Below are 110,694 nucleotides of genomic sequence, written 5' to 3' on the forward strand. Positions count from 1 at the left end.
ACAGAGGGCATCGCATGACTGCCCAGGCCCCAGCTCAGACCAACCCAGATCCTGTCCCCACCACCCTCCAAGCCAGGGAGATGCCTCGTACTGTCAATAAACTACTGCTTGGTTCTGGCCCTCAATTCCAGTTTGGCAGCTCTCTACCTTCCTGGTTGCCCACTGTGGCCCTCTGCTCCCCACTTGCAACTGGGCTCCAAATATGAATTTTTGACCTCTCAATCACTCTTCATTTGCAAGCTAGTGTAAGGTTTGATGTTACAATGGTCAAGCAGCTAGGATACGACTCTTGGCTCTGTTGTTTACTAGCTGAGCAGCCCTGACAAGTTACTTAACTGCCTAAAACCTCAAAGTCCTCATCTGGAAAATTAGTAAGTGAAAATATGTGATGTAAACCACTGAGCACAGAAACTTGCTTATAGTCAATACATAACCAATACATGTGAGTTCTGTGCCCTCTATGCCGTAGTCAGTTTATATCCAAATCCTGCCACGAGTCAGGGTGCTCATGGCTACATCACCATCTCCCGGGCTGACATTGGCTGAATGGAAGCCAGAGGATGCTGTATACGATGAGCAGTGTCCTTGCTGGTCACAATGAGCCCAGCTTCCGGGTCAGATTTCCTGCCCTGTGCCATCCAATGGGTGGATCTGGTGACCGATTTTGAGTTTCATTAGTGCAGCTGGGGTTGTTTTCACCCAACCCCACGTGTCTAGTTCAAGTTGCAGCACATGCATCCCTCTGAACCCAGGGCCAGTGTTTCTTCCCCTCGAGTCTGTGGATGAATCCCAAGGGATTTGGGAACCCTCTGATGTGCAGCACTTGTGTGATGAACAACCTTCCAAGTCAACTGTCCTTATATTTCATCAGCGTCTCAAATGTTTCAGATCAGTGGCTCCAGGAGAATCCTCGGGCCTAGAACCCTTCAGGCAGGAGGTCCTTTTCTGAGCCACAGGGGACTGAGCTCTCACCGTAATGAACATTCACCGTGCCCACTGTTCTTATCACATCTGCCTGCCCCACTAGGACTGGTGCCAGTCCAGTGCCAGTCCCTTCTCTGGTCTCCCTGTCCTGCTAGATAACTCAGGCCTGTCATCTCCACAGGCGCCTCTCTGCACCCCCACTTCTCTGCACCAGTAGGAGCTGCTGATCCATTTCCTCTTTCCCCAAGATGATTATCTTCAAAGGCAATTTGAGAGCTTCTAGTATATTCTATCATCTGTGCAAATACTGATATTCTCCTTTAATCCTCAAAATAACTTGTTTTTCAGAGGTGGAAATTGAGTCTCAGCGAGGTGAAGGGAGGGTTCTTAGAACAGTTACTGGATCTCTGGCGGTACTTTCTGTTTTGTGGTTTTTAGGTGCAAGGGACTACACGAAGGTGTCAGTGCTGTGATGTAGTGAGAAGAGACACTCACCTCCTGCAATGCCGGCACCCCATATGGGCACTGGTTCTTGTCCCTGGTATTCAACTTCCAACCCAGCTCCCTGCTAATATACCAGGGAAGGCTGCAGAGCGTGGCGAAAGGCTTGAACCTCTGCCTGCTACCCGCGTGGAAGATCCAGAGCCAGTTCCTGCCTCCCAGCCTGTCCCAGCTCTGGTTGCTACAGCCCTTTGGGGAGTGAACCAGTAGATGGACGATATTTTTTTCCTCCAATCGCTCTGCCTTCCAAATAAATACATCTTTTTTAAAAGAATGATTTGTCTGACTAGAGCTCTCGACGGACAACCCACCATTTCCCTTTTACTGTGAGAGCATGGGCTGCTGACAATCCCAGATTTTCAGGTCTTCATTGCAGTGTTGATGGTAGAAAAACACTCTTGGCTTCCCATTTTCTGTGATAAGACTGGGAAGTCCATAGAGAAGTTTTTCTCAGTGGGCCTACAGCCCAGGCCAAGTCCAGGAATTCTGGGCCTCTGGCCTGAGGAGGCACCCAGGGCTCAGCCAGACCTACCCTCCCACCCCAACGGCTATGCTATTTCCAGGTCCTGACCACTTCCTGTCTTGGCTATTATAAGAAGTTACCAGCCATGCCTGACTGAATCCTGAGATATGACAGCAGCACCGGAAAAAAAAAAAATTGGACTAAAGTCTGGGCTAAGCATGGAACCCCTGGAACTCAGCTTTTCCCTGACGGAAGCATGACAAAGAGAGGGATGACTGTGAGAAGTATCAGCAACACGCCTCTCTTCCCCTCCACCCAGCTGATCCCAGCCCAAGGAGACCTGTCCTGGGCCTGGCCTGGAAGCCATGAGGACACCCCCAGGAAGGAGTGCATTGGGAAGGCCCCTCTGCCTCTTCCTCCCTCTGTCCTGTCCACCCGCCATGCTGCGTTCTCTTCCCCTTGGTGCTCCCCGGCCCACCCTCACTGCTGGGCAGTTTTTGGTTACCTCTCCTGTGTCTGCTTCTCTCTATTGCTTAGGTTCTTCCCTAAGAACCCTAGGAACTCAGGGGATTCTCTGTGTGGGGAAACAGTCAGACTGTGCCCTGTTTTCTATAGTTTTCCTTTGCCCAGGTCATAGAATGAACCTGCTTCCCACTGCCCCAGAATCTCCTAGACAGTACAGGGAACGAGACTTAAGCAAAGAGGACCAGCGTGGTGACACCCCCACAGTTCCCACAGTTCTCAGTGAGTGCTTGATCATGTGTCAGGTGACACATACATACAGATTGCCTTGCAAAATCCTAACAGCATCCATTGATGGCAAGGATATTATTTCTGCCCAGTTTTATTTTATCTTTTGGATATTTATTTATTTGAAAGGTAAAGTTACAGAGAGAGAAAGAGAAAAGAGAGATTTTCCACCCACTGAGTCCCTCTCCCAAGGACTGAGCCAGGTGGAAGCCAAAAGCCTAGAATTCTATCCACGCTTTCCATGTCTGTGCAAGGGCTCAAAGACTTGGTTCCTCTTCCGCTGTCTTCTCAGATGCGCTAAAAGGCAGTGGATTGGAAATGGAGTAGCCAGGCGTCAGGCCAGTGCCCTGTAGCACTCCAGTTCCACTCTGCACATGAGAGCACCAATAACAGAGATGGAAAGTTATTTCCCAAGGTAACTCAATGGCCAATGGCAGTCCTCAGGTCCAAATCCTGGCATTCTGACTTCAGAGCCCAAAGATTTAGTTAACTGAGCCACTGACAGTAGGTTTGGATGCCTAATCTCCTTTAAAGTGGTTAATCCTGGGCATCTGGGGCACTGGAGCAAGTGACTGTGGGTACAGGGACAGAATTCTCCAAAATCCTCCAAAACTAGCTGTGAAGGCAAGTATTTGACAGAGCAGCGAAGACACTACTCAGATGCCTGCATTTGTATCAGAACGCTTGGTTTGAATCCAACTCCTCCGCTTCTGATCCAGCTTCTTTCTCTTATGCACTCTGGGAGGCAACAAGTGACGGCTCAAGTACTTGAGTCTCTCCTACCCATGTGGGAGACCAGGATAGAGTTCTGGGTTTCTGCCTTGTGCCTGGCCCAGCCCTGGTTTATTGTGGGAACTGGGGGCAGTGAGTCAAATAATGGAAGGTCCCTGCCTTTCAAATAAAGTTAAAAATCAATAAATGCAAACTATTTAAAAAAAAAACTAAATGTAGTACAACAGAAGATAAGGAAGACATCCATGACAGAACCTCCAGGATACCAGCTGCATTGGTAATGAGCCTCTCTCTGTGGCAATATTTTCAATTTTTGTATTCTCTTACCAAGATCAAAAACAAATTAAGTATATGAGCATGATTTTATAGGAAGATGATGCCTACCAAACCACATCACCTGAACTCACCTCTAGAAGACAGAAGTTCAGTGTCCCGTGCACCAAAGCCACAAATCCAACACACAGGTGACCCGCTGTTCTCCTCCTCCCATTCTTAAATCCTCTTCCTGCTCATTCTGCCCAGCCCCGACCCACAGGTGCATCTGAGCCAGCTGCTGCAGATGCCATCAAGGGCCAGGGGGCCACGAGTCACCAGGGAGCTGTCCCCCCCTTTCAGCTTCTTAATTGGAGCCCTGGCAGCCTTTCTCAGTTCTGTCCTTCAGCCCCTGCTCCCTGCAGAAGGCCTTCGACTCACCCTTCTCTGGTTGCTCCCTCCCTCTCCATCATTTCAGAACTTTTGCCCTAGTTTTACCACACCATGTTGGCCATAGGTGCTTTGGACTCCACTTCCTTATGTGTTCCAGGCATCGCATGTTTGGTGGCCAGCATGGTGCGTGACTCAAGCATAGATGCACTTGGATGGGAGGGGAGAGGAGACGTGGGACTCCTGGGACCTGGCAAGCACTTCTGCGGCTCACAAAAGGCACTGCAGCTGGAGTAGAGACAGCGACTTGAAGGGCAGCAAGCGTGGCTGGTGGCAGGGAAGTCATCATTTCCCTCCACGTGGTGCTGGGGAAATGGCTGAGGAGGCAGGCAGAGGGCTGTAAGATCTGCCGAGAACACAGGCAGGTGTGAGCCGCGAGCAGCCATGATCTGACTCCTGACACTCCACCCACTCGCTGAGGACCCTCCTAAATCTCTAGGAACCTCAGCTTCCTCATTTGTAGAAGGATTAATCACACCAACCCTGTAAGGTGTCTCTGGGAAGAGAGAAGGACTACACATCCACAGCATGTGGGACAGCAGGTAACACTTGGAGCTGCTGCTGCTGCTGCTGGGAGCTTACTGTATTCTCTGCTTGGTTCCCAGGTATTTCTATCAACTTCTAGTTTCCCCCAGAGAGAAGTCATGCTTTAAAATGCCTAGGATAGGGCCCAGAACGATAGCATAGTGGTTAAAGTCCTCGCCTTGCATGTGCTGGGACCCCAAATGGGCACCGGTTCTAATCCTGGCAGCTCCACTTCCCATCCAGCTCCCTGCTTGTGGCCTGGGAAAGCAGTGGAGGATGGCCCAAGGCTTTGGGACACTGCACCCGCGTGGGAGACCCGGAAGAGTTTCCTGGTTCCCGGCTTCGGATCGGCACAGTACCGGCCCGTTGCGGCTCACTTGGGGAGTGAATCATCGGATGGAAGATCTTCCTCCCTGTCTCTCCTCCTCTGTATATCCGCCTTTCTAATAAAAATAAATAAATCTTTAAAACAAAAACAAAATGCCTAAGATACCCTTCTGCCCTGCAGGGCTGATGTGTGCTGGGCGATGCTATCTTGCAGTCATGGTTTCGGGTGTTGGATCTAGGTTGACTCACTCGACATTCAAAATACCGAGTTCAGTCCTACTATTACCACCATTTTATAGATCAGGGAACCAAGGCTTGGAGAAGTTGAGAAACTTGTCCAAAATCACACAGTTGGTCAGTGTGGACTCACCCTGGACCCGACATTGCACTCCTGGTCACAGCCTCCATCGGTTTGTGTCAAGTACTCCCATCCTGCGGGGGTGTCAGTAAAAAGCACCGTCTGCTACAAAGAGCCTTCTCTGCGCTCCTAGCCAGAAAGAGGCCCGGCCGCCCCTCCTTTGTTCATGTCCATCTTGCCCGATTTGCCTGCTAGCTCATGCTTCTGTCTGCACATCTCAGGCTGTTATCAGACTTCCCTAAAGGCAAGAAGTATGTCTTATCAATTTTATAAACACCCAAGTCCTGAAGATTGCCAGCCACCATTCTGAGAAACCAGATACTGGCATTAAGTCACAAAAACTCAGTTCAAATTCAAAATGATGCCAGCAATAAAACGCACCAAGTATGTCATGGTGATACTTGCTGCACAGAGCCCTCCCACCTCCCAGCTCATCACCAAAGATTTTTCATGCTAGTTCTTCGCTCTGTAGCTTTTTCCTTTCACCTGTAGGGAGCAGAGGAGCTGAAATGTGGGCAGGACATGCCGCACTGTTGTTTGAGTCTTCTTTGAGACTTCCAGGGCTGGCTGGGGAGACCAGCAGCAGAGGTGCAGTCTCCAGCTCTCCAATGCCAAGACCAATGACTTACAGCCTTCAGGGGAACTAAGGTGTGGGCCCCTACGGTCCCTGTCCCTGTACTGTCTGTGTTCCTCAGTTATGAAGTGACAGTCTCGTCGTGGTAATTCATACTGTATGTGACTGCTGTAAATGCAAGTGACAGGATTGTTCAGTACATGTGACAGGCTCAGATATGACCACAGCTGTGTGACACTGGACAGTGGGTGTGAATAGTGATGAATGAAAGACTTGTCTTCCACTCACTTCCACTCACTGTCCCAGGGAGGAAGGCAGAGAGGCTCATGGGAAGACGTGGTAACCGCGGCTGCAGGCGAGCCAGGCACATTGGGCCCCCGCGGGACCTGTGAGCTGCAGGCAGATCCAGCAGGACCTGTAATAAGATCCAGTGCTGCTGAAGGGAATTTGCGCACAGTGGGGCCACACAGGAAGCCAATGCGATAAGAAAGAGTGCCTCTCTAAACTCGCAAATGACCCAAGGAACTGGGGGGGTATGTGCTAGCAGCGGAAGTTGAGAGTCCTGTGGGTGGGAGATGGGTGGTCTTGGAGCCCCGGCAGCCTGGGAGGAAGCCTGGCCAGGCCAGATGTGACATCCAAACATTCAAGGGAAAGATAAACAGAATCCTACAGCAGCTCTCAACAGACGTTCTTAACCTTTTTTGGATCTCTGACCCCTTGGAAAATAGAATGAAAAGCACAAATCCCCTTCTTCGAAGAAGAGCATAAACATGGTGACAAGGGTCTTTTATGGGAAGGAGCCTCTGCTTCCACAGCAGGAGTGAGTGGTGGAAAAGCAGCATTCTACAGGGCTGGCCAGCTGCGGGGAATTGGTCCTGGGACCGCTCACGATACCAAGTCGGCCAGTGGCCAAGTCGCTTGCACAGAATCTTGTAGCACCAGCAGAGAGCCTACAGCTACCCTCCCACACACTTTATGGTTTATTGTTATGTCTTACAGGCATCCTTGGAGTTTGTGTCTTAAGCTATAGCTGCTTTTGTTTTTAAATTTTTTAACATTTACCTGAAACATAGAGTGATGGGATAGAGAGAGAGAGAGAGATAAAGAGATCTTCCACCGACTGGAATCCAGAAGGCTGGTGAACTCCATCAGGGTCTCCCCCATGGATGCAGGGGCCCAAGGGGCTTGAGCCACGTTCTGCTGCTTCCCCAGGCACATTACACAGGGAGCTGGGTTGGAAGGGGATCAACCACGACTCTAAACAACGCTCTGCTATAGGATATGTTTATTGCACATGCCACTGTGCCATCCTCCTCCCATACACTGGAAGGCATCTTTATGGACTATGATACCTGGCACAGCACAAATACTCTGTAATACGGAGCTGTTCCATTGTGTTACCAGGCGAAACGACAAGAGAAAACGTCTGTCCTTGGTTAGTACAGGTTCGGATCTGTTGAGTGCACAACATGTGGTCACTATGGTCGGGATGGTGGCCCCAAGTGTAAGTGCAGATAATGAAGTCAGGAAGCTGTGAGGAGGGGGCCCGGCAGACTGACGGAGCTACAGAGCTCGGCAGGAGTCTAGCATAGTACACAGGAAGGAAGTCCAGCCAGGAAACATGGCATGAAGGGCATGGGGGATTTGAAAGCAAGAAAAGAAGAAGCTCCAAGTCCAAAAATGAGGTGAAACTCTTTAGGGGTTAAACTAGAACAAGAAGGACACAGACCCCGGTGCCATGACGCACAGAACTGCCAACCTCAGCTAGCGCATCAGTGCAACTCTGCTGCCAAGCGGAGTCCTTTTCCAGCTCCAAATGTGAAAATCACACCACTGGGATCCGGGAAGCAAGGCCCCAGGCAGGGCAAACCGAAGAACGACTGTCCAGGTGAAGTGGATTTGAGAATCCTGGCATGGGGCACACACTGCGAGTAAAGATGCATCCTCCGCTCTGAAAGTCCACACCACCTATCAGAGTGCCTGGGTTCAAGGCCGAGGTCTGCTCTCAATCGCAATGTCCTGCTGATATGCAGCCTGGCAGGCTGCAGGAAGCTTCTGGTTGGATCCCTGACACTAACACGAGGGACAAAGACAGAGCTCCCAGCTTCCAACGCCTGAGCAATCATGCCGGTGCTGTGCTAGGTGTTACAGTCTACAGTTCTCTCCCTTTGTGCACAGTCACAGTGTCCTCAAATGGAATGCTAGACCCGGGGAAGTAGTGAGTCACACGCCACTAGGACACTGGTGATTCTTCATATATATAATAACTATATTTGAAAGTTTGAGGGGTGCAAGGAGATCAGTCACTGGTCTGCTGGTTTACTCCTTAAATGACTGAAATAGCCAGGTCCCTGGTCAGGTTGAAGCCAGGAGCCAGATCTTCATCCAGGTCTCCCATGTAGGTTGCAGGAGCCCAAGCACTTGAGCCATCATTTGTTGCCTTCCCACGTGCATTAGCAGCAAGTTGGGTCAGAGCTTAACCCGCTATACCACAACATCAGCCCCCTTGCATTCCTAACAGGGTGTTGACCCCACATCTCTTCCAGCCCCAGAAGCCTGAGATCATAGCCTCGTGAGATTGGAGGGGAAAATCACCAGTGCTTGCCTAGCTCATCTTCAAAGTCTTCACCTTCGCTTTTCTGCCTGAGTTAGCCCTTGCCCAGCAAACTGCTCCTCCTCCCCCACCCCACCCTGAGAGTGTTCCCCCATCCCGTGTCTATTTAAATACCACCCAAGCCTGCCACCCCTCTTCCAGGAAGCCTCTTCTGAGCTCCCAAGGGCTCTACAGTCCCAGGCCTCTAAATCAGTCCTTAGATACATACTGCCCAGTGTCATTTCTTCCTCTTCTTTTGGTACAGCTTAAGGTCACACATGTTCATCATTTTCAAGGGGAGTATAAACTCACTGACGACATTTTTTATTCTGCTAAAGCTCCTGCTACCAGACACTCAATAATATTTTGAATGAATGCGCTCCACCATGTAAGGTTTTAAACACATATATTTATGTGTGTGCGTGCACACACATACACACACAGTAAGTAACTGAAGAAATGAACTGAAATGAAATCCAGCAAGCAGCAGGTCCTGGGTTCTGAAAGATCAGTATCAGAGAGCTGGAAGGCATCTGAAAGATGATCTCACCAACTCCCTTGCTTTATAACCCATGAGCTGAGGCCGAATGCGAATGTGACTTAGGAGTGGAACAGGGCTGGAGGACAGGCCTGGCAAAGTCCCCCACAGTGTCCTACGACTCTCACTGCAAGCTGCTGAGTGTGGAGTCTTTAGAGTAAAACCTCCGCTTTTCTGGAGGCAAAGAGATGCACTCGGCGGCTCCTGGAGCTGTCTTTCAGTCCAGACTGGCCATCAGGTTACCTCTAATTCTCAGAGCACCCTGTGAACACAAAATGAAGGCGGGTGGGGTGGAGGGGTGAGCAGGTGTCCAGTTGGAAGCAGGCTGTTGTGATTTTGCCATCTAGTGGTGGCAGGTGGCTATTGCTCCACACGCCGTTTCCAGCAACAGATGGCCTTACAGCCCTCATTGCCAGTTTTCAGAGTCCTCGGGCACTTTCATCTGTGCGTGGTCGGACGCCGTCAGTGCCAACCCGGGCGGTGTTCAAGAGAATAGACTGTAGCTATCCCTAACTGACGGCAATTTCTGTTCAAGGGGACCGTTTGCTTTCGGCAGTGGGCAAGGCTCCAGGGAAGGGGTGAACCTGACTGGAGCTTTGGAATAACATGAATGAACAGGAAGAAGAGCTCCCAGGAGAGAGGACATGAACCAACAGGTCACCAGACAAGAAGGGCTGAGGAGAGGCAACAGTGTGGGGCAGCCAAGGGGAAGGAGGCCAGCCAACTGCAGCCAGTGTGCTCCTGGAAGATTATAGCGAATAAAGGAAGCCTCAAAAACGGGAGAGAAAGACTTGGGAATGGCCAAGGGCCATAAGGAGCTCTTTTAAGTCCTGATTGGGCAAGTTATTTGAGAACAATGGTGGTTTTAAGGTGTTTCAGCCTTGAGCTGCAGGGGGCGCTAGTTTGCTGCTCTGTTTCCTCCGTGGTCTGTTGCATTCTAGGGTGGGGGATAGCTAGCTCCACCTTGTGGCCGCTGTGAGGGGAGGCTGTGTCCAGTGCTTCCCACAGGGCCTGGCGCTGCAGCTGCTGAGTGGTTGATGCTCTTTAGGATAACCGCGTGGAACCCATTCGCCTTGGAGGTCTTTGAGGTCGGGGACCCTATAACAGGACCAACTTAGCACATGGGGCTGCTTTGTGAGTCACCTTTCCAGGGACATTGCAGAGGCTGTGGCACCACCACCAAGAGACACGACTGCAAGTGTCTTAGGTAGAAGATGGGAAAGGAGCAAAATGTGGGGGCGGTGGGGGAGAGGAGGAGAGGAACCATTACGGGTTTCTCTGAGTTTCTCCCAGCTCCCTGGCTTGGCTCACTCCCTCTGATCCCCCACGCGGACACCCATCTCTCTAACCTGCAGTGGGCAGTGTGCCCCAGCTCCCATCCCGAGGGACCCATGTCAGCCCATACTTGCTTCCCCAGGTACATGTCTCCTTGCACACAAGGGCTGCCAGGTATCCCATTACCTGCCCTGATGATGGTGCATGCTGGCTCCAGGCCAGCCCTTCCCTAAGTCTCCCCTCAAAATCAGAGTGCTTGCTTCTCTCCTCCCTGTCTGCCTGAGGAGACAGACTGCCTGGATCCCCTCATGGTGGAGGAAGAGACGCCAACAGGTTCAGCCCTGTTCCTGTAAGTGCCACAGTCTGGATCTGGATTTGAAATAGTGACAGTCTAACAGAAGGAAATCTGGGAGATGAAGCCCCCTTCCCCCAACCCTCTTCCAGGGCAGTGTGAGGCCACCTGGCGGGAGTTGGGGCTGAGTAGGACGACAGGGCTGCTCCTGTCTTCCATTGAGCGCCACAGGCTCACACCAGGATCCTGAGGAAGCGTGTCCAGGAGGAAATGCTTCCAGCTCGCTTCCCTTGGCAAAAGTATGAGTGGAGGTCACACACTGTGACAGCACAGGCAAAAGGTCCCTGGGGGCTCTGGAGAGAACAAGGTCTTACCAGGGCTGGACTCTATGAAGTGAGAAAGGCACCGCCGTTTCCTGCACGCCACTGCTCGAGGACTCCCTAACCCACAGTCCTAGGAGAGGGCTTTTGGAAGTTCAGGGGAGTTGAGAACATCATGCCTGGGGCTCTAACTCTTTTGGGCACTAGAATAAACACATCTATGAATTTCATTTCTCCATAAGTTTTTTGGAATACCCTCGTACGGTCCTAACTGATTCTATGTTCGGTAAGTTTGGCTGTTGTCACATGATGAAGACCACTGGCTGTCTTCGCACTAGCTGGTAGGCTCCTGGAGTATGGACCGTGCCAGTGTGGTTCAGTGTGTGCCCTGTGACCACTGGCTGTCTTCACAGTATCTGTGAGCTCCTGGAGTACAGACCATGTCTGTGTGGTTCAGTGTATGCCCTGAGTGCCCTACGCACAGCAAGAATGCAGTAAGTGCATACTGAATGACAGCGATCTCTGTTGGCATCTGTCTTCTCTCTGGCCAGCACACCACCTCAGGGTGGCTTTTCCTTCATGATCATCTCCCAGGACGGGCCTTTTCTGTCTCTCCACTGCCCTTCTCTCGCAGTCCCTTGGAACTCCCGGCCTCCTCTTCCACGGATGCACTTTCTCCTTCGCCGTTAGCAATCATCTCCCATGATCCCTGAGTGCTTACGTCAATTCCCTGGGCTGCAAGCTACTTTTGTGAGAGAAACGCATGGTTTCTTAACTCCGACGTCAGAACCACACATGCTACACACGGAAGGCTTTCAAAATTGTGGAAGTTCATATTATGAAAAACTGTCCGTGGAGTTTAAATAAGGTTTGAGCCAAAATAAACACATCTTCTTGTTCCCTGTTTCCAAGTACTTTTGGAAGTCCACTCACAAGGAAGGAGGGAGGAGGGAGGGGGAAGGAGGGAGGAGAAAGGAGGGCCAGACCCTGAGGAATGCTGGCTTTTGAGCTGGGAAATGCAATTCAGGAAAAGGAGGGAAGTGAGGTTGAAAAAGAGAAATGGGGGTAGAGGACCAGCACAGAGCCATCCAGTGTCCCAGGGGCCAAGCTTGGAAAAATCTTCCAAGGCAAGCAGGTGCATTGCTAAAGAGAACGGACACATTTCGGGGCACCTGGGTTCTGCCTCCATGAGCTGGGACCTTTGGGTGAGTCACTGCACCACCAAGGATCTGTTTCCTTACTCTTGCAACTGGAAGATCTAGCCACATCAGCAATCCTCTGACGGGGCCCCAAGGAGGCCCACTGCAGGCTTGGGGCAGCTGGACTCCTGCCCGGCAACTCCTCGGCCGGAGCCAGGCTGTTCTCTGCAGCTGCAGGCACTGACCTCCCAGGAAAATCTGTGTGCGAGGCGGGCGGAGGCTGAGATGGCTGTGGAATTTCTCAATGCCTCCCCTCCCAGCTGTGGAAAGTTCTCTGCTTTTCTTCTTTTTTTCTTTTAAGATTTCTTTTTTTTTTTTTTCTCTATTTCTTTGAAAGCCAGAGGTGGGGGGAGGGGGAGATCTTCCGTTTACTGGTTCATCCCAGCCCAAGATGACCAGCATTGAGCCAGACCACAGCCAGGAGCTTCTTCCGGGTCTCCCATGTGGCTGCAAGGACCATCCCCCCATCCCATCCCATGCTGCATTAGTAGGATGGTGTAAGCCGGGAATGGAGCCCCATACATAACAGAGGCCTGCATCATAGCGGGTGGCTTAACCTGCTCTGCTACAATGTCAGCCCCAGGTCTCTGCTTTTCCGAGAGAACCAGCAAACTCCCAAAAACTGGACGTTCTCCTCAAAAGTTTACAGACTAAATTCTGAGAAGGGCAACTCCGGATTTAGGATTCCTTGCTCCGTTTCACAGGCAGGCAGCCAGGCAGGCAGGACCAGAATTTCCTCACTCCCCACAGCACGGTGCCTGCCCCTAAGCCACTGTATGAGGGTGGCCACTCACATATGTGTGCTGATCCACCTACATGTGCCCCTCACACACATACATCCACTCAGCCACATGGATCCACTCACTCGGGCGCACTCACCCACTTGCGCCCTCTCACACACATGCCTGCACTCGCTCACTCTCTCTCTCTCTCTCTCTCTCTCACACACACACACACACACACACACACACACACACACGCTCAACCTCAGAGAACACCACAATTCATTGATTAGTTTCAGGACGAACGACAACTCCAAGCCTGGTCAGACTCAGAGAACAGGCCAGTCTTGGTGGGGATGTTTATTCACAGAGAGGGCAGCGGGCCTGTGAGGTCCTTCGGGCCGGACATGGCTGAGTCGGGGCCTGTGGCTCAGCAGAGTCGCTCAGGGCCTCTCGCCAACTCACCCTGGTGTGGCTGAGGGGGCCGGCCGGGCACCTGAAAGGCAGGGCTCCCTTACCACAACTCCGTATATCCTTGTGGACCGCCCAAGCCTGGGGCCAGAGAAGGGGTGAGGATGGGGTGAGGATGGGGTGGGTGAGGAGTGGGGGCCCAGAGTACAGGCCAGGTTCCCTCTGGCCTCAGGCTCCCTCACCCACACAGGCTTGGACAGGAGCCCCTGGGATAAGAGCCAGGAAGGGGGTGGGACACAGGAGGGGAGAGGCTGGGGGTGTGGGGCTGGGCCGGAGCCCTCCAGGGCAGACAATGTTTTCCTTTCCCCTAGGCCTCTGGGAGGCCCTGGAAGGGGGCAGGAGGGAGAGGCTAAACTCACTCAGAGGAAGCTGTTTCAGCCAGACATGATGTGCTTCACAAAGGCTGGAAAGAGGAAAAGACAGCAGTGGAGGGCTCAGCTACTCTGCTCACTACCCCCTTTCCACCCACAAGCAGTGCCCACCCCCGTCTGGACATAAGAGCCTTGAACTCTGCTGTGCCCTCTCTATGTGCTGACCCTTGACCTGGGGGTAATAACCTGCAGTCTCCCCACCCACACCTACATCCTGGAGGAAGTTGGCAGCACCACCCTCTTACCCCCAAACCCATTCCCCAATCAGATGAGAAACCAGGGGCTCCAAGGTGCAGGAGCAATCCAGTCACATTGCCAGCATCTCAGGAGCTCTCCCACACTACCCCGTTACGCTAGGATGTTTCCTCTCAGGCTGGTAAGAATGCATCTGGCAAGCCCCCCAGGTCTGCATCCTGCAGCTCCTGGACACACTTAACTCTAGCTTTTACTGTCCGTCCAACCTTGGGGGTCCACAGCTCCTGGACCCACTTAGCTCCAGCTGTGACTGCCCGCCCAGCCTTGGGGAACCACAGCTCCTGGACCCACTTAGCTCCAGCTGTGACTGCCCGCCCAGCCGTGGGGTCCGATACCTTCGTAGTTGATGCAGCCATTCGCATCCTCGTGGCCAGCTAACACCTGCTCCACTTCAGCCTCAGTCATTTTCTCCCCTGGGATGGAGATTGGGAGGCAATGGCTCTTCATTACAATTGACAAAGGAGGGTCTGGCAACACCCAAAACCCGAGTCTGAAGGGCTAGGACTCTCTGGACCCACACAGTGATGTGTACTGAGTACACCTCCCCCACACACACAAACACACAAATGCTTCGGAGGGCTATGTCAGGCATCTTGAGGCCCTGCCTGGTCCCTGAAGCCACTTCCTCTACCCAAGGGCCACCAGGACTCCAGTGACTGAAGCAAAGACAGGACAGAGCCCTGAATCCCACCTCTCAGCAGTAACCCCTGCTCCAGCAGCCTCCCCCCCTCCCCTGCCCTACCCAGGGTGGCCAGGACATGGCGAAGCTCAGCGCCCATCACCGTGCCGTTGCTCTCCTTGTCAAAGACCCGCAGCCCTTCCACAAAGTCCTCGAAGGTGCCCTGCTCCTTGTTACGTGAGACGTGCTGCAGGATGGGCAGGAACGTCTCGAAGTCCAGCATCTTGGCATTCATGTCTTGAGGCAAGCATGGGACAGAGACAGCAGCGTGAGCAGGCGCTAGGCAGCAGAGGGACTTGATATACGTGACAGACACAGTCATAGGAGCAACAGGTGTATTTAATTCAGCAGCAGGTGTATTTAATTCAGCTGCTGCTGTAGTATCAAAACGTATTGTTCTAAGATATTAGTGTTTCTTTATTAACAGCTTCTGGGAAATGTGTGTGAATGAAATTGGCTGAGTTTCCTGTGCATACAGAAAATACTCTGCTTGCTAAACTAATTTGAAAACTACAAATCCCAACATTATTTTTAAAAAGTCAGCATAGGTTCCATTTCTGCACCCTGCTGCCTGGAGTTACTCTGAGACAACCATTTTTATCAGTTTGCCATTTCTTCTGACTAGTGGCCTTCTCCCACACTATAGTCTGTCAAAAGCCATAACGTCATCAGGTAGGCCACCCACGGATACTACAAATCTCAGCATTTCTTCCTGTCACAGACACCCAGGAACCCTCCAACATGCAAGTGGCCGAGGTCATCTCCTGACTTCCAAGAAGTGCGGCCAACTTGGGCAAGACGGGATGCTCCTGGCTGCCAGGCCCTCCCCTACCTGCACTGGTCCCCTTCCCTACCTGCACTGGTCCCCTCCCCTACCTACACTGGTCCCCCTCTACTGGTTCCTGCAGCAAGTGGAGGAAAAGAAGGGGCCAGAACTAAGGCAGGAGAGAGACCAATGAAAAACCTCTCAAATGGGCCCCTGCTGGGAGGCTTCCAGTGCAGGTATGCTTGGTGGCTCCCTGGGGCTTACACCCTGAGAACAAGGGGCTGTGTGTCCTAGGGCAGCTATTAACTTCACTGCCACATGAGACAGATATATCACCCATGGGACACACCTGGGCACCACTTTCTAAGCATTTCCCACAAAGCCCGTGGGTTTCAATTCAGACGAGTGGTATAGACAACACCAGACAGCCAGCCTTGGATCTATTGTAACACCCCTGAATAACTTCGCAACATAGAAGCCCAGTCCATCATCAGCAACAAGTGATTTGTGACACAGCTCACAAGGGTCACAGGACTGACACCTCCACCAAGGGCTGCTGGACTGGGAGTGGGAATGGGCATTGGCTATCAGCTTCCCAGGCAGCCCCTCAGTCCGTGCCGGTGTGCCCAGCACCCTGGTTGAGACTAGAGGAAGACAGGGAGCAAGAGAAGGTCACTCCTGCCCCCACCCCCTCCCAGGCACCCCCAGCCACACAAGAGAAATGGCACAGCCCAGACCACACCACCCTCTTCAAGGGCCAACTAAGTGCTGGAGCTTCTGGAAAACTCTCACAATGGAACTGAGATGCCTGGGGAGGGGAGCCTGGTCCTGGAGGGATGAGGGGAGAAGCAGCAAGCCTGATGGGGATGAAACACAAGGACCCCGGGGAGCACGGGGCTGAGGCCACCTGCACTGACCTTCAGGCTTGGGCTTGCCCAGCACACGCAACACCTCTGTGTTGGTGGGGTTTTGGCCCAGGGCCCGCAGCACGTCCCCACACTGTCCGTACGTGATCTTCATCTCGCCAGTTGGGGTCCGGTCAAACAAAGAGAAGGCCTCTTTGAACTCTGCAGAGAGAAGACCCGGCTACAGCTCCTGGCCCCGAGTGGAGAAGGAGCTGGGGCCCATCATCCTCCACCCCAGCTCAGCAGCAGGTCACTGTGCTTGTACAAAGCATTGCAGCCACTCTCCCGGGCTCTCCACTCCATCACCTGACAATGGAACAGGCAGCCTCATGCCTACACGGCCCGTTCCAGCACTGCACTGGGATCTTGCCCATAAGCTGGCTGTCATATAACTCAACCATTTCCCCTGCCTCCACCCTCCCTGCCCACACCTGCTTTCCTGCTGTAGGTGAGGTTCCTGACTGTGGGTAATGGCAGAGGGGCTAACACAGCACCTGCAAGGGAGGGAGGAGTCCAGGCCCCTCATCTTGGCTCCAATGCCTAGAGGAAGCTGGGGTGACTAGGCCTGTTTCCTTGTCACACCAAGGAAGTAACAACTCCACTTTACCTCCTCCTCGTTCCTCAAAGGAGGTGGCAGTTATGTGAGGCATTTGGGACAGGGACAAGACCATTATCACTGCTGTCTGTTACAGGCTGACCAGGAATCCCAGGCCAGACAAGGTGACATTGTGGCAAGCTATAGAACCCTGGCTCTGCCTTGAGTTAACAGCTCTGGGTGGGGACATGAACCCCAGGACAGGCTCTGGCTGGATCACCAGGAATGCCAAACACAGAACCCAGCACATGGCAAATGAGCTAATGAACAGTGGTTGGTAAGATGCCTGCTGGATCCGCAGCCAACTCAGAGCTGCAAGGCAGACCCCACAGAGACCAGGCTGGGCATCCAAGGGGCAAGGCCAAAAGAAGACACCACTCTGAGTTTTGCAGCCAACCCACCAGTAGGAAGCACTGGACCAGAACCGGCATTGGAATTACCTTCTGCTGCCCACAAAAAAGTGGTTGGCTAAGCAGATTAAACTCATAAGCCAAGAAGAATGTGTGAACTACTTAGGAGAAAAACTACTCTCAACACTTGAGAAATTCTTATTTTCTTAGAGAGTATACCTGGATTATTTTCAAATCATTCCATATATCATAGTAGACACCCAGACCTCAACTTGTAACTCCTTATTAAACTTTAGATAACTTTATGGGGACCCAGTCCAATAGTCCATGGCTAACCCTCCACCTCCAAGTGCAGCATCCCATATGCATGCTGGTTCATGCCTCAGCTGACCCACTTCCCATTCGGCTCTCTGTTTATGACCCGGGAAAGCAATAGAGAATGGCCCACAGCGTTGGAACCCTGCAGCTATGTGGGAGACTGGAAGAAGCTCCTGGTTCCTGGCTTTGGATTGGCTCAGCTCTAACTGCTGCAGTCATTTGGGGAGTGAATCAGCAGACAGAAGATCTTTCTCTCTGTCTTGCCTTCTCTTTGTAAATCTGCCTTTCCAATAAAAATAAATCTTTTTATGTAACCTTATATGGCATAACGCCTCATGTCCTTCACATTATTGAATGACCAAATTCAAATTTCAGTTCCATTTCTTGTTGGCTAACAAAGTGACTTTGGGCAACTAAATAGTTAACCTTTATTAATCTCTTCCATAAAAACCTCTATAAATATCATCCATAAAAACCTACCTCATAGGGTCTTTAGGTGATATTCAAATGAATGTTTTTAAGCACATTAAATATGAAGTACATTAATATATACAACAAGACTGAGAAACTGAACAGAAGGAGAAGAGTTGTTGCTAACCATCAAGGTTAGACCACTGCAACCACTGTAACCACTGCAGCCACCTGTCTCTGTTGGTCCTGCTAGGAGGTGGGCATCTTGGCCAACTTCATGGCCAGGGAGATAGAGCTACAAATGGAAGGAAGGCTTTCCAAAGTGAGAACAGAAGTGAGGGCTTCCAACCAGCCTGGACAGGCTTTTAGGGTGATGGGGAAAAAGGCACTGATATTGGCTGGTAGCAGCTCTGGAGTCAGACTGCCCAAGACTGGTTCCTGACTCCACCACTGCCTGCCATGTGAGACTGGAAATCGGAAACTACTTGTCCCCCACCTCTTCTTCCTCCTTCCCCTCTAGGAAAGAACACCAGGGGATGGGGGTTATTCATACTGACCTTCAATCTGGTCCGCAGTGAAGTCTATCTGTAGGAAGAGGGAGAGAAGAGTGAGGCATGGCTCTGCCCACAGCCCTTGGTGGGGAGTCAAAGCGCCTTGCCCTAGTCTGGCCGCTTCTAACTGATGAGGATGGCAGGAGTCCCTGCTGAAGGGACACAGGCTGACAGCTCGGAGGCAATGCAGCCTCCCCAGCTCTCTCAATACTACTTGTTAAGGGCTGGCTCTGGGTGAGACAAAAAAGAGAGGAAGAATTATTCTAGGTAACTTGAGAAGCTGCACTGAAGCCCTATTGAAATCCCTTTGGATTTGAGATAAAGTCCTCATGCCAGCCAGCTGAAATCACCCACACCTTCACCTCTTTGACCTCTGCCAGGCCACAGTCCCCCAACAAGCTGGCCATCTCCACTCCTCTCCCATACACCCACCTTCAGTCAGCACTGATTTGAGCTCCACTAGCTCCCTGAGCCCCTTTCCCATTCCACCTTATGCCCTCCATACTCCATGTCCTTCATTTGCACTCTGGCCCAGCAGGAGTAATTTGCGTGGGACCTCCAAGCTTCCAAATCATTTCCCATTATGATTGCCCTGTCTCCTTCAAACCAGAGTCTGCCCAGTGCCAAGATTTTGCTTCTGTTCACTAAAATACCTGATATATAACAGGCACTCCAAAAGTAAGTGTTGAATGAAGGAACAAAGTTTGCATTTCTTCCACAATACAGAATAACTCAATGCTGGGTACAGAAGATGAAAGTGGGAGGCTCTGAAAATGGCTAACAATGACCAAGCATGAGTCATTATTTTAATTTAGGATCCTGCACTCCTCCATGACCTCACTGTCCCAATTCAACCCACCCAACTCATCCCCTCCCACTGGTGCTGGGTCTCCAGTTTCTTCAAGTCCACCATGCCTAGGACAGCTTGCACTGCACCCATCCATCTCTCCTCAAAGTGATTTCTGTTAGGTAGGACCCCTGGGGTTGTGGGTATGGTCACTCTGGAAGAGAAGCTAGCTGTGCCCAGGAAGGGTCAAAAGTGCTCAGCAGCTAAGACATACAATGATATGGACTGGAAAACAAGATTGCGACCAGGGGCAAGAAATTGGAGAGGAGGTTATATGGAGAAGCATGATGGGTCTAGGGGAGGGTGCCTGTCCCCTGCCCTGAGGCAGTAACTAGGTTCAGAAGCCAGGGGCTAGGTGTGGCAGCACACTCACAGGCATGCACGGTCCTCCATCAGAACAGATCTGGCAGAAGGGTGGGGAGGGACCTGTAGGCAGAGATTAGCTGCTCATGCCAGGCTCAGCTCACAGAGAGAGTGACAACTGACCTAGAAAATTCTCAGGAACTTTCATGGCCTTTTTATGGCCTCAGTTTTCCCAGAGTGAGCCCTGACTAGCCTCAAGAAGGAGGCAACTGAGTCCCATCTCTTGGCCAAGCCAGTTGTGCTTAACAACTGCCCCTTTGGGAGGATCATCAGGGCTCAGCTCCAGGACCTTAGTACAGGTATGCAAGGCCTGCCTGCTGGGGATAGAGGCACAAATCCCAGGAGGGCTACCCAGACTTCTGGGTTGGAGTTTCTCTGCCTGCTTACCACATGCCCGTGTTCCACCTGGATTCTTCACCACCCCCAGCCCACTCCTGAGGTTCAGCTCCCCAGGGGCCAGCCACTCCCAACCCGTTATTAATAGTAACCATTTGTCCACTTCCAATCCCATGCCAGGGCTTAAAACAACTCCTGTGGAGAGCCTCTGACTCCTCCCTCTGCAGCCCACTCCCTCCCAGGTCCATTCTTACAGCAGCTGGGCCAGACAGCTGCAAAGCTTAGAATGACTGAACCAGTGGGCAGGGTCTACAGCAGCTCCAGGGGGAGGAATGTTCTGCTGTGAGGGGAGCCAGGCGGGAGAGAGGCTAGAGCTCAGCAGACAAAAGGAACCAGGCTGGAAGAAAGTTGTCAGCCTAGGATGGGCAGTCCTTGGCATCCTAGAGAGTGACCATAGGAGGGCCCCGCCTGCATGGGGAGGAAGAGAAGGACCCAGGACCGCCTCTCCTTACCTAACTCTCCTTTCCCAGCTGCCCACACCCCTGTAAAAGGTGCCGTGGGTGGAGCTTTGGCCAGGCCCCTGCACCCAGGGAAAGCATGTCCTGCCTGGCAGAAGCCATGGTCATGTGTCTGCACACTCCTCCAAGTCAGCACAGCCTCTTTCCTTTGCTATCATGGACTCCATCTTCCAAAGGTTGGGGGTTTGGATGGTTCCACTTCAACCATTTCCACTGGGAAAACCTTGATGGCAGAGCACGGCCTCCTGAACAGAACACTGAGCTGTTGTTGAGACCTGCACCCCAAGCTACCACCCATCAGACCCAATACCTTCTCTGTTGATCCATGGGACTGGGATCTGGAGCAGACGCAAGAGTCCTGGTCCTAGTCCCCATACAATCTGACTTTTGGTTCTAAGGTAAGTGGGATTCAGAGTGTCACCCCATCCCATCCCACTACCTGAGCCTCACTTACCTTCACACTCTTGGGGTCAAAGGCAAGATCCTTAGGGGGCTCGGGAGCTGAGGCTGGGGCTGGGGCTGACTTGGCTGCCTCCTTCTTGGGCTCAGGCTTCTTGGGAGGCATGCTCTCGTGGGATCTTAAGTGGAGATGGGACCTGTGAGAGACACGACAGACGTGGTGCCTGGCAGATGAGATAGGAGCCTGGGCCACCTCCCTTCCCTTTTATCCTGTGCAGGATCCTCCACAGAGGGGCTGGGGGAGAGCAAGAGCAACAGCTGCTGACTATAAAAGGAAGAAACACCAGCAGGGCACAGCTGACAACTGGGTATTGTCACCAGGCTTGGGACTACCACTGCCCCCTCCTCCAACTCCTCATTCCTCCTGGCCTCCACCTCTGGGACAGGCTGATACCCTCCTGCCAATCACTGGACACCCACAGGGGCAGGCAAACAGACCCTTTCAAAATTGCCAGCGCAGCCAGAGAGATGAGCCGACTTGAGCACTTGATAACTCTCACACCAAGCCCAGGGGAGGCTGAGGCTTTTTTTAGCCCCTCGGAGCAGAGGCAGCCCACTGCACATTCCTTTCAAGTCAAGATCCTTTAAGCTGACAGCCACTTTGGGCTCTGGACTTTGCCCAGAGGCTCAACAGTCCAGCATGGAGCCCCAGGGAAGCAGCTGGTCCAGCCTCCCACAATGCCCCACACCTTTCCCACCCACTGGGCCAAGGTTTCCATTTGCCAGAGCAGACCTCTCAGGAGCTCCACAGATCTCAGATGCCAGCTCCATCCACTGCCCCCAACCATAGTCATTCATGCAATAAAAGCTGAGTACTTACCAGGTGGCTAGGATGACTTGAATGAGAAGCAGAACAGAATCAAGCATTGGCTCTTACAGGATATCTAACTCATGTTGTAGCTTGGATTGTGTGTGTGTGTGTGTGTGTGTGTGTGTGTGTGTGTGTGTGTGTGTGTTAGTAAGAAAGAGAGGGGTGCCCACCAGGTACTAAGAAGCACTATTCACATAAAACCTCATTAAAGTTTTCACTACAATTCTCCAGTAGATCTGTATTATCGCTACCATTTCACACTCGTAGACATCAAGGCTAGAAGAGCCGGAACAGCCTGACCAAAGTGCACCACTTTGAAACCACTTGAGGAGTGAACCGGTGGATGGATGATCTCTCTCTCCCTCTTTCATAAATGAAACACTTCTTTTAAAAGAAGAGAGAGAAAAGGTAAAGCGAAGGAGTGAACTGGAGTGAGCTGGAAACCAGGTGGGTCTCATTCTGAAGTTAATGCTTGAATAACTGGCATTATGATTCCGTTTATGCAGGGGCAGAAAAGCACACATTTTTGTGTTCATTGGCAAGGTCAAGACAGATGAGCTATAAACTGTCAACCAGAGGCACCTGCACAGCGGTCTAAGGAGCAGGTGCATGGGAGGATGACAATTTGCAGTCTTTTTATTTCTTTTCACTTCCTGTATCAGTGGAAATGTTTGTAATGGGCATGTACTGCTTCTGTTCTTCCAAAACAAAAGTTGGTAAGATATTCAGAAAAAACAACATAGCAGTGCTTGGTGTTGTATCATTTGCCTCTGGCACTCAGTAGAAAAGAGTGTAGAAAATGGCCATGTAGCCTGTCCAGGCCCAGTCTCCCACACTGTGAAACTAGACCACAAGACTGCCCAGCCCCCAGGAACTGTAAGCCTGTAGTCCTAGGTGCCTGGAGCCCACATCTGCCCGAGACACAGTTTTAAGTCCCAGATCATTACTTACAGGCCCTTGGAGACCATCTCTTGTCATCCCATGTTACAGTAGGGGGACCCGAAGAGCCCCTCCCACCCCGCCCAGCCATTCCTGCGCTGCCTCAGGGCAGTCAGCTACAGACAGACAGAGCTCAGCCAACCCCTTCCAGCGCCCACTGTGCACACTGCCCTGCCTGTGGCCTAGATGCTCAGTCACCCCTGGTGGGCACAGACATCTCTGGAGGAAACTGAGAGTGTCCTGGAGGAATGAAAGAGAGAGAGAGAGAGAGAGAGGCAGAAGTGCAAAGAAACAAGCAAGCACAGCAGTGGGGACCAGTGCCTAAAGAGCTGCCACCCAGAAGCATCCAGAAGTTTCCACACCAGAGTTACCCACTGGAAAAACTTAAAATTTAATGGACTGGAGATGCAGGGCAGAATTTCACCTCAACCAGTTTATGACACTGGACGTCAAATTCAGAGAGAGACTCACGGGGCAGAATGGACATTGATCTCCATCAGGGCTGGGCTCAGCCCCTCCCTTTACAGGGCCCGGAGAGAGACCCAGTGGACTCTCCCGTCTAAGTGAGATGCTGCCGGCAGCAGGCTTGGCTCTTAACGCCTTATGCTACCACCCCTCTCCTCTCTTCTTTGTCTCACAAGCCTGGACACCACAGAGCAACACCTTGGCTAATGCCACATCAACTACCCCATCGGAACACTGGGTAATTTGGGCTAATTGCAAAGCAGAGTTAAGAGGTGCCCTTGAGGAGCCAGACAGTCCAGTTTAGAATCTTCCCTCAGCTAACTCTGTGGTGAATTTTCTCATGCCTTAGTTTTCTCATCTGTAAAATGGGACTACAGAATAATTTCATAGGGTGGCTCCTGGTTTGGCCTGGCCCACACCAGACTCAGCTGGTGCAGCTTTTTTGGGGGCACAAACCTGCGGATGCATGGTTTTCTCTTTCTCACTCCTTCACACTACATTTTTTTCTCTCTTCTCTTAAAAGAAGTGTTTCATTTATGAATGACTAGTTACAAAGAGGGAGAGAGAGATCATCCATCCACCAGTTCATTCCTCCAATGGTTTCAGCGACTAGGACTGGGCCAGGAGAAAGCAAGAAGCCAGAAACTCCATCCAGGTCCTTCACATGGATGGTAGGGACCCATGTACTTAGGCCATCTAGCTGCTTTCCAGGCACATTCACAGAGAGCTCGATATGTGGAGACGCCAGGACTTGAACCAGGACATAAGATACCAACATCACGAGCAGACTCTTCACACACTGCACAACACCACTAGCTCCATATTGCTCTGCCTTCATACATATATATGAGTGTGCACCAAGAAGGAATGTGTAATAGGCAGAATCAGGGCAGGGCTTTTAACCTAAAGGTTAAGACAGCTGTACACCACATGGAATCACCTGGGTTCAATTCTAGCTCTGGTTCCTGGCCCACCTTCCTACTGATGCAGATCCTGGAGGCAGCAAGGATGGCTCGAGAGATTGTGTTTTTGCCACCCACATGGGGCACCTGAATTAGCTTCCGTCCTGACTGAGCCCCAGCCATTGTGGGCATTTGGGGAGTGAAACAGCAGACTGGAGTGTTCTGTCTCTCTCTCCCTCTCTGCCTCTCAAATATTTAAAAACAAAATGAAACAAAACAACACAAAACCCCAGTCTTTCATTTTTCATTATCATCATTTTATGATACAGTTGCATAGGCAAAAATCCGTCCTTTTTTTCTTTATAAAAGATCTATGTATTTTATTTGAAAGGCAGACAGAGAGAAGGATAGGAGATCTTCCATCTACTGGTTCACTCCCCAAATAGCCACAATGGCTAAATCCAAGCCAGTTGGTTGGAAGCCAGGATCCAGGACCTTCTTCTGGGTCTCCCACATGGATACAGGGGCCCAAGGACGTGGGTCATCCTCTACTGCTTACCCAGGCCATTAACAGGCATGGCACAGCCAGGATTTGAATGAGGACCCAAACGGGACGCCAGTCCTATAGCTTAACCTGCCGTACAATGGCACTGACTCACCTCCCCAGGGATTTTTGTTTGTTTGCTTGTTTGTTTTTAATTTTAAGGAGAAACAAAGGATTAGATGTACACGTGGGAGAGACATGATGATGAACCACAAACAAAAATCAAAACAGTATTCTTTCTATAAACTAAAACCATGTGCTCACAATCTCATTGCACACAAGCAAGCTAAAATAGGAAAGAAAATGCGCAGTTCAAAATGGCTTTGCTAGGCAACTATGAAACTTGCTAAAACAAACTTTCCAAATGCAAATACACATTTTTAACATAAGCATCCAGAGAGCTTCAATTGTAATCTATAGCATTATTTCAGCTGATTACAAAAATAAGAAAAATTAAGAGTATTTCATTGATATTAATAATTTAGAGTTGCCTTTTAATTTACACAATACCTCTTCGAATGCCATGTTGCCATGTCCCAAGTTGACACAGGAATTAGTGAACCACTTTGTCAGATGCAATTTGGAAAGTGATACACTTTTACTTCAAAGTCCAGGCAATTCTTCTAAGAATAAGGTAGTGTTGTCAATTGGCATATTAATATTGAAAGAAACTACTTTGTGGTGGATATTTAGTGCAGTTAAGAAGTTGCTTGGTGGCACAGGTGTTGTAGCAGAGTAGACAAAACCACCGCCTGTGATTCTGACATCCCATATAAGCGCCAATTGAAACCCAGCTGCTTCATTTCCTATCCAGCTCCCTGCTAATGACACACAAAAAGCAATGAAAGATGGTCCAATTGCTAGGGTCCTTCTACCTACGTGGGACACCTGTAAGGAGTTATTCCAATAGCCTTCCCTGGACCCGGGACCATTCCTTCTTCCTCACAGCTCATGAAGTTCGCGCCGGCCTAGCTATCCACCAGTCGGATGTAACCTGGCATTCCACCTGAATCCCACCTCCCAATCTTCCAGCCCCCTCCCCAACTCCGCCCACTTGCCAATCATCCCTAGGAATTCACCTGCAGGTGCCAATCCCCTGGGGGCCTGCCCTCAATCCCTCCCAATCCCCACCCCCTACACCTGGCCGACAAAAAGGCTCCCCCAGGTGCGGCTCTCTCTCTCTTATGATCCCTCTCCTACCCTTCTCTCTCTCCCCCTCTTTCTTGCTGTTCCTGCCCCGCTGGAATAAACCTCCTAAGATACCTCGTTGCGTCTGGTGTGTTTCAGCTCACGGTAAAGAACCAGGTTGTGGGAATTAGCTGCGCGTAATAATATCGTAATATTGTATGGACTAGAACTCTATCATCTTTTTAAATAACTAACAACACCTGGAAGAAGCTCCGGGCTCCTGGCTTTGGCCTGGCTCAATGCCAGCTATTGCTGGCGATTAACCCAGTGGACAGAAGATCTATCTCTCCCACTCCACTTGTAACTATGACTTTCACGCATATAAATAGATAAGTTGTCTTTTGTTTTGTTGTGCTGTGTTTTCTTTATGAAGACTGTTTATTAAAATTTTAACTAACACATATACCACAAAGGTGATCCATTATTCAAGACTGTATCATAAACATACACAGGAAAAAATCTGATGATTGTCCATGTTGAACATGGCTTGGACTGATGGGAAATGAGATAAAGAGCATACAGCAGTAATTAAATGATAGGCCTTTCATGGGCCACTGATGGAAAAAGGTCATAAATTAGAATGATTAACCCAGTAACATGTGTATGCTTCATTCCTACCAAGGAGAGAATGAAAAAGCAACAATAACCCCAGATTAATGTCCTGTAAGGTCAAAGGTGACATACAGTAGAGGAAGGGTGTCTATTTTTAATCACATGGCAAGGACCCCCACATAGCACTGACTCTCAGAACACCTCACATTCTTTTTGAAAAGATTTATTGATTGATCTATGTGAAAGGCCGAGCTACAGATGGAGAATGACGGCCAGAGAAAGATCTTGATGTGCTGATCTGCTCTCCAAATGACCACAATGGCACAGCCCAGCCAGGCCAAAGCTAGGACTTCATCCAGGCCTCCCACATGGGTGACAAGGATACAAACACTTGGTCCATCCTCCACTGTTGTGGGCTGAGGAGCTGATTTATGTTGCTTTAGCTGAGCACTCAGGAATCAGGCCTAAGGCAGTAGCACCTGGCCTTAGGAGACTCATTGACGTCCCACTGTCCTGTTAATGGGCTTGGCGGGAAGAGGAGACAATATGTAACAAAGAGGCTTAGGAGCTCCCAGCACTTCTACCACCACCATGGTCTCCGTGTGTGGTGCTTTTCGCTTGGACATTCGCCGTGCCTACTATGCCGGCTCAGCGGAAGAATTCTAATCTGTCCAGACATTTTTGCTATTGTGAGACTGGCTTTTTACACAATGTGAGCTTGGAGGTTAATGTCAATAATAATGTTTACAAAAGGCCCTTCTATTATTCCTACTGTCTTGGCTGTCTCCATTGACCTTATGCTAATCAAGGGACCTGTAATTAGGGTTTCATTCTTAATCTTTAGGTTCTCCTTTTCTTTGTGACACAAGATTAGGTTGTAGGGTAAGAACTGTAGCAGGAATTTCTATTGTTTTTGGATAAAGCAGATGGCAGGGTTGTTCTTAGAAACACCCATTTAATCTTGACTTAAAAAGTCTGAGCCAGAGTTTAACTGATTCTGTATAAATAAAGCGGACGGTTTTATTGCTCTGTCCACTATCATCATGGAATCCTAGTGGTCCGTCTCTTTCTTTCTGCGCCTCATCCATGCACCCTTCCCGAGTTCCGAAACCCAGGCTGGAGCTGGACTCCGGCACTCTACTCTCTTCCCAAGCACATCAACTGGGAGCTGGACTGTAGTGGGGCAGCCAGGACAAGCATCGGCACACATGGGATGGTGGCATCACAGACATCGATCTTACCTGCTAAATCACATTACCCCCATCACCCCCATCGGGGGCTTCATTTCCTTGACTGCACTCGCATAGATGGAGGCAGTAGACAGGAGCTTGGGTTTGGCCTCACCACTTAACAGCCAGTCTAAATGGTCAAAGCAGGCTCATCTACTGACATATCAGTGAACTGAGAGACCCCACAATGGGCCCAACAACAGGCAGGTTGGACTCCACCTAGGGATCCAAAGCAGGGGCTAGGACAGCTGGTGTTAGGCAAAGAGATTCAGATACGCAAAGTGGCAGACAGCAAGCTGGAATGCTTGTAACTCATCCAAACCATGTACTCCCAGACACGCTGCCAGCTGCAACAGACTCTGGAGACCCAGAGGGGAAGGGGTGACTTTCTCAAGGTCACAGTCAGTCATGGCAGACATGAGACCCAATAACTATCTCTAAAGAAGCAGTGGAAGCTGGGGGAGCTGATAGGGCATCTCTCAGGGAGAAGCTGGCTTCCAAGGCAAGGCGCCACCAACAAAAGACGAACCCCACAGAAACGAGCATCTCTCTTCTAACATGGACAGATAAACAAAGTCTATTGCAGACAACCATGGTTTATACCCAAGACTGGAGTTTAAGCCACTGAAAGCCACTGATCTGAAATTTTATCTCAGAAAAATGGAAGACATTGAAAGTCAGCCTGGCACATAACTAGAAAGGAAGAGACAACCTATTGCTTGGTAGGTGTCCCCTCTGGAGGACATACATATTTTTGGTTAGCCATCAGGCATCATGCTTCCTTCTGAGGAAAGCAGACAATATCCGGTACGATCATTGAATTTACTCTTGGTTCAACGACTGCCCTCAGCAAGCAGTCCTCTGGTTATACTCCATGCTTCTGGAACAGGAACTGTATGAGAAGTCTTCCAGCTTGAAATCGATGACTTGGAACTCTTAACTGCCCATCTTTTTTCATATTCAACCCTACAGGGCTCCAGAATACTGGCAATTTAGAACCGCCAAACTGCCAGGCAGCCTTGGCTGTGCTGCCTGACTAGTCTTTCTCTGCTGAAAGACACATGATCCTAGCTGTTAGCAAATGGGGCTCACATCCCATCCTCCTGAGGTCACTCCCCAGCTCTATCACCACCAGCCAATCCCTAGGTTTCTCAAAATCCAAAGCCATCAGCCTGGAATGCTCCCTAATACCACCATTCCAGCCGAGCTCTTTCAGCCTTCGTTTGAGGACAGCTTGCTTCTCACGGAACCATGACCAGCTTCTTTCTTTCCTCCTGCCTTGGAGTCCTCCCCAGCCCTCCTAGCCACAAGGTATTTAGCACACTTTAGAGTTCACTTCAGCCCCACAGGCCTCTGCTGAGTTTCAATGTTTCAGGCACTAGTTTGACTTTGACTCTCTTAAAGACCTGGGTGTAAGATCAGCACATCAAAAAAAAAAAAAAAAAAAAAAGAAAGAAAAAAAGAGTTTAGATGGATGAGAGACAAAAATAAATGGCCAAACTATTCAATCATCAGATAATCCAAAATATTTTAAACATTTAAATTTGTTACAATATTTGTTCAGGGGACTATGCCAGGTAATACAAATACCATGCTGAGCCAAGGTTCCTGCCTTCCTCCAAGTGCCCTTAAACTATCAGAATCAAAGTCACTAAACATACTATAAAAGAAAAGAGCAAAGACATCGCAGCAGGAGAGGGGCCCATAGGGTGGAGCTGATAATTCAGATTATACAAAACAGGGACTGACCTAGCAATGATACCGAGGCCTAAGGCTCCCAAGACATTTAGCAAGTCTATCACTAAGGGGCAAGTGCTTTTTGTTTCTTTTTAATAGTTTTATTTATTTTCATCAAAAGTCAGATATACAGAGAGGAAAGGAGACAGGGAGGAAGATCTGTCCACTGATTCATTTTCTAAGTGGCCCCAACGTCCGAAGCTGAGCTGATTCGAAGTCAGGAGCCCCAGAGCCTCTTCGGGGTCTCCCATGTGGGTATAGGGTCCCAAGGCTTTGGGCCATCCTCAACTGCTTTCCCAGACCACAAGCAAGGAGCTAGATGCGACACAGGGCTGCCGGGATTAGAACCAAGATTAGACCATATGGGATCCAAGAGCATTCAAGGTGAGGACTTTAGCCTCTAAGCCACCACTCTGAGTCCAGGAACAAGTGTTTTTTTTTTTTTTTTTTTAAATGTGCAAAATGCATAAGGAGTAATTACCTAGTTGATAAGGTTTTTTTTAATACTTGCTAATGTGATGCTTTTCAAAGCACATTATAGAGAAATTTAAGATTTGGTTCTTTCCCTAGCTAGACAAGATATAAATAGAACTACCAATAGTACTGTTTTTCTTATGCCACTACAATAAAATACCACAGACTGAACGTTTGCAGAGCAAAAATTTGCTTTCCCATAGTTCTGGAAGCTTGAAATCAATTAAGATGGGAGCAAATTGATTTTCAGTGAGAGTTCTCTTCCCGGTTTATACATGGTGGCTTTCTCCCTGTGTTCTCACATGACCTTGCCCTCATGTCTGAGGAGAGGGAGAGGAAGAGACGGATTGTGGGAGAAAACGAGCTTTCAGATGCTTCTCAAAGGAACCAGGGCCCCCACCTTCATAACCTCCTTTAACCTTTCTCACTACCTTGGAGACCGCAGGTCTGCAGTAGGCTGTTAGGTATACCTGTACCAGTATATCTGGGAGACAAGCAGAGCTGTGAATTTCAGGACACAAACATTCACTCTACAACATCAACAAACAAAACCTAAGACTGAATTCTCACGGTAGTTCTCCCTTACAGTTTCACTTTCCAGGATTTCAGTTCTGTATGGCTGAGTGAAGCCTGAACGCAGGAACTGAAAAATCCCAGGGGCCAGTAATGCAATGCAGAGGGATAAACTACCCCTGTGACACCAGCATCCCAAATGGGCACTGGTTCAAGCCTTGGCTGCTCCATTTCTGATCCAGCTCCCTGCTAATGACCTGGGAGGCAATGGAAGGAAGATGGCTCTGAGGGAGTTCAAACTCCTGGCTTTGGCCTGGCCCAGCTCTGGCCATTACAGTCACTTGGGGAGTAAGCCAGCAGATAAGAACTCTCTTCATCACCATCTTTAATTTTTTTTTTAAGGATTTGTTTATTTTTATTGGAAAGGTAGATTTGCATAGAGAAGGGGAGAAAAAGGGAAAGATTTTCCATCTGCTGGTTCATTCCCCAAACTGCTGCAACTGCTAGAGTTGAGCCAGTCTAAAGCCAGGAGCCAGGAGCTTCTTCAGGGTCTCCCACATTGGTGCAGGATCCCAAGGCTTTGGGCCATCCTCAACTGCTTTCCCAGGACACAAGCAGGATGCTAGATGGGAAGTGGAGGAGCTGGGACACAAACAGGCATCCATATGGGATCCCAGTGAGGTGAGGACTTCAGCCACTGAACCTGTTCCCCTCTCTTCGTCTCTCTCTCTGAGCAACTGTGTTTCTCAAATAAATATATTTTCTCAAAATGCAAAATTGCTGCCAGCACATCACTCTGAGCAGTGAGATGAAGTCACCACACCATCCATGCTGTTCAATCCTATCTGTGTTGGAGTCACTCAATGGTCAGCAAAGTTATCAGATTGTTACGGTGTTACAGCACTGTGGTCAAGGAACCCTTAATTTCCTTAATAATGGACTCAAGTTGCAACAATATTGATGTTACCAATTTGGTATGCCAAAGAGAAGCTGTAAAGGGCTTCCTTTAAGTGAAAAGGTGAAAGTTTTTGACTAAAAAGGAAAAAAAAAGATTTCTGAGATTGCTAAGATCTACAGTAAGAATGAATCTTTTGAGGCCAGCATGGTGTTTTTTTTTTTTTTTTTTTTTAAAGATTTATTCATTTTATTACAGCCAGATATACACAGAGGAGGAGAGACAGAGAGGAAGATCTTCCGTCCGATGATTCACTCCCCAAGTGAGCCGCAACGGGCCGATGCGCGCCATCCGATGCCGGGAACCTGGAACCTCTTCCGGGTCTCCCACACGGGTGCAGTGTCCCAATGCATTGGGCCATCCTCCACTGCTTTCCCAGGCCACAAGCAGGGAGCTGGATGGGAAGTGGAGCTGCCGGGATTAGAACCGGCGCCCATATGGGATCCCGGGGCTTTCAAGGTGAGGACTTTAGCCGCTAGGCCACGCTGCCGGGCCCCAGCATGGTGTTATATAGTAAGCTAATCCTCTGTCTGATAGGACCAGTAACTAACATGGGTGTGAGTTCTAGTCCCAGGAGCTCCAATTCCAATTCAGTTCTCTGTTTACGGCCTAGGAAAGCAGGAGAAGATGATTCCAGTCCTTGGGCGCCTGCACAAATGTGGGAGACTGAGAAAAAGCTCCTGGCTCCCAGCTTCAGATCAGTTCAGCTCTGGCTTTTGAGGTCATGTGGGAATTGAACCAGCAAATGCAAGACCTCTCTCTCTGACTCTCCTGCTCTCTCTTTTTATCTGTCTTTCAAATAAAAATTTTTTAAAAATTGTTTAACAAATAAAATTAATCCCACCCATAAAATTGTTAAGGAAGAAAAAGAAAATCATAGATTTGACATTGTGACAAAGTGGGTTAAGTTACTATTGCAATAACAGCATCCCATATCAGAGTGCTGCTTTGAGTCCCAATTACTCTGCTTCTGACCAGGAAAGCAGTGGAATATGGCTCAAGTGTGTAGGCCCCTGCCTTCCATGTGAGAGACCAGGAAGGAGTTTCCGGCCCAGAATGGGCTTTTGTGGCCATTTGAGGAGTAAACCAGTGGCTAGAGGACCTCTCTGTCTCTGTCTCTCCCTGTCACTTTACCTTTCAAATAAAAAGCTTAAAAAAAAAAAAAACAGTGAGGTGAAAGAAATTTATGTTAGCTTTGCTACTGCACCTCAAACTACAAATGCTGCAGTCACAGTGCAGAAGTGCTTACTTGGATGAAAAGGGATTACTTTCTGTATGAATGCATAGAGAAATAAAACCATTTTACATATATATATACATATATATATATATACATATATATATATATAGGATTACCCTACTCACAGCTTCAGGTGTCCCCTGGGGATCTCAGCACATACTCTTTGCACATAAGGAGGTGTCAGAACATTCTAGTTATTCACTAAACCAGAGGAAGTATCTCTGATACGTACCAGGTTCTTTATATCCAAGTACCCAGGCAAACAGACTGGGCCTCTGCCCTCATGGAGCTTCATGCTAGACAGGAAGCAGACACTCAAACAAGCATTAAGTAAAGGGTAATGGGAATAACGACATGTCTGGTAGCACTCGACGGACAGCAGTGCAAACCAACCTACTTCAGTGGACCAGAGAAGGCCTGGAAGTCTCTTTGGAAGCTAAACAGGGATTGGCAGGAGAAGGGTGGGATTGAGAGTGCTGCAGGCAGCGAGACATACATGCAACACTTGTGAGGCAAGAGGGAGAAGCAAGAAGCTGCACGCACCTGCAGCACAGAGCATGGAGGGCAGAGGAGAGTGAGGAGGCTGAGTGAGGAGACGGGAGCCAGCCTTGAAGAACCGCTGAGGCAAGTTGGCAAGATTAGACTGCATCCCTGAACCAGTCCAACATTAGCGGGGTGAGAGGCTACAAAGCAAGCTGATGAAGAAGAACCTAGGAGGAGGAAAATCAGGAGACTGTGTGTCAAAGCAAGAGGAAGGATGAAACACGGGGGAGAGAACACCCCAAGGGCAGGTCAGACAAACAGAACTGAGGCCGCGTGCAAAAGGACAAAATGGAGGTTGTGGCCAAGAAAGGCTGGACGAACACACAAGAGCACACCTACTCCGAGCCCTGCATTCCCAATGCTCCCATGGTTCACTCGCTTAGTAATTCCTCAAACACGAGCTTCAACTCCAACTGAATGTTACATAGACATTACACAGACAAAGAAGACAGCCAAGTGCAAGAAACAGTTTCCTATTTTTAAAATACTGTATTATAAACCAACTGTACTCACCAGCTCACCAGACTGGAGAGCAGATGGAAGTAGGATGAAAGAGATGGCTGAATGGAGACCTCAGGTAGGTCCCTCGAACAACCTGGTCTTACTGTGGATGAGAGGCAAACGGTAACAACAGAGACATGCCCGGTGAACAAAAGTCAGAAAGAAACATTCTTCTTAAGGGGAAACAATGCTGTTGGCAAATTCTAAGCTTATGATCCAGATAGCCAAGCAGACTGCTTAAATGCTTATCCTATATAACACATTTTTCTACATAAAGTATCACCTTTTGTACCCTCTGTGGTAAGAGCCCACAGTTAGGTTTACAAAATCCATTGCCCAGGTAGAAGGCTTGTCTTGGAAGCCTGCCATGTGAAAAAAGGCAGAGTATGTGAAATGATCAAAAACAAAATGTCAGCAGTGTGATATGGTTGCTAACAAGTGGAAATAGAAATACAAGTGCTAGATGGTAAGAATAACTCACACCACATTTTTCCTAAAATTTCTTTAACCAGGGGTTGTGTGATGGCTCAACTGGCTAATCCTCCATCTTCAAGTGCCAGCATCCCATATGGATGCCAGTTCATGTTCCGGCTGCTCCATTTCTGATTCAGCTCCCCACTATAGCCTGGGAAAGCAGTGGAGGATGGCCCATAGCCTTGGGACGCAGCACCCATGTGGGAGATCCAGAAGAAGCTGCTGGCTCCTAATTAGCTCAGCTCAGGCTGTTGATACCATTTGGGGAATGAACCAATGGATGGAAGATCTTTCTGTCTGCCTCTCCTTCTCTCTGTAAATCAGCCTTTCTAATCAAAATAAATAAATCTTTAAGAATCTTTCAATTGCGTATTAATTTGAGGGCAGAGAAATAACAAGACAATGAGAAAGAGCTACCCCAGAGCCTGCAACAGTCAGTGCTGGGCAAGGCTGAAGTTCAGTGCTGGGAACTCAATCCAGATCTGTCTTGAGAGTGGTACAGACTCAACCACTTGAGCCACCAAGTGCTGCCTCTCAGAGTGCACATTACAGGAAACTGGAAACATAACGGAGCCAGGAGTCAAACCTAGACACTCCAAAATGCGATGACAGCATCCCAAGCAGTGTCTGCGTTCTGAATTTATCAGCATAACACTGGAGTCTGTTTTTCAGTTAAGCAGTTGGGTCATCTGCTGCCTTCCCGGAGCATGTTACAGGGAGTCGGATGGGAGGTGAGGCAGCCGGGCCTCCAAACCAGCACCCATCCCTACCTTCTCTTCTAATTCTATCCATCTTTCAAAGACCAATTAGTATCTTTTCATCCTTCTTTTATCTTAATCCCAAGTCATTTTCCTGTCCTCTGAATTTTTATATTTGTCAAGGGCACCGAATACTGTGGAATCCCTTGAACACACTTCTTTTCCTGTAAATAGATCTTAACTTCGGTGCGTGGCAATCATCCCTAATTTTCCCTGGAGCTGTGAGGGGGTACTTCCGGAATAAATGAACGTCCTAAACGCAACAGGGAACTACTTCACTAATTTACGTCAGACCAAAACCGTGGTGTCGTGCAGTTTTACCCTTGAGCAGTTTGTCGTGAACCCAGTAATTCCGAAAAGGCGGCTTGGTGAATCGACACTGCAGCCCCGCCACGTAACGCTCCCCGCCCGCTCCGTGACGCCACTCCCAGGCTGCCGGTCGCCGATTGGGCGTGGTGCAGTTTATCGTGGCCGATTGGGCGTGGCGTGCGTGGGTGAAGGCGTGACTGGGAAGAGATACGTACCCGCGCCCGGGCCGACTCGGTAGTTTCCGGAAGGCTTCGACAATTTCCGGCCAACGGTCTCCTCCTCCGGCGACTCCTCTCGGATATTTCCGGTCGGCTTCGTGTTTTTCCGTCTCGCTTTCGCTTGGCTCTGTCGACCTCGGGTATTTCCGCGTCCCTCTCGGCGGCGCTCGGCAGTTGCTCGGCCTCCCCCATCCCCCGGTAACGGTCGCTGGTTAGTTTAAATGAGCCGGGGCTGGCCGGGCTGGAGCCGCTACGGCGGGGGGGGGGCCTGAGGCACTGCAGAAAGTGGGTCTGAGCCTCAAGGATGACGGTGCTGCAGGAACCTGTCCAGGTAATGCTAACTCCTTTCTGTGAGGCTTGGCGTCCCGCCTCGGTCGGGAAGCCGCGTCAGGCCACCCCGCGGCCTGCTGCGGCCTAGGCCCGGCAGCCTCTCCCGCCTCCCTCCTGCGGGTCCTGCCTGGCTCTGGTCGCTTCCCAGGCCGTGTTCCGCGGGACTCCACAGCGTGAGCGGGTTGCGACGGTATTAGCCCCTTTCCCGTCGGCACCCACGAGCAGCCAGCCCTCCGGATAGCCCAGGGGCCGGCCCGGGGCTGAGGGGAGGCGCCCCGCATGCCGCCCTGTCTGAGGGGACGGCTGGGAAGCCCGTGGGATCCGGGCTTGTGTCCCCTTCATCATGGCGGGGCAAGTTTGCAGCGGTTTGCGTTGTGTTGTTTCCTGTATGAGGAAGGAGGGAGCGGTGGGATCTGTGGTTTTGATGTTCCTGGCTGTGGTGGGAACGGACTTGAGAGCCCTGCCCCTCTTCCCTTCTCCCGCTCTGCCCCGGCTGCCTTCCTTGCTCAGGGAATTGTCTGCTGGATGGTGATCCAAGCAGAGAAACTCCAAGGCCCCTTATTCAAAAGGGAGGTGGTGGAGAGGGCCGAGGTAGGGTTTCCCGTTCCCTGCGGTGGGCTCAGGAACGTTTTATTGTTCAAGTTTAGAAGGCGTCCGGGAAAGGAGAGAGAGGCTGCTTGGGCTGTCCATGGCGGTGCTGCCCAGCCCGAGGGATGCCTTGGCACACCCTGCCCCGCTGGCCCTGCGGACTGCGATGCGCTGCCAGGGCGCTTCCCCCTGCCCTGGTCCTCTGAAGGAGCTGGGTCTTTTGTCCCTGGCCAGTGGGTCGCCCTGGGAGACTTCATCTCACCCCTTGATCACCGAGGAATTGACTTGTCTCAGCTGCTGTCACAGCGCCATCAAGTTCCAAGTTACAAAGAAAATCACATTAGAAACTCCTCCACGGTGTCCTTTCACAGGCCTGTGAGTTTTCCAAATAGTCCGTGTTTGACTCTATCCTGCTCCCCTAAACTCGGTGTAATTTTTCTTCACAAAATTCCCATTCCTCCAAGTTTAGTTTTTCTTTCCGCTCTTTGCACATAGTAGCAATTAGTGTTGGCATTAGTACAAGATTCTCTGGTGAGGAGTTTACCTGTTTGCAAGTCGTGTCCGTTTTGCCCACAGGTATTTCTTTTCTCCCTGATTTCTCTTCCCAGTGTAGAGTCATCTTTGAGAATTTTTTATGCCTTAATTGATCGATTAAGTTGGTTAATTTCTAGTTCATAGTCTTGTAATTTTGTCTTAATGAATCCTTTTCATTTTTCAGTCTTTCAAACCGTGTGAAGTGACAACTAGTTGCATTAATAGGCTATGCCACTGTTTAATAATCATTTCAAGTGTATAAAAGTATGAGAACAGATGGCCTACTCATATAGAACTCACCAGGTTTCCTTTTTTTTTTTCTTAAATACTCTTAGCAACAATACACTTACATATTTTAAGGCTTAAAAAAGTCAAATTTGTCCTCCCCCATTAGATTTGCCCCGTAGATTTGGGGATGGTGCTAGAAAGTATTCTGTGTAAACAAATTTGGGTTGTAAGAAGAAAAAGGGACTCATGAGCCATAGTCTTTTGACGGAACACTAGTTTTGAAATGATAAGGATATATAACAGGAAAAGTTGGGTAATGTTGCAAGTCAGTGAGTATTTGTTTGCATAGATAATAATAAAGGAATTTAGCAAACAGATCCTAATAGGCCAGAAAAATGAGAAAGTCCTCCTGAATGAGTAGAACTGAAAGCCTTAGAAGATAGCAAGAGTTTGAACTGGTGGTATATTCTTATATTAAATGATATGACTAAAAAGCCCCAAAGTTGAGAATGATGTTCAGGAAGAAGAGAATGTTACAATAGTAGAGTCTTGGCCAGAATGGGAATTGGGCAAGAAAAGGAGCCATTGTCTTAGTAGCCATGTAGAATCAGGTTCCAGGGGTTTTAATATCCCGGCTGAGATGTTCAGTTTTAATGTATTGCTAATGAACAGCCATTATATGAGCAGGACAGTTTTTGAGTAGAATCATGCAATGAGATCATTTTTTTGAGGGCTCTAGTGTTCAGAGGGAAGAAACATAAGAGACCTGCGAAGTGGTAGAATAATCCAGCTACACCATAGTATCGACCAGGGTTTCTTAATCTTGGCACGGTTGACATTGTGGACAAGCTCATACTTTGTTGTGAGTGGGATGGCGCTGTAGGGTGTTTCAAGCCTCCAGTAGAAGTCCCTGCCATTTTTTTTAAAGATTTATTTATTTTTGTTACAAAGTCAGACATACAGAGAGGAAGATCTTCCGTCCGATGATTCACTCCCCAAGTGAGCCGCAACAGTCGGTGCTGCGCCGATCCGAAGCTGGGAGCCAGGAACCTCTTCTGGGTCTCCCACACGGGTGCAGGATCCCAAGGCTTTGGGCCGTCCTCGACTGCTTTCCCAGGCTCCAAGCAGGAAGCTGGATGGGAAGCGGAGCCGCTGGGATTAGAACCAGCGCCCACATGGGATCCTGGCACCTTCAAGGCGAGGACTTTAGCCGCTAGGCCACGCTGCCGGGCCCAGTCCCTGTCATTTGTGACAAGCAGAATTGTTCCCCAGATATTGCAAAATGTAGGGGTCAGGTGCAAAGTTCACCAGATTGAGAAGCAATGATGTACAACTAAAAGCTAAATTTGAATTCTGAAGATTGAATTTTAATGCATAATAATGAAAATTATGCAGTTTTTCCGTCTTTTATTATTGCCTGAAGTTTATGTTATCCAATTCTCTGGCTGAAACACCAGGTGGGAGGGTTTACTGGGCACGCACTATGCTGGGCCACAGCAGGGACACAGTCTGGATATCAGGCGCCCAGGGCATGGGCAGCGAGGCCATCTCTGGGCTCTGGGTCCACCTGTGGTGACAGTGCAGACCCTCCAGGACAGGCAGGCAGCAGTGCAGCCGTGGTCGCTGTGGTCCCCTATCTCTCCTCTGGTGCTGTCTCCCTGCACGTCTGCCGCATCTTTCTTGTCTTCTACTTCAGCCTTCACAGCCGCTTCTTCCTTGCTTGACTCTCCTGGAGCTGAGGTGTCCACGAAGATGGCACTAAAGCCAAGAGATGGGTAGCTGTTTTCTTTTTTGACAAAAACACGAACATTTCTGGTGGTCATATTAAATCTGAACAAACTTACTGGGATTATTTATAGTTTTAAAGTAATGTTTTGTGCTTCAAAATACTAACAAGAGAAACTGGTGTGGTGGCATAAAAGGCTAATTCTCTGCCTGCCAGTGTGGGCAACCCCTATGGGCTCTGGTTCGTGTCCCTACTGCTCCACTTTCCAGTTTAGCCCCCTGTTTGTGGCCTGTTAAAGCAGTGGAAGATGGCCTGGTCCTTGGGCCCCTGCACTCCTGAGGGAGACCTGAAAGAAGCTTATGGCTCCCAGCTTCACAACAACCCAGCTCCAATTTTGTGGCTATTTGGGGAGTGGGCCAGCAGAGGGAACATTCTCTCTTCTTCTCTCCCTCTCCCCGTCTCTGTAATGTTGATTTTCCAAGTGAAAGACCTTGTTTTTTAATAGTTAACAGTAAATTTTGTGGTTTGTGTAACTTTAAATTAATGCAACCAGACCCCAGGCCATAATGTAAAAAATGTGTTGCTTTTTTTTTTTTTTAAGTGAGGGAGAGTGGAGCGTTGTTCTTTTTGGCTTCACATCTCCCTTTTTGCAGCATTTCATACATCTGGTTTTAATCTGTAGAGCTCTGGAAGTGGTGCACTGAGTGCTGTTTTGTTGGGCAGAGGTAACATAATAAGCAGCGAGCTGGTTGTACCTCCTCCTCTCCCCACCCCCTGCTAACGTGCAGTGCCTTAGAGAATAGTCTGTTCCTCATCCATGCCTCCACAGCACTCCATCACTCAGGAATCCAGAGGCCACTGAGCAGAGCGGGAATGTTTGCCGTATGTGGGGATTTTTCCTGTGGCAAGTTTTATTTCTAGGATTTTCGTAAGTTTGAATGGCAGATTTCACTATCTTTCTGATGCTTTAGGAATTGTTGGTTAAAAAGCCCAGTGCAATGGTTCAGTTGGCTAATCTTCCTGCTCTAAGCCCCGAATCCCATGGATGCCAGTTCATGTCCCAGCAGCCCTGCTTCCCATCGAGCTCCCTGCTTGTGTCCTGAGAAAGCAGGGGAGGATGGCCCAAAGCCCTGTACCAGTGTGGAAGTCCCAGAGGGGGCTCCTTGCTTCAAGTTGGCTTAATTCTGGCTTTTGCAGGCATTTGGAGAGCGAACTAGCAGGTGGAAGACTTTTCTCTCTGTCTCTCCTTTCTGTAAATCTGCGTTTCCAATAAAAATAAACAGATCTTAAAAAAAAAAAGAATTGTTAATTTAAAAAATTGTTGGTAAAGGAGGTTGGTAAAGATGTTCTGAACAAAGCTTGATTTTTAAGTCAGAAAAGGATACAATTCCTGAATGTGGCATAGTTTTGGCTCTTTCATTTCTAAAAGGAAGAGACTCAAAGTGTTTGACTTTATGGCCTTAGTATGCATGTCAGATTTCTTAGTAATCCTTAGTGTATGAATCATTTGGGTCTCTTATGACTTATTTGTGAAATATAAGCAATGATAGCAGATACACTAGGAAGAAGTTGTATAATGTGAACTGTAAATGATATTTATTACACTTGTTTGTATTTAGAAATTGGTTAAAAAAGGTTTTAGGTGTCTAATGTGTGTGTTAGGGATACTGTGTATCATTTCATATAATCCATGTAACTCCAAGAAGCAGAGCACCATTTTTCAGATAAGGAAATTGAGGCTGAGAAGAGTTAAATATTTCTTGCAAAACTGTGCTTGTGAAAGTGATAGCACAAAAATTTGAACCCAATTTGATGTCCCCAACATCAACTTCTGTGCATTTTTCTATTCAACTTTTTCTTTCACGTACACCAAATTAAACACATATATTCTTAGAAGTCTCTGGATTTCATTAAGGGGTAATGACATGGTAATTGTTTATGTTAAGTAATTCTTATCATGACGGAATTCCTTAGTTATTGGCTATACAGAAATCCAGAGATACTTTAAGACTAACATGTAAGAATGCTAACAATGGAACCCGAACCCATAGTAGCTAAATCCCAGTCCAGATTACCAGATCCATTGAGGTGGGGATTTAGAATTTAGCTGAGCACTGCACTAAATGTTCATAAATCTATGTCAGAAGTAGGCTATCTTTCATTTTACAGGTGAATAAAGTTCAGATAAATTAATTGGACATCTTGGTTTGTGTTAGAGGAATCCTTCCTTATCTGTCCTGAATTGGGATGTGGAGATCATAGTAAGCATTCAGGAAGTAACTGTTGAGTCAAATGAGATTTGATTGCCCTTTAGCATTTAGTGTCTTGAGTGACATTGCTGGGGTTGTCTTTCAGGAGAACATCTGTCATTTATCACAGCATCTTTTTTCTGTCTCTTTGCTGTGTTATAGCATAGAGATGCTAGCTAGGTAACAGGGATTTTGTGGTGTATTTAAAACCAGATCTTCTATTCACTCCTTACCAACCCCTCATTTTTGTTCCAGAGTGGTCAGCTGAGATCTGAAAATCAAAAACATTGTTAAGATTTTGTACAACTAACTTGCAGAACTTTATTTTCCTAAGTTAGTTAGCTTTTTATGTTTTTGTTTTGTTCTGTTTTAGATGTATTGCTGTTTATTTGAGAGTCAAAGATTTTCCATCTGCTGTTTCATTCCCCAAATGGTCACAATAGCCGGAGCTGGGCTGTTGTGAAGCTTGGAGCCAGGAGCTTCTTCTGGGTCTCCCACGTGGATGCACGGGTCCTAACACTTGAGGTATACTCCACTGCTTTCCCAGGCACACTAGCCGGGAGCAGGATTGGAAGCAAAGAAGCTGGGACTCAAACTGGTTCCTCTGTGAGATGCTGGTACTGTGGATGGCGGCTTCGTTCTATAAAACTTTGTGAAAATCTTCAAGAGGAATCATTAGAAGGTTTTGATCAGAGAATATAAGATAATGTTAGGAAGATGATGACAGCAACAGCTGAAATTTGTTGCAAAATTATCAGGAATGTGCTAGAAACTGTTAGGTATTTCACTGAACTCATACATTTTAAATGAAAATACTGAAGAACAGTGGTTGGTCCTAGGTCAGGGATTGGCTGCAACTATCATAGGATGATATTTGATAACATGAGACAGGGTGAGTTCTTTCACAGCTTGCAGTCAGGAGGCCATTTAGGTGGCTACTTAAAAGTTTAAAGGAATGAAGAATTTGTTATGGGCAGGAATTAGACACAGAATGAATTCTGATCCCCTTTCTTAGGAGCAAGTCTGTTTAGATGATTAGATTCACTAGCCAGCATGTTACAACTTTAAATCACTAGTGTACTCAAACGAAAACCAGTGGATTGATTATTTCACCCAACATCTGTGACTTTGGTAAGACATTTCAAGGAATGTTTCCCTGAGCCCTGTCAACTATAGTGTTCCTCAAGACTCTAGAACCTTGATAGTGGTCTCAAGTACACTAACTAGAAGGCACGTTTCTAAATTGGCAATCTATTCTCCTCTAAATATTGAATTACATAGCTACTTATTCATCACTTAATTAAATGTGCCAGACTCTGGAGACCAGCATGAAGCCATCACATGTGTCACTGGATCCCATAGGAGTGTCAATTGGAGTCCCAGCTGCTCCACTTCTAAGCCTGCTCCCTGCTGATGCTCCTGGGAAGGCAGTAGAACTGGACCAAGTTCTTGAGACCCTGCCACCCACCTGGGACATTAGATAAGAGTTCCTGGGTTCTGGTTTAGGCCTGGCCCAGCCCTCAGCTCTTGCTTCTGTTGAGGGAGTGAACCAGCAGATCAAAAATGTCCCTGGGCCCGGTGCCGTGGCCTAGCAGCTAAAATCCTCACCCTGAACGCGCTGGGATCCCATATGGGCACCAGTTCTAATTCTGGCAGCTCCACTTCCCATCCAGATCCCTGCTTGTGGCCTGAGAAAGCAGTTGAGGACGGCCCAAAGCCTTGGGACCCTGCACCCGCGTGGGAGACCCAGGAGAAGCTCCCGGCTTCAGATGGGTGCAGCACCGGCCATTGCAGTCACTTGAGGAGTGAATCGTCGGACGGAAGATCTTCCTCTCTCTCCTCCTCTATGTATATCTGACTTTCCAATAAAAATAAATAAATCTTTTTTTTAAAAAAAGAAAAATGTCTCTATAACTGTGCCTTTCAAATAAATCTTTAAATGCATGTGTACCCACACACACATACACACAATTGTAATACTATCTTCCCTTCAGCTAGATAAGCAATTCTTAATGAACCAGGGTGTCTTAAAGGAACTCCTACTGCTATGTAGATTTTTAGTGTATACATTGATATATATATATATACTAAAAATATATATATACAGAGCCACAAATATATAACATAATAAGCCCCTAAGCCATATACATTTTTTAAAGATTTATTTATTTTTATTGGAAAGGCAGATTTACAGAGAGAAGGAAAGAGAGAGAGAAAGATCTTCTGTCTGCTGGTTTACTCCCCAAGTGGTCACAATGGCCAGAAATGAGCCGATTCAAAGCCAGGAGCCAGGAACAACTTCTGGGTCTCCCACACAGGTGCAAGGGTCCCAGGGCTTTGGGCTGTCTTCTGTTACTTTCCCAGGCCACAAACAGGGAGCTGAATGGGAAGTGGAGTACCTGGGACACAAACTGGTGCGCGTGTGGTGTCCTGGCTCATAAGGATTTAGCCACTGAGCCATCACTCTGGGACCTACATTTTCAATATATTTGCAGATGTTTAGTATTTATCCTGTTTTCTGAAATGGGAGTTCGTATTTTTTGTAACCTTTTCAAGTAAGAGTATGCTATTAAAGAGGAGAACTACTTATCTATAGAAGTGGAAGAATGGTTCTAGTTCCCTGAATACCTGCAATAGCAATGGAAAGGTTTTGGGTTTTTGTTTGTTTGCTTGGAAAAAAAAAAGAATTGTTATTGAGTTTTTTGTTTGTTTTTAAGGTAGAGAGAGATACAGAACGATCTTTCATCTGGTGGTTCTCTCCCCAAATGCCCAAACAACCAGATTTGAGTCAGGTCAATGGGTCTCCCTTGTGCATGGCAGGAAACAAAGCAATTGAGCCATCTGCAGTTTTCCCAGGATACACATTAACGGGAAACTGGATCGGAGCTGGAGCCTGGGTTCAAACCAGGTACTCTGATAAGGAATGCAGTGATTTAAAGACTGCCAATTGTCTGGTGCTGGGAGAAAGGTTTATAAACAGTGAAACCTAAATTCAGTGGCAACTTCCAGAGACTGATTCTAGAGACTGATTCTATAGATTTAGGGTAAAATTTCATCAGGCCAATTCTGAGAGCAATTAATTTAGACAAGAGTAAGACTAAAAAGCACCCCATAAGAACAGAAACTACTCATTGCCGTATTCCTAGATTAAAAAAAACACCCGGCCTGTATCGTAGACTCTCAGAAAAATGAATGGACTCCAGATCAGAAATTCAGGGGCAGGGAGGGAGACAAAAACTCCCTTCCTGTTTTTTTGTTTTTTGTTGTTTTGTTTGTTTGTTTTCATTTATGGTAAATCAAGGCAAGAAGCAGTAGAAAAAAATTGCTCACAGTGATGAACAGCTGTAAACAGCTGAGTATGTTTTTGGGGTCAGCCACTGGATGATGTCAGGGGAAATAAAAGAGTGGGATCCTTGGCCGGTGGTTTGTGCAGGTGTTACCCTAAGCAAACATGGTGTAACGTTTTGATGAGCTTCTGGTTGTTTCACACCACATAGTGTAACATTTTGATGAGTGTTCTGGTTGTTTTGCACCACTTGTATTTGGCAGCTGTTTAATTTAAGTGGCAATAATTGGGGAAGAATTGGGTGATCTAATAAACCTTAATAGGTCCATTTGTATTTAGTGGCCTTGTTTCTGTTTCTCTGCCCACAATTTCCTAAGTGATAACAAGGACTCTCTAATTACTAATGAATCCTTTTACTAAGGTAAATGGTAAAAATACTCTTTTTTTGTGAGAGTGAAGTAAGGCACAATTTTATTTGTATGAAATTATGAGTCTTGGGTTCGGCGTGATGACTCAGATTGGCTAATTCTCCCCTTGCAAGCACCAGGATCCCATGTGGGCGCTGGTTCGTGTCCCAGCTGTTTGACCTCAGGATTAGATTTTGCATCCACTGGTTCATTCCTTCAGAGGGCTGCAGTAACCAGAGCTGGTCCAGGCTGAAGCCATTAGCGTCTCCCATGGGGTGCAGGGTTCTGAGTGTGCAGTCCATCCTCCACTGCTTTGCCAGGCACGTTAGTAGGGAATTGAATGGACTTTCTAATGTGGGATGGTGGTGCTGTAGTCAGAAGCTACACATACTGCATCCCTTGAAAAGTGCTTCTAGTCTCTACATGAATACTCGTTAAAGTTCTTGGAAAAGTAGAACTGAAAGATAGATGTATTTTGGTGCAGAAATTCTTTCTGAACTCTTCATTTTTTTCATATATTTTTCCCTTGATTTTGAAAATTGGCATGCATGGATTTCAGAAGTTTTTACATTAAAATGAGTATCTCTCAATTCCATTTTGCACAAACTTTCTGACACACTCTTGAAGGCATACTTACTTGGATTCCTGTGTGCTCTCTTAAGTGCGTGAGAATTGGAGGGATGACCCATAGGAAAAAGGAAGGGGAGGGAGTCCACGTTACCTGATTAAGAATATGAAGGCACAGAAGGCTGCAAGTCCATGAAGAGTACATTCTACTACATCAGCCATATTATGAAGAGACTTCCCAAACAAACTATGGAGTTTGCTCTGTGCACACTGGGGTTTATCACTTAGCTCAGGGGTAGTAATTGGAGTATTATGTGCAAAACTGTCAAGTGTTACCTTGAACTGTATGTATGGGTGTTTATGTTCTTCTCCTATATTTACAGGCTGCTATATGGCAAGCACTAAATCACTATGCCTATCGAGATGCAGTTTTCCTCGCAGAACGACTGTATGCAGAAGGTTTGTAATCTGTTCATTTCTGTAAAGCCATAAATGAGCAAAATGCATGGAATTTATCATTTTTTATGATTGTAGCAGCAGTTTGGGTCCTGTTTATTCTTTATGATTTGATGCTAGTGCATAGAAACTTCACCTTCTGTTAGCTCTATTGCTTGTTACTTTAAAGAGTTGTGTCAGATATATTCGGGTTTATCACAACAATTTATTTAATACTTTTCCAATCATCAGGTACTATTTTTTCCAGATTTCTGTTTAAGAACAGAGTTTATTTTCTGTAGCCAAAAGCATAGGTTTAGAGTTTACAGTCCTGGTACAAGTCTTGATCTTGTCATATTTAAATATGTGGTTGTATATGTAACCTTAGACAAGTTACTTAATGCCTGAACAGTTTTATCTATAAAATAAAGATAATAATGCCTGCTTCATAGAATTGGAAAAATTAAATGAAATAATATATTTAAAACACTTGACACAGTCATCTGGTGAATGCTAAATAAATAATATTACTAATGTATGTTTGTCATTGGCGTATTCTATAAGATTCTGATGGGTATTCTTGAGTGCAACTTCTTTCTCTTCCAGTCTTTTCTTAGGATTACATACACTGTAAAAGGGATTTAGAATTAAAGGATATGATCACTGCTACTACACGAACACTATAGATTGTTGCTGCCAGTATAAGAAAACACTTTATTTATAGGAAGTCTTACCAGCATCAGATTTTGGCTTTTTTTTTTTTTTTTAATATATCTTTGCTTATATGGGAAACTCTTAAGGATGCCAGCCTGTTATTCCTAATTCTTTTAAATCACTGATTTTATTATTTCTGATTTTTTTTCCCATTGCTTCAGAAGCTTGGAAATTGTCTTTTTAATAACTAAAATAAATATATAATTCTTGGTAGTTTGAAAAACTTTTTAAGATTTATTTATTTTTATTGGAAAGTCAGATTGACAGAGAGAAGGAGAGACTGAGAGAAAGCTCTTACATTTGCTGGATCACTTCCCTGGTGGTGGCAACAGCCACAGCTGAGCCAACCTGAACCCAGGAGCCAGGAGCTTCTTCCATGTCTTCCACGTGGGTACAGGGTCCCAAGGGTTTGGTCCATCCTCGACTGCTTTTTCAGGCCACAGGCAGGGAGCTGGAATGGAAGTGGAGCAACTGGGATATAAACCAGTGCCCATGTGGGATCCCGGCAAGTGCAAGGCGAGGACTTTAGCTATTAGGCTACCGTGCTGGGCCCAGTAGTTTAAATTTTTTTTTTCTAAAGATTTATTCATTTTTATTACAGCCAGATATACAGAGAGGAGGAGAGACAGAGAGGAAAATCTTCCGTCCGATGATTCACTTCCCAAGTGAGCCGCAACGGGCTGGTGCACGCTGATCCAAAGCCGGGAACCTGGAACCTCCTCTGGGTTTCCCACGCGGGTGCAGTGTCCCAATGCATTGAGCCATCCTCTCCTGCTTTCCCAGGCCACAAGCAGGGAGCTGGATGGGAAGTGGAGCTGCCAGGATTAGAACCAGCGCCCATATGGGATCCGGGGCTTTCAAGGCGAGGACTTTAGCCGCTAGGCCACGCCGCCGGGCCCACAGTAGTTTAAATTTTTAAAAGAAATTACATCAAGTAAAATAAGAGCAAAATTTTCTCCTGTATTATTTATTTGGTGTTATATTTAAAATATTTTTTCCTGCCACATGGCATTTTACTTGGTTTAAATATTTTTGTTAATTGACATTGTATTCTTTTGCTGTTTAATAAAGTTTATCTCCCATCAGAATGAGATTGAGTTGGAATATAGAAAGGAATATAAATTCTTTAATTAGTGAAGCAAAGTATCCTGAGTTTAATAACAGTTATAAGGAGAGGATATGACCCTTTGGGGAAGAGAATATCCCAGAAGGTGAAGAAGAAATATTTAGAAAAGTTTTGAGAATTTGAGGCAGAAGCTGATCTTATCTGAATATAAGGGGATTGGCATTGTTATGAAAGTGCCCCCAGGTCCTCCAGGGAGAATGGGAGTTCACTGAAGAAAGAAAGGGGGAAGACGCGTCCGGCAGGAGTTTGCAGGCCCAGTGAAAAGATCCAGGAGGAGGAGAAGCAGGAAGCTTAGAAAGAAGATAATATGGTACCGCGGCGTGGTGTGGCATGTTAATCACCATCTCCACGGCTGGGATGCTGGTTTGTATCCTGTCTGTCCCGCTTCCTATCTAGTTCCCTGCTCATGGGCTGGGAAAGTAGCGGAGTAACCCAAATCCTGGGAACTCTGCACCCATGTGGGAGACCCAGAGGAACCCCCTAGCCCCAGTTTGAAGTAAAAAAATCTGGTAACATAGGATTTTATAAAAAGTTCCTCGTGCTTGGGAAGTTCTTTACAAATTGTCTGTCCTAGCATATTATCAGTACTGTTTTTCAGATTTTTAAAACTTACATTTGTTTTATTTGAAAGGCAGAGAGAGGAGGAGAGACACAGAAAGAGGTTCTCCATCTTCTGCTGGTTCACTCCGCAAATGGCTACAGTGGCTACAGCTGAGCCAATCCAAAGTCAGGAGCCAGGAGCCTCTTCCAGATCTCCCATGTCAGTTCAGGGGCCCACAGGCTTGAGCCATCCTCCACTGCTTTCCCAGGCCATAATCAGGGAGCTGGATCAGAATAGAGCCATAGGGACACAAGCCACACATCGATGGGACATCCACGCTACAAATGAAGGCTTAGCCTTCTAAGCTGCTGTGCCTCACCTGCTTTTCAGGGTTTTTTTTACCTTATTATATGATGCACTCTGATCTTTTCTGTTGGGTGGATTCTGTTGTATTAATAGAGATTGATATCCACTAAATTGAGTTCAGAGTTCACTAGTAAGTTCAAATGTACCTTTAGGGAAAAAAAAAAACACTCTTATAATTTTGTCATCTCCTTTATGGCTCTTTACCCCATTGTAAGCATGTGTTTTTTCTTCCCACTACTAATATGTGATCCCATTGACAAACATTTTTCTGCATTATGAACTGACTCACTGTTAAGAATGGATAGAAATGAGTACTAAGAACAAATTAGAGGTAGTTTTGGACTATATAAGGAAAAATACATTAGTGTAACTGCCTTAAAATGTGTATGTTCAGATTATTCAGACATAACTTTTGTGTTTTTCATAAGGAGTTGCTTTCTGTGAGACCATGTCAATATGGAAATGTAACTTGGGACAGGAAAGGATGAGAAACAGCTGAAGACACTTTCAACATACATTCCTAGGTTATTTTGTGGGTCCTAACCCAAAGCTCAAAATTGCGTATAGGATAATCTTTATCTTAAATTAATGTAGGACGTGGTCAGTGCGATAGCATATCAGGTTAATCCTCTGCCTGCATCCCATGTGGGCGCCGGTTCCAGGCTGGCTGTTCCACTTGTGATCCAGCTCCCTGCTGATAGTCTGGGAAAGTAGTAGAGGATAGCCCAGGGCCTGGGGACCCTACACCCATGTGGGAGACCCAGCAGAAGCTCCTGGCTGCCAGCTTCAAACTGGATCAGCTCTGGCTGTTGCAGCCATTTGGGGAGTGAACCAGTGGATGAAAGCTCTCTGTCTCTCCCTGTGGCGAATAAGCTCCTCCAAAAATGATTGAGTAGGTTTTGCATTCTCCATTATAAAGCATTTATTTTTAAGGCAAATTTATTTTATTTATTTTAATTTCTTTATTTTGATAATCATTACATAGTTGATTAGTGCACAGATGGTCAAGGTATACAGGAAAGTAGGTAAGACCATTGTTTCCACATTCTGTCTCTCTCCTTTTCTGTATCTGGGGTTTGAGGGGAGATAAAAGGAGAAGCCCCACCCACCCTCTCATAAAATTGTTCACCATTTTTCTACCTATCTTAATGATTAGTGGATCAGATGTTTAGATTATAGTAGGATTATCAATTTCAGTGAATTGGACTCAGAGGGAGAAAAATAAATGCAAGATGTTTAGCACTTATTTCTTGTCTTAGCCGTGATATTGAGGCCTATCCTAAATGCAAAGGGCAGCATGAAAAAAAAAATTCACTAGAGTTGTGTTAAGGTCATTACTAAGGGATACAAATTCGGAGTATTATCAGGATACTTCAATAAGTTCCTGGGAAAGTGAATCTAAATGGTGGATTTATTTTGGTGCAAACATTTTGAAAATTCATGAATTTTTATATAATATACATATTCCTTGAGCCTTTTTTTAAAGATTTATTTATTTGAAAGATACAGAGAGAGGGAAAGACAGAGATCTATCCTCTATCTTGTTAGGCTGAAGCTAGGAACTTGGGACTTCATCTAGGTCTCCCAGGAGGATTCCAGGGGCTCAGGTGTTTTGTGCCCTCCTCCACTGCTTTCCCAGGAGTATTAGCAGGGGCCTGGATTGGAAATTTAGCAGCCAGTAACTCAAACCAGAGCCCATGTGAAATGCTTGCGTCACAAGCCTTGTGAAATGCTTGCATCACAAGCCTTGGCTTTACTGATTTTGCTACAGTGCTGGCTCCCATAAACCTCTCTCTTAATTTTACCATGAAATTTTGAAGTATCCTTGTACTAAACATATACCATAGTACTAATTTTAGGCCATCATTGATCCAAGATTATTTTGTTTGAATTAATTTGGATGATGTTTCATAGGCTCATCAAATTCAGTATTGTTGGCTGTGGTGTCGAGGAAGGATTAGTTCCAGAATCCCATATAGTTAAAAACAATCTATGAATGATCAGATCTTTTCTATAAAATGATATAGTATTTGCATGTAGTCTCTACAGATCTTTCTGTATGCTCTAATCATCTCTACACTACTTTAGTAAATAATAACAAGGGAAAATATCCCTACATGTCAAATATAAACATGATCCACTGTTTATTGATAGAAAGACAACTAATCTGGGCCCGGTGGCATGGCCTAGCGGCTAAAGTCCTCACCTTGAACGCCCCGGGATCCCATATGGGCGCCGGTTCTAATCCCGGCAGCTCCACTTCCCATCCAGATTCCTGCTTGTGGCCTGGGAAAGCAGTCGAGGACGTCCCAAAGATTTGTGACCCTGCACCCATGTGGGAGACCCAGAAGAAGTTCCAGGTTCCTGGCACCGGCCGTTGCGGCTCACTTGGGGAGTGAATCATCGCACGGAAGATCTTCCTCTCTCTCTCTTCTCTGTATATCCGACTTTGTAATAAAAATAAAAAAAAAATTTTAATTAAAAAAAAAAAGCCAACTAATCTAAGACACCACTGTTGCTTATTAGAGAAGCTTCCTGATTTTCCCATACCTATCCTTCCCTGCATCTTCCCTGTCCTCTAAGTCGACCAGTTGTCTTTACTGTCCTTCTTAAAACTCTTCACAGGGTATGAGCATTTAGCTACTGTTGAACTCACCTGCCTACTCTTCTATATTGTACTTTAGCATACCTGTGTTCGTTCCATTTTTGGTTCTAGCCCCTGACTCCAGCTTCCTGCTAATGCAGTGATGGAGCAGGTGGCTGGGTTTCTGTCACTCACCTGGGAGACCTGGTTTGTGTTCCACTTCTGCCTTCAGCCCAACCCAACCTATTGCAGGTGTTTGGGGAGTTCAGTGAATGGGAATCTTTGTTTCTCAAATAAGTACATAAAAATGTATGAAACACACACACACAAAGCTGGGTCCAGTATTATGGGGCACCAGATAAAGCTATTTCCTGCACTGTCCGTATCCCATTTAGGTATTGATTCACGCTTTGACTACTCTGTTCCTCCCTAGCTCCCTGGTAATGTGCCTAGGAGAAGCAGAAGATAGCACAAGTGTTTGGCCCCCTGCCATTCCCATTGGCGAGCCAGATGCAGCTGGTTCTTGGCTTCAGCCTGGTCCATCCCTGGGTGCTGCAGCCATCTGGGGGATGAACCAGCAGTTGGAAAACGTGTCTCTCCCTCTCTCTGTAACTCAGACTTAGAGTAGTCTGCTATAATGATCAATTCCCAAGTTTTTATATAGCTTGCATGGCGCTGCACAATCCAGCCATCTGCTTGCTTGCTTCTTATATAAGTCTGTTTCCCCTTCACATGATAAGGAGTCCTAGATAATTTTCTACAGCCATGTTCTCTGTGGAATATTCACTGTCTTCATGGTTTTAAAGTATTTAAGGGTACTAGTAACTCTTCTAGATACTTCTCCATAATTCAGTTTTGAAATACTGAGTGATTGTTTTAGTATTTAACAGCATACCTCAAAAAAAATATGCTTCAGTTTTTGTTGCTACACTTGTTTATTACCAGATAAAGTAATTACCATTACATAGACTGAACAATAGCTTTTTGAATATCTCTTGTTAGTTCACTCAGAAGAAGCCTTGTTTCTACTGGCAACCTGCTATTACCGCTCAGGAAAGGCATACAAAGCCTACAGACTCCTGAAAGGGCACAGTTGTACTACACCACAGTGCAAATACCTGCTTGCAAAATGTTGTGTTGATCTCAGCAAGTAAGTTTTAAAATATTTTCTGTTTTTGTTCTACTTACACTATAGAATTTTGGGTAAAATTCTTTTGAGATTAAACTGACTCCCTATCTTCCCTTTGTTTTGAAGTAGTAGGAATTTGTATTTCAATTAAGATTTGAAATGTTTACAGTGTTGTCTGTGGCACTATGTTTGTTAAAGGGAGATGTCATTGTTAAGCACAATAGAGTTTAACTCTGGAGAAATCAGATTGCAACTGATTCATAGCAGTTCTCAGAATGATCACAAGGAAAGGAATGATCCTTTCCTTTGCTTTGCATGACCTGACAACCTGCCCATCACTTGAGATAAATACTGCTGTGTCTAGGTGTTGCTAGATTCCTTTCAGGATCATTTTACTTGGGCTCTACTACCTACCCTGCTCAAGCAAGTGGACAGGTTCAGGAAAGTGCTGTTTTGTTCAATACATGCCTTAGGATTTCTTTTAAACATAATGTAATCACATTACATTTAAACTTAGTTGCCTGTTCCAAATCTGAGCTGGAGATATAGTTCTGTTAAACACTTTTCTATATCAAAGAGACAGAATAGTGATAAAAGTAGCTTAACAGATATTTGTAAAAGACCATATATGTGTTTGGTGCATAGGGTTACACTGGGAAGATACAAATCATTCTCATAAAGTCACAAAGTATAGATATACTAAGTGATATTAAATGTGTAGTGATTAATTGATGACTTTTAAGTTAAAAATTGAGAATTTCTGAGGTATTGATCATTAAATTCCAAAGATTTTTATGTTGAAATCTTATTTAATTTGGCTGTTGAAATTCCTCTGATAGTAAAAGAGCTTCAGATATCATCTCTTGTGTTCAACATACACTGTGTAACCCTAAGAGTTTTTCACATGATGATTTAGATTCTTTTTAATAAAAAGTTGAGAAATACAAACCATTACAAACTCGATAGGCTAAAAAGTGTAGTAAAATCTGGCAACTTTTTTTAGTTGAGTGTTTATAATTTAGTTGAGTAATCAAAATATAATTGATCAATAAAAACAGAGGAACTGTTAATTGATTTTGCTTTTAAGGCAAAAGTACAATTTTAAGGTCCTAAATGTCTAGCCTCTTAAATGAGTCTAAATACATATTTACCACTAGCCAAAATTACAAAAGGTTTTTTTGTTTACATATGGTTAAATGTATGTTGGTAATGAAGGATGCCTTTAGCTAAAGTACTTTGTATACTGATTTTTAAAAATCTGTGAATTTGTATTTTAAAGGCTTGCAGAAGGGGAACAGATCTTATCTGGTGGAGTGTTTAATAAGCAGAAAAGCTATGATGATATTGTTACTGAGTTTGGTGATTCAGCTTGCTTTACTCTTTCTTTGTTGGGACATGTGTATTGGTGAGTAAAAATGACTCATACTGCTAGAAAAATGATTTACAAGTGAGAATGTTTTTAATAAAAACCAGTGTTGGTCTGTGTCTGTGAAGTATCAGTTGTTTAAGTTGTGTATAATCGTCTGATTCCATTCCTTCTGAAACCTGTTAAATGGTAAATGGTGGAAATATTGAACCTGTTTCTGACTCTGCAGAGGCATAGTAGTAGCAGGAGCTGAAGTAGTGAGTACACAAAATGTGACTGTGATATCTCCTTGCTGAAAGGTCTTCATGGGACCCACTATGCCTGCTCTAATCCTGTGTTTGGCTGCTGCTCCTCAGAAAGAGGCTTCAAGACAAGTTTCAGTAATGATCTTCATATAGTAGATCTGAGATTTTTAAATGTGCCATAAGAAATGTCCTACAGTGCTCGCTTCGGCAGCACATATACTAAAATTGGAACGATACAGAGAAGATTAGCATGGCCCCTGCGCAAGGATGACACGCAAATTCGTGAAGCGTTCCATATTTTTTTTTTCTTTTGAGCTTTTGCTGTTCGTTCTCCCTCCTTGCATTGCAAAGCGCGTACGCTTAGTTCCACGCAGAGTCCATCCCCAAGCTGAGCTTCTGCCAGCCTGGGTCATCCCCCTGCTGCTACAAAGGAGAGACCACGACCTCTCCGGATAGTGCTGAGCTGCCGTGGAATGACCAAGTCTTCATTTTCTTCCGGGCCTTTGAGACGTGCTCAACTGTTTTGGCAGCTGCCTCCCTTAGGAGCACCTAAATCAGAAGGAAAAAAAAAAAAAGAAATGTCCTACAATAGTGATTTTGCAAATAATGTTTACACTTACTTGAATTTGTATAGTGAGTATGAATTCAAAGTTATCAACTCCTGTTGGAGTTGAGAAGAAGGGGATATAGTGAGGATGCAATGGGAGTTACGGTGTACCCCTAAGTGATGCTTCACATAAGTAAATGTCCTCTGTCGCGTCGTGGAAACAGTGACTGAGGGCTGCTGACTCATGAACCACAATAGCATCTGATAAATTGGGGCTAGTTGAAGGGTAGTTTTTTAAAACATTCAAAATTTAAATTTAATGTTGAGCAGAATGAAGTGTTTAGCTGAATTTTGAGACCCACTGCCATAAGTGGAAGGTGTTTGTGTATTCATTAAAACAATACAGAGAAATAAGTAAAGGTATATATCAGTGTCTTCATTTATGTTAAAAGAACCTGGGTGTAATGAGTTGCCTTTATATAACTGATTCTTGTCATTCATTCTGAAACTTGGGATGCAGCTGCTCATTATAGCTAGATACAGATCTTGGTACTAGGAATATAAAGATAAATAACTCACAATTCCCACCCTCAGTGGGGAGTACTCGTGTGGGAGACCCAGAAGAAACCCCTGGTTTCTGGCTTCAGATTGAATCAGCTCCAGCCGTTGTCGCTATTTGGGGAGTGAATCAAGGATGGAACATCTTTGTCTCTTCTATATGTAAATCTGCCTCTCAAATAAAAAGACTTACAAAAAGAAGACAATTGAGATGTTAACTAAGAAAGAGATGACTTCCAAAAGAAGTAGATGTTTAAGGACTATAACATTATTTGACACGGGCCCAGCGCGGTAGCCTAGCGGCTAAAGTCCTCGCCTTGCCCACACCAGGATCCCACATGGGCGCCGGTTCTAATCCCGGCAGGTCCACTTCCCATCCAGCTCCCTCCACTTCCCATCCAGCTCCCTGCTTTCCGGCCTGGGAAAGCAGTCGAGGACGGCCCAATGCACTGGGACACTGCACCCGCATGGAAGACCCAGAAGAGCTCCTGGCTCCTGGCTTCGGATTGGCTCAGCTTCAGCTCTTGCGCTCACTTGGGGAGTGATTCTTCAGACAGAAGATCTTCCTCTCTGTCTCTCCTCCTCTCTGTATATCTGCCTTTCCAATAAAAATAAATAAATCTTAAAAAAAAATTATTTGACAAGAGAGCTAGGTTAATCAGAGTGTAGTATTGGAGAAAGTATAGAAAGATCATCCATCTTGTGGTTTGTCCCCCCTCCCCCACCACCACTGTTACTTGCAATAGCCAGGCAGGATCAATCCCAAACGAGGAGCCAGGAACTCAATCTGAGTCTCCCATGTTGGAGTCAGGGACTCATTTACTTGGGTCATCATTTGCTATCTCTAGGTGCTCAGCAGAACTGAACTGGAATCAGAAACAAAGTTGGGGTTTGGACCCAGGGAGTATGATACAGTGTGTGCCATCGCTTTGCCAAAACTGAGCCAATCCGAAGCCAGGAGCCAGGAGGTTCTTCCGGGTCTCCCACACAGGTACAGTGTTCAAAGGCTTTGGGCCATCCTTAACTGCTTTCCCATGCCAGAAACAAGGAGCTGGATGGAAAGTAGATCAGCTGGAACATGAACTGGTGCCCATATAGGATCCCAGCACATGTAAGGCAAGGATTTAGCCACTGAACTGTCACAAAGGCCCATGATGAATAAGTAAACATTTAAAAAGAAATTTTATTTTTAAGTGTTGGCTTTGACAAGACTTACATTTTCCAAAAATCTGTCTGGTACTCTTGCTTCCTTCCGTTGTGTCCATGAGTTTAGTAACTTATCTGAGGCAAGTGTGGAAAACTGGGTATCCTTTAACTGGAAGTGCTTTATTACACTCTTTATTCTATATTCTACTCACTTGAGAATTTGGAAATGAAACAAACCATAATCTAGTCCCCAAAGAGGATTAGGGAGTTGTGCTATAGTGTGTAAAACTACCACCTGCAGGGCCAGCACCCCGTATGGCTGTTGCTTCGTGGGCCTACTGCTCTGCTTCTGATCCAGTTTCCTACTGCTGACCTGGAAAGGCAGTGGAAATGGTCCAAGTGTTTGGGCCCCTGTACCCATGTTCCTGGCTCCTGGCTTCTCCTTGCCCAGGCCTAGCTGTTGCAACCTTCTGGAGAGTGAGCCAGCAGATGGAAGGAAGATCTCTGTCTCTCCCTCTCTCTCTCTAACTCTGACTTTCAAATAGATAAATAAATCTTAAACTGCTTTCTGTACAGTTCTCCAGGATACCATGGGTATCATGTAAGCAGATTATATATATTTTCACTGATTGTTTCACATGAAGATTCATTTGAAAATCTTGCCTAGATGCAAAATGCTTCTTTATAAAAACCTTAGAATTGTGAGAGTATTATATCTTCAGTGATTTCCATTTGATATTAAAAGGGCTTGAACCTCAGACCAGGTAATTTAACTCTTGCCAGTGAATCTCATTATCAACTAACTCGTTCTCTTCAGGAATATTATCTAGATTTCCAATAACTTCTTGTTCATCTGATTTAGAAAAAAAATATGCAGTTTCCTTTTCATTAAGAGCTTTCACTTTGGCATTGTGGTATAATGGGTAAAGCCGCCACCAACATCCCTACATGGGCATCATTTTTTTTTTTAAAGATTTATTCATTTTATTACAGCCAGATATACAGAGAGGAGAAGAGACAGAGAGGAAGATCTTCCGTCCGATGATTCACTCCCCAAGTGAGCCGCAACGGGCCAGTGCTGCGCCAATCCGAAGCCAGGAACCTGGAACCTCTTCCGGGTCTCCCACGCGGGTGCAGTGTCCCAATGCATTGGGCCATCCTCAACTGCTTTCCCAGGCCACAAGCAGGAGCTGGATGGGAAGTGGAGCTGCCAGGATTAGAACCGGCGCCCATATGGGATCCCGGGGCATTCAAGGCGAGGACTTTAGCCGCTAGGCCACACCGCCAGGCCCTACATGGGCATCATTTTGAGTCTTGGATGTTTCTCTTCCAGTCTGGGTCCCACCCAGGTAGATCTGGATGAAGCTCCTGGCTTCTGCCTGGCCCGTTGCTGATTGCTGGAAGCGTCTCTCTTTCTCTCATTCCTCCTCTCTCTGTAACTCCTTCAAATAAATAATTTTAAAAGATAATTGTTTTAAAATCTATTCATTTGCAAATGCTATATTTAAAGCATTCACATAATTTTCAAAATTAGCCATGGGGCTTAAAAATGAGAACTAAACTATTTAAATATTTTCTGTATCTTCCTGAGAATCTTTAGTATCAGGAAATTAGAAGTAGAAGTAGTCATCAAGATGGCTTTGGACTGGGTATTGTGTTTTTTGTTTTTAACATTTCTTTCAATTCATGTTTTATTTGTTTTCCGTTAAGATAAGAAACTTATACAGTGCTAATAAGAAGAAACTGATAATACAGGGAAACATCAGAAGAGTGCTTTTAGGACTTGTATTTTTGCCTAATTCTTATCCCCACAATTTCATAGTAAGTAATTTAGAGTTTGCAGATTTTTAAATCCATTTGTTTTCCTCCACAGCAAAACAGATCGGCTTGCCAAAGGATCAGAATGTTACCAGAAGAGCCTTAGTTTAAATCCTTTCCTCTGGTCTCCCTTTGAATCATTATGTGAAATAGGTAAGTGAGGAGGTGGCAGGGGAAAGGTGCCTGCGTTTCTTCTCCACCCTCTCTGCCACCCCCACCCCTTCCCTGAATAATCGAAATTGTCTGTTCACAAGAAAAAGGTTTTTGCAATGTTAAATAACCCAAAGTAAGTCAATAATCTCTTCTATTTAGCCATCTGTCGGCCTCATATATGTCCTCTACTGAATTTATTGTGTGTATAACAGTAGCCAAAATAGCTTTCTGGATAAGAAAAGACATAATAGAACTCCCAGAGAGTCTGGTACCTGGAAAGGTAGTATCTTAGCCTGTGTATTCTAGAATGCACTGCCAGGTGCTTTAAGGCATGAGTTTATATGCATGGAAGTGCTTTGGCTTCGATATTTACTGTTTCAGCTGTCTAGCCTTACCCTGTAGCTTGAGAAAAATGAGATCTAGTTGCTTCTGCTTTTAAAACGAACTCACAACTGCATTTTCCTGAGATTTAGTATAAATCAGAGTCCTTACAGTATAGTTTATTTCCTGTATTTTTTTTTAAGATTTATTTATTTTTATTACAAAGTCAGATATACAGAGAGGAGGAGAGACAGAGAGGAAGATCTTCCGTCCAATGATTCACTCCCCAAGTGACCACAACGGCCGGTGCTGTGCTGATCCAAAGCCGGAAACCTGGAACCTCTTCCAGGTCTCCCACGTGGGTGCAGGGTCCCAAGGCTTTGGGGCGTCCTCGACTGCTTTCCCAGGCCCCAAGCAGGGAGCTGGATGGGAAGTGGAGCTGCCAGGATTAGAACCAGCGCCCATATGGGATCCCGGCGCGTTCAAGGCGAGGACTTTAGCCGCTAGGCCACGGCGCCGGGCCCCTATTTCCTGTATTTGCAGCTTGATTTTAGGGCTAAGTTTTTGTAAGTTGGTGGACAGGCAGATGGATGAGACTTTTGCTTAGCAGAAACAGGCAGGAGAATTTTAAAAATGTGGAAAAGACTTTATTCTCAGACTTTTATGTATACTTGAAAAAATATTTATCTTTCATTTCCTCACAGGCAACATTTTTTTTTTCTTTTCTGGGGTCTTCACAGGTGAAAAGCCAGATCCTGACCAGACTTTTAAATTAACATCTTTACAGAACTTTAGCAGCTGTCTACCCAACTCTTGTACAACACTAGTATCAAATCATAGTTTATCTCACAGACAGCCTGAGACAGTTCTTACAGAAACACCCCAGGACACCATTGTAAGTATATCAAATTTTAATGTTCAAAATACTATGAAAGCTAAAAGGAATAGTCTGAGCTAAAAATATTGTAAGTGACATTGTGGAAATTTTCTGTTTTAGGAATTAAATAGACTGAATTTAGAATCTTCCAATTCAAAGTACTCCTTGAATACAGATTCTTCGGTGTCTTATATTGATTCGGCAGTGATTTCACCAGATCCTGTCCCTCTTGGAACAGGAACTTCTATATTATCTAAACAGGTTCAAAATAAACCAAAAACAGGTCGAAGTTTGTTAGGAGGACCAGCTGCTCTTAGCCCATTAACACCAAGGTAAGTCACAGAAAAGATGCTTTAAAATATGCCATTTTATATGATCTTATGATTCCTAGTGATTAATAATATCAGTTAATTTATATAGCAGCGTAAGTTGCTATTAAAATAGAGGAGGATTCTCAGAAAATGAACCAAAACAAAAGACAAAAGAAAAATAATAGAGTGCATGAAAAGATACTATCTGTTTCTGTGTGGTGGAGAGCAGTGATGCCTTGATAAGTTATGATATAATCAGAGCAACACTCTTGGCTGTTGGAGTGCTGTTTTCCAAAATAGGGAGAAAGTATAGATAACTATGAATTACTGTATCAGGTTTATTTAAAACATATGTGTGCATACAGGGACCTATCCCAGAGAATACATATCTAAGAGCATCCAAATAAAGATCCTGTGCTAAAGCTGATTACGTCAGTGTAGTTCTGTGGCCAAGGAGATACTAAGATGACATACCCGTGAATTTACAGCAATTTCTTTGTAATTGTAGCTCATAAATCCTAACAGAATTTGGATCATTTGGATCTTAGCTTTCATTAATAATTCTTCTTTATTTCTAGTAAATCTCCTAAGAACAGTTACTGTTGCTCAGTGTCATTCCCTGTTTGAGTTTTTTTCCTGTTTTAGTCATGGTGGGTGGAATAGTCTACATTCACAGTTTATTTATAATCTGCCCCTCAGATACTCACTGCCCCCAAGACTGATTTGCCATTCTCTTCCTTTTAGACCTTCTAATTTAAGTATACTGCTGCTTTATATATGCCTTGATGACTTTTTGACACCTTGATTTCAACCTCTTCTCAGTTTTGGGATTTTGCCATTAGAAACCTCAAGTCCTGGAGATGGATCCTATTTACAAAACTACACTAACACACCTTCTGTAATTGATGTGCCATCCACTGGAGCCCCCACAAAAAAGGTATTTTCCATGTAAAATTTAACTTTGTTGTTGATTAAAGAAAACTTGCCTAGAAGTACAGTCTGTTCAGAGAGGATCCAACTCTATGTGGCTGCCTTTACTCTAGATGTTTGTTTTTGTTTTTTTGAGAAGAGTGATGAGATTTTTTGAATGTGCCTATTTCTGTTTATTTGAAAGGCAGAGAAAAATCTATTCCCTAGATCACTCTCCAAGGGCCTAGAGCAAGCTGGGAATAGGTCAGAGTAAAGCCAGGATCTCAGACCTCTGTCCGGGTCTTCTGTGTGGGTGTCAGTGACGCATTACTTGGCCATCACTCTGTACCCCTCAGCATGCACCTTAGCAAGAATCTGGCACTGGAGTAGGGTTGGAACTAGACCCAGGCCCTCCTGTACCAGATGAGGTAGCCCAAGTGGCATCTTAACCACTGTGCCACATGCCTGTTCTGGAATTGCTGAAGAAGTGAAACAATGTCATCATTGTCATAGCCTCTTCATTAGATTAGGAGAAAACCATTTGTTCTTTTGGTCAGTAGGATTAGAACTCAGGGGCAGTGTTATGGTTTAATGGCTAAAGCTTCAGCCTGCAACACCAACACCCCCTCTGGGTGCTGGTTTGAGTTCTAGCTGCTCTGCTGCTATGCAGCTTTCTGTGCATGACCCTGGAAAGCATCCAAGGATAAGCCAAATTTTGGGGCATCTACCTCACGTGGGAGCAGGGTGAGTTGCTGGCTCCTGACCATGGCGGCCATCTGGGGAGTGAAGCAATGAATGAAAGATTCTCTCTTTCTGTGTTTCTCCCTCTCTGCTCTGTAACTCTTTTTTTTTTTTTTAAGATTTATTTTATTTTATTACAAAGTCAGATATACAGAGAGGAGGAGAGACAGAGAGGAAGATCTTCTGTCCAATGATTCACTCCCCAAGTGAGCCGCAACGGGCCAGTGCTGTGCTGATCCGTAGCCAGGATCCTGGAACTTCTTCTGGGTCTCCCACGCGGGTGCAGGGTCCCAAGGCTTTGGGCCGTCCTCAACTGCTTTCCCAGGCCACGAGCAGGGAGCTAGATGGGAAGTGGAACTGCCAGGATTAGAACCGGCGCCCATATGGGATCCCGGGGCATTCAAGGCGAGGACTTTAGCTCCTAGGCCACGCTGCTGGGCCCCAACCATGACTTTTAGATAAAAAATAAATCATTGAAAAAAAAAAAGATTAGAACTCAGCTTACTTCAGTCAGCATATAGCTAAATAATATATTTTCCTTTTTTAACCAAGATGATTGTTTCTATCATGTTTAATATAAATAACAAATTATAGTTGCCTCTTTACTTGTTCCCACTACTGTGTGTATGTGATTTTTTTCTTTGTTTTAATTAATTTATTTATCTGAAAATTAGAGTTATGCTGAGATTAAGATCATCTGTCTGCTGATTCATTCCCTAGGTAGCTACAACAGCCGGTCTGGCCAGGAGCCATGAGCTTCTTCCAGGTCTCCCACATGAGTGGCAGGGACCCAAGCATTTGCCCCATCTTCTGCTGCTTTTTCCAGGCCGTTATCAGGGAGCTGGATAGGGCATTAAGTGGAGCAGCCGGGGCATTAACTGATGCCCATTAGGTATGGCAATGCCACAGGCAGGAGCTTTACCCATTATACAACAATGCTGGCTCCAGTGGAGTTTATTTACTTATTTATTTTTTGTTATTACCGCTAATAATTGTGTGAAAAGAAATGTACTTAGATAAAGCAGATATTTGCGTTAATAAAATTTTTATAGTGGGTACTCAGATGTGTCAAGGTAAAAGATATTTGCCATTCTTGTAGTAAATACTGTAATACATTTATGAGACGCTTCTTTCATTGTTTCTTTTCATAGCTATATGATAGTAGAGTGCACAGAATAGCTTCTGTAAAAATTAAAATAATTAGAGAAGATGGTAGATTTGAAATGTCTGTTTCCACACTTGATAGATTTTAAAGAAGTGGAAGCTAAATAAGTTGTTAAGAAATGGCTAACAGATGTGGTCCCTTCACCTGTCTGCAAACATACTTGCTTTTTACTCATGAGCATTGTTGAGGCTGCAAACATTTTTTCTGTATATTAGCTAGGGAATGGTATTCAAAACTCTGAATAGTTAAAAAGGAACTGCAAGGTAGCAGATATTATGAGCTGTTTTCTTTTGTGTGTATGTGTGTGGGTATTTGTTTTATTGTTTTATTTTTTTTTTATTTATTAAAGGTGTGTTTATTTTTATTGGAAAGGCAGATATACAGAGAGGAGGAGAGACAGGGAGATTTTCTGTCCGATGATTCACTCCCCAAGCAGATGCAATGACTGGAGCTGAGCCAGTCTGAAGCCAGGAGCCAGGAGCTTCTTCTGGGTCTCCTATATGGGTACAGGGTCCCAAGGCTTTGGGCCGCCTTTGACTACTTTCCCAGACCACAGCAGGAAGCCGGATAGGAAGTGGGGCCGCCGGGATTAGAACCAGCACCCATATGGAATCCTGGTGCGTTCAAGGCGAGGACTTTAACCGCTATACTATCATGCCAGGCCCTATTGTTGTTTCAAATATTTATTTATTTATTCATTTATTGGAAAGGCAGATTTGCAGAAAGGAGAGACAGAGAGAAAAAGCTTCCATCTGCTGATTCACTCTGCAAATGGCGCAATGGCTGGAGCTGAGCCAATGTGAAGCCAGGAGCTTCTTGTGGGTCTTCCCCATGGGTGTGGTTCCCCAAGGACTTGGGTGATTCTTCACTGCCTTTCCAGACCACAGAGAGCTGGATCAGAAGTATAGGAGCGGACCCAGTATAGTAGTCTAGTAGCTAAAGTTCTCACCTTGCTCACCCCGGGATCTCATATTGGCACTGGTTCATATTCTGGCTGCACCGTTTCCCTTCCAGCTCCCTGCTTGTGGCTTGGGAAAACAGTTGAGGAGGGCCCAAAGCGTTGGGACCCTGCACCCGTGTGGGAGACCCAAAAGAAGCTCCTGGCTCCTGGCTTTGGATTGACTCGGCTCCGTCCATTGCAGCCAGCTGGGGTGTAAATCATTGGACAGAAGATCTTTCTCTCTGTCTCTCCTCCTCTCTGTATACCTGACTTTCCAATAAAATCTATCTATGTATCTCTCTATCTATCTATCTGTGTTAAAAGTGAAGGAGCCGGGCTTGGCAGTGTGGCCTAGTGGCTAAGGTCCTCGCCTTGATCCCATATGGCCGCTGGTTCTAATCCCGGCAGCTCCACTTCCTCTCTATCTCTCCTCCTCTCAGTATATCTGACTTTGTAATAAAAATAAAATAAAATTAAAAAAAAAAAAAAAAAGTGAAGGAGCCAGGACACAAACTGATGCCCTTATGAGATGCTGTCACTTGCACAGGTGGAGGATTAGTCTGTTGAGCCACCGCACTGGGCCCATATATGAGCTGATTTAAACCTGATTTTTAAAAGTGAACAACTACCCGATATTGTTTTATTATGCAGTGATATGCAATTATGGAAGTGCATTTATTGCAATTAAAAGACAGAGTAGATTGACAGCATGCCAGATTAAGTAGGTCAAAACAGTAAATGCTGCGGGGAACATTGTGACAGACATGTTAAGCCACAGGTTTGAATACCTGTATCCTTCATCAAGGTGCCTGGTGTGACGCCCAGCTGCTCAGCTTTGCAACCAACTTCCAACTACTGCGCCTAGGAGGCAACAGATGGTAGCTCAACTTCTCAAGCCCTTCCCTCTGCGTCTCTTTCAGTCGCTGTGACAGTTGAATAAATAGATAAATCTTAAAACACACACACATGCACGTGGAAGAACTATAACAACTTAGGACCATTTAGGTAGTGAACCAGGTATAGGACTGCAGTAACTCAATCTACTTCTTCCTCTTCTGTTCTTATCTATTACAAAGTGTTTCCCAAATGCATTATCAACTAAAATTATCAAGCCAAGTATAACAGTGAGTTCTGAATGTAGTTCTTTAATAATTAAAGAAGTGACAGGACTGACTTTAGTGTAGGTGTCCCAATTTAGAGGAGAAAGCAGAGGGCCTCATGCATTGGCTCAATTGGCTAATCCTCTATCTCCACATGCTGGGATCCCCTGTGAGCACCAGTTGGTGTCCCAGCTGCTCTACATGCTATCAAGCTCCCTGCCTATGGCCTGGGAAAGCAGTAGAGGATGGCCAGAAACCTTGGGACCCTGTACCTCTGTGGGAGACCCACAAGAAGCTCCTGGCTCCTGGCTCCTGGTTTCAGATGTACTAAACTCCAGCTATTGTGGTCATTTTGGGAGTGAACCAGCAGATGGAAGATCTTTGTCTCTGCCTCCTCTTCTCTCTGTAAATCTGACTTTCCAATAAAAATAAATAAGTCTTAATAGTAAGTTTTGAAGGAAAATTATCTGGTGGGGAAAAAGAATACACTGATAAAGCAGTCATAGGTGATGGCTTGTCAGCCTTTTGGCTGTGATTGGACATGAAGAAAGTAGGTGGTGATGATGAATAGAAATCAATCAAAGAGGACACAAGAGGCAAGCAAAGATTTTTTTTTTCTTCCAAGGGAGTACGACCCAATTAATGAAGCAGTAGAAAAATTAAAGAGAAATATTACATGTTTTTATGTAAAAGACAGAAAGACAGAGATCTCCCTTTCACTGTTTTACCTGCCTAATTCCTACAGCAAACAGGATGGTCTAGGTTGAAGCCACGAGCTGGAAATTCAGCCTGGGTTTCATGTGGGTGACAGGTTTGTTCCCAAAGCTCACATTAGCAAGAGCTGCAACGGAGGCCAAGCCAATAGAGCCAGATTCAAATCCATGTGCATGTGTGTGACAGGCAGGCATCCCAGGTAGTATCTTAATTACTAACCAAATGTCCACCCCTGGAAAGAAATATTTGCTCTAGAAACCAGCGTCTTTGGGTTTTCTACAGTAATCAAAATTTTCTTTTTTTAAAGATTATTTTCTATCTCCTGCTTAACTGCCCAATGGCTGCATGGCTGGAGATAGCCCTGTCTGAAACCGGGAGCCAGGAGCATCTTCTGTATCTCCCATGAGGATGTGAGAGCCCAAGGACTTAAGCCATCCTCCACTTCTTCCCCAGGCACATAAACAGGGAGCTGGATCGAAACTGGGGCAGTCGGGACTCCAACCAGCACCCAGATGGGATGGCAGCACCACAGGCAGAGGCTCAACCTACGCCACCATGGTTTGGCTCCTTAATCAGAATTTTCAATTATTAATTGCTATTAATACTTTGTATTTATTTCTTAGTGCTATTCTCTCTTTCTTTTTAAGATTTGTGTATTTTTCGTTGGAAAGGTAAGCGTGAAGGAGAGACAGAAAGATCTTCCATTTGCTGATTTGCTCCTCAAGTGGCTACAGCCGGAGCTGAGGTGATCCAGAGCCAGAAACATCTTCTGGGTCTCTCATGTAGGTGCAGGGTCACAAAGTTTTGGGCCATCCTCCCTTGCTTTCCCAAGCCATAAGCAGTGAGCTATGTTGGGAGCTGAGCAGCTGGGAAACACTGGCCCTGAATGGGATTCTAGCACTTTAGCCAGTTGAGCCAGAATGCAGGCCCTATCGCATTTCTTTTAAAATTTTACTTATCTTCATTTTATTTGAAAGACAATGAGATAGGCCAAAAGTGGAAGAGACAGAAATCTGATTCACTCCCCAAATGCTTGCAAGAGCCAGGGCTGGGTAAGACTGAAGCCAGGACCCAGGAGCTACATCTTGGCCTCCCTTGTATTGAGTACTTGAGCTGTCATCTGCAGTCTCCCAGGCTGTGCATTATTAGGCAGTTGATTGGAGAAAAGAGTAGCCTACACTCAAAGTAGACACTCTAATGCTGACATTTCAAGAAGTAACTTGGGCCACTATGCCAATAACCCACTGCCCCTGTTTTTTAAAAAGTCTTAGGAAACAGAAAAAAAAAATCTTAATGGACCAGCACTGTGATACAGCAAGTGGGTAAATCTGCCTGTGGTACCAGCATTCCACATGGGCCCTAGTCAAGAGTCCCAGCTGCTCCATTTCTGATCCAGCCTGCTGCTAATGCACCTGGGAAAGCATTGGAAGATGGCCCTCTACTAATATGGGAGCCTAAATGAGGCTCCTGGCTTCCGATGGCCCAGCTCTGGCTGTTGTGTGGCTGTTTGGGGGAATGAATGAGGAAATGGAAGACCATCTCAGTCTCCCTCTTTCTGTAACATTGTCTTTCAGATATCTTTAAAAATTTTATCTGTGTTGGTTTATTTATTTTAGAGACAGGGAGACAGTGAGTGCACTAATTGCAGGTTTATCCCCTCAGTGCCCTCAATTATTTGACATGGGCTGAAACTGACAATGGGAAGTGAAAATTCAATCCTGATTTTCCCTGTGGGTAACAGGAATCCTAGTTACTTGAGCCTTTAGCACCTGCTAGGTTCAGCAAAAAGAAGCTGGAACCAGGAATTGAATCCAGGGACTTTGATGTGGGATAAAGTGGTTTTAACCAGTGTTTGAACCACTAGGCTAAATGCTCATCCCAATTTGTGTTTTAAGATGATAGTATGGGGCCAGTGCGATGACTCAACTGGTTGTCAGCCTGCGATTGCCAGTATCCCATATGGGCACTGGTTTGAGTCCCCACTGTTCCCCTGCCATCCTGCTGCCTGCTATTTACTTGGGAAAGCAGCAGAGGATGGCCCAACTCCTTGGGCCAGTGCAGCCACATGGAAGACCTGGAAGAAGCTCCTGACACCTGACTTTGAGCCAGTTCATCTCCGGCCATCACAGCCATTTGGAGATTGAACCAGCAGATGGAAGATCTTTCTCTGTTTTTCTTTCCTCTCTGTAAATCTTCAATAAAAATAGTAAATAAAATTTTTAAATGATTGTATGTATATTAATACTTTCATTGGAACATTGTAGATGGGGAGTATCATGGTATCTGTCCGGATTTTACAGTATAGTTTATGATCCATAAACCTTAGATTTTTCTTTTCCCTGTTTTACAGTCTGTTGCAAGAATTGGCCAAACTGGAACAAAGTCTGTCTTCTCACAGAGTGGAAATAGTCGAGAGGTAACTCCAATTCTTGTTGCACAAACACAGAGTTCTGGCCCACAAACAAGGTATTTATCATGGTGTCATTAGTTACAATTGTTCAGCTTTTCTTGTCATAAAATCTGATTCTGCAACAACCAGAATAAATTTTGAAAATACAAACTTTGAAACTTCTTACTAAAAAAACTAGTGTAATTTGAATTCAGTTTTATAAATGCAAATCAGACCAAATTTAAGTGACAGCTCTTTTAGTTTAATTGCCTTGTAGATTTGTTACAACTAAATATTTAAGTACTGCTTTATGATTTATATACTTGATCTTCAGATCACGTGTACAAAGATTTCAATCTCCTCTCGACCATTATGCATGTATATATGCAAAATTAACCATCAAGTAAATCTTTTAAGTAATTAATCCACTGCTACCAGAAGTGTTAAATAGTATTTCTTCCTATTTATGGACTCAAGTTAAATTAGAGCTAATATTTGAAGGAAAGATGCAATTTTCTCCTTCCTTTTTAAAATAGCGAACTTACGCCAGGGTCTAAAAACAGAGACACATGTGCCTTTTCTCTGACTGTCTTGAAGGCCTCAGTGTTCTTGGGATGCCAGGGCTGCAAGGAATGGGAGGCATGCTGCAGAGCTACGGAATGTAAGCTAGCCTAAGCTAGCCAGAGAGAATGTGTAAATGTAATTCATGGAGTTGTACATTTTGTTTTAAACAAACTAACTGTAGAATCAGCTGCTAGTAATTTTGTATTCTTTATATCATTGAAACTATTTTATCTTCTTTATTACCTTTATTTTCTGGACTTGCCAAAACAACACACCACAGACTGTCTTAAAACAGTAGAAATAATTCTGATTTATTTATTTTTTATTGTGAAGTTAGACATACACAGAGAGGAGGAGAGACAGAGAAATATCATCTGTCCGATGATTCACTGCCCAAATGACTGCAACGGCCGGTGCTGATCAGAAGCTAGGAGCCCAGATCCTCTTCTAGGTCTGCCACACAGGTGCAGGGTCCCAAGGCTTTGAGTCATCTTCAACTGCATTCCCAACCACAAGCAAGGGGCTGGATGGGAAACAGGGCTGCCGGGATTAGAACTGGCACCCATATGGGATCCTGGAGATTCAAGGCAAGGACTGTAGCAGCTAGGCCATGCTGCCGGGCCCAATTATTATTATTATTTTATGGTACAGTTCCATAGGCCATGAGATTTCCCTTATCCCCTCCCCAAGTCCCCTTCCCTCACCACTGTGCTCCCCTATATAATTACTAAAGTATAGTTCTTCATAAACAGTCATATGTCCATCATTGCCGGCATGGACAATGGCAGAGTCCAGCATCCTATTGCCAAGATATAGTAAACAGTTTCATTGGGGGGTCCATCTTTGTCTGGAAGTAAAGATGCATACTGCATTGTATCCTCACATCTGGATATGATAGTCTGCATTACACAGTTAATATACATCCCATTAAATGAAAAGCCACGGTAAGAAATTAATAACAGGAAGAAAAAAAGAAATTTAAAATGCCATGAAGTTAAATAACATGCTACTTGATGACTAATGTGTCGCTGAAGAAATGGAAAAGAAAATCAAGAATCTTCTTGAAGAAAATGTTGCTGCTTTATGATTTGTAAGACAAATTTAGTTCTTTCCTGTACATATCTGTGCTTTATTTTATTTTGAATATGGAATATAGTTGTTTTATTTCACTGTTTAAGGAATTTTTATTAAAGCAAGAATTTTATAATCCAAATTACGTTTCCTTGCTGAACATGGAGTATATTTGTATTCATTGTTTAAAAAATAAAGAATTTTATTTGTTTTACTTGAAGTCAGAGAAAAAGAGGGAGAGACAAAGACACAGAGAGAGGTTTTCCATCCTCTGGTTCACTACCCAGTGGCCACAATCACCAGAGTTGAGCTGGTCCAAAGCTGGGAGCAAGGGGCTTCTTCTGGGACTCCTATGTGGGTGCTGGGTCCCAAGTATTTGGACCATCCTCTACTGATTTCCCAGTTCATAAGCAAAAAACTGAATCAGAAGTGGAGCAAATGGGGCTAGAATTGGTGCTCACACCGTACACTGGAGCTGCAGGCAGATTTACTAGTTGTACTCCTGTACCAGCCCATCAATGCAATTTAGCAGTATTCTCAAGCTCATCTTCCCTGTAGACTGGCCTCATTGTAGAAAGTTATTTCTTCCCACTTCTCAGGCAAAACTGTTCTTTAATTACCTAAACATATTCACAAAATGTAATTCATATTTACAGTATATAGATATTTGAAAGACAGGCATCTTTTATTTGATGGTTAGTTACCCAGATGCCCACAGCAGTGAGTCCTACCAGGAGCCCAGAACTCCATCCAGATTTCCCGCTTGAGTAGCAGTGACTCAAGTACTTGAGCTGTCTCACTGCTTCTCAAGGTACATACTAGCAGGGATCTGGATGAGAAGTAAGGTTTCCAAGACCCGAGCACTGATTTGGGATATAAGGTGCCAAGAACATGTTAACCACTGCACTAAACACCTGCTCTTATATTTTTAGTGTAGATGACAAACATGAGTGGTTGTTCCTACCAAAGAAAGTATGTTACAATTTTAAATGAAAATGAATCGGTTAAGCAAAATTATTTTTTTTCTTTCTTGAAAAAGCAAGAGAGAACTGATTGACTGATTCACTCCCCAAATGTCCACAGCAGTGAAGACTGGGCCAGGCAGAAAGCAGAAATCAGGAAATCCCAACCAGTTGAGCCTTGCCCCATCCACATTACCAGGAAGTTGGAATTGGGATCCAGAACAGAAGCATTCCAACCAGCCTAAGCACCCTCTCCTGGCCTCTTTTTATTTATTTATTTATTTATTTTTATACAGACATGGGGGTACAATGGAACATGCATCCCTGCTTCCAAATGAAAGATGGATTCCCAGTGAAACTGTTGGGCATGTGTAGACAATGGGATCCTGGACTGTCTGACATTGTCTGTACCAACAATGTCGGGATACACTTAAATAAGAGACTGATAGAATTACGATTCCTTATGAAGGACTACACTATTGTAACAAAATGAGAAAAATCTGATGGGGGGCTGGGAGTTTGGCAGGGAATCCCAGCCTATACGAAATTGTACCACATAATTCAAAATTCAAAATAAAAATATATTTTTTAAAACATTAATTTTTATTGGAAAGTCAAATATACAAGGAGGAGAGGAGACAAAAAAGATCTTCCGTGTCTGATGATTCACTCCCCGAGCGGCCACGGTGGCTGAAGCTGAGCTGATCTAAAGCCAGTAACCAGGAGCTTCTTCTAGGTCTCCTACGTGGGTGCAGGGTCCCAAGACTTTGGGCCGTCCTTGACTGCTTTCCCAGGCCACAAGCAGGGAGCTCAAGGCGAGAACTTAAGCCACTAGGCTACCAGTCCTGGCCTCTTTTGAAATGGAAAAGGCTAGGTGGAGGAACCCACCATGGGGGGAGGGTGTGGGGAAGTGTGGGGAGAATCCCAGTTCCTATGAAATTACAACACAATGTAATTAATGTAATTAATGAATAAATTTAATAAAAAAAAAAAAGAAATGGAAAAGGCTAGTGCTGGACATGCCCAGCAGCTCATGTTTCCACAAGTTTCTTTGGCCTTGACTCAGATGACTAGTAGAATTCTTCTAAAGTTGCTAATCAGTAGTAGTTCATAGGTTTACTCACTCTCTGATCACTTTAGATTTTAAGTTTGCTTGCTTTCTAAGAATGGAGTTCTTGTATTTTAGAGCTTTCCAATGAAGTGAAAATGTTTCATCTCAGTAGTTAATGATACTGGCTTTTCTGTAGGCGTAATAAAACTTTGATGTAGCTATTTGAATTTAAATAACTTGTCAGATATTACTTATTCTGGTGATATTTATTTGTTGGCAAATACCCAGATTTAGACTCTGTGATTGAATATCTTTTCCTTTTCCCTTAACTTGTTATATAGGCACAAATGAAGGCTAATTGGTTTATCACTTTTAAGTGAATTATTTTTTCTTCAAATTAATATTCTTAGAGTGAAGATATATATTGTAATATTTATCCTTCTGTAGCAATATAAATAGTTGTTCAATCCTGAGTTTTCATAGAGAGGCCAGAAAAGGACAGGCCACGCTCCTCAGCTTCATAGTACTTAGATGATGATGCATGTTTTAAAATAAATCTGCATTGAAGCGACAAATCATGTTAGTAACTGAGTAAAACATCACTCTCTTCTTTGTTCTAGTACAACACCTCAGGTACTGAGCCCCACTATTACATCTCCCCCAAACACACTGCCTCGAAGGAGCTCTCGGCTTTTTGCTAGTGACAGCTCTACAACCAAGGTGATTTAAAGATTCCTGCATGTCACGTTTACTTAATATTGCTCCTGCTGTAATTTCTGTTTTTTTTTTTTAATAATGCTTACTTACCAGTCAGTAAATATCCAATTTAGAATTTATGAAATAAGTTTTACTTTTAGAGGTATAAGTAATCTTTGTGGATTTTCTTGATCCTTATAAATTCATAAAATTATAAAATTATAACAAATAATAAGTATATCAGTGGTTATGAGGAGAAAGAGCTTGGGAAAGGATGTGACTATTAAAGCATGCAAAAGAGAATTTCATAATAGTATAACGTCCTGTGTCTTGGTTGTGATAGCTGATTACTCAAATCCATTTATGTGATAAAATTTTATTGGACTCTATACATACAAAGTCCATATCAAACTGATGAAATCCAAGTCAGTTTTGTAGATTTGTTCATAACATAAATATTTTGTCAATTCCTGTGTTGTGAATGTGATGATCTGTGTATTATTGGGGTAACAGTAAATGGAACGTATCTGGTTTTGTTTCAACTTCATGTGAGTCTGAAATTATTTCCAAATAAAACACTTTTTAGAGATAGGAGCGTATTTGTGGCCATTGGTCTATTGTGTGGGCAGTCTTTAATACATTGCCATACGGAGATCAATGATTTTGTGACTTTATCAGTTGCAATGCTCTGAGACTCTAGATAATATTACATTATTTTTTTCTTGTTGTTGTTGTTATTTATTTATTTTAAGATTAATGTGTTGTTTTGAAAGGGGTAGTGGCAGAAGTCTTTCATTTGTTGTTTCACTCCCCAAATGTCCATGACCATCAGGCCTAGGCTAGGTGACTCCAGGAGCGCAATACTCCATCTGGGTTCCCCCATGTGGGCAGCAGGGACTCAGTGTCATCCTCTCCCTCCCAGGAGCATTAGCAGGATGCTGGAGGTGGGATCAGAACTATGGACTAGCCAGGACTCCAACAGCAGTTCGGCATGGGAGGTGGTGTCCCAAGTGGCAGCTTAACTCTGCCTACAGCACCCTCCTTGCATTATATTATTTTCTGATTTTTTTAAATAGTGAGAATCTGAAAGAATTTTTAAAGGAGCAAAACTTCACAGTATTACAAGTTACGTTCAGAATCGTTGCGTTTAAAATTTGGTGCTAATTGGGGGTGGTAGTATCGAACAGCAAGTTTAGACCCTGCTCATAATGCCTAGCTGGCACCCCATATCAGAGTGCGAGTTTGAGTTCCAGTTACCCTGCTACCCATCCGGCTTGCTGCTAATGTGTCTGTAAAGGCACTGAAAAATGACTCAAGGACTTGAGTCCCTGCCACCCACACAAGACCCAGGATGAAATTCCTAGCTCCTGGAGTCAGCCTGCCCAGGTCTGACTGACAGCCATCTGGAGAGTTAACTAACAAGTGTTAACATGTGGAAGATCTTTTGTCTTCCCCTCTCTGTTGTTCTGTGTTTCAAATAAATAAATAAAATTTTAAAAATTAATTATTCTAAAGGCCTTTATGAAATTTATGAGAAAAATATGCAGTCATCCAAGATTGTACATTTACTTTATATCTAATGGTTAAGGTCCAAATTTCATGTGTATAACAAATGAGGAATTTCCTTCCCCTCTTTACAGGAGAATAGCAAAAAATTAAAAATGAAGTTTCCACCTAAAATCCCAAACAGAAAAACAAAAAGTAAAACTAATAAAGGAGGGATAACTCAACCCAACATAAATGATAGCCTGGAGATTACAAAATTGGATTCTTCCATCATTTCAGAAGGGAAAATAGCCACAATCACACCTCAGATCCAGGCTTTTAATCTGCAAAAAGCAGCAGCAGGTCTGTTTTTAAATGCTTATCTTCCTTGAGTTTTATTTTATTATGCAAATGTTTTTAGTAAATTCCTTTGTATTTACTGTAGTATTTTCATTGTTTTCTAGATAGATGTTACAAGCTTAATAGATTAGCTTATTATTAGCCTTTGTAGAAGATCAAACTGCTGTTGTGTTTTTCTCCTTTGCTTACCATATTGTTTTCTCCTAGAAGGTTTGATGAGCCTTCTTCGTGAAATGGGGAAAGGTTATTTAGCTTTGTGTTCATACAACTGCAAAGAAGCTATAAACATTTTGAGCCATCTGCCTTCTCACCACTACAATACTGGTTGGGTACTGTGCCAAATTGGAAGGGCTTATTTTGAACTTTCAGAGTATATGCAAGTAAGTATAGAAGACACTATATACCTTTGAAAAATAACTTAAATCGAATTAAATTGCCAGTTTTTGAGAAGACTAGAGTGAAAATACAGTATTTATTATGTAATGTCTGTAATTTCTCAGATTTTATAGATACAACACTTTTGTTTTACAGGAGAAATAATTTAGATTCGTTGGAATGACTTGATAGATTTATAAGAAACCAATCAACAATACAGTTAATTATTTTAGCAAACATAAAAATTGTACATGAATATAGGATGCTAGGTAATATTTCATTTGATGTATATATTGTGTAATGTCCTATCAGGGTAACTATCCTGTCTTCTAATTTCTAATAGAAAGATATACAATAAATTATATTGAGGTGATATATTTAACTCAAGAAAGTAATTGATTCAACCTGATTTCATTCACTTTTGTTGGTGATACAATCATTTCTGAAAGATGGCAATAGATTTTTTGTTTTTTTTATTTTGTTTGAAAGTTGGTTGCAAAAAGAAGACAGAGATCTCACATCTACTGATTGATTCCCAAGAGGTGGAAGCCAGTCCAAAGCCGGGAGCCAGGCACTTTCCCCAGGTCACCTGTGTGGGTATCCAGAACTGTCTTGCACTGCCCTTTCCAGGCAGTGACGACGAGGCTGGATTGCAAGTGAAGCAGCAGGACAGGAACTGGTTCCTAACTGGGATGCTGGCATCCCAGACAGTGGCATCACCTGCTGTGCAACAAAGCCAATCCTGAAATAACTTCTAAAACATTAAAAATCAACACTTCCCTGTATTTGACTAGTGGTTGTGTCCCCTCTTCTGTTTTGTGTGTGTGTGTGTTTTAAGGTTATTTTTATCTGAGGCAGGTGTAGAGAGAGATCTACCTTTGGTTGGTTCATTCTGCAAATGGCTGTAACTGCTTTAGGAGACTACAGGAACTTCTTCTGGGTCTCCCATGTGGGTGCAGGGTTCCAAGGACCTCGGCCATCCTCTGCTGCTTTCCCGGCCATAAGCAGGCAGCTGGATGGGAAGTGGAGCAGCCAGGCCTCAAACCAGTGCCCATGTAGCATGAGAGCTCTGCAAGCATGGGGATTAGTGTGCTAAGCCAATGTGTTAGCCGTAGGATTTGTTGAATTTGTCTTTTTATAACTAATGCCTATTTGAAATGCTTGCCTTTATAACTTTTATGAACTTTTCTGGAACATTGCAAGTCATCAGGCCAATCCTAAATACTACATGGCTATTTCTTGAGATTCAGTTGCCAGTTTTGTATTATTTCCTTATTTCCTCATTAAGAGCAGCCCAAATATACCTTGTTCTAAACTAAACTTCGAAACTTGTAACTTTTTGTCCTTTGAGTAGAAACTTAAGTTTTCAGAATTCCTGATCTATGAAAAGTGAGTTAACAGGAAGTTGCTCAGTTTGTTTTTTTGTTACTACTAATTTACAAAAATAATCATATACATGGCACCATTTACAGTGTGTGTGAAGACTCTCCAGCACTCTCCCCATTAATGTGCAAATTGGATCAGCTTGTTTCTCCTTACTGATTGTTATATTTCAGGCTGAACGAATATTTGCGGAAGTTAGAAGAATTGAGAATTATAGAGTTGAAGGCATGGAGATTTATTCTACAACACTCTGGCATCTTCAGAAAGATGTTGCTCTTTCAGTTCTTTCAAAAGACTTAACAGACATGGATAAAAATTCACCAGAGGTAAGAAAATCAACACACTTTTGTTTAGGAAGTTACCTTTTACTCACCCTTGTCAAATGGAGATAAGCTAAATAACTCAAACACTGTTTAGTATTATTCACACTTACTTCTCTCTGTCAAGGCAAGTGAGTAGATAAGAGATAGTCCTAGGATATAGTACAGATTCAAAACTAGAAAAATCACAGAATATATTCTTCATTCAGGATTAATCAAGATTTGTATTAAAGTTGCTGTGATCATCGAGAATATGATTGAGAAGTTATCTAGATTGAAATACGACTATAAATTAAATAAATAATTTGTATTAAGACAGTTAATTCTTATGCTTCATTTTGTAAGAATTGTAATTAGTGGTACGTTTGTTTTACACCTAGAATGTAGTACAATCAATTTTAATTGTTTTGGGTAATTCTATAGTCACTGTGAACACTGTATTAGTAATACTGAACTATTTTTTCAAGTGGGTAGAGAGGGCATTTAGACAAGGGGTTAAGAAGCCTGCACATTGTCGCACAGTACCTGCGTTCAGTAGCTAGCTCCAGCTCGTTGCTCAAGATCAGCCCTCGGGGACAGTAATGGTGGCTCATGTGAGTGGGTGTGGGAGTTTACACAAAGCAGAGAGGTGCCTTGTTTGACCTTAGCGGAAAATGTGTCTTTTGGGTAATGGACACACTCAGTCTACCCAGGATATTGAAAATGTTGAATGCATTGATTTGGGTCTCACAGATATATTTCAGGAAGCAAGTAAATTGGTGAGTAAATGATGGGTGGATAAAGGCCATCAGCTGTTTAATAATGCTCTTCAGTTTTGTCTTTGAAGCTTCATTTTGGTCAGATTTGAGTTTGTTATAAAAAATACAATTTTAATAGTCTATTGTTGTTTCTATTTTTTAAGGCTTGGTGTGCTGCAGGAAACTGTTTCAGTCTGCAACGGGAACATGATATTGCAATCAAATTTTTCCAGAGAGCTATCCAGGTGGATCCAAATTATGCTTATGCATATACTCTATTAGGGCATGAGTTTGTGTTAACTGAAGAACTAGACAAAGCATTAGCTTGTTTTCGAAATGCGATCAGAGTCAATGCTAGACATTACAATGCCTGGTAAGTGCTAATAAAATAGAAAGACAAAGTCTTAATACTGGTGCTGGAAGTCATTAATTTTATCAAACGGAGAAGTTAGGCAACAATTTGTTTCTGCTTCTTTCCCAACTCCGTATTTACTGCTGGCATTTACTACACTTTTTTGATGGACTGAAGAGCTTAAATATCAAGTGGTATAATTTTAAAAGCATAACTCTAATTTTTTGTTACATTTTTTTTTTTGAACTAATAAATTGGGTTTTATTCTGTCAGTAAATTTAAAGAATTAAATTACTAAAATACACTTTGGTATGTGCATGTATTTTTTTTTTTTTATCTCATTTCTAAGTGGCTACACTGCCTAAAATGTGGCATATACACAACTACAAATACTAGCATGAAACAAATTATTATCACCAAATTCACGTTAAAGGGAGGCATCTATTTGAATCCCAGCTGCGCCACTGCCAGTCCAGCTCTTTGCTATTGTGCCTGGGAAAGCAGCTGAAGATGGCTGGGTACTTGGGTGCGTGTATTCACATTGGAGACCCAGGAGAAATTCCTTGGCTTCAGCTCACCCCAGCTGTGGCCACTGCAGCAGTTTGAGAGGTGAACCAGCAGATGGAGGATTCTCTTTCTCTATATAACTCTACCTTTCACACAAATAAATTCCTTGAAATTTCTGATCACCTCCAGAACTTTTTGTAATTTTATTTTATTTTTATTATTGATTACATAGATTAAAGGGTTGCACACCTATGTGGGCCTCTGATTAGGGCGGGGAGGTTTGAAGTGTGATACTTCCAGACTTTAAATACATTGTTTAACTCCTCTGAATTTAACTCCTTTAAATACATTGTTGAACCTCATTTTCCTTATGCAAAAATGAGAGAGCAGTTAAACTAGTGGTTAAAATAGTGGTTGGGATACCTGGCACTGGCACTGAAGGCAGCTGTAGCTCCTGACACCAACATCTTGCTAAGCCAGACCCTGGAGGAGCAGTGATAGCACAAGTGAGTGGCTTCCTGCCGGCCATGTGCCGTCCTGGCTTGTGTCTCTGGCTCTAGGCTTTGGATTCAGCCAGCCCAGCCTTCTCAGATATCTGGGAGTGAGCCAGCAGATGAGAATGCTCCCTTTTTTCTCTCCTTCCTTCTCTCCACCCTTTAGCGATACAGAATGAATAGGTAGGTATGTATGTAGGTAGATAGATAAAAATTTTTGAGAATAAAACCAGTAACTTCCTGATTGCTCCTAAGACTAAATGAAATAATTCACCTAAAGAGCATAACAAAGTTCTATTCAATAAAAACTGTAGTATTTTTGGATATTATCATACTTTGGTGTTGATACTTCTGAGTATGATTAAAATGCTTTACTACTTTGTATAAAGAGTGATACTTATTGGCTCCCACCAAGACCACCAAAATCATTCCATTGTTCATTACAATGCCAGATATTGGACATGAACTTTCATCAGTTAAACTACATTAGTAGCCAACAGTTCATATGCCTAAAATTATACTGTGTTTTCTACTTGCAGGTATGGTTTAGGAATGATTTATTATAAGCAGGAAAAATTCAGCCTTGCAGAAATGCATTTCCAGAAAGCACTTGATATCAACCCTCAAAGTTCAGTTTTACTTTGCCACATTGGAGTAGTAAGTAACTCTATTACCGTATTGCTCTGTTTATCTCCCATTTGAAATGTGTGTATTACTAACTTAATTACGTAATGAAAACTGATGCATTTTGTTGTTGCGACAGAATTTGGTTTCCTTTTCTTAAAATATCCTAAATTATTTTTCCCTTACTATCAATAATTTTCAATGATTTAATGTAAAATAAGTTTTCAAGCAAGTTTTTAATTTTGGTAAAAGTGTTCTATTCTGAATGAAACAGTTGGTAAATGCAGGTTCTTGGTAGTTTTGAAGACCCTGGTGCTTAGAAGACCTATTAAATGTGCAGGGTTTTTTTGTGAATGGGAAAGGTTTTGCTTGCCTTTTTTTTTTTATGTGAACTTTATTTAATCTTAAAAATATATTTATTTTATTATTTTATGATATAATTCCATAGGATCTGAAATTTACCTCTTCCCTCCTTCTCAAATCTTCCCCGCCTTGCTTGCCTTTTCAACTTGAAAGTAACTAAAATTTGGGCCCAGCTTAGTGGCCTAAATGCTGAAGTCCTCACTTTGAACACGCCAGAATCCCATATGGGTGCTGGTTCTTATCCTGGCAGTTCCACTTCCCATACAGTTCCCTGCTTGTGGCCTGGGAAAGCAGTCGAGGACGGGCCAAAGCCTTGATATCCTGCACCCACGTGGGAGACCTAGAAGAGGCTCCTGGTTCCTGGCTCCTGGCTTTGGATAGGCTCAGCTCCAGCTATTGCAGTCACTTGGGAGTGAATCATCAGATGGAAGATCTTCCTCTCTGTCTCTCTTCTCTGTATATCGCTTTCTAATAAAAATAAATACATCTTTGCAAAAGAAAGTTACTACAATTTTGCTGTATCTTTAAGCCTTGAATGTCATTATGAATATATATCAGTGGTAGATCTGGAGCCAGTATACGTAATTGTTGTTTCTTTTTTAAGATTGATTTGTTTATTTGAAAAGCAGATTTACAGAGGGTCTCAGGGCAGGGAGAGGTGACAGAAAGAGATATTCCATCTGCTGCTTCACTGACTAAATGGCCAACAGCAGAGTTGGGCTTGTCTGAAGCCAAGAACCAGGAGCTTCTGGGACTTGGGCCATCCTCCACTGCTTTCCCTGGCCATAAGCAGGGACCTGGATCAGAAGTAGAGCAGCCAGAACTTGTACCCACTCCCATGAGATGCTGGCACAGTAGGCAGTGTCTTTACCTACTATACCACAGCACCATCCCAAAGTTGCATCTAGGTTCTGATACCAAGGGAAGTTTCTGAACATTCTTGGACTTAGGTATTTTTTTTTTTTTTAACATTTATCTATTTTTATTGGAAAGGCAGATATACAGAGAGGAAGATCTTCCGTCTGATGGTTCACTCCCCAAGCAGCCACAACGGCTGGAGCTGAGCCAATCTGAAGCCAGGAGCCAGGAGCTCTTCTGCATCTCCCACGCAGGTGCAGGGTCCCAAGGCTTTGGGCTGTCCTCAACTGCTCTCCCAGGCCAAATGCAGGGAACTGGATGGGACACGGGGCCGCTGGGATTAGAACCCAGCGCCCATATGGGATCCTGGTGTGTGCAAGGCGAGGATTTTAACCACTGCGCTATCATGCTAGGCCAGGACCTAGGTATTTTCTTTTTTTTTTTTTTTTAAGATTTATTTTATTATTTTTTATTACAAAGTCAGACATACAGAGAGGAGGAGAGACAGAGAGGAAGATCTTCCGTCCGATGACCCACTCCCCAAGTGAGCCGCAACGGCCAGCACTGCACCGATCCGAAGCCGGGAACCAGGAACCTCTTCCGGGTCTCCCAAACGGGTGCAGGGTCCCAAAGCTTTGGGCCGTCCTCGACTGCTTTCCCAGGCCACAAGCAGGGAGCTGGATGGGAAGTGGAGCTGCCGGGATTAGAACCAGCATCCATATGGGATCCCAGTGCATTCAAGGCAAGGACTTCAGCCACTAGGCCACGCCGCCGGGCCCAGGACCTAGATATTTTCAAAGAGAAGCATTTGGACTAGAATAGGAAGGAATTTGAGAGGTAATCTATTAATCCTGTCAGTTGCTACTCCACTTAATGCAGTTAAGATCCGTTTATACCTTATAACCTCATCTCTACTATTTCGTTACTTTTTTTAAAAGATTTATTTTTATCTGAAGTCAGATTTTACAGAGATAGAAGGACAGAGAGGTCTTCTATCTGCTGGTTCACTTTCCAGATTGCCTTAATATTAGGTGCCAAGCTGATCCAAAGCAAGGAGCTTTCTTTCTGGGTATTTATGGGTGCAGGGTTCCAAGGATTTGGACCATCCTCTGCTGCTTTCTCAGGTCATAAGCAGGGAGCTGGATCAAAAGTGGGGCAGCCGCAGCACACACTGGTGCCAATATGGGATGCTGGTGTTGCTGGCGAGGATTAGTTTGCTACTGCATGGTATAAGCCCCTAGTTTTGTTGCCTTTATGTGCATGTTGAGACATTTTCAATATTCAATAGATGGTAACAAGAGGAAGCACTAACATGATTTTTATTTTTTATAGGTTCAGCATGCACTGAAAAAATCTGAGAAGGCTTTGGATACCCTAAACAAAGCCATTGTTATTGATCCCAAGAATCCTCTATGCAAATTTCACAGAGCCTCAGTTTTATTTGCAAATGAAAAATATAAGGTAAGACATATTTCTTAATGGTTCTCAGCATTGCATTAGAGTAAAAGTATTTATGCTATAATATCGATCCAAGGCTTTTCATTTTCTCCATTTTCAAAAAACACTAATTTTATTATTTGTTTTTTCTTTCTTCATGCAGTACTCATGGAATAGATGAGTATGTGGATATTTAAGAATATGTTGTTATCACTTGTAAAGGTTCTGTACATAGAATGGCAGTTTTTCCTTTAGATAGTGACCAGACAATAGCCTAAATTATCCTTCTAGGATCAAAATATTTACCAGGTGACAAGTGAATGTGTGCACATTATTCAGTAAGTCATTTTACTGGGTACCTACTATGTGTCAAGCATAAGGAGCATATAGTGCTGAGTAAAGTGGTCACATTTCCTGTCTTTGAGGAATTTGCCATCTAGTATGCCACCAGAAGTATAGACATTAACCAAATAATGCAGAAATAGTTCATGTGGAGGATGTAGAGGAGAAGTATAGTGAGTTATCACAGCTTTTTTCTTTTTAAGATTTAGTTATTTTTATTGGAAAAGCAGATTTACAGAGAGAAAGAGATACAGAGAGAAAGATCTTCTGTCCACTGGTTCACTCCCCAAGTGGCCTCAGTGGCCAGAACTGAGCCAATCCAAAGCAAGGAACCAGGAGCTTCTTCAAGTCTCCCACACGGGTGCAGGGTTCTAAGGCTTTGTGCCATCCTATACTGCTTTCCCAGGCTACAAGCAGGGAGCTAGGTAAGAAATGGAGTAGCCAGGATTTGAATCAGTGCCCATATAGGATCCCAGCACTTGCAAGTTGAGGATTTACTCATTGAGCCATCATGCTGGGCCCAGTTATGCCATCTTCTAATATGGAAACTAGAACTAATCTGATGTGTTTATTCCTCTGTGTGATGTTATGGATCTGCAGCGTGTAACTGGTTTTGAAGTAGGAAGATAAGGAAATCTCAGAAAGAGGAAACATAAAAAGACATTGAATTGTTTTTTAAGATTTATATTTGAAAGACAGACTGTGAGAAGAGAAACAGATCATCCATCTGCTGTTCACTTCTCAAATAGCAGCCACAGCTGGGGCTGAGCCAAGTCAGTCAAGAGCCTGGAGCTACATCTGAGTCTCCACATGAGTGCTGGGGCCCAGGCATTTGCGTTAAGCTTTGTTGCTTTCCAAGGTACACTAGCAGGGAACTGGATTGGAAATGGTGCAGCCAAGATTGAAACATCCCCCATATGGGGTGCTAGCACTTCATGCAGCAACTAACCCACTGCTGGTCCCTGCATTTTGTCTATAATTTATTCTGTCATAGGTCAAACAGTAATTTTCCATTAAATTTCAAATTTTGGTTTTAGTAAATTAAGATTTGCACTTCTGAAAAGAATGAAGAAGAAAAGCTTACTGAAAAAAATCTAGAATTTAAGTTTTCAGGATAAATTTATAAAGTACTTCTGTCACACATTAGTTCTTTAATGGAGTAGTAGATTTTTAGTCCTGCTGTTTTTTGTTATTTAAAAATGAGAGGTTTCCATTTTTACCTCCTTAGTTTTTGGTTTACTGGAATTAATTCAGTGTTTGTTGTCATGCTTTTGTCTATTACACTTTTTCAAATAATAAAGTGAGATTGTTCACTTGAAGGATTTTCTTTTATTTTTTAAAGCCATTTTAATGCCAGTGTATCTGCCAAGAATGCCTTGTAAATCAGTCATATCTGAGAAACCTAACTTCTAAACTGATCAGTTGTTCAGGGTAATACATAGTTACAGACATTTTTGGGTATGAATTTGGAATTTGACTTAATTAAGACATACTTTGATGCAGGGGGATGTATGAAGAAGTTACTGGTTGTTTTTTAAATGTTCTGACTCTGAAATCAAAGAATGTACAGTGAAGAGCCACCCCAGCTTCTCTGTGCCTGCACCAGGTGCACCTTTTACCCTATTTGATGTGTGTGGTAAATCTTGCTGTGGCTCAGTGAGTCAGAGGAGGTAGTTCTTCAGAGGGGAGAACATGAGCTTTGGTTAACAGTCATAACATGCCATCGTGAGGAAAGTGAATATGTGGGTTGTAGCAGTGTAGCACAGGGATTGCCACCCAGGCTTTCTGTGGAGTTTACAGCATGGTCTGGAACATCTTAAGAGACCTCAGAACCGGGCCCAGCGCAGTGGCCCAGCGGCTAAAGTCCTTGCCTTGAATGCACTGGGATCCCTTATGGGCACCAGTTCTAATCCCAGCAGCTCCACTTCCCATCCAGTTCCCTGCTTGTGGCCTGGGAAAGCAGTCGAGGATGGCCCAAAGCCTTGGGATCCTGAGCCTGCATGGAGATAGGAAGAAGCTCCTGGCTCTTAGCTCCAGATTGGCACAGCACCGGCCGTTGCGGCTCACTTGGGGAGTGAATCATCAAATGGAAGATCTTCCTTTCTGTCTCTCCTCCTCTCTGTATATTTGACTTTGTAATAAAATAAATAAATCTAAAAAAAAAAAAAAAAGAGTCCTCAGAACCTTTTCAAAGAGTTAGGAAGTCAAATCTACTCTCAGAACAACATCTAGATGTTGTTTCCCCCTTTCACTGTCATCCTAAAATGAATAGACATGAATTTTTGCAAAACTATTGTAATGTATTGACTATAAAAGCAGATTATAAGAACCCAATTGTCTTCAAAAGGGACTTTCAGGAGCCTAGTGCCACAGCATTGCAGACTAATCGTCTGCCTGCAGCACTGGCATCCCGTGTGGGTGCCAATTCTAGTGCTGGCTGTGCCACTTTCTTTTTTTTTTTCTTTTGGACATTACAGGGATGTAAAATACAATATTAATGATGTTCAAAAGAATTCTAAAAGAAATCTACCAAATGAAAAATAGAAGTCTTTCCCCCTTACCCTCTACATCAGCTTCTGGTTTTTCTTTTCATCTTGCCAGAAGTAAACCAGTAAAGCAGAGATTAGATATATAGATAGACACATACACACCGGGAGGTAAGGAAATGTGTATGCTTACAGAGTGTATTTATAAAATATATGTGTGTATGAATATATAAACTGTGTGCGTGAGAGAGAGAGAGATACCAGTTCTGTTATTCCATAGAGGATGGACTGTGCTTAGTTTTCAGTTAGGGAACTCCATACTTCCAATTTTTCATTGGTTGTACTTATAAACATGACTTGGTGAGGTGTGTGTGTGTTTGGTTTGGTTTGATTTGGTTTTAGTGTGTGTGTGTGTGATTTTTTTGTTTTGTTTACAGGTTTATTTCAGTTTGTTTAACAAGAAAGATGTTCCATCTGCTGGTTTACTTCCCAAGTAGTCACAGTGGTCAAAGCTGGGCCAGACAAAAGCCAGGAGCCAAGAACTCCATCTGGGTGTCTCACATGGGTGGCAGGGATCCAAGTGCTTGGGCCATGTCCTGTGCTTTCCCAGGCACATTAGCAGACAGCTGGATTGGAAATGGAGTAACCAGAGTTCAGATTGGTGCCCTGATGTTGGATAATCATGTCACAGACAGTGGTTTAATCCACTGTACCATGATGCTGGCCACACAAAACTAACTTGTTTTCATGTATTTTTCCTCATTTCCCCAACCCTTTAGCAGTGTGGTCACATTACTAGATAATTTTATCTCACTTGAAAAGATTAAGCTTCAGTTTATTAGTTAAATTTGGACAGATACTTGCTCAGGGAGGAAACCGGAACAGAGTGACTTTGTTCTGGAGGCTAGTTTTCAAACCACATCCACACAATGTATGAGGTGGCTCTTTTTAAATAGAATAGTGACAAAAGCAAGTCCCCTTTTGTATTTCACTGAATGATGTGAGCAGGGAAGGGGTTTTCAGAATACCATGGTGAGTGCCCACCATTTCTTTTATCCTGTTGTAACTTAAGTATTTTTCATTTACTTTTCACAAGGATTAATGCAATCAGGAAGTTAAATTGACTAGGATATACTAAGGTTTTGTTAAAATGACTTGGAAAATCCAATAAATTCGGGCCCAGCGTGGTGGCCTAGCAGCTAAAGTCCTCGCCTTGAAAGCCCCGGGATCCCATATGAGCGCCGGTTCTAGTCCCGGCAGCTCCACTCCCATCCAGCTCCCTGCTTGGGGCCTGGGAAGGCAGTCGAGGACGGCCCAAAGCCTTGGGACCCTGTACCCGTGTGGGAGACCCGGAAGAGGTTCCTGGTTCCCAGCTTCGGATAGGCGCAGCACCGGCTGTTGCGGCTCACTTGGGGAGTGAATCATCGGACGGAGGATCTTCCTCTCTGTCTCTTCTCCTCTCTGTATATCTGACTTTGTAATGAAAATAAATAAATCTTTAATAAAAAAAATTCTAATAAACATAGTTGCTTAGTCAAATGTAAAATTTTTCTTTTTTTTCTTTTCTTTTTTTTTTTTTTTTTTGCTTTTTCAGTCTGCTTTACAAGAACTTGAAGAATTGAAACAAATTGTTCCCAAAGAATCCCTTGTTTACTTCTTAATAGGAAAGGTAAAGATTGGGGCCATGGTCCTAACTGACTTTTCATATCAAATATAAACTTAGACATGATCTAATCAGTGAGGCCTCTGAGTAAAGTGCTCTGGGGATGATGGATTGAGTTCTGACATTGAAGATAATATCCTAATGAAGGTGCAAGAACACACACCCAGAATTCTAACCCAGAATGGTACTTGAAATAGATCAGTGATTTACAGCCAAAGGCAAGTCATTAACCCAAATAGAAGGCATGTAGCTTCCAGTTCTCCATGAAACACTTAGAACTCCCCCAAAAGAAGAGCATTAATAGCTCGGCGTTGCCTTTATTAGTTGGTTTAACTGCCTGGGTGCCCAATCTGTTAAAAAATTAGTTAAATTTTGGATGGATATTGAATTGATACAACTATATTTAAAGTTAGCATGAATGAACTTTTTTCTCTTTTTCTTTTAATTTTTGTCCATATTTGTTTGAAAAGAAGAAAGAAAAATCTCCCATGCATTGGTTCATCACTGAATGCCTACACAGCAGCCAGAGGTTAGGCCAGGCTGGAAGCAGGAATCTAAAAATTAACCTAGGTTCCTGTTGTGGGTGTCAGAGACCCAACAATTCGAGCTTCCACCTGCTGCCTCCCAGAGGATATATTAGCCAGGACTCAAAGCCAGGCCCTCGCCCGCGGAACCAAGCATCTTACATCAGATGCCTGCCCTGCTGTTTTGTATGAGTGTTAAGGAAACAACTGAGAGTCTGTTTCTTGCCATTATAATTGTTCTAACCTAGGGAGATTTATTGGAAAATCAGTACCTGAAAGATAGAAACAAAGAATTCTGAAAATATATCTGAAAATATTCAAAAGGAACTCAGAAGTCAGTGTGAGCTCATCTGTAGGATGACAGTGTCCTCCACATCTGGGTGAGGTTGAGCACATGAATCAGGAGTCTGATTGGAGTTTTAAATGTTGAGAATCTTGCAGCTGAACCTCACAACTTAATGAAAAATGTAGTATTGCTGTTTCTTCTTAGGTTTACAAGAAATTAGGTCAGACACACCTCGCCCTGATGAATTTCTCTTGGGCTATGGATTTAGATCCTAAAGGAGCCAATAACCAGATTAAAGAGGCAATTGATAAACGCTATCTTCCAGATGATGAGGAGCCCATAACTCAAGAAGAGCACATCAGTGAGTATTGTGCATAATTCTGCATGTTCAAAAGCTGCCTTTTACACAGGACTGATGGACTGCTTCTTTCATCCATGGTTTTTTCTTTATACCAAATGGAATTTTAGGTGAACCGGGTAAGGTAATAATAAAGCACCTATGGAATCAAGTGAGAAGTCTTGGTTTTGGGTCTAGTTTTCATTAGTGGAGAGAGGAGAGACAGAAGTCTTCATTCATGGATTCACTCCCCAAATGGTCGCAACAGCTGGAGTTGGGCCGGTCCAAAGCCAGGCACTTTCTCTTGGGCCATCCTCTGCTGCTTTCCCAGGCCATAAGCTGGAAGCTGGATCAGAAGCAGAGCAGCCAGGGCATGACCCAGCGCCTCTGTGGGATGCTGGCATCACAGACAGAGGCTTACCTTACTACGTCCCTGCACTGGCCCATAGACTGTACTTAAAGTAGAGTCAGTGATTTGAGAGGCAGGAAGAGATGTCTATTTCAGGGGAAATGGGGGATTCCTCAGAGAGGTATTTCTAATTCCTAGACATGAATAAGGAAGTCATTAGGAAGAGGTGACCTGCTATAAAATCAGATACCAATATTTTAAGGGCCTTTAGACTCTAATCTCCGAATATGATACAGTTTTTCCATATTTGTTTTCTGAAATTAGCAGCGATGTATCTGTCAGACACTTTACGATGTTTCTTTTGTTTTTAAAGTGGGAACAGATGAATCCCAGGAGAGCAGCATGACAGATGCCGACGACACACAACTACATGCAGCTGAAAGTGATGAGTTTTAACTTCTGGGAAATCAGGCTGTTGCAACTGGATGTGTGACTAGTGCTGACATGTTGCTGACCCTCCGTGTGCTGAGACTTCCCTCTGAGCCGGCAGTGTCGTCATCCATTACACCATGAATGTGCCGCTGTCATTGGACCCTGACTGTGCACAGAATGAAAGGCAGTGCAATATTTAGCTGCTAATAAGACTGGCTCTTTTACCAGTATGAACGACAATTTAGTTGGGGGGGCGGTGGGGGGGAACTTTCTTTTCTTTTTCATTTTTTTTCTTTAATCTCCTTTGTTGGAAAACTATCATGGAACAAAGAGTTATGTTTTATCTTGAAGAAACCATTAGATATGAGAAATGAAGAACCAGCATTTCTTGGTCATTTTTCCAAAGTTTGTTTTAATTGGTTCTGTTCCTGGTAAACAGTGACTAACCTTCTAGGTTAGTCTAGACTAACTTTCTAGGTTCTTCAAGAATGGTGTTAGCAAGTGCCAGATGAAACAATAAAAGACAATGCCTATAACAGAGTAACTTGATTGCCAAGGAATGTAAATTACTTTAAACTTGCAGTGTCTCATATAAATGAATATATTGGGCATATTGAGACCCATATGTAGAAATCAAATATCCCTCCATACAGTGTGTGTACACTTATTCTTGGCAAGAATGCTGAATATCTAACCAAGAATTTGAATTTATCCACCTTGCTTCAGAGTGTTGGTCATTGTTGTCTTGGTACTGCAAACTTTAAAGTTGTTCCTGACCATAATTGCCTCTTGTCTTTGAACTCCGTGGGATCACCTTTAATATTTGGAGAAGGTAGAGTGGTTCCCCACTGAAAAGCCAAAACAAAGCCTTTAATGACCTATAAGTTCACCGTGGGAATCAGTATGAATATGCTAACGTGGAGAGACTCTGGGGATCATGATCGTGAAAGCCTTAATACAGTCAGAATTGTATCCTAACTTTGAGCCTCCATTTGTTCCAAACAGTATGCTTTGACTTTTCTAAGTGTTCAAGTGGAATCCGGGAACATGCAGTTCCCTTGCATTGAATCCATTTCCATCCTTTTCAGTTCTCTGCTTCAGATTATTTTCAGTAGTGTAAATCATAAAGACATTTCCTGAGAGTGACTGGATTTAGGATGTTGGAAATTTTAACTTGAGAAAAGAGCATTCTTGTGAAGGAGACAAGTCTTCCCCCCGAGTTTGTCATAATGTAGGTTGGTGTCTTTGGGGAATGCCACAATTTTAGAGATCTAATTATGCATATAGAATGGGAATTATTGGAATTTCACAGTAACAGATTTAAACAGTCTTAAATTGTGTATATCCCTTATTGTAATGTATTGAAATTTTTAGAAGAACTTTAGTTGTTAACATTTTATAAAGTGCCAATGTCAGAATATAACAAATTATAGTTTCTTATGAATTGACAGGCCTACGTTTATTATTTGGGGTTATTTGATGAAGGACAAACTTATCTACTGGTTACCTGTATTGTTAGTCAAGCTGTGAAAATAAGGTAATTACAAAAGCTGTAAGAAAAAAGTTATTAACCTATAGACTCAGCAGTTTTCTATAATTTACCGTTAATCTTCTCAATTGAACATTATAAATAATTTCAAGTTAGAGTCTTTGATGAAGTCTTGGGTGCCAGAGAGGTATTTAGCAAAATTTCCTACCTAAATCTATGCATGTGTGCTGTCTAAAAATACATATAAAAGTAAGACTAGGAAAGGTTGGGAATAAATGAATGTCTGAAAAGCTCCCAAAGGGTAGCACTTGGATGTTAACAGATGTTCCATTTTATTATCCAGCAGTTTTATAATGTTTAATTTTAGATGCTTTTATTTTTTTAAGGAGCAAATCATAAGCCAGCTGTATAACAGTATCAAATCTAGAATTTCATAGAAATTGTCGCCTGAGTTCTGTATTAGAAAGTCTGGAGAGAGTTCAGCTCAGAACATCATTTGCTGCAGTGTAATCGTTTTCTTTTTGTATAGGAATTTATGTCCTGTGCCAGAGGTGAAAAGCATTCTGGTACTGATTTTGAGACCAAGAACGCAAGGATAAGCATGGAAGGTGTATACTATGACAAAACTAGCTAAGGGAATTTTCATCCCACTTCTGAGCTGTTTTTATTTTTCTCACACCTGCTTTTAGAGTCATTTAGGTGTCTGAATTCTCCCCCACCTGCTTTACTGCTCGCTTCCTCTTTTTGTTTCTTCTCTCTTGGCATGGAATCGGGATCAGACAACCAGAATAAGCAGCACATACTTGCTTCAGATTTCAGAAGTTATTTTGAAGGAAGTAGAAAGTGCTTTGCCCTCCTGTTTTCTGCTTAAGCTTTCATACACACGCGCATTTGCACACATACATACATGCATATATGTGTGCTTACACACTGTTGTTCAGAAGTTAAGGTGTGACATTGGATTTTTTCCCCCATGGAAGTGGTTCTTGACTCTGGGATTTTGGAAGAATGGACTTTTTTCAAGAGAATGGTGGTACTCAAAATAATGAAAGGTGGTCCCCACTTTTTTCTGTATTTCATTATTTTAAGATTTTTATTTTTTTCCAAGAACTGCAAGTAACATTTGAACCATGCTGCTGTTGTACCTTACACAAAAACTCAGTGATAACCAGTATTTAGTCTATTAAAAATGTTCTTTTTGAAGAAAAATGTTTGGAAGTGTCTGATTAGCCAGAATATAGCCTGGGTCTTCATTGAGCAGTGTGGTCGCCCATCTTTTTTGTGAGACTGGGAAAGTGCAAGTGTGGGTGTGATGTGTTTGTTCTGCCTGCATTGAGGCAATGTTAGCTTGTGTCTTCTTTTTGCTTTTCCTGACATTTCAGAATTGTGTAGGTTTGGCAGGGGAAGTCTTCTGTCAATATAAATTACTTTTGAAAAATCCAAATGAATTACTTTTGAAAATAATTTATGGCCAGGTTGTTAAAGCACTATCAGAGCTGCACTATCTGTATTTTTTACAACGAAGCACAGCAAAATACTAAAGGAAGATGATAGGTTTATATTCTAGGGCAGTGTTTATAATCTGAGCCTTCATCTGCTGCCTTTCCCAGCACGTTAGCGGGGAGCAAGATGAGTAAGTGCAGGCAGAACTACTCCAGGCACTTTGGGACAGGATGCAGGCCCCAAACCCAGTCAAGCCGCAATGCAGGAAACTGGAGCAGGGGGAAGCTAGGAGCAGGCAATTCTGTGTTGTTCCACCACATCAGGGTGGAAACTCATTACTGGCTGTCTCCCAGGGTATACATTAGCAGGAATGTTGGAATTATCATTGTAGGCTCACTCAAACCCGGACGCGTCCTTTACGGTGTGCAGGCATTCTGCTCCCAATGCTGCCCACCATGGGAGCTTGGTGTGTGTGTATGTGTGTGTCTGTCCTTCTCCCCCTCCCACCAAAAGAAAAGCAGGCTATCATACAAGAGGCAAAACACAGCATTAATTTTTAGTTTCTTAACACTCAAAAGATTTAATTGGTTTGAAAGATTTCCTTGCATGTGAGTGACATTACTTAAACCCACTGCCCACTCTAACACATAACAATTGATACTGTATCCTGTATCCGTTTCCATAGTCTTTTGTGTATGTCAAACAATGCTGGTGTTTATTGCTGGTATTGCTAGTATTTTAGCATTTTTAGATTTGATAATTTCATTTCATCTTTACAGTTTGAAAGGTACGATGTTTATCACCTGTTTATACAAGAAGAAAATAAGGCTCAGAAAAACTGAGTATGTGCTTGCACAGAAAAGGCCAGGTCTCATGTTTTTCAGGCTCGCGAACACCAGCAGGAGGCTCTGACTTGGCTCTGGGCTCTGCGCTGTGGGGCTGCCCTGCTGCACCCAGGGAGACAGAGATGGGCTCAGCTTCCGAGCACCACACATCGGCACAACCATGAGCTGAGGGAGGTGAAATGACAACCCCAGTGTCTTGCAGACACGAGCAAGGGCAGGAACCAGAAGCCAGAACCAGCCTCACACAGCTGCTCAGGAAGGAGCAGCATGAAGGGCACCTTGGGCCAATCCCCAGGTCGTGCCCTGCAGTTGTGCTCACCTACTTGCTGGAGTTGCTGCAGAGAAGGCCTTTGGTGGTTTGGGTTCCTCAGGCTGCTAGGCGCCGAGGGCAGGTGTCGTAGGCCTGCATCCCTCCCTGTGTTCCTGCAGCACCAGTGCAGGAGTGAGTCTGTCTGCCTCTATGAATACCAATTGGATGTACTGCAGTTAGTGTCAGATCCCGATTGCTAAGGGCTCAGACCCAATTTCAATGCCAACTGAAAATTCAGTTCAAGTGAAAGCCTTAAATACTAGAGAGTAAAATGGGAAAGAAGGTATGGTGCTAACCTGTGGGTGTTTGGGCTTACAGTGTGAGAAGAAATGGAGATTTGGACCATAAAGAATAGGAAAACTTCATGTCAAGGGTTACTATACCATGGCCACAAGAATGCTATGTAAGCTGGGCCCAGCGGTGTGGCCTAGCTCCTGGGGTCCTCGCCTTGAATGCCCCGGGATCCCATATGGGCGCTGGTTCTAATCCCGGCAGCTCCACTTCCCATCCAGCTCCCTGCTTGTGGCCTGGGAAAGCAGTCGAGGATGGCCCAAGGCTTTGGAACCCTGCACCCGCATGGGAGACCTGGGAGGAGGTTCCTGGTTCCCAGCTTCGGACAGGCGCAGCGCTGGCCGTTGCGGCTCACTTGGGGAGTGGGTCATCGGACGGAGGATCTTCCTCTCTGTCTCTCCTCCTCTCTGTATATCTGACTTTGTAATGAAAATAAATAAATCTTTAAAAAAAAAAGTGCTATGTAAGCTACCATACTGAAACAGTGGATTACAATCAGGATTCCCACTTAGGGTCTGCAGGTGGATGGTATCATTATACCAGAGGACTCTGCAACTAAGATTGGCTCTGCTTTTCCTACAGGTCTGCACATTGGCAAGAACAAGGCGGGGGCTGGTCCTAGGGTGTCCACTAAGGGGTCCAGGCAGAAGAAGCACCTGCTACCCACTTTCCAGTGAAAGTGGACAAGGGAACAGAAACTGACAAGGCTTCTTAAAGCCTAGAGTCAGAACCAGCGCCCTGTCGTTGATTCTTCATTCCATGGGCCAAAGCAGACTGTATCGGCAAGCCCAAAGCCAGAGGGCAGCAAGCATGGTCCACCACAGGGCAATGTGTGGTTCAGACAGGGGCAGGGAACTGGGGCCAACAATCCCACCTATCCCAGGGCCTGTCTTTGAGGCATTGTCTGCAAACTTGTCATTCACCCACAGTTTATGGGGGCAGGCTCTTCTACGATTTTTTTTAAGATTTATTTTTTATTACAAAGTCAGATATACAGAGAGGAGGAGAGAGGAAGATCTTCCATTCTATGATTCACTCCCCAAGTGACTGCAACGGCCGGTTCTGTGCTGATCTGGAGCCAGGAGCCGGGAACTGCAGAAAGATAATGAACTTTCCAGGTGATGAGGCAGCTTTGGGGCTAGACCACTTGACTTACCACCCTCAAAGCTTCCCCCTCACCCCCAGCCATCACCCCTCACCTTGTCTCCCCTTTCCCAGTTCTGTCCCTTCTGCTGCAGGAAGGCTGCTGTGCCTGCTGGAACTGGGGCAGCAGGGGAGTGGGGATAAGATTGAGAGCAAGGGAGTGAGGTCAGTGAGGGAAATTGCCCGTTATTCCCTTACAAATTGCTGACCTTTATTGAAATGTGAGACTGCTGGGGTTGGCAAGATGGCTCAACTGGCTAATTCTCTACTTACAAGTGCAGCATCCCATATGGGTGCCAACTTGTGTCCCCGCTGCTCCACTTCCCATCCAGCTCCCTGCTTTTGGCCTGGGAAAGCAGTGGAGGACGGCCCAAAGCATAGGAGCCCTACACCCATGTGGGAGACCAGGAAGAAGCTCCTGGCTACTGGCTTTGGATCAGCCCAGCATGGGTTCATGTGGAGAGTTAGCGTGCGCTGACCCAATTTCTCCCAACGCCCGAGAAAATTCAGACTCCTAGAACACAACACTTTGCTCAGTTGCTTCCAATAAACAGGACTGGAATTGCCACCAAGTGTCTCTAAAGCCCTGTGCTCTACACAGTAATAACGGAGAACTCGGGCTGGAATAACTCAAGTGTGAACACAACGATAGGTTGTCAAGAAAAGATACAGGACTTTTGGGGGGGGACAGTATTTTCAAAACACTCTTCACTTGCCAGAGCAGATACCTACGCATTGGCAAGCGTCTTGCCTTGACAGAGCTACAGAGCCTCTAAGCTCAGCTGCACTAGACTCAGATTTGCATAACATTTGGGAGACATGATATCTGGGGAAGGCAGAGAGAAAATTACGAGGGTCTATTCTCTTGCTAACATCATCTAACTGCAGGGTGCAGAAAAAGTCGAGAAAATAACAAAACAAAAACCGAATATCTCTTCCAAAAGGAATAGTTAAAAGGCAGCCCAAGCCTGAATTCAGCAAGGTAGTGGGCCGGTCTTGGAGCTGCGGTTCATCCCTGAGGGGCAGAAGACTCAGAAGGATGAAAAGTCTCCAGCGGGTGGGAGGAAGGAGAAAGTTGAAGCGGGCCCAGGAGTGAAGCCAGCAGCTGCAGTGGTGGAGAAGGGGTGCCTAGAGAAGTCCATGCCTCGGGCACCCCGTGACAGCCACGTGAGGTGACAGACCTTCATGTCTGTCACATGAGGCGCGGCCCCAGCGCCGTCCAGTGGGCACTGAGGCCGTGCTGAGCTAGGCCCTGCCCGCCGCCCAGAGTCGGGCGCTAGCGGACAAGCAGGGCCTGTGGGCGGAGCGTCGGGCCAGGTCAGGTGACCGTGGGGGCGGGGCCACGCAGCACGGAGCCCCAGAAGGCGGCCTAGCGAGCCCTTCAGGCCTGAGGCGGGCAGGCCCCCAGGCACTGGTGAGCACCGAGTTCCCACAGACCGCTTGAGGGATTTAGGAGGCAAGAAGTGGGACCTTTAGGGGACAGTGGTGGGGAGGCGAGACCTGCTGAAGGGATGGCAAGGAAGAGTCTCTGGGCCAAGGGTGGAAAATGGAACGTAGTGTGAGAGAGTCCGTGAAGGAAGGTTCCAGAAAAGAACAGAGAGGTGACTTGGGGGGGACAGTAGAAGGGGCAGAGACGCGACTGGCACTGACCAGTGGCCTCTCAGAAACTGTGGTGATCGGACGCTTCGCAGCTCCCTCAACTAAAGAGTCTGTCACTCCGCGTATTTCCCTCTTGCGGGGTAGCTGCCTGGCTGTTTCCCTGTCCACCTACTTTGTTCCTTACGAAGTTGTTGGCTTCATCAAGGGGGACCTTGGGACTTCTCGCTTCGAGTTCCTTCTTGGAGAGGACGTTCTCTCTGTATTTTCTAAGCAATGTACATGGCAGTGGTTCGTACTTGATGAACATTGATGAATGGCAGCAGCTGCCGTTGGTGGGCATCTGTGGCCCCTGTTGGGAGAAGTGAGTGTGTGGCTTGTGAGGGGGGTACCCCGAGAGAGAGAGAAGGAAAGTTCTCTTTGGAGGGATGTCACACATGGTCACCCTCCACGAAGACTTTTCTCATCATAGACCTCCAGGACCCCAAGTCCCCATCCGGTCACTATCATATTTCTTTGTTTTCCTTTTAGCAGAATTCCTTGAAAGTCTACTCTGTTTCTGGTTTTTAGAAAAAGTTAATTTGTTTGAAAGGCAGTTTATAGAGAGTGAAGAAAGATCCGTCTGTTGGTTTTCCACTCCCTAAATGGCAGCACTTGTTGGAGCCAGAATGTGAAAGTTTGGTTTTAAATCAAGATAAAACATCTTTTGTTTGCAATTCTGTTTTTCTGAGAGGCAGTGTTGTAGGTAAATGTAAAGATGGTGGACTTTTAGAATTTGAATACCTGAATTCAAGGTCTGCCTGCTATTTGCTGTCTGTACCAATCTTGGAAGACTTAATCTTTTAAGTCTTAATTTTGCTCATCTAACAAATAGAGATAGTGATGATTCCTTAAAGGCTCGTTACAAAGAATAAAAATAGCTCATGTCAGAGTATTGTGACGTTCAGCTTGCGGTGAGCATTCAGTCACATGAGAATGACTGTTGTTTCAGCAGCTCTGCTTTTAGTGTTTATTTGAATAAATGTTTAATTTTTCCTTTTATGTTATTTGAAATTGCATTTTTCTGCTTCTTATACCACAAAAAGTAAAGTTAAGGGTCTGGATGATTTCCTGTGATTATCATCTACTGTTCGTTTTTGCTTTAACCCAGTAGTTGTGTTGCTAAAGTTTATTAAGTAGTATAGTCCTGAGTGTTACATTACAGAGAGAATGTCAGGTAAGGAAATGAAATTACTTAAATCTTTTAAACATGACCTGCTTTTCCCTTGTTTTTGTTTTGTGGTAGGAATCCTGTCATCCTGTTACTTATTCATGCTAGTCACCAAGGTCTTTGAGTCCTCAAGGGCCAAATTTGCCTCTAAACAAAAAGCTGGAGGCTGAACTGCATTTATTCTACCAGGCATTTATTCAAAAATGTGTTTTAAATATTCACTTTTATTGTTTTGGGTTATATCATATCTGTAAGCGGTGAGTCCATTTGTAGAGTAATGCAGTCATAAGGAACCTGCCTAATTAATAACTGAAATGACTTCTGAACTCTTTTAGTGGCCAGGCGGTAGGCTGTTAGTCTAGAAACCCCTGATATACTGCATAAAGAAGTTTCTGTGGTATATAATGAGAGTATTTTGGTGGGGAGTAGGTCCCTGGGTAAGTTTAGGAGACTAAAAGTTAAAAGTTCAAATTTTATGAGAAGTGCATTATGTTTTTCACAAACTCTTGAAGTACCATGATATAAATCTATATAGATTCAAAAATTGCTCTTTTTACAACTAGTATTTTTTCAGGTTTTTACTTAAACCAATGTTGAAGATGAATTATTTTTTGGTAAGGGCTTTTTCTTTTTCTTTTTTTAATTTGAAGAGCAGTTACACACACACACACACACACACACACACACACACACACACACACACACACACACACACACACACACACACACCAGATGGCTGAAGCAGCTGCAGCAGACCCTGGCTGAAGCTAGAAGCTAGGAGCTAGGAACTTCATCACTCTGTCATATGGGTGTTTCCAGATCCTTGGGCCATTTTGCAATGTTTTCCCAGATGTATTAGCAGAGGACTGGATTGAAAATTGAGTGGTTAGGACTTGCACTAGCACTCATATGAGATGCTTGTGTTGGAGGTGGCAGCTTAATGCACTGTACTGGATTAATCCACTGTACTGGATTAATCTACTGTACTGGCACCTGAAGATGGATTCTTAAAAACATTCATGTTAAAATTTCATACTAGTTAATTTTCCTTAGGTTGCATGGTTTCTCTCTGACAAGTTTATTCCTCACCTGTAATTACAATGGTAGGTATTTTCTTCTTTCTTTTCTTGGTTGTCTTCTTTGAATTATTTGGTGATCTCTGTTCACATTGCCTTTGATGACAGGTTCTCGATGTCTTCCTCAGTTAACTCTGGGGTTGGCATAGGGTTTTGCTCCTTTGCAGGGGAGTTTTCAGTAATATTCACTGTGCCTTTGTCTCTTCTTTTGCTCTTGATCATTGTACTCCTGGTTAGCAGAGTCTTCTCCTTGGGGCAGGATTCTAAGGTGTGTCACCCACAGGTCTACAATGCAATTTTACTTATTGCCGTTGGTACACAACTTTTTGCTTGCAGCCACTTGTGCCACAACCTCCAGCGAGTTCCAGGTTTGGGTTCTTATGTCAGATTTCCATCATGGTCTCCACAGCCCCAGCTCCTGGCTCACCACTCTCCACCTCCTGTGATACCGTGCAGAGGCTGCACGGTTGTCTCTGTAACCTTTCTCCCACTTCCGGTTGGAGCAGGTCCCAGGATTAGAGAGATACCAGGTGTCCTATATAATTAGGTTGTTGGTGGTGCTGATCTTTTCGGAACCTATTGGATGTTAGGTCTGGGTGCCACATGGGCCTATTTTGCCCGGTACGATGCCACAGTCGGTATTATTTTCCTGAGAGACCAGTGCAATCCACTGACATCAGCGAGATCTCGCGAACTCAGCACATGCGCAGTTGACTGTTGTCCCTGCAGTCCCAAAGCTATTGCCATAGTGCCCAAAATGGCGCCTGACGTACCACCACTGCAGTTCTTGATCTGCTGGCAGTCAGGTCTGAGGGCTACCCAGACCTGCTCCAGGTGGAACCCATAGAATGCCACATCGTTGCAGTTCACTGAGTCAGAAATGAGTTCACTCACAGCTCAGCGCATGCTCAGCCCTTGCCTTTGCCCTTTCCCCCTTACACAAAATGGCACCCAACTCAGCTCTAGGGGGCTGACAACCTGTGAAATCCACCCTGTTCTCACACTGCCCATCTGAGATCTGCTGCTCTGTCTCTGCTCCTGGTCAAATCAAACGGACCAGCAGGACGGACAGATCTTTGGGTTCACTTCCTGAGCTCCCAGTGAAAGTCCCTTCCCACCTGGTTACTGCTGGAGTTCCGCCTGCTGGTGAAGTTCAGATCACCGTGCTGGAGTATGAGTCACTGCAACACCACACTGTTGTGTCCGCTGCTTTCCTTTGTCTGTCAGTCTCCAGGTACTCCTCTGCTGTTGTTCTGTCCTTTCCTATTTCCTGAAATATGTCCTCTCTGCTTCATACTGATTAAATGCTTTTCTGTCCCTTTAAACGTGTCCTCACCCTATTCCGCCATCTTGATTCTCGATTCTGTGGTTTGACTTGACAGAATTAGCCCCCAGTGCCAGCTTCTGCCAGCTGATGCTGCTCTAAGCCCAAACAACCCTCACCCACTCTAATTTTGTTTGCTCCAGTAGGAATAATCTGCTCAGCCTGGCTTTTCCCTGATGTAGTCCACATGAGGTGCACAAGTGTTGCAGCCCTACTTAGTCTGGTCTGCTCCCATCCCAGCTCACGCTCTCCAGTGGGAGGAGTGTCCAGCAAGAGAACCATCCCTTATTCCCCTGCCGTCTCTGCCCCCTCCCTTCCTGGTTCTCCCGTGTGCTGGATGGGCGCTGCAGTCACATCCAGTACAGGTACCCTCACCCTGGCATTCTGTATTGTGGCCTGGTTTTTGTCGCGACTGAACCTGGCTCGACCCACACTCTGTTCTGGTGTTCGGATTTGCCAGTGGATGACATGAACTGATTCATCCTGGTCTGCCCCTGACCCATGCCAAATGTATGCCAGTGGGAAACTTTCCATGGCCTATTCTGGGCTGTTTCCTATCATGCTTCTTGTGCTTACCTGCAAGGACTGTGTCCTGCCAGAGGAATTGCCCAGGCTCCTCCATCAGAACCCCTCCCAATGCCAGATTTTGTGCATACTGGGGGTCCATGAGCCAGCCCTACTCTGTTCACCTCCTGTCCTAGTAGGAACAGTGGCTTTTCCTGACTGGCCTTCAACCCAAGCTGGTTCTTGCTGTTGGATGGTTCAGCCCAACCACGTCTCGTCCAGACCCACATACGGTTCACATATGGTTGAGACCTAGCCTAGTCTGTCCCACATCTACCCTGGCCCTCCAGGACACCAGACAGTGTTGGGGTCTGTCCCAGATTGGTGCGTCCAGTCCCAGTCCATACTTGTGCCAAGGGAGACTATAACTATTTCCTGGTCAGAACGCAGCCCCCATTCCAGCCCACGCGCCCATTGGTGGGAACCTCAACCCAGTTAGGGTGTCCCCTTAGCTCCCCAACCGGGCCTGTTCCCAGCCATAGATCACACACATGCCAGTGGTTGCTCTGACTCAGCTTGATTCAGCCCCTCACCTGTCCCGGCCTCTGCCTTAGACACTGTGGCTTAGTGTCCCTGACTCACGCAGACCAGTAGGTGCAAGAGCCTAGCTCGGCATGACCTATGCTCCATCCTGGCTTCTAGTTTTGCTTGTAGGCTAAAGTTTGCTCAGTCCTGCCCAGTACATCCTGTTCCAGTACCAATTCACACATTAGCCAGCTGTTGGAACTACTTTGCCCAGCTTGTCTGAACCCCAGGTCTGGACCACATGTTCACCAGCAGGAGCTATGACTCTCCAGGGGAGTTTCCCAAGTTCTTCCACTTGATCTACTCCCAGACCCAGTTCCCATACATGCCCTTGGGTTTTAGGCCAGTGCCCGGCACAGTCTGGCCTTCCATTTGGCCTTGTATGAGCTGGTGAGTGTTGCAGCCCGGCCCACCCCACACCCTATTCAGAATGCACATTTGGGTGCTGCTGCCTTGACCAGTCCAGACTGTTGTGGGTTCCTTTACCTGTGAGTGATGGCAAGCTCCTTGGTCACACCTGGCTTAATCCATCACCACCCCAACTCTTAAGCTAACCAGTGCGGCTAGAATTTCCACAGGGTTTGGCCCACACATCCCCCACAGAATCTACCCCCGGATATAGTTCTCGAATGCTAGTTAATGTCATGGCCATGCCTACTGTGACCCCTCTGCTGATCCATCATCATGTCAGGTAATAGGATATTCTGCTGGACAAGCCCCGAGCCTTAGCTTTTGCATCAACTGGTGTTCGGTGCTCAGCATTGTTAAGTAAAAGTTCTTCAGAGGAAGAGTTACTGTTATTGGGAATCTTTAGGATTGATTCACATCCCCAAAGCACTGTGGGTTCAGCCTGGAGCTACCTAAGCAGTGATTCAAAGAACCAAAACCCCAGAACTCCCCGGCCGGAGCTCTGAAGCCAGGAGCCATGAGCCTCTTCCAGGGTCCCAGGGCTTTGGGCCATCCTCAACTGATTTCCCAGGCCACTAGCAGGGAGCTGGATGAGTAGTGAAGCAGCCAAGATACAAAGCAGTGCCTAAATGGGATGCTTTTATATGCAAGGCAGGAACTTTAGCCACTAGATGATTGCTCTGGGCCTATAGATTATTATTTTGAAAAGGGGGGGATTGTTAGTGATGATGTGGAGGAATTGGAACTCAAAAAGATTGGATGGAGGTCTTGATCTGTTTCCCTCTGTGTTTATCTCTCTCTCAAAAAAAAATTGAAGCAAATAAAACTATGGGGGTGGGGCATTTATCCCAACAGTTAAAATGCTGGCTGAGATGCCCACTTCCCATATTCAAGTGCCTGGTTTCAATGCCCAGCTCTGCTCATGAATCTAGCTGCTTGCTAATGTAGACCTTTGGAGGTAGAAGTGAGAACTTGGGTTTTTGGGTTTCTACCACCTACATGGAAGACCTGGATTGAGTTTGTGGCTCCTGGCTTAGCGGGACCTTGTGTCAGCCACAGTGGGCATGTGGAAACTGAGCCAGTGAATGAGAGCTCTCTCTTCCTCCCAAATAAATAGTATTTTAAATTTCAAAAGAGAAGCCAATTTAGAAATCATTATGTACCAAACCACAGGCTTGGCATTGGGAGGAAGATGAAGCCTCCACCCTGGAGGTTCTGTGCTAGGGGCTGTGCCAGACAATAAACAGTGTATTTAATACCACAAGTGTCTTCTCTGAGTGTCACATGAGCTAGGCCTCTGGAAAGTGGTACTTTTTCAGGGTGGGATGGGGCAAGTGCTCCTAAGCCAATTGAAAGGGTGAATTATTTTAACTCTCTCCTCTACATTGCCTATTCATCCCAAATCCCTCCTACAAAAATCTTGGAGTCATCCCTGATTTCATGGTAATTCCTACCAAATAGAGTGAATGAATGATCAAACGTGGACATAAAAAATACTGAGGCTGTAGAGGAAGTGGACACAGTTTTAAATAAGTAGCCATAAGAAGCATTCTGTCCCTTCCCTAGCTGGCTCTGGTGAGAGGAAGAGCATCTCTTGGATTTCAACTCAAGGGGAGGCAGAGTTCTGGCTACCAGATTCAGACTAGCCATTCTGAATACCCCAAGAAGCCAGGCCTTGTGATTTCCTTGGGACTTCCTTGGGAAGCCCTGCCTCCCTTCCCCCCACTACAATGGTCTGCTAGTGTCCTGGGGCCACCTGGGCTTGTGAACCACAGCCTGCCTTGCCATGGGGATAGGGGGATATAGTGGGAACAACTGTCTTTCCTTCAGGAGAAGGACAGCAGTGACTATAAGAAAAAGGCGCCCAAGTTCAAAGCAGCAGAGGCCAACAAAGGCTGTGTAATGATGATGTCATAAGTAAAGGGCGGGGCAGAAGGCAAGGTAACTAAGGAACAGGTGCCAAGGGACTGCCATATTGCTTTGCACCCTTTAACAAGGTGGATTGCGTTTCCCTTAGTAGTTTGATTTACTACTTCCAAAAAACTCAACCTCCCCGCCACCCCCCGCCAAAATGAGCTTATGGCTCTTTTTGGTGTTGGCATCAGTACAGGCAACTCCTCCTCAGGAGTGGTACCAGGACTTGGTCCAGCTGACTCCTGAGGCCTGGTCTACCCAATCCATGGGTCGACCAGATGAGTTGCTCAGTGCGCTGACATCCCAAACAGACCCCAGTGGCTTTGACGACCTGGGGTCTATGAATATTCAGGATGACAAAGTCATCTATTCTGGTGCCTTCCCCATGGAATTGGAGGAGCACCCAGGTGAGCTCCTGGAGCCCTTTGATGGGGCAGAACCATCTGAACTGCAGCCAGAGGACATACCTCAAAGCCTTGAGACTCTTGAGGAGGGCCAGCCCTCTTTGTGTCTGAAAGAAGGCCTAGGCCAGGTTCCACAGCCTCTCAAGGAGACTACACCTTCTCCAGTGCTGCAGGGGTCTGCTGCTGCTGAAGAAGCTGTCCGGCACCTAGGGCAGAACAAGATCAACATTCGACCTCCACCGCTGCCTTCACCCTTGTCCAGCATCACAGGGAGACCTACAGATGTGACACTGAAGATCATGCTACAGCCAGGCGGTGAAGCTCAAAGCACTCTGGGTCAGCTGCAGGCCCCAGTTCAGCCTCCACGGATCTTGGAAGGAGAATCCCCTCGCTCAATCCCACAAGAGGCTCCAGCTCAGACTCCAGACCCTTCTGTGCATACAGAGCCTTTTCCCAGTAAGCAAGAGGAGTCTGCCCAGTATGCTGAGCCTTCAGTGGAGGAGGAACCTTCTCTAGGCCAGCAGGTGGCCCCAATTCCTCCAGCTCCAGGCCCAGCTGTGGGGACAGAATCTTTTGCAGGCCACCAGGTGACCCCAGCTCAGACTCCACGTCCTTATGTGGAGATCACATCTCCTCCCACCCAGCTGGAGCAGCCAACTCAGGATGCTGAGCCTTCAGTGGAGGCAGAACCTTCTCCAGGCCAGCAGGAACAGTCTGCTCAGCCATCCGAGTCCATTGGACCTGGTGAATCTTCCAAAAGCCAGCCTGAAGAAGACGCAGTTCAGCCTCCAGAGCACCAGGAGAAAACTTTTTTATCTTCAGCTCGCCACCACTGGCAACAACACACGGACTTGCCCAGTATGGCTGCTAAACCTGCACATTTGCAGAATTCCAGAACAATGGAAAAAATTACGGAAGATGACTTGGCAAGAAAGCACAATGCTGAAGCTCAGCCTGAGGCCCCAGCTGCGCCTCCAGAAGCTTTGGAAGAGGTTGAGTCTATGCCTTCACCAGAAGTACCTCAGGAAGAGGGACCCTCATCTGAGGAAATCAGATTGTCTCCAGCCCAGCAGGAAGCCCCAGCTCTGCTGCCAGAGACCTCAACGACACTTTCACCACTTGACCTGACAGTCCTGTCAAGAGGTCACCATCTTACATTGCCCACAACTATGGAGAGACCCGCCCATCTTGAGGTCACCTTAACTTCACCTTCAGAGGTAGAGCCTTACCCAGCCTTATCTTCTGCAGCTGAGCCAGAGGCCGTGGATGAGACTGCAGCTTCCCCCAAGGAGACAGAGCCGTTTCCAACAATATGGGAATCTCCAGCTGAACCCCTGGAGACCCTTCACGTCACCCTTCCATCTCCACCATGGCTGAAAGTCTCAGCTCAGAATCCGGAAATGACTGTCGGTTCCAAAACCCAACCCCGAGCAGATCACCTGACTCCACCTCCTACTATGGATGATGTCCTTACTTCAGAGCCCCTAACCCAAACTCCAGAGTCACCTCAAGAAGTTGTACCTCCATTCCAAGTACATGAGGAGGTAACAGTCCCCAAACCAGCTCAGGAACAGGCTCCATATCTCATGTCACCCAGGATCACATTTCAGCCTTTGAAGCTGGAACTGACCATAACTCCAGGACCCAGTGTGGAAGCTGAACATTCCACAGCCCTGAAGACCACAACACCTCCGGACTCTGAGAGAGAGATTTCATGTCCAGACCAGGTCCAGACTCACCATGCAGTCCTGCCTGAAGTCACAGTTGCACACTGGGACCTGGGAGATACCCCAACTCCAGAGGTTGACCAGGCTCCAACCACTCAGGAGACCCCTATGCAGCTTACAGAACCATCTACAGGGGTGGGAGCTCAACTTCAAGTGTTGCAAGAGGTGGCTGTTCCAACGCCACCTCAACCTCCAGTGCCACCCAGTGTCACAGATCAGACCTTGAACCTACCACCTACCAATGGTCCAGAACCCACTGCAGAGGCTGAGCATGCAACCGCCCTGAAAGAGCCTACAGGAACGAGTCCAGACACAATTCTGAATCAGCATGTAAACCTGAGTCCTGCCCCGAGGACTGCCACAACACTGCCCCAACGTGTCCCTGAGGCGACACTTCCACAGGCAAACCTGGTTCAGGCTCAGCAGCCAAACCTGCCTGGAATCACAATTCAAGCTTTTGCTATTCAGCTGGCTTTTCAGTCCAGAATTGCGGAGGTTGAATCGTCTCCAGCCCTGCAGGAGACCTCAGCTGAGCCTCCATTGGAGGTTGTAGCTGAAACTCAGCATATAGTGCCAGTCAGTGTCACAGTTCAAGGTGTGAAGACAGCACTTTTCAGGATCCCAGAACCCACCACACTGGCTGAACAGTCTACAGCCCTGGAGACTACACTAGCAGCACATCCAAGACATTCTGAGGTGCCACCTACATACACAGACCAGAGCCAGACTCAGCAAGTCACAGGCAAGCCTCTCAATTTGTCTGCAGAGGTCAAGCCTACAACTATTCCGGTTACTCTAACTAAGCCACCAGAGCCAGCTATTGAGACTGTAACTGTAGGAACATCACCCCGGGTCACGGGTCAGCCTTCAGAGGTGGAGCCTATCAAAGCTCCAGTCCTTGCTCCAGAGGTTGACCCTTCTAAAATCCTGAAGACTACAGCTCCACCTGTAGGGCAGTTTCAGACTGCACATCCTGCTGAATATGATACGGACCTCTGCAAGCTGTGTACCTGCAAAGATAAGACACTGTCATGTACCAATCTCCGCCCTTGGCAGAAGCTCCACCAAGTGCCTGTGCCAGGATCCTTCAGTGCCCACAATGACACCAGCTTCACCATCTTGTAAGAACTACCCTTCCTCAGAGTTCTCTAGATCTTGTCTGTCACGGTAGCCTATTATTGCTCAATACCTTGCTGGGCCTTCCTCCTGACTCAACCTGTTTTTTCCTGACTTCCTATTGTGAAATTTTTCTTGTCAACTTTCCTTCTCCTTCTCTCTCTCTCTTTTTTTAAAATATTTATTTTTTTTTATTGGAAAGTCAGATATACAGAGAGGAGGAGAGACAGAGAGGAAGATCTTCCGTCCCATGGTTCACTCCCCAAGTGAGCCGCAACAGCCGGTGTGCGCCGATCCGAAGCCGGGAACCAGGAACCTCTTCCAGGTCTCCCACACAGGTACAGTGTCCCAAAGCCTTTGGGCCATCCTCGACTGCTTTTTCAGGCCACAAGCAGGGAGCTGGATGGGAGTGGAGCTGCCGGGACTAGAACCGGCGCCCATATGGGATCCTGGCACGTTCAAGGTGAGGACTTTAGCCGCCAGGCCCTCCTTCTCCTTCTCTTTAAAAAAAAAAAAAAACTATTAGATTTACTGGAAAGGCAGAGTTACAGCAAGAAGAAAAAGTGATCTTTCTTCTGCTGCTTTACTCCTCATGTTGCCACAATGGCTGGGGCTGGGCCGGGCCAAAGGTAAGGAGCAAGAGCTTCTTCTGGGTCTCCTGTGTGGGGTCAGGGGCCCAAACACTTGATCCATTTCCCACTATTCCCAGGCACATTAGCAGGGAGCTAGATAGGAAATGGAGAAGCTAGTAATCAAACCAGTATCCATATGTCTGGGCTGCCAGCATCCTGATAGCCCACCCTGTTACACTTGACTGTTGGAATCAGCAAGAGTTAGTAGACAGTCTGGCTGCAAAGAACTGACTTACAAAGGAAAGATATTAAATGAACAACCTTGAATATCAGCTACTGGGGTTTCAAAGTTATACTACGAGCTGCAGAGGACCCTGAAAGTTTTCAAGCAAGAGAGAGGTGATCAAAACAGAAAGATTATATTTTTTAATTTTTGAAAGAAATTGATCATTGTCTTAATTTTTTTCTATGCATTTACTTGAAAGGCAGAGAGACAGATTCAGAGAGAGAGTTTCCATCTGCTAGTTCATTCTCTAAATGCCTGAACAGCAGGCACTGGGTTGGTCAAAGTGGGCTAAGAACCCAATCCAGGTCTGCCATGAGGGTGGCAGGAGGACAACTATTTGAGCCAGCTCCACCACCTTCTGGGTGTGTGTGGGCAGAAAGCTGAAGTCAGTAACTGGAGCCGGGTAGCGAGCCCAAGCACTCTGATGTGAGATGTGTTTTATTTTTTTTTTAAAGATTTATTCATTTTATTACAGTCAGATATACAGAGAGGAGGGGACACAGAGAGGAAGATCTTCCATCCGATGAATCACTCCCCAAGTGAGCTGCAACGGGCCGGTGTGCACCAATCCGAAGCTGGGAACCAGGAACCTCCTCAGGGTCTCCCACGCGGGTGCAGGGTCCCAATGCATTGGGCCATCCTCCACTGCTTTCCCAGGCCACAAGCAGGGAGCTGGATGGGAGTGGAGCTGGGATTAGAACCGGCGCCCATATGGGATCCCGGTGCGTTCAAGGCGAGGACTTTAGCCGCTAGGCCACGCTGCCGGGCCCGAGATGTGTTTTAGTAACTAGGCCAAATGCCTGTTCCAGAAATATGATTTTAGACACTGTATGGAGAATCATCTAGAGAGGAAAGCTTACTTCAAGGACATTAAAAAAAAAAAAAGACCTCTAGCAAAATCAAGGAATAAATGAGAATGGGACCAAGTCACCAGCTATGATAGGAATGAAAAGTCCCTGAGATGACAAAGGACGACGGACCTAGAGACTGATCATAGGCTGGTGGTGGATGTTTGCACAGAAGAAAAAAGTATGACTGCAAGATTTGTCCTGGTGAGAATGAATGGCCTCACAGGTGCAGACAGCAATCAGAAAGGAGAGGCAATCTTAGGGAGGTGTGTTCAGGATTTTTTTTTTAAGATTTATTTTTATTACAAAGTCAGATATACAGAGAGGAAGAGAGACAGAAAGATTTTTGGTCTAATGATTCACTCCCCTGTTGTGGGCTAAGGAGTTGGTTAGCACTGGTTAGCTGAGCACTACAGGGAATGGGTTTGGGGCTGAAAGCACCTGGTCTAATGGAACTCAGCTGTATCCAATATTCTGCTAATGAGGGTGTGGGGCAAAGCCTAAACAAGAACTAGGTGAAAGGTCAAGAGTGGAGGCAATAAAAGCAGGCCTTGAGAGAGGCTGGAGAGAGACATTTTCCACCATCTCTAGTCTCCGTGTCGGTGCCTCATCCCCAGATCCTTCTTCGTGTCCATGTTACCAGCCCAGCCAGCCTAAACACTCCCCAAGTGACTGCAATGGCCGGTGCTGCACCAATCCGAAGCCAGGAACCAGGAACCTCTTCCGGGTCCCACATGTGGGTGCAGGGTCCTAAGGCTTTGGGCCATCCCCAATTGCTTTCTCAGGCCACAAGCAATGGGATCCCACCATATGGGATCCTGGTGCGTTCAAGGCGAGGACTACTTTAGCTGCTAGGCCACGCCACCGGGCCCTAGGTGTGTTCAGTTTTAATACTTCATGTATTATACTTCATTTTAATACTTTCTGAACTTCATATAATGCTTCATTTTAATACTTCATGAACATAGAGCAAAGCCTTCTGGTTAAGTGAAATGTCCACCAGGCAGAAGAACACAGAGGTACAACCGTGTACATAAGCCATGCAGGTGCACTGTTGATGATGGAGTGCAGACAGACGCACAGGTAAAGACTCCAAGTTACCCAGACTTGAAACTCACAGTATTTTAGACTGCTTTGGAACGTGCATCATTCATGGGTACATTCTCACTTTGCCAAAGGGTCATGGAACATAGAGAAAAATATCAATCTGCACCTCTACACCCTTTATCATCCTATCCTCTCTATTATCCATAAGACACTCCCGTTCCCATCGCGATATGTGTCCCTCCTCTCAGTTTCTCTCCTTTGCACTTTTCCCCTGAGGGAGGTGATGTTTTGCTCCTGGCTCAGTCATTTGTGTTTTCCATCCCTCACCATGGATATTGCCAGTGACCCATTCATGTCAACACATTAGTCCATCTGATTTTTCATTGTCCATGTCCATTCACGTAGGTAGAATAATTTCAGTAGAAGGTACTTGGCCAAAGTGTTAAAATTACTGTATGTTGGAGTTTCTCTATTCTTACTTACTGATAAAGATAAATTGGTCCCTTGTTCTCAGTTGAATTATTTTCTTACTGATTTGCAAAAGGAGTCAGTTTAGACACCTAGGGAATTTTGGAGACAGTATGTCCCTCAAATGCAACTGATTGGCATTATCTATCAACGAGATTGCACCAACAGGAAGTTAAGCTTCTGAAGTGACACCGCAACGTTTGTGCCAGGGCCCCATGTTCTTTCGTAATTGTGCCTGCCCCAGGTGAAGCTCTAGAAACTAGAAAACTGGTAGTAATAGCCATATTCGATATCCCCATGAAGTTGCTATGATTGTTTTTCCTTGTTCTGTTCATTGTGTTCCTATCTATTCAAGGATATGAACTGTGCTTCTTTACAGAAATCTCCAAGGAAACGCTATATCCTACATTGACAAAAATGTATGGAAAGCATATCGCTGGGTTGAGACTCTGTGAGTATATTCTCTCTAAATATGGATACAAAACAAAAAGTAACTGCATCTTAAACTCTTTGGTCCAGTATTTAGAGGTCAGAATGTCTCAGAAAAGGTATTTACCCCTTCATGTTAACAAATCAACCTCTACTTATTACAGTTCTAAAACACACTATTTGCAATGAGACCACTGAAGTTTATTTTTCATCTTGTAAGTAACACATGATTGTATTATTTTTTTATTTTAAGATTTCTTTGCTTTTGTTGGACAGATTATTCTTACAAAGAGGAGAGACAGAAAGATCCTGTATCTGTTGGCTCACTTCCGAAGTGGCCTCAACAGACAGAGCTCAGCCAAGGTGAAACCAGGAGCCAAGAGCCTCTTCTGGCTCTCTCTTATGGGTTCAGGGTCCTAAGGCTTTAGGCCATCTTCTACTGCTCTTCCAGGCCCTAAGGTAGGGAGCTGGATGGAAAGTGGAGCAGCCGGCACATGCACTGGTGCCCACATTGGATCCAGCTCTTGCAAGGTGAGGATTTAGCAATTGAGCTTTCATGCTGGGCTCCATGATTATGTTCTTAAGAGACTAAAAACTGATACAGTAAAAATCTTGTTGTAGTGTAACATTCCATCCCTGAGGTAAACTTCTGTGACTGTGATATACATCGCTCCAGACCTTCTCTGATGTTTTTCTGTACAGAATTTAGATACAGGAAAACTAGTGTGATATGTGGGCTTTTGAAAAAAAAAAAGATGTATTTGTTTTACTTGAAATTCAGAGTTACAGAGAAAGGGAGAAAGATCTAACCTGCATTTAGTGGCACCCTACTGAGGTTTCCTCTACATCAGAGTTATTCCTGAATAAAAATTGTTGTTATTCTTCATTTTGATTCAGGATTCTCAGCGAAAATTATTTGACTGAATTACATAAGGATTCATTTGAAGGCCTGCTATCCCTGAAGCACTTGTAAGTTAGTTAAGCACATTTATTTCTGAGATTTTAGTTGTTTTCTATAAAATGAATAAGGTGTTTAAATAATCTCTAGTTTCCTCTAGTATGAAAATAACAATTCTGTAAGTATGTATAGGGTCTCATGCATTGAATCCATACTATTCATTTTGTATTCTTCAAGCATAACAGCTGGGTTTTTGGAGGGGGTTGGTCAGGGGGAGGAGTGCCAAGGATTTGGCCATCTTCCACTGCCTTTCCAGGCATATAACAGGAACGTAGATGGGAAGTGGAGCAGTGAACTCAAACCAGGGCCCATATGGGATGTTGGCACGGCAGGGCTGTTTTACCTACTATACCACAATGGGCTCCAAATGCCGTTCATCTTTATTAGGCCAATTATTGATACTCTGTAGGAAATATATTCTTCTTTCCAATGTATACAGCTGAAGGACAGTGGATAGAAACAGCCTTATCTGACACTAACAATAATCCTTTGAATGACCAAGCTCTCTAGGCCTGAAGGGGACAATTGCTTCCATCTTTTTCTTCTGGACTCTCAAACCTTATAGACCCGATCTGGAGAAAAACAGAAGAGATAATAACTGTCCAGCACAATAGGCCCTTCCTTGGTTTAGTAGGAAGTCCTTTGCAAGCTAGTTATTCTCTGTCAGCATCTATAGTGTCATCACTTTTTAAAATGCCATCAATGTTTACAGCTGAAAGAGAATGCTAAACACTTTGTCTAGTTTGAGGCTCTGAAATGTGTAAGGCAGGCTTCCTACCCTCCTAGGAGCTGCAAGGTCGCAGGGGAAACAAGCACAGAAATCAAGCATGATCCAACAAACAGGAGGTCGATGACAACACACTGCAGAGGGTCGTGGAGTAATGCAACCACAGTCCTTAAAAACTAGTGATTCAGAAAAAAATTTAAAAGAAAAAAAAACTAGTAACTTGTTCCTCTTTCCATTCAGTCACTCCTTAGCTATTCCTTTATTTCCTAAGTATCTGAGTTTGCTTTGTTTCCACGAGCCAGGTGGAAACATGGTGAGCAGTGCACATGAGCAAGGCCAAGTCCATGCTTTCAAGGTGTTTATGCTTTGAAGGAACTGGAGAGGCAAGGGTAACAATGTGAACAAGAAAAGGGCACAGACATGATGTGTAAATTGTTTCTGGAGAAGAGAAAAGGGAAAAGAGA

General features: G+C 45.0%; 3 protein-coding genes and 1 non-coding gene across 12 annotated transcripts in view; 3 read left to right on the plus strand and 1 right to left on the minus strand.

Moving 5' to 3' along the window:
• Positions 1-13,137: 13,137 nt before the first annotated feature.
• Positions 13,138-56,201, minus strand: LOC131482446 (myosin light chain 4). Of its 3 annotated transcripts, XM_058676636.1 has the most exons (9): positions 35,103-35,120; positions 33,596-33,686; positions 20,986-21,127; positions 18,474-18,501; positions 16,255-16,404; positions 14,635-14,808; positions 14,228-14,305; positions 13,626-13,669; positions 13,138-13,291 (listed from the first exon to the last, which is right to left on the minus strand). In XM_058676636.1, exons 3-8 carry the CDS (start codon positions 21,094-21,096, stop codon positions 13,641-13,643), a joined length of 570 nt encoding a protein of 189 aa, XP_058532619.1. In that variant the 5' UTR covers positions 21,097-21,127; positions 33,596-33,686; positions 35,103-35,120; the 3' UTR covers positions 13,138-13,291; positions 13,626-13,640. The 3 variants fall into 3 exon arrangements, with proteins under 3 accessions (XP_058532619.1, XP_058532620.1, XP_058532621.1); XM_058676637.1 differs by lacking the exons at positions 20,986-21,127; positions 33,596-33,686; positions 35,103-35,120 and adding an exon at positions 56,198-56,201 and having other exon boundaries at positions 18,474-18,503; XM_058676638.1 differs by lacking the exons at positions 18,474-18,501; positions 33,596-33,686; positions 35,103-35,120 and having other exon boundaries at positions 20,986-21,103.
• Positions 35,481-88,523, plus strand: CDC27 (cell division cycle 27). Of its 7 annotated transcripts, none has more exons than XM_058676628.1 (21): positions 35,482-35,673; positions 45,641-45,716; positions 52,026-52,173; positions 53,432-53,557; positions 57,888-57,985; positions 59,047-59,201; positions 59,304-59,515; positions 60,317-60,431; positions 65,371-65,416; positions 65,515-65,621; positions 67,414-67,529; positions 71,721-71,820; positions 73,437-73,644; positions 73,849-74,021; positions 75,573-75,725; positions 76,621-76,829; positions 78,349-78,466; positions 80,987-81,115; positions 85,514-85,588; positions 86,597-86,753; positions 87,452-87,612. In XM_058676628.1, the coding sequence occupies exons 1-21, from the start codon at positions 35,647-35,649 to the stop codon at positions 87,532-87,534; spliced, it is 2,631 nt and encodes an 876-aa protein (XP_058532611.1). In that variant the 5' UTR covers positions 35,482-35,646; the 3' UTR covers positions 87,535-87,612. The 7 variants fall into 7 exon arrangements, with proteins under 7 accessions (XP_058532614.1, XP_058532611.1, XP_058532612.1 ...); XM_058676629.1 differs by having other exon boundaries at positions 73,852-74,021; XM_058676631.1 differs by lacking the exon at positions 85,514-85,588 and having other exon boundaries at positions 35,481-35,673.
• On the plus strand, positions 53,959-54,065 carry LOC118759765 (U6 spliceosomal RNA). Its single transcript, XR_004996402.2, has one exon. It is a non-coding gene; the product is annotated as a U6 spliceosomal RNA (small nuclear RNA).
• Positions 88,524-107,661: 19,138 nt separating the features above from the next.
• The window catches only part of LOC131482352 (leucine-rich repeat-containing protein 37A3-like), a 16,230-nt gene continuing 13,197 nt past the window's right edge, over positions 107,662-110,694 (plus strand). The window contains exons 1-3 of the mRNA XM_058675800.1: positions 107,662-107,684; positions 108,496-108,567; positions 109,443-109,514. Coding sequence (XP_058531783.1) covers positions 107,662-107,684; positions 108,496-108,567; positions 109,443-109,514 — 167 coding nt within the window. The remainder of the gene's footprint in view (positions 107,685-108,495; positions 108,568-109,442; positions 109,515-110,694) is intronic.

The sequence above is a fragment of the Ochotona princeps genome, chromosome 17 (genome assembly GCF_030435755.1).
Source record: "Ochotona princeps isolate mOchPri1 chromosome 17, mOchPri1.hap1, whole genome shotgun sequence".
NCBI classification, from domain to species: domain Eukaryota; kingdom Metazoa; phylum Chordata; class Mammalia; order Lagomorpha; family Ochotonidae; genus Ochotona; species Ochotona princeps.

What these genes read in the sequence shown, in the direction of transcription:
- CDC27 (XM_058676628.1), top strand. Translation starts at nt 35,647, where the DNA reads ATGACGGTGCTGCAGGAACCTGTCCAG. An exon ending in AGAACGACTGTATGCAGAAG is followed by an intron (nt 45,717 to 52,025) that starts GTTTGTAATCTG and finishes ATCTCTTGTTAG; the next exon opens with TTCACTCAGAAGAAGCCTTG. An exon ending in CCCAATGGCTGCATGGCTGG is followed by an intron (nt 65,417 to 65,514) that starts AGATAGCCCTGT and finishes CACTTCTTCCCC; the next exon opens with AGGCACATAAACAGGGAGCT.
- LOC131482446 (XM_058676636.1), bottom strand. Translation starts at nt 21,096, where the DNA reads ATGCCTCCCAAGAAGCCTGAGCCCAAGAAGGAGGCAGCCAAGTCAGCC. An exon ending in CACTGCGGACCAGATTGAAG is followed by an intron (nt 16,405 to 18,473) that starts GTCAGTATGAAT and finishes TTCTCTCTGCAG; the next exon opens with AGTTCAAAGAGGCCTTCTCT. An exon ending in CCATGTCCTGGCCACCCTGG is followed by an intron (nt 14,306 to 14,634) that starts GTAGGGCAGGGG and finishes TCTCCATCCCAG; the next exon opens with GGGAGAAAATGACTGAGGCT.